Consider the following 121,896-nt stretch of genomic DNA (forward strand, 5'->3'; position numbering starts at 1 on the left):
ATGGAAGGACCCATAAAAAAAATCCACGCGACCACGGGGAGAAAGACACGCAAATTCCAAATACGAAGGCGTCAGGGTCAGGATCGAACCCACGACCTCATGCGTACCAGTCGGGGGAGTTAACATCTCGCCACTGCGGCACTCCGAGCTCCAGGTTCCAGCAACCTACAAATTGATCACTCGGAATACATCCCATCTTATCAGGGCTCAGAAGCTCAGCAGGTGAGTTGAACGTGGATCGTGTTTGGATGTTTAACACGTAGAAGGCTTTCGCGACCAATATAATCCATAATATAGGTTTTTTTTTGGGCTATATCTATATATTAGCAAGGTTTGTCACGTAAACAGAACATGCAAATTCGTTACTAGTACAGCACACCGGTGCACTGGATATTGTAAATGTTGTTGACTTGTTCTCCAACACACCGGTGTGCTGTACTAGTGACGAATTGGCACGTTCTATTTACGTGACTAACTTTACTAATTGGCTGTGTCGGGTGGTGGTGGGTTTAACGACACATTTATATATTTACGCGATCCAACCGAAAAAAAAAACTAGATTACGAGTTGATTTTCGATTTAAAGTTTTCGTGACTGCAGGGATTCATCTTCTTGGTTCTTTCGGTAAAGTCACGTAGAATGGAAATAATAAAATAATAAAAATAAAACATAATAAAATATTATGTTTTATTTGTATTATTTTATTATGATTTAAAACATAATAAAATATTAGGTTTTATTTTTATAATTTTATTATTATTTAAAACATAATAAAATATGATGTTTTATTTTTATTATTTTATTATTTCCATTCTACGTTCTTTCGGTAAAGTCACGTAGAATTATATTTTTTACCGAAAAAACCAAGAAGATAGATTACGAGTGTTTGGATGGGTTACCGCCATGCATAAAGCAGGCATTGTAGGCTGCTCCAATGGCACTCCACCACCACCCCTCTGGTGAAGCTTTGCTTGGCTTGGTTGGGAAGTTGGTTCTGGGATGTGTAGTAGATATCTCATGGACTCGTTTTATTGGTTGTGAAAACTTCTTTGTTGTTTGTGCGTTTTTTTCGGTTTTGGTGCCATTTCTGAATGTTTATTCATTTTTTATTTCCCTTGGTATTAGGGCTTTCACTTGCTTGGTAGTGGCTGTATATGGGATTTGGACCTTATATATAATTAATGTACAGCGTTTCGGGATGCTGTTAGCGTGAATGACGCTATATAAAATAAAAGCAATTATAGTGATACCTCGGTTCACGAACTTAATTCGTGAACTGACTCTGGTCGTGAACCGAATTGGTCGTGAACCGAGGCACATTTTCCCACAGGGTTCAATGTAAATCCGGTTAATCCGTTCTGACCTTTTTTTTGGTTTTTGAAGCACAAAAATATGAAACAAATTACAATACACATTAGTATTGTACAGTATAGTAATGTATAAAGAGAGAACACTAACCTTGCTTGAGATGACTTCAGTAAGCACTCAAACGGGTGAACTGTACAATACAGTAAGTACAGTATTGTACAGTACAGTACAGTAGTACAGTACAGTACTGTATGTGCTAAAAAGCACACCAAAAAGCAAAAAGTCACTGAAAGTGTCTTCACAGTACCCACAGTACTTCTTTCTGTGTCTCTTCTTCTCTCCACGATCTTCCTACAGGAAGTCACGACCACGTGACAGCCTGGAAATAGCATTAAAATGGCCGCGGCTCCTGTTCGTGAACCGAAGCGGGGTTCGTGAACCGGAGCATATTTTTATGAACTTTTCTGTTCGTGAACCGAGTTGTTCGTGAACAGAAGCGTTCTTGAACCGAGGTATCACTGTAGTATTACATTGTCAGTCAATTGCAGCGTAGCAAATTCCATGGTTGTACCGTTCTATTCTACAATGTCTATGGCCCGCGCCTTCACCAACCCACAATATGAAGCTTGGTGAAATGTGGTAAAAAAAACCGTGACGGCCTGCACAGCAATAGGGGGCCTTCATCGAGCAGCTGTTTGACAAAAGTGCACGTTCTCCAATGTCCTCCCACGTGCAAATTACTCCTCGAATCACATTGTCCCAACAAAGCCATGCAGGACCCTTCTGAATAAGCATATTGACAGCCAGTTCGGCAGTCCTGGGTGAGTAAATTACAACGTTTTTACACCATTGCAACCTCATTTGCCAGTAAAAAAAATATGATAATTGGTTTTTTACCCTTCTATCTGGCAACAAAACTGACACCTTTTTACAAGGAGTCATGTTGCATAGACCGCAATACCTGCAGTCATAATGCAAACAAAAAACATAACTCTGATAATGTGCACTGTCCTTGAAGTTGATTGGTCCACACCCGAGACAGCTTTCCTTAGAGCCTAGTCATGTGAGACAGCTTTCCTTAGAGCCTAGTCATGTGAGACTAGGCTCTAAGGAAATTTGTCTCGGGTGTGGACCAATCAACTTCAAGGACAGTGCACATTATCAGAGTTATTTTTTGTTTCATTATGACTGCAGGTATTGTGGTCTATGCAAACATGACTCCTTGTAAAAAAAAGGTGTCAGTTTTGTTGCAAGATAGAAGGGTAAAAAACAAATTACAACGTTTTTGTTAATTAACCCTCTCTGACTTATATTGAAAGCATTGAAACGAACGACGGCATGAGCTGCGTCCATCCGTCCGTCTGGAGTGCTGGGTCACGATGATCTCGGAACGATGCTCCGGTTAGGAACGGAACTTCAGTGTGAAGTTGCGTTGCCGTGAGGGAATTCGTCTTGGAGAAATGGAAAGAGAAGAAGAAATAAAAAAAACGGCGCTACTTTCCGGCTCGATGGCCAAGGTCGACGGCGTTCGTTGCGTGCGATGTCACGTGTCAGACGCTGTGTGACGTCACGTGTCAGACGCTGTGCGACGTCACGTGTCAGACGCTGTGTGACGTCACGTGTTAGACGCCGTGTGACGTCATTCCCACAGACGCACGTTGGAGAGCGTTACAGAAGCGTTGCGCGCACGTGGTTTGTCTCCCTTGTTATGAGCGTAGGAGTGAAAACGCATTACGCTCGAATGTCATTCGCCGCCTTTTGTTGCTTCATAAGCACTCTTTTGAAGCGTTGCTTTTGGCTGCACAAAAACATTTTCGCCCACTTTGCCCTCTCTTAAGGAGAGAAAGAGGTCGAATGAAAACTTCTCCGGCAAGTCGGCGCTCAATGTACCTGTTGAAAGGGGGAACCCCACGCTCTGCCTCGTGTCCCTTTTGTTCCGCTGCGACAGATTCCGAAAACAGATGCCCTTTCAGTCGTGTCAAGGGATCCGTTGCAGCAGGTGATGGGCATGCATCACACGTTTGTTTGGGACTCGAAATAATTTTGCCTAAAACATGCCGCAGCTCCCTCCAGGGCGAACGAGCGTGGGGGACAACCGCGGACAGAGAAGTTCGCGTGCGGAGTTTCGCGAGCGAAAGTGGCCGCGCTGTTGGAAGGCTCGCGTCGGCCGCGTGGAACACAAGACGACAACTCAACACATTCGTCAATAACGCTGTGGCCTTTAAATATATCTAAATACATCACATCGGTGACATTTCAGGCAATGGCCTTTCCGTGTACCATGAGGAGGACCCATTAACCTCATACGTCGACTATTATATCTTTTTCACTTAAGGTCACAGTGTTCTCGACAAATGTGTTGAGGTGTTTATAAATATGTGTGTGCGGTGCTTTTGGATGGGCCCTATGCTTGTTCGGGAGTCAGAGCAAAAGAAAAGTCGCGCCAAAATTATGAAATTCTAGGTTGTTGCAACGACATCTTACCAGGTTAAAATGAACGCGGGAGGAAGCGAGGGATTTGTCAGGGAAGGGAAAAAGAGTTTTAAGTCTCGAATTAAAGAATGGAATGGAAGCAGAGCTATGGAAACCAGGGTCAGCCAAGAAGAAGGAGTGACCCCCCCCCCCCCACCACCACCTCCCCCAGAGTTCCCAATCATAACCAAAAGACGAGCAGTAACAACCCAGCCGGACGTTGAGCGCTGTAGCATCGCAATACTAAGGCGGCTCAGCGTTGGAGCAAGCGCCCCGCAGAACAGAAGGTTACGAGTTCAAGCCCCGTTTGGGCGTTCACTCGGCCCCATCAATCCCTCTGGGGGTCGAACAAAAATTCGTCCCCAATTTGCTAGACTAAGTCAACAGTTGTTTTTTTTCCGGCGGAGAGACTCGCCCTTGCCGTCGGAAGACGGCGCTTCCACCACGGGTTCGGGGCCCTAAGCATGAGTTGAGCAACGCCTCGGTGTTCACGTGGGGGCAGGAAATCTCTTTGACTTTGAAGTTCTCCTCGCAGACATTGAGTATCAAACAGTGGCGGAGGGCGGTTGGTCTGGGCCTTGGGTGCAAGGAAGGAAATGCACCCCCCCCTCTTCCCCCTGCCTCATTTGCCCCCCCCCCCCCCCCGTCTTAGTGTAACCCGGTGCTTTGGACCTTTCCGGCACGCAGGCCCCGGCGTGCAGTAGCCACCGTCTGCACGCTCGATCGCTACGCCGCTTGTATCGAAGAAATGTTTTTGTTGAAAGAAACTTAACTTGTTTTTAATGATAATAAGTTTTTTCCCCTTTTTTTCTGGCAACAAAACGGGTGTTAAGATGTTAAAACACCAAATTGAAACCTTTTTACAAGGAATCGCGTCTGCATTCATCACAATGCTTTGTGGTCAAAATGCAAACTAAAAACGTACTCTGATAACTTTGTGCCCCCCTGACACCCCCGGCACGTTGTACCGGACTTGTGTGCGTACCTCGATAAAACATTACAGATTAAATCACGAACAAAAGTTTTACTTACAACCCAACGTCGCACCTAAAGAGTTCATGTGGAAGCACGGTGATGCAGCGGAGGACGGGCGAATTGTTGGTCTGCTTCGTACATTGGTTAGCGTGCGTGAGATAACGTCCCTCAAGCACGTGGACCCCCCCCCCCCCACCCTCGAATTCCAACCCCTACATGTATAAAATTACACAACGCGGCTCTCTCACGGTCGACCTGACGCGTGACCGAAGCCGCATGCGTCGAGCACATTTCGCAGACGCTCAGTCGGGCGACCGCTGCGTGGCTGCGCGTTTTGCCTGCGTTCGCAGGCAGCGGGGATCAGCGGTTACGCGTGGGGACGCAAGCGCGTTGTCGCGTGTGTTTCGTTGCGTGGCTTTTGAAAGGCCAAAAATTTGGTGTTATTTACCGTGTCCCTGCTTAGCGTGGGATGGGAGTCAAGGTCTCTCCCTCTTCTCATCGTTTTTCAAGATATTTACTGACACAAACACGCCCGTGTTATCCCATTCATCGCGCTCGCCGAGATAAGGAAGGTCATCTGATAATTACTAGGTATCAGTGACTTGAAAAATACCACGTAAATATAAATATTAGGTCAATATGGCAGAGGCACGAGAGGTCCGTGTGAGCTCATGGTCTCATGGTCGGAAATAATCAGAAGAACCGAGATTTCAATCTGTATATTTTGTTCATACCGAGTTGGCGATACTTTTATCGTGGCGATAAAATTTGAAATGCCCCTTATTAAACTAATCGGGCTTGTGGTTACCGTAGACGTAATTTTCATCGTAATAACTACAACTTGCAGCCGTGAAGCAGGAGTTGATGTTTTCATATTTAATATTTCCTCCCAAGTTTTAAGTAAAAAATGTAACGTAATGAAATATTTTTCAAATATATCTAGTGAAGAACTCTTCAATGTTCTATTGATCATAACGACGTATTTTTAAATACGTATGAGCTAAATAATATTATAAAAGTATGGGGCATTGAATCTTGCAATCAAACTAGTTTTTAAATGCGGTTATTTTTAACGAATAAATAGAAATCAGCTTTACCTATTCTTTGGGTCTTTCGGTCAAGTCACGTAGATAGGTTCAAAGAAATAACAAAAAATTACAAAAAACTACGATGTTTCGATCGCAACACAAGTGTTCGAAAGACGATGAACGTTTGTGTTGCGATCGAAGCATCGTAGTTTTTGTTATTTCTTTGAACCTATCTACGTGACTTTACTGAAAACCCCAAACAGATGAATTCCTGCAGTCACGAAAGCTTTAAGTCAAGAATCAGCTTAACAAGTATTAAATGTTGCATTCATTGAAAAGACAGATTCTAAATATGTTTGAGCCAAAATATATAACTCGTGCTCTATATTTCTTAAGCTATTTCTTTCAACTACAAAAGTCATTGAAGAGTCTGTAATACGACTTCTTTTTTTAAATCTGCATTTGCTTGTTTTTTTTATGTCTTTTCAAATATATGCTGCTCTCCCACCGACATGGATCCACGTGTTTTTCGTTGAATTTGTTTTCACTGTCAAAAGTTGAGCGACATCACCACCGACTAACCATTCACCTTCATTTCCCATATCGCTCAAATGTGAAGCGAACTTGGACATCATTGCGCCGCGATGCCTTTCGATTCTACAGGCGCTCCCATAAACATTTTGGTTACAAAGTGGAGCCACGTGATGGATTGTTTCACTTCAGCGTTTGCACAAAGTATATAGAGAATATCGTATTTACTTTAAAACAAAAAACATTCATTTTATTTTGTTTAGAGGTATTTTTTTTTTTCATTTTAAAAGCCAAAGTTTGTAGAAGTGACATTTTCGCGTGCTTTAGGGAGTGATCTTTAGGCTGGCCTGAATATATAAATGTAGCTTTACATTTTTCAAGCATTTGTATACCTTGGAAGAGAGTTGAAGGGCGGCTAGTTAATAACTCGAGAGAGTACCAATGGGGCTCTGTGTTGGGGTTATAAGGGCTTCGACTGAAGTGGCACAGTGGAAAAATTACAGTCGCCACACGCGTGCTCTTTGGTTCTTTCGGTAAAGTCATCAGGTGGAACAGCCACAGCAAAATCACTGCATTCACTATGGTGATTTGTATTCACTACAATGATTTTGCTGTGGCTGTTCCACCTGAAGACGGAAGCTTGTGTTGCCTCCGAAACGTCGTGATTAAATTTAGTTATTTCATTTATTATTTACTTATTTATTTTTGTCTACTTGACTTTACCGAAAGAACCAAAGAGTATGGATCCTTGCAGTCACGAAAACTTCAAATCTAGAATCATTCCCTTTCTCGAATGCCCCTTTCTTCTGAACGCATTAGCTCTGTCCGCCTGTCTGTCACTTTGTCCATTTGTCCGTCTGGAACATGGAGTCATGATTTACTCTCGTACAGATGATCCGATATGAACACAACTTCAGCTAAGTCATGTTGCTGTTGGAGGCCAAATTGATCAAAAGGATTTTCCAGGATTTCCAGATACAAACCAGAGCGAAAAGGGCAAATAAAAAAGACGCTTTTTTCCCCGGCAGATACCCATCAGCTTCTGTACCCATACTTATTAAATACTTCCGTAGATTAAAGCACGTTGCAAAGCATTACCTAATAAATGCATATGCACGGTCCTTCTAAGTTTTAGTTTAGTTTTTATTGTTGTTACTGCCTTATGCAAAGAAACCCATGTGAAGTATGATGCAAATAACTCTTACGTGGAAACGGCGACCGTACATGGCCAACCGCGCTAATCGGAGTCGCAGGGGATGGACAACAACCCAAACACAAAAAGCACTTCTCAAGAAATTAGTTTTCAATCTAGATGATGATTTCAAAAGTGCATTGCTCCGGTGGCTTCCTAATAGCGGACGGAAGAGCGTTCCAGACGGCCGCAGAAGCGCATGTGAACACGCGCGATGCAGTGACCGTCTTTGTTCGACGGTTTGCCAAAAGCTCCTGCGAGGCTGACCGGAGTAAATGAGACAGGAGCGAATAATCGATTACTGTACTGATGAGACCCAATGAGGATGAAACCAGTCTTAAGTTGCGTCTTTGTTTCACTGCTGCCTATCGGGATGATCAACTGTTCTCAACTCATCGAGTCGGTGGTTCTAAACGACTAAATATTCACAACGATCAGTTCTTTTTTGAGCTGGTGGTCTGGATAAGGCTGAGAGCTTCCGTGCATGCAATGCTGCCCATCGTTGGGCGTTGTAAAATCCAGACGACGACAGTGATAGGAGACAAAAAAGGCGTTACTCTCATTATCATTGAGTATACATCATTGAGGCATCGACATTGCATACACAACAATATAATATTGAAAAACTATCGCTATCAATAATAGTTTTGCTGATTTATAACGTATTTTTTAAAAGCTTTTAGTTACCAGTTGAGTGCAGCGGCCGGACAGTGATTCGTGCACTGCTCACCCTCTGCTACTGCGCTGAGCCAGTGGTGTAAATTCCACATTCCTATGGCGGGGGCAACGACCGCCGAGTCGGCTTTCATGTCCAACGATTGGAGATTCACAGCTGTGAATGAAGGACGACCGCCGTCGACTTCACCACCACCACCACCACCACCACGTGGTGCTTATTCTGTCGCGACCCCGGCAGGAGAAGCGGTGGGTTTGAGTCAACTGACCTACGGGGGTTTGAACTTTGCACAACGTTCGGGCTTGCAGGCCAATTGCTCCGCTGCGATCGTGGTGAACAACAACAACAACAACAAACAGCACGTAAGGGATACGACGTGAACACTTCCCGAGCTAAATAAAGATTCCGATGATTCTGAACACCGCCGCTCGCGCGCCGGAATTCCAGCCACTTGCTCGTTTCATTCCAAAGAAGGCCTCTCTCCCCAGGTGTAAGTAAGTAAACTGCACCCGCTCCATTAATCAGGACCCTTCCCGTAAATTTCCAAAAAGCATTTTCCGCCAATGTCAACAAAGCCCTCCAGCTGCAGTGGAGGGAGACGTGTTCAGCCCCTCGGTGAATCCACCACTGGATGAAGGAGGCCTTCCCACGCCGTGCGGGTCACGGCAGTTTTTGATTTTTCTTTCTCATCTGTCGCCGACCAGTGCGGGCTGGTGACGGTGACAAGCACAGAAGTACCGAAAGCGACGACGCTAGCCCATCGTTGTGTGTGTGATGGTGGTGATGGTGGTGGTGGTCACCCATCCCGGCGCTGTCCAGGTTCAGCCCTGCTCGCCTTCTGCCATGGACGGGTTGCGGAGATTGTCACCGATGCAGGGCAGAAGAAGTGGAGGGAGACCGTGGGTGAGATGGCAGCATGCGGTGGAATGAGACACGGGGAGAGGCTGTGGATGTGGCGAGAGGAGAGGCACAGAGCAGGCGGAGTGAGAAAATCCGTGCAGCCAGCCTCATGGCTAAGAAGAATGAATCTCATGGGATCGGGCGCATTCCAAAAGATTTGGTCATGAAATGTAATTATACACGTATGTGTGTTTGTTTGTATGCATGCATGCGTGTTGAACTTCTTCTGCACCGTACGTAGCCAACCGTGCTAATCGGGAGGAGCGGGTGAAGGACAACAAACTAAACACAAAAAGCTGTTCTAAAGAGATGAGTTTTAAATCTAGATTTTAAAGTGCATAGCTTCAGTGGCTTCCAAATATATATATATATCGGAAGAGCGTTCCAGACGGCCGCAGAAGCGCAATCGGAGTGCGCGCGATGGGGTGACCACCGTCTTTGTTTCGTGGCTGGCCAAAATCCGCCGCTGCGTGGATGACCGGAGTTCGCGTGATGGTTTATGCTCCTTGATGAGAAAAATTAACCCGTAAAAACAAAGTTTTTCACTATAAATCCTTTATATGCGTGGCGGCTAGAGTCCTCTCGTCCTCTGGCTTGAGATGGCTGCCACCTATGAGTCAGATGATTGCCTGCCACCATTAAGCAATTGGTAATTAAATATAATTTATTTTTTCATAAAAAGTGTAAAATTTTGGAGAGAAAAAATTTCACGAAAATAAATTGTCACGCACAACGAGTCTGTGTGCAAAATGTCAGCTCGATTGGATCACGGGAAGTGGGTTAAAAAACGACCGAAAGATTTGCACGGTCGTAACCGTGCAAGCAAGCAAGCAAGCGAACTTAATATAAAGGATTTAAAAACAATAAGACGTAAGAGAACGAGGTGCTCTCTGTGGCGCATTTGTGAGCTTCGCCAGTGGGGTTTCTGTGTGAATAGAAGCCTTGCAAACTCCGCACGTGGTCACAGCAATTTGTGAAGGTGGGAGCCAGTCTTTGTGTACTCAGTCGGCACTTAATTCTAGATTTGAAGCTTTCGTGACTGCAAGGATTCATATTCTTAGGTTTTTTTCGGTAAAGTCACGTAGGTAAAAAATAAAAATTAATAAAAGTAAAATAAAATAAAAATCACGACGTTTCGGAGTCAACACAAGCTTCCGTCTTCAGGTGGAACCGTCACAGCCACGACAGCTGCATCAAGTGAATGAGCTCTTGTAATCTCTCATTTACTCTTGTAATCTCTCATTTACTTGATACAGCTGTCGTGGCTGTGACGGTTCCACCTCAAGACGAAAGCTTGTGTTGCCTCCGAAACGTCGTGATTTTTATTTTATTTTACTTTAATTAATTTTAATTTTTTACCAGTCGGCACTTGTTTCCCAGCTCGTCTGGTCAATGCTGCGTCAACACTTCCGATCGGGAAGCAACTTTGTCCTGAGTTTCTCTCTCCGTGTTCATGCTGCTTTAACTCCTCGTGTTCATCGTCAGTAGCGGCAATGATCAATCCGCTGCTGGACGAAGCCTTTTCCTAAGCCATTAATTATTTGTATAGAGTATGAGTAGGAAAGGGTTCTCTACCTTTAAATAAGGCGGATGATGATATTGGCTTACGAAAATATTTTTCAGTTAAAGACCTTCAATAAATAAATACATGAATAAGCTATGAAATACATGATATTTATCATTTAAACACAAATTAAAATTAGTTATAATAAACATAAAGTAAACAAATATTAAAGTATTAAATAATAGTTTGTACATTAACATACCTTAAACTATTATTATTATGCTGCTACGCGTAACCGCTTTATCTCGTCACTTTCTCTCTCTCTCTCGATGCAGTTGTGTTGTGTTCCAGATGCGATTCGCGGATAGCCAAAATCGCGCAAGGCAAGTTCGTGAAGAACGAGGAAACTGCATTCAAAAAAGGGAGATTAAACTGATTTGGAGAGTTTAACACATAGACTTTCGCGACCAATATCATCCATAATAGTCTTTTTTTATTTGAAGAATTACGGAACCACTCGCGCCTTGTCACACGTGTATACATGACTGATGCAAGCCATTCGGAACAGACTAGGAAGGTCTCTCAACCTTCAAGCACATTCTGGAAAAGACAAATTGATATAAATTACAATTACGCCTTGTAGCATTCATTACAAAAGGATAATTTGTGTTCGACCACCCCACTCTCCCCCCAAAATGTGATGGTTGCGTTCGCCTTATCTGCCCCTTCTGTCTGCCCTGCTATCTCGTTGTGCTTCACAATGCAGCGGTCATAATGTTCCGACAAGACCCGTCAAGTGACGACGGATAAGGCCCCCCCTTCTGACGAGCGGCTTCTGCCCGTGCGTGCGCCCTGACATTTGTTGAAATGTTTTTTTAAAAAAAGAAACAACACACCACACAACGTAGTTCACACGCACAAAACGGCAAGAGCTTCGTGTTTGTCACTTAAAGTCATCTTCTTTTGAGTTGGCCTATTGTCCCGGTGACAGCGAGGCTAAGGGCCGAGAGACTCAAACCTCAAATATTTATGACATCTCCCGCAGATCGCTCGCGGCCGATAACGCGAAAGCGTTCGTTGGGCAGGGAAGCAAAGTCACAGGGCTCCCTTTTGTTGTTGGCATGGGATGGAATGAGGTCCACCTCGACCACCGCCTTCCTGTTGTTGTTACACTCCACTTGTTCACTATTGCGCTCCTACGCCACCGATGTCCGGGCAGATACACCACCGCCATTCCTTGCCAAATCGATTAGCGGTATTGCTTCGCGTAAGACAGGGTGGGTTTGCGGGTTAGGTGGCAGGCGGGCGGGCGGGCTGGCTGGCGGGGGGTGAGAAAGCCGTGTTGTTGCGGGAGTTGGGAGGGGGGTGGGGAGGTTTCCGTGATTGCGGCTAATTGTTGGCTTGCATGTCTAGGGGGTGGTGGGTGGGTGGTGGCTGTGGCGGTGGGCGTTCGTTTCGGGGCGCTGTGGGGTCGGTCGCAGGGCAAGAGGCGTGGGGTGTGTGTGTGGTGGGGGGGGGTGGTGCTCAAGCCACCATCGTCAACTCAAGCCCCCGGGGTAGGTTTTGTTTTGTTTTTTTTCCCCGCGAGTTGGTTTGTCTGGAAGGCTCTGGTGGCTCAGACCGCGAGCATTAGGTGGGGGACATCGGTGGATTACAGCTGGGACAAAGTCTCCCCCCACGAGGCTTCGACGAGGAGCCGATAACTCTCGTTCAAAACATTTACATCTGCCCAAAAATGCCGTGAACCGGTGGGAAAATACACAATGGCCACCTGATTCTGGGTGACAGTACTGCGGAGAAGAATAATAAAAAAAAAATGGTATTGCTGTGGTTTTCCCACCTGATGATGATTGCTCGTGTTGTAATCGAAACGTCGTGATTTGTTTTGTTTTATTTCTACCTACGTGACTTTACCGAAAGAACCAAAGAGTCTGGATTCCTGCAGTCACGAAAGCTTCAAATCAAGATTGAATTTAAAAAAACTTTTGAAAAACAGCCCGAGGGATTGTTACGTGAAGTTATATAATGGAGCGCCACGCTGCCACGGCGCAATGGTCAGCCATCCACACGCCGCGGAGGTCAGTTCGATCTCCCGGCGCGGCAGTTGCAACGGATGGCACGAAGGTCATGTACACCGAACCCTCCACCCTCGACCGCCAACCCAACTCTGTCCGCCCAGAAGTGCAAATTGGCGGACCGCAGTCCGTTCCGTCGGTAGGGTCACTCGCACGGCGCGGGATGACGTGCGGGTAGTCGGAGTGGAAGAGTAAGCCAAACGCCCTCTTTCGTGTGGGTCCTTCCGCTAGCAGTGGCACGAGGCGAGCAAATGCAGGCGCTGCGCCTTCGTTTTACCTTTTACGTAACAGCAAGCCTTGGACATTTTTTATCGCGGGTTTTGGTCCGATGTTTATCTGTGCAGTTGTTTTGTAATGCATTTCACACGGTGCCATGTATAACGCCTCGTGCTAGGTTTGATGAAATGTCAACAATGTTCTAGATATTGTATTAGAATTGTAATATATATTAAATTCCAAGACAGTATTTGGATTTAGAATAGAACATTGGTAGATCTAAGTATATTTTCACGAACAAAATGAGAACTTTTTTGTGGAAGTTAACTTAAGCTCCCTTTTAAAATGCATTATTACACTTAATGATGTCTTGCCGGCATGGAAGATTAGGCCAAATATCCTCTAAATAGGGCCTTCTAGAACTCCATCTCGTGGATGTATTTCCATCAGCAGTGGAATGAACAAGCAATCTCAGGACTGCACCTTTTACACTGCATGGCTTTCATGGCTATACACCTGACATCATATTCTGCATTTCTCTTCGGATGTAAAGTATGTATGTTAAACCTCTTCCACACAGCACGTAGCCAACCGTGATGTCTCTTTCACCAACCTGTACTGACCAGTGTAGTGAAGTAAACTCAAACACCACCACGGTGTGGAGAGGCCTTCATCCAGCACGGCATTGAGAAAGGGCTCTATCATTATTATTATTAATTTCATAATACAGAAACTATTGACTTCCCACCAACTGGCGCTAAACAGGCGATACTGAAATAACCTACCCTGTTGCAATAACTACCATGATGATGATGACGACGACGACGACGATGATGATGGTGGTGGTGGTCCCGAGCCAATCTCAGCTTGGATTTGAACTCGTAGAACCATCAACCGAGCGCTCGGCTGATCTCCCCAACCAGACTTACCCTCCCGGCCACACGACCGTAAAAAAAAAAAGTTCGGTAACGATTGCCCGCACACAAAGCCAGAGAAAGTGACGGCGTGAAATTGATTTGTACGGGGGGGTAGGGAGGGAGGGGGGGTTGCGCATTAAGGGAAGTCGTCCTCCCCGCGCCAGATTAATCATAAACGCTGCGCTAAGGGCCAAGAAACCTTCTGGGTTGCTCTGCGGTTCCATCAACCTTGACCCCGGGATGGGCTCTTGGCCAAACGTACGAGCGCTGCGAGCCATTACGTGTACAACACGGCACTGTTTGCCAAAGGAAACCCACCATTTGACCGGCCCCACTGCTGCAGTGATGTATTCAAAGGTTTTTTTTTTGTGGTGGTGGTGGTGGGTTGGGGAAATACGGCGGCGGGCGTAAGAGATTGATGGCTTGTGTAAATGCTCCGCTGCATGGTGGTCCGGGTGGGTTGGTTGTTTTTTTTTTCTCTCTTTCTTTTCACTGGAAAAAAAAAAGAAAATGTGCTCCGATGTCTCTCTCTCTCTCTCTCTATTTCTCTGGATATTTTTGCACTACGTAACTTTTACAAGCAGCCATTCGTGCCCATTTCTGCAATTGAAGTCGAACTGCGTTCCCTCGTTTTTGTCCGTCTGGGAACGCTTTCGCCAAGGCCCCTTCTTCTCTGGGACCTCGTTGCGTTGTGCAGGTTTCTTGAGTTGTAAAAGAGGATCACTGCACATGTCGGACGCTGCGAACGAGTGGTTGAGTAACCGGTACCTGTGTGTCAACGTCAGCACTTGGGGAGACAGAGGCGTGATGCTGGCCAGACCACTCCGTCATGCGTTGCAGGGGCCTTTAAAGGTACTCGCTAACAGCATCGGGCGCACCAGTCTGTTAAGGCTACGAAGCGGGGGATGGATAATTATCTTTGTGTGTACATATATACATACAGAGTGCGGTTCATTTGTACGGCACGCATATTTTCTAACGGACGCCGTAGAAAATCTTTCCCGTGCGAATGCTAGCACGCTAATTTTTTTATTAAATCATACCGGAAAGAAATAATTTTGAGAAAAGGTTTTTTGAGACGCAAATTTGCTGGGATTATGCACTTGCCCCTGCCATTCTAGCTGCTGCGCGGACGCGTAAAAACGCCGCTATATCTGTTGCCGTGGAACAAATATACCTGCGAAAAGTTCAAGTCCTGGTCACAAATCCCGTCCCTGCGTGGCCACGTTGTTTTCACGTCAGACAACCATCGCGTCCTGTCAGCCCGCAAAGAAAAACAGTGCGGAGTGATGGGCACAGCGCTGCAAGTCGCGGATCGCGTTTATTCATCTTTATTTTTCTCTCAACTCTAAGGCCCTGGCAGCCCAGTTGACCCCGAGCTGGTGGAGGGTCGTTTTATTTTTATTTTAGTTTTTTGAGTGGAGGTTTGTGGAAAGTGAACTGTAGCGCTTTTACAAGCAAATGACTGGGATAATGTGATTAGCCACACATTCCTGGGAGCTACGGTTAAAAAACCTGGCTTCAATTGTTGTCAATTTTGGCGAATGCCAAAAAATCCGCGTGGGATTACGTTTACAATTGTTTTTTTGTTTAAAATTCTTTGACAATTTTCACCATTTTATTTCTTCGGCTCCCGCTTAGGATATACATTTTTTTTGAAATTTAATTGCATTTCATTGTAAGCATCCGTTATCCGTGAAAACATCTCACGTCGCATTCCTTCCCCGTATTCGGTAACGTCAATATTTGCCATGACAACAACTTACGAAGCCTCAACTTCGACAGAGGAAGTTTTAAGTTCAAATTATCGGTTTGTTAAAATAACGTTTCAGAAAATAAACCGCGGAGTGCAAGTGTCGAATTGACGCAAGTGTTTGGCCAGCTCCGTTGTGAAAAAAAAAATCTAAAGCACGTGCATCAATACGCCCTGCCCTAAAGAGGAAAAGTATGTAACTGGCTACATTTCGGGCATTGAAATAAAGGGGTCGTTGCTCTAAAAAATTATCACCTACAGAATTGCGTTTCCTCTTTACGGCAGCGGTCTTGGCAAAATAGGTGAATTTGTGTTATTTGTTGTGTTTCGGCAGCACCGCCCAGGCAGCATAAAAACAGTCTATGGTTTCTTGCTAAACAATAATAATATTTGACAGCCTTTTATCAATCCGCTGCTGTATCATAGACTTTCTAGGCCACATCTGTCATTGGGATAGTCTCTTGTCTCTGCTTCACCATGCTTGTTATTTGGTAATGGTAAAGGTGGGGTAAGGGCAGAACTAGTTCACATGCCACTTTATGACTTAATTGTTGTAGAAAGCGTCCAAGGGAACGTCCACCGAAGAGGTGGAGCCGTGAGATGAGTCCACAGGCAGCAGGTGCTGGGTGGATCATCATCAACATCTCGCCACGGTGGCAAGATGTCGACTACCTCGCCTGGTATGCAGGAGGTTGTGGTGTTTGATCCCGACCCTGACTCCTGTTGTATATTAGGAGTTTTGCATGTTCTCTCTCTCCCCGTGGTTGTGTGGATTTTTTTAATCCCCCTCCACATTTTGAAACACGCGTTTAGAGTATTTGGCTGCTACGCATTTCCACATGATAAGCCACTTCCTTGAGCTGCCATTTGTGATCGCCAGATCGCTTGTGAAACAGAGCTAGACAGCTCAGTGGGCCTTACCTGGTCAAATAAAAAAAAATGTTTAGTTTATCATCATTATTATTGTTACATCACGGGATCGCAGCAGCGGCTTGGCAAGGCCTTTGTCCAGCAGTGGATAGATAATGATGGTGTGCGATGGCTTGATGTCTACATGGTCTCCTTTTGAATACTGCTGTATATATCTCTTGAGATATACACGTGTCAACAGTATACTATATATCTCATATAATATTAATATATACTACACAACACGATCCTATATATAACACACATTATATACAATATTACATCAAATACAATAATATATTAAAACGTGGTTACGTTATACATCGCATGAGAACCGCGGTAATACGTGTTAGGCAGAGTCCTTTGAAGCTGCGGCGCATTCTTCCCTGTCTCTTTTGAAGCGCCCGGGGGGCTTAGTAAACCCCTTGCATTACCCCCGATGAATGTGGATGTAAATTCAAGCATAATCTCCGCCCCCTTTGTCCCGTGCGCCTTGCTCAACTTTCAATTTCAAATGGGGCGATGGCACCCGAGCAGCCGGCGTTTCGGCATTGCCCGTGGCTGGGCCCGGTTCTCCTTTTAGCTCGTGGTGGTGGTGGTGGGGGTTCTCTCTTTTGATTTGTGGGTGGCTCACCGAGATAATCTGTTCCACCATCAAAGGGGCCACACATGAAAGGTTATGGTAATGACGCAGGCCCCGGCAAGGTTATTAATTGAGAAAATGGACTCTTCGAAGCCTGCAGGGCATCTCTACAAAGTCCCGCAAGACTTAGCCCTGACAATTGTGATACGGAAAATTGAGGTTGTAGAATATATTCAGAGAAGGGGAAATCCATTCCCGCGTGGCTATTATTATTTTTTATGAGCGCTTTTACTGCATTCACATGGGGATTTCCCCGGCTGGAGGAAAATGCTCTTAGCCGCGTTTTATACGCTCTTTTATACGGCCAAGTTTTTCTGTGTTGGCTGAGCCTTTTGAGTACACATTTCATCCCATGGAATGATCATGGGAATAATGAGGAGTCCCGTGATGCTGTTTTCATTCTGTGAGGCTCTTACAGAAAATTAGTCATCTCAAAGACAAACGCATCTTAATGTGTAGCACTCTAGAGTTTGTTGTTTTGTTGGATCCAGATCACTACTTTTTAGTGCCCAAGAGGACGTACATCACGGAGGTGAAGAGATGAAATCAACTCGTGTGCAGCCTATAGAATAATTTCTGCATCGTAGCATAGCCAACATCACACTCTGACTTCTCCTTAATTTTACATTCATGAAGCTGTTCACCAAAGCCATTGATGCCACCACAGCTAGCCAATGCTTTCTACCCTTTGCACAATCAACATGTAACAATTTTGAACCAGAAAACACAACAGCAAAACACATATCCCACATATCGCCGTACAGTGCTGTTAGCAAGCACCTATTAAGGCTGCTGGTAACTTTTGTCTCCCTGGTGGCGATGTTTATACAGCGCACCAGGTACCCAACCTTAACTAAAACTTAAATATATTTTAATTGACCAGGTAAGGCCCACTGAGCTATACAGCTCTTTGTCAGAAGCGACATGGTCACAAATGATAGCTCAACAGAGTGGCTTATCACGTGGAAATGTATAGCAGCCAAATACTCTGAACCGGAGGATTCAAAGAAAAGTCCTCGCCACCACAGGGAGAGAATAGCAAACTCCAAATTAACTGGCATAAGTTCGGGATCGAACCCGCGACCTCCTGTATACCAGGCGAGGTAGTTAACATCTCGCCGCCATGGCACCCAACGTAGGGGAGACCCACGACTAATTCTGGCATCACTCGCCATTGGCGTTAACCATGGCAAGGAATTGAACTCATGCACCGGGTTCGTAGCGCAGTGCGTTAACCACAACACCACCACAACACGCACAATCACGCGGTCACAGAAGACGAAGAAACACAACTACTGTGATTGGAGAACTATGCAGCACAAGCACGAACTACTGTGTAGGACTTCGTGCTTGTGCTGCATAGTTCTCCAATGTTTTTTTCGGGTTATACCGCGTGTTGTTTGGCACGATGTCCGACGTTTCGCTCCGTCGGGGATCAACTCCCCGATGGGTTCTTGGGCCAGTTCCTGTGCACGTACAGCTACGCAGCGACCACCGAAACAACCAACACTTGAACAATTTGATATGAACAACAACTTGACAACAACCAACACGTGAACAAGTTGCCATGAACAACAAACTTGACATCAAACAACACGTGAACAACTTGACACGAACACAGGCAGCACGTCGAACCAATCGTAACTATATCATCATCAGCAGCAGCAGCATTAGTCGTCATCTATCCACTTCTGCGTGCAGATTTACTCAGCTCCTGGAGAAGCTCCCAGTGCCGTGAAGCGAAACGTCGAAATTTGCACGCCGAACAACGCTCAGTAAACACCAGAAAATCCATCGCAGAGAGAGAGAGAGAGACATAAACAGACCGACACAAATATCGCCACGGGCATGGTTATTATTACTCCTACTACTACTACGCCTAATCCCACAATTATTACTCGGCCGTTCGCGTGTGCTTGTGGCATGCGTGCCTGCGTTTGCCGCGGGTGGCATCGGCGCTAAATCCGCATTCCCCACCTCCCTCCCCACCCACCCACCACACCACCACCAACACCCCACGCCCGCCTCTTGCCACCCGGCCAGCCTCGTGCGGGAGAAGATGGGGAATGCGTTGGCTGCAGCATTCGGCCCATTATTCGTCGGGAGGAGGAGGTTGGGTTTGCAGGGTGGGATGTTGGGGTGGGGGGGTTAGGGATTAGCGAAGAGGAGGACCGGGTAACAAAGAGCCAGTAACAGGATCATCACTTGGTACCTGCAGCACACAATGGCGCCGCACGGCTCCCCCCGGAGAGGGCCGGATCACACGGGGAATATTTCAAAGGGTGAAGGCGCGCAGCCGGTTGGGCTCACGGATGGTGGTCCTGGCTGGGCCGGGCAAGGGAACGCGGCAGAAGGGAGAGTTGAGAGATGAGAGAGAAAGGGAGGGAGGGAGAGAGAACGAGGGGCTACGGAGAGGACAAGAGAGATGTTGCGCTGAGAGAAATTGTCCGCAACCTCTGGATGTTGTGGCCCCCATTCCAACGAGCTTGGCAACGGATGGAAATGCAGCAAATCCCATTGTTGTACTGTACGTCCTATGGCTTCTGCGTCGATGCTGCCCACCTGAAGGAGATGTTTGGCTTCAAGCTGGAGGACACTGGAATGGCCAGAGAATGACCACGCAGATGGGGAGATTCCATTCAAAGCGCCGCACAGATGAATACAAACTGATTTGTAAGGAACGTGATTGTCTAGAAATGACAATTTATGATCGCTGAACATAATTTTAATGCGATAATACAAAAGCGTGAATTAGTGTCGGTCATCTTCTTGGTTCTTTCGGTAAAGTCACGTAGAATAGAAAAAATAAAATAAAAAAATAAAACATAATAAAATAATTCTCACGACGTTTCGGCCACAAAAAAGCAGCCGTCCTCAGGTGAAGAACAGGGTTGTCGAGAAGACAGAGTCTGAATGACAACCCAAGGCTTGGAGCGTCTATTTAAGTTGGATTGGAGGGGGGGGAGAGCGTCTTGACAGAATAATTTGCATATCAAGACTTTACCGAAAGAACCAAGAAGATGAATCCCTGCAGTCACGAAAGCTTTAAATCGAAATTTAGTTGTCGGTCACTTACTTGGATTTCATCCCATCACAGCATTTACAGACATTTTTGGGGGGAAGTGTAAATGTTTTTTTTATTTGCTCTAATTGTGTCTTTATTTATCACGTGTTACACTACGTTTTCTTGTTGCACAATTTGTGTTTTTGTCATTAATCCCTGAGGTAATCACTTGATTAGCTCTGTTTATTCAGGCCTCCTTTGAAGAAAAAACAACGTTTTCAAAGCCTCTTCATCTGGTGACAAATATTGTCGGTGCCTGTCCACCACATGATTCAATGCTAGCTGTTACTTGCTCTGAGGTTTTCTCTGGGAAGACAGCAGTGCCTAACAAACGTTAATATATCGTATTTGCCATTGTAATCCCCGTAATAGTCTACAAAGGCCAGTCACAATGTTCCTTTAAATTCATTATTTTTAAGAATCTTGCTAATAGTGTATAAGTGGACGAGATGATAGCTGGCTGACCATAGAACAGCAAAAATGTTCACAGCGGCACGTGCTTTCTCAGATGCGCTTCTACGGCCGTCTGGAACATTTTCTTCCATCCGATATTCGGAAGCCACTGGAGCTATGTACTTTTAAATCATGTGGATTGGAAACGTATTTCTTTAGTCACTGCTTTTTGTGTTCAGTTTGCTGTCCTTCCCAACGCACCTCCTATTAGCGCAAGTTAGCTATGTCTGATGCGAACAAAGTTGAACATGCATACTTAACATGCTAACATGTATATGCATAGTGGACGAATTGGCATGTTTCTGTTTACGTGACAAACCTTACTAATCGACTGTCGGGTGGTGGCGGGTTTAACGACACATTTATATTTACGTGATCTAACCCAACAAAAACCTATATTTCGTATGTATATGCATAATTTGTAGTTGTATTCATATGGTGACAAAGACAGTGAAGGAATACAGTGGTGAGATTAGAGAACCCATTAACGAATATCGTGAGAGACAGAATAGGAAATAACATAGAGGCAGATAAGGAACTAAATGTACTTGTTTATTTACACCACGTTTGAATGTGTAAATGCTACGGCACAGAGAAAGCTCCAGAAACATTTAAGGCCATTAACAGGCATGCACTGGGTATTCCCGCAGGGCCAATAGCTCATAAGGAAGTTGCTTGACACGTAGATGATGATTGATGATGATGACTCTTTCGTTTTTTCCCCAATGGGCAATTGAAATGGAAATATCCCTCGATATGGGTTTTGATAAATATTCCAATTCACGGCGCAGATTGTGCGTCTGGCAGGTCTAAATCAACACTCCTGACCTGGTTATACATAACAGACAACACAAATTGTGTCGGTTGAACTTCTTTCGCACCGCACAAAGATAACTATGCTTACCGGACGTGCAGAAATATTGATAATTATGTACTTTTTTTAAATATTCAGCTTACTTCCCCCGTTGAACTCATTTTGAGGCCCTTTGTTGTACTTTTAGTAATAAAATGTTTAGTTCATTTAGTAAATGGATTTTTTAAAAATGTATTTATAATATTATCGTTATGCTGAGTGTCTGCTGCTGCTGTGTCCTGTACAGCGCTTTGAGATCCTTGATAAAACGCGCGGTATGAATGGAATTATATTATTATATTTCTTCCAAAAGAACAGTGCATACTACCTGCTGTGACATATCGTTCAAAACCGCGGTCCGTATTTGTTTTTGTTTTGTGTTAAAGTGCCAAAAGAAGCGTGGAGATATGTGTGTTGTTTGGAATTAAGAAAGAGGATCCACGTGAATTTTGGAACGACATCATCCAACAGCGTGAACGAAGGGTCAGTGAGTGGGGCTCGGGCAGGCATGCGTCACTCGCAGGGCCGATGGCCGAAACGCTTGATAACGGAGTGGCAGGCGTCCAAGAGGAGGTACGCCCGAGGAGATGGAGCGATAAAATCGATTCGTATGCGGAGTGGATTGTTGCATCACGTGATGATGAGGTGCCGTGGCGACTTGGGGAGGTCAGCAATGGGTTTGACCTTGTCCGATGATTATGAAGATGATAAGAATGACATTTATCGTGCTGTATGCGGAGTGAAAACCCAATACCGTGCCATAGTTTCAATTCTGCATTTTTAAATTAAATAAACGAGGAGATATAGAGCACATACACGACATCTGAGTCACTGCCGTGACCGTGATTGAGTGACCAATATAAATAGTAATCATGTTCTAGCTTAAAGTCGACTAACAACATAGTCGTCCCTGTCACTACAAAATACGCGCACAGAAAAACACTCAATTGTACCAACTCATGCCCGAACATTTTTTTTACATCACAGATGTTGATTAGAAGGACCAGGAAAGCCTAAAGTTTTAAACCAGGTTCACGTTTCACTCTTGCACATTAGACCCTCCTCTTTGAGTACTCTCGCCTGTTGTATAAAATAAACTCACGAAAAACATTTTAAAACAGACTTAACTCAATCATCAGCGAACCCAATTACTGTATCTTGACTCCTACTGAGTGTGACGTTTAAGCTGTATGGAACGCGGGTTACTAGTACTGTACATATATTATACACCTGGGTTTTAACAATGATGATACTAATGGTGACAAAGGTAAATTTAGTCCCTGTTATATGCACTATAAATAATGTTAATCTGCAGTCCTGTGGAAACCCACTGCTGGATGAAAGTCTCTACATGCCGCGTCAGTAATGGGGGTTGTTTGACGATACCTCACCATGCCGGGTCAGTGCGGGCCAGTGAGTTAAGGTAAGTAACCTAAAGCTGATTGAGTTATCACACATCATTGTTCAGTTGTGTGCCAGCAATCTCACTCAAGCGCAGTGCAGTCCACTAACCACTGCGCCGCCACGATGCACTTATTCAAAATAAAAGTTTTTTTTGAGTCGGTGTAAATGTGTGTCATTAACCCACCACCATCCGACACAGCCAACTAGTAAGGGTTGTCACGTAAACGAAACGTGCCAATTCGTCACTAGTACAGCACTAACCGGTGTGTTGGAGAGTCCATCCACAACGTTTACAATTTGAGTCTGACGTTTCGCTGGTAATCACATCCAGTATCATCGGGCAAACCCCGATCTAACCTAAACAAAAAAAAACTTTATTAATCATAATATTGGTCGCGAAAACCTGCGTGTCAAACTCACTATGTACTTACACGACCTACGTTAGTTGGTTTACTTTTTTTTCGAAGCTTGTGTTCGATGCGGTGTAATGGCATGCATTTTATTTATTTTCCCCGAGTAATTTGTTCATCAGCGAACGGCAAAGTCTGTGTCGGCACGCCACTCGCGTGTGACGTTGCACATTCCACAGGGCGAAGCGTAGCAGAGTTGAGAGGCTGTCGGTGAATACTGGGATGTCCCAACGCCTACAGCGGGGGGCCGGGTAGCGGTGTGGAAGTAAAAAAAAAATCTGATTCTTTGAATTTTATGGCACATTTCCTGTCCCGATGTGCAGTGCGTAAAGATCCCAAGAGCCCTCTCCAATCCTCGTTTCATCACTCCCAAGCCTTCCACAAACATCACTGTTGATTTTTGGCTATGGGCTGATCCGTCTCGTACGCAACCAGGGAGCCGAACGCTGCTATCTGCACGCGCGGACATTGCTGGGCTTGGGTCACCATTTGCCGTCACCGTTCGACTGAGTGAGAAGAGTGAATGCACGCAATGAATGCCTTCTGTGTTTTTTTGGACCATCTGATAGCTTGATGAGATACATGTTGTGCTTTTGATACACAGCGTTCAGTCTCTTCATTGTGTTTTACCTCCACTGTTATCGTGGTGTATACGTATGCAGCGTAATTCACCAAACAACAAGGAGAACACGCTTATCTTTGTATTTTGACAGCTCTAGTTGAGGTTTTGATTATCCTTTGACAGGTTTCGCATTGAAAATATGGTTAGGTATTTGTATCGCCCTTTTGTCAATCCACTGCTGGATGAAGGCGTCCCCTTGCTGCGTCGCTCATGGGTTTTTTTACCATACTTCACCATTTCGATTTAAAGCTTTCGTGACCGCAGGGATTCATCTTCTTGGTTCTTTCGGTAAAGTCACGTAGAAGGGACGCTGTCTCCCCGACAGACCTGGTCTTCACCTGAGGACGGCTGCTTGCGTTGTGGCCGAAACGTCGTGAGAATTAGTTTATTATGTTTTATTTTTATTATTTTATTACTTCCCTTCTACGTGACTTTACCGAAAGAACCAAGAAGATACTTCACCATGCTGATCGATCCAAGATGCGGCCGAGAACCTCTAAAGATGTAACTCACCACTGATGTTAGCCGTGGCGAGTAATCGAGCTCGGGGTGGCAGGTTCCGAGCGCGTTGCGGCATCGCTCCACCCCATCTATGTATTGGTATTTAATATTGTTTATATTAAGATGACGGATAATATGTTTACGCAAGATGGACCCTATCGATGACAGAGTGGATACCGAGGGAAGGCAAAAGAAGCGGAGGGAGAGAGCGGAAGAGATGGAAGGGAGATGAAATAAAATAGTTTGGAGGCCGCTACCGGACAGTAGCAGCTGGGGGAACTAAAATAAGGAATGGAATTGAAGAAAATGGGAGAAGTCTTATCCAGTAGTGGGAAGGTACAGGCTGACAACAGCAACATCAACATCATATTAATATGTTTACCTATCTGTGTGTGTTTGTTAGTATTGTTGTAATAATTATTTAGTGCGGTGTTCCCCAACAAGGGCACGTTTGGAGTGACTATCTCTTCTAGCGATCAGCAGATAGACATTTGAACAAGGGGAGGACTTGTAGATAAGCATCTTCTGTTGGGTTGCAGAGGAGGTCAGTTGTCATTCATTTCCCATATCTGATCAGTCTGCCCCAAGAAACACAGATAGGCATAGGGAATAAAAACTCTGCACAAACAGACTGCAAGTCTGGGAACAAGCTGGAGAGAAAGCCCTCCCCCAGTTTGTTTTAAGACTTCACAATAATTGCCTCTCCTAATTATCCATTTACTGAGGATCTAATCGGACAGTTGACTACGCTGGAGCAGCGATAGGGCGACCCTTCAGTAAGATTACGACGCACACGCACAATTAAACGCATTGTTCAGTGCGCAGCCCTCTAATTTATTAATATATTTCTTCACCAGCTATTCAATAGGGATGGGAGCGGCGGTGCGGTGGTTAGCACACCGCACTGACGAGTCCAGTGGCCTCAGTTGAATTCCTGGCCTTGGATCACATCAAACCTACCCCCAGTGAGCGGCATGCCGTGATAATATATGGGCATTGTCTTTTTAATTGATTGGCCTACACCAGAGGAAGGCTTCTTTAGGGCCTAGTTTCACCAGTGTCAGACCAGTACAAAGGCAATGCACGTTTTTGTTTGCATGTGCAGCACAAGTTCTGTGTGTGGTTAATGCGAACTTGATTCATTGCAAAAGGTTTCTATTTGGTGTTTGAACATCTTGACACCTGTCTCATTGCCAGAACGGGTAAAAGCTCTTCTCATTTTTACATACTTTGATACTGGGAAAAAGGTCCCATGTTGTAATATGCAACTTATCTAGCTTGTTGTTGTTGTTTATTTAAACCAGGTCTCTATTTAAACGCAAATTGTGGGCGGCTCATCCCGCCACTCTGTCGAAACACGATGAAGCACACTTTTCTGCTTTCTTTTATTTTCTACCATGAACAGCTTCACCTTTAAATTACCTTTAATAGATATTAATAGGTTTTTTTCGGTAAAGTCACGTAGGTAAAATTTTTAAATTAATAAAAGTAAAATAAAAATGATTAAAAAGATCACGACGTTTCGGAGGCAACACATAGCTATCGTGCTGTGACAGTTCCTCCTGAAGACGGAAGCTTGTGTTGCCTCCGAAACGTCGTGATTTATTTTTTATTTTTTTTACTTTCATTAATTTAATTTTTTTTCCTACGTGACTTTACCGAAAAAAACCTAAGAATATGAATCATTGCAGTCACGAAAGCTTCAAATCTAGAACCTTTAATAGATGGCAGGAGGGGCGGACGGACGATGGAGAGGGAGGGTAATAAGAATAATAACAAAATTGCATTGATAGTGAATAGGAAATGTTGGGCAATGCAAAACAATCAGAACCGCGTCTATTTCCATAAGTTTTTGCTGCCATTACTCAAAGCATTTTGAGAAACGCTGACGTTATTTTTAGCCCAAGGTAACACATAGAGAGAGAGAGAGAAACAGCCCCATGCTTTGTTGAATTGAACGCGGAGCCTTTGCTGAATTCTAGATTTGAAGGATTCATACTCTTTGGTTTTTTCGGTAAAGTCACGTAGGTAGGAAATAAAATATAATAAATGAAAACAACTAAATAAAATCAAACTCTGCATCAGCAGTAGGCCACGCTTTCCCACCTGATGACGGACGCTTGTGTTGCGCCCGAAACGTCGTGATTTAATCTAGTTGTTTGCATTTATTTTATTTTTTACCTACGTGACTTTACCGAAAAAAACTAAGAGTATGAACCTTTGCTGAATCTTCACCATGTCTCTCAACATCAGCATCCTGCGTTGTGTCTTGGGTGGCCTTGCCGATGTACGCACCCATGGTGCTTTTTTGTTAATCCTCTGCTGGATGATGAGGGCATCCCAGCGCCATGGCGGTGGCGGGCAGGTTATCTGAACCACATTTCACCACCCTGGTCAGTGCGGGTTGAAGGCGGGGAGCAGAGATGCAGGAGCATTTTTTTGTTATCAGGCAAGGCCCACATCATCGTACTAATATATAAAATATAAGACAATTGCGGATCTTTCTGCACCCACCCCCCTCTGCTGCAATTTAGCTAATGGAGTAATAATAATAACAACGATAATAGTATGATATTTATCGAGAAGCCTCGTACAGAGCCTCAAAACTTTGTTCCTGAAAGAGTTAGCTTGGGGAATTTTACCGGTTGGGTTTTTAGAGTTTGTTTTCTTTTATTGCAAAGCGGCCCAGAAATCCACTGCGTCGTGGGATATGGCAAACGCAGAATAGAAAGCCACAATAACTCTACTCACGCAAGGCAGCTTGCTGAATGACATTGGTCTCCTCCCTTCGTGCTTTGCATGTCGCGTGACATCAAAGGGCCCCCGTGTGCGCTGCACACAGCCCTGCTTTTTAGACCGCCGACTCAAAAGGAGTCAAAAGCGTGGCCGTAATTCTTTTCAAAGCGATGGACAAGTCGGTGAGACGACCGCGCATCGATGTCGTCGTTGTTAGGAATCATCGGTACGGTTTAGCCATCGTTGCTGCTCTGTGCCTCGAGAAGCTTCGTGTGGGGAACCCTCCCCCCCGATGACTGGGGGGGGTGCAGCCTGGCACTGTCCAAGGGTAGCAATAAAACCGCACATCTCGTGCATTCTGCGAATGAAAAACTCATCGGAGAGAAACGCGCGTGCTTGCCGGACATGCACCTCGCGACCTCAAACAAAACAATAAAAAGATATTGGCCAAACATCCCGATGCATGAATCTCCCTAATAAAAAAACACATATTTAGACCCATCGAGGCATTCCCTGGTAAATTATTGGCATAAAAATGATCATTATTAATATTTTTTTAAAAAGTTGGCATTTATCGGTCACTGGGTCACGGGCGTGAGCCACCCTGCAGTAACAGGAGGACGAGGCAATGCTAACTCACTGCGCAGGAGAGCGATGCAGACGCCCGTACGATTCGCCGTTTTGCCGGCCATCGTCATGGGACTCCTCAGAGATTCATTGCAGCTATCGTTGTGTCATCCACTGTGCCAACTCGCGCTCCGCTGGAAAAAAAAGGTGGCACGAGAACGCGGTCCAAACATATAAAACGAGGAGACGGTTAGGCAAAAAAACAACTCCATGATGAAAAACAGCCACTGCAGCCATTGGGTCTGTGTCTTCTCTCGTACAGGGACACGTGGACGAGGCAGAATGAAAAGCCGCACTTTTACAGCGCAGCAGGACACATCTGTGTCATGTGCCATAAAGGCAGGAATGCGCAGTTTAACCCCTTATCGGGTGTGTGTGTGTGGAGCACCGGCTGGCTTTTTCCCCTGGCCGCAGTCATTGTCCTCATGGTAATTTGTTTATTTAAACGTCCCCCTCCTCCCGCACACAAAAAAACAACCACAAATCTAGCACGAAATTGTGGCACAATCCCCGTCACGGGACGGAATTTAAATGAACTTCAAGCAATAAAACGTTGACATAAGAAAGCAAATCCACAAGCAACAATTCTAGACTGTGTTGTTGTTATTTTCTTTCCCGTCAGGAAGGGAACTTCTTCGCATGTTTGACGATTGCCTTTCTTGTGTGTCGGGAAGCCACCTTCGAGTGTCTGGAGGAGAAGAAAAAAAAACAACCAACGGGCAAATTTTTTTTTCTTCAACCCTAAGTACATTCTGTAGAATAATAATAATGTTTTTCTTTGACGCGCATTAATGTGTGTTTGTGTTTAGAAATTAGGCTGAACGCAGCATGGATCAGCGAAAGCACGCTGGGTCTGTTAACGATCAAGTGGCCAAAAGTAAATGCCTGTTACGGGTTCGATCTTCATTAAGGGCCTATCGACGACGTTGTGGACTCAATCCAAGTATCTTTTCCCATCGGGTATCCGTGGCTAACATTGCATCAATAACATGTTCCCCGTGACATATTTTCGTAAAGTGGCCTAATTACACGAGAAGAACATAGTTTCAAAAGACGTTGCCCATTTTCTCCAAAATTGTCTGACGTTTAATTTTTATCTGCGGCGAATTAGTGGGCAGGCAGGCGGGCGGTGGGGGGGGAAGTCAACATTTTTCAAAAGAGACAAGAAACTGGAAAATTGCTTTACTCATATTTGCGACTTGATATGTGATATTTATTTAATTTTGTTTACATTTACAAAATGCATTCGACCGTAATTGCAGCAAAAAGCAAAACATTCTGAACAGGGGGAGGGAGGTGGCGGGAGGGAGGGGGGGAAATGCCTCTTAAAGTCTTTTGGCTCTTGCCGGGCTTTAACTTTTACCATTAGATAAGAATGCTTTCAAAGCGAAATGCCCCTTTTATTACGTTCATTTAAATGCCTCTCAAAATGCTTCACTCTCATCGGGTGACTGGCCAAGGCCAAACATGACAGAGATGAGGTCAAGAAGCCACGAAACACGTTCTTTGATAGCACGTCGGCTGCCATGCAGTTTTAAGCAATTAGGTCGATTCATAATTTCAGCATCGGGCCCTTACGTCTTTAATGTTTTCATCGATCAGAGTGGGTTCGTGTCAAATTCCTCAGACAAATGAACTCGCGAAAGCCACACACACACACACGCGCGCGGCGCACATCTTTGCCGGGTTATACGAACGCCAATAAAGAATTGTATAAACACAGTCGCGCTGTGTTATTTGACATTCTGTTTTTGCTGTACTCCGTTACATTTCCCCTCGCTCGATACACTCATTGCTTTTGAAGCCGTTATTCTGAGCGACGCCAGCTATTTTAGCCTCTTCGACAAAAAAAAACACTCCAAGCCGCCCGCGTTTTTACGGCTTTCTCAGAATTCTCATCCACACACACTCACACACGTGTGTGTGTGTGGATGTGTGTGTGTGTCGATCTGCTAATGACATTAAATGCTCCGCTTTAACGAGACACCACGTGGACACGCGGACAGCTGTTGAAATGGACAACGTTGGGGGCCGGTCACTCCCGGTAGCAGATTAATGACAGGGGGGGGCGGAGGAGGGAGGTGAAGAGGGGGGGGCAGTGGGGGGGGGCCGTTTCGCAAACAGAGAACGTGGCGGCCGTAAGCATTTCTGAGCCCGAGCGTTGCATCCCCCTGCGAGCTTGTACCTTTTTTTTTTTAACGGGGCGAAGGGAAGACGAACAAAAAAAACATCATGGGGGCCGTCGCTGAGACGATGATTCATCGACGCGCGCACGCACGCGGTACGCGCATGGTACGCGCACGGTACCGTGTGACGTACCATGCTTGGCGGGGCGAGGAGTTTTGCACGGCTCTCGTAAAGTTCCGGGGAAAAAACAGGAGGAATCGAGAGAGAGCGCACCGCGCACGACACGCGGACAACGCTGTAAATCACGGCTCATTTGGGGCATTTCCCTCAGCTGTTGCTCGGCATGCACGGGCGCCTTTAGCTAAAATTACTGCCACAGCTGAGAGCTGGTGGGGGGCTAGAGGGGAGAGGGGGGGGCAGTGCTGGATTATCCTAGTAGCAAAAGTAGCTACATGTGTAGTAGCTACACATGTAGCTACTACACATGTAGCTACATATGTAGCTACTACACGTGCAGTAGCTACATGTGTAGTAGCTACGGGCCCCGCACTTTCAAGGGCCCCGCGCTAAATGCTTTCAAGCTATCAATTCCCGTTCAGTGATTCTGCACTTGCTCTATTACTATAGTACTATACCGCCTTCAACTTTTACTAACGACTGGGTGTTTAAGGTTAGCGATGTGTCGTATTATCTGGCAGTATAGCAAATTAAAATAATACAATTCATTTACTATGTTTTAATATTAATGTTTTTTTTTTTTAATTTAGGGCCCCTTTATAACATATGCCACAGGCCCCGCACTCGCGCTCATCCGGCACTGATTGGGGGTGTGTGTGTGGGGGGGACACAGCGAGCGTCAAGGCGCCACCACCACCCTCGCGCAACAGTCAGGGTGGCCCAAGGGGTCTTGCGGGGGGTGGAGGGGGTGATGGGGCTTCTGCTCTGCAACTGCCACACCTCTGGCTCGTCGCGGCAAGTTAAATCCAGGCCACGGGAAAACTAAAAAAAAAATGTTTGACTCTCTCGCCAAACTCAAGCCCAGGCCGTGGGGAAGGTCACGGGGTCGTCGAGTGGCGCGGCTCTTACGCATGCGTGCGGCTTCAGAATGCGACACGTCGCGTTATTCGCTTGCTCACGCTGGTGAGGTCTTTATTCTACAGTCAGTTTGGGGATGTTATCCGGCCAGGTGGTTCGGCGTTGAGCAAAGCGGAGGCTCGCAACTGGAAGTTTTGCGAGCCGAAACCCTTCGGGGTTGATAAAAGCATGAGTGCAGCCTCGCAGGGAAGTAAACAGTGATTGTCTTCATCAATTACGCTCGTCCCTGCCGCAGGAATATGGAATTCCCGCAACTAGCTCAGACTTGTAAACAAGACACGAGCTCCATCTCAACACTCACTTTGGCCAGTAAATCGCTTTCAATTTTGTCTCCGAGGGTTGCCCAGTGCTAATATTCAGTGAGCCTCTCCTTGAGTGTGCTATGCAGAAGGACCATTTCCCAAAAAGGTTGCCAATTTTTTATTATTTTCTCTTAAGGCAGTGTTTAACACGTTGGCTTTCGCGGCAAATATTATTCATAATATAGGTTTTTGGGTCAGATCGCGTTATTTATAAATGTGTCGTAACCCTCCACCACCCGACACAGCCAAACAGTACAAAATGTGTCACGTTTTTCAAAGGACAAAATAATTCACTTATTTAGCCCACCGGTGTGTTGAAGAGAGAATCAACAGCATTTTAAAATGCCGGTGGGCTAAAGAAGTGAATTATTTTGTCCTTTGAAAAACGTGACACATTTTTTACTGTTTGGCCGTGTCGGGTGGTGGAGGGTTACGACACATTTATAAATAACGCGATCTGACCCAAAAACCTATATTATGAAAGGCAGTGGTGTTGACGATGGTGCCACGGGGGTGAGATGTTAACTACCTCGCCTGGTATACAAGTGTTTGCATGTTCTCGCCGTTGTCGCATTGATTTTTTTCTGGGTCCTTCGGCTTTTCATTCCACATTTACAATCAACACGCGTTTCGAGTATGTGGCTGCTACACATTTCAACATGATAAGCCACTTCATGGGGGGGGGGGGGTATCATTTGTGGCCAGGTCGCTTCTGAAACAGAGCTATGAAGCTCAGTGGGCCTTACCTTGTAAAATAAAATAGTTTATAGAGTGTGTTGAGTTATTTTTGTTTGTTAATTGTGCTTGTTCTGAGTCCTGTACCTTTGTTCGCGTGTGCACGCCCCATCTGATGTGCACGCAGCAGTGCTTATATTTAACATTCCTTGGCACAATCTTAAACGCCCGCTAATCCACGAAAGTGATGTTTGGCGGAAAAATCGTGACGGACAGAGGAGCTGTATATTTTTTTCTCCCCCAAAATGGAATTTTTATTTTGTTAATATAAAATGTATTATGGGTTTTTTTCACTTCTGTGTTGAATAAACTGTGTTTCATTATGAAGTATAAACAATTGGGAATATTGGCCCATCTGTTTATGAAATCCATCATTGCTTTCTATCACGCAGCATTTGAACTTGGAAGATGTATTTCCATTGTCTGTCACATTAAGCCCCCGGCTCTGGTTGTTGAACCTCTCACCCTCAATAAAAGATGATGGTGATCGGTGTCTAAAGTGCAGCTGCTGAGTGTGTTTCTAATATTTCTGTAACGTTCGCCCCCTTTTATTGCTTGCCATTGAACGTGGCCCTCAAAGTAGGATCTGACGCAAATCGGTAAGTTGCCAAAAATATGTACAGTCATCACCTTTCCTGTATAGCTGCTAAAATCGGCCAAGATGTATTGTGAGCGTAACATGCAATCGTCTCGCCGTCTTAAAAGCAAGGTGTAACACTTGTAATGCATGGCAAGTTTTTGCAACCATTGCTCAATGCAAGACACGTATTCCCTGGCATCGACTGCAACTTCAACAGTGATGTGTGTGTTCCTGCCCGCTCGGCATTGTGGGCCTTTAAAGCCTGCGCTCGGCAAACCGCGATTTAAAAAAAAAATCACATCCACTTCTAGACACCAGCGAAGGTTTCCTGTGTAAATGTTTTACACTCATGGTTTCATCATCATTTGAGTAGAAGATTTAAAGAAACACAATTTTAGCATTCATAGAAAATTATGAATTTCACAAAGTGTGCCTATGAGATCGAGCCGGGCGGGCGCGCGCGCGCGCGTTGTGCTTTCACGGTGTGCAACGCGACGTGCGGGCCAGAGGAGAGAGAAAAAAAATGCGCGAGTGTGTACGTTGGCATTTGTTTGAGAAAAGAAAACAGGTAATTTAAAGTCATCAGTTCAGCTGTTCTGTTTGCTGCCGTGCAATGCACCGCTGTGGCTTTAAACGGCCCATTAACCGTGCATACATGCCTGCGTGAGAGCAAATGCGTGCCTGATACACCACGTTGCTCAAATTTGTTTTGTTTTTTTCTTTCTCTCTCTCGTGGCTTCTTCGCTTAAACGGTGTCTGGTGGGATATGATAATATCCCAATAGAGGCAAGCCTATAACATTCCATTGGCGGGGGGTGGGGTAGGGGGGGGAGATGGGGGATGTGGGAATAAAAATACGAGTTCTTCAACATTTAGTCCAACAGTCTTTTATCAAAGCTGGATAATTGGGATAGATAGGAATCAGTCGGGAAAACTGCTCCAGGAATTAGTTTGTCATTATAATCTATTGAAACAATTTTTTTGTTTGAATAAACCTGTTAAGGAACATATGGTACAAAAACACAAGATTATTATAGATAGCCGTACCTTGTACTCTAGTGGTAGTGCCTTATGCAGATAGTTCGTTCTCCAGGACGACCGAGCAGCGATCTGGAAAATATCGAGTGAGAACGTAAGGCTTGGGAATAGGTTACATCTGTATTCGTAGACTCACCGCGCCTACTGTCTACGTGAAAAACACATGTGCTCACACCCACCATGTAACACACGCTGCGAAGTCTCGAACAGATAGCTCTGGCTAGTGCAGTTCCAGATCGTTTAACAGGCTGTGGCATAGCTGTAAATCGCTCGAGTTTTTTATGCACAAGCCCTTCCAAGTGTTTTTGTAAGGATGGGGGCCTGGCCCTGCCACCAGTGGCAGACTCACTTAGCCGTGCCGTATTTTGTCAGTAGTGCGTGTTGACAATGGGCAATGCTCAGAGATGATATCATGGGAAATATCAGTGGATTAGTCTGGTCTTTGGCACTCCGTAGAGTGCCTCGGGTGAAAACTAAGCTATGAATTGCAGCGTCGATCACAATATTTTTTTTCCCGTTTTGTTTTTGATGGACATGGGGTTTATTTTATTTCTTTTTTTACAATGGAATTAAAAAAAGTATAGACAATGAGGCAGATCAACCTGTCGGATTTTCTTCTGTCAGTGCTGCATCGGCGCCGGCAATTTCATATCCATGAGCTGAAATGTTAGCACCTTAAAACGTGCTCTTTCTTCGTGTTTTTTTAAAGAACTTTTTTTATTTTTTCGGACTTTAATTCTACGTGATAAAACTTAGAACCAACACCTCCCATAACCGTAGAGGCCTGGGCTTGCTCAAACACAACACTCCGTTTTTCTTCCACGTGAACCTGAACATGCAGTGTTTTGTGTTCACTTCCCATGCATTAAACACTACTTTCTCGCAGAACGCGCACATGTATGTTACTGTGGGGTTGCACATCATGCTATATTATTTAAAAAAAAGTTTTCTGGCTCGATCACCTGGGTGGATTCCTGTCTGGCTGGGCGCCGCACACTCCCTTGAGTGCATGTGCGTGGTGCGTCGAGTTTATGCACACTGATGTCACGCCTTGAATCGATCCAGAGAGGCTTCAATGATTACACTGTGTAACAATTATTTTTGTTCCTGGGTAATAAGTGTTATTTCCTAATTGCTTATGCTTCAAAAGTACAGAAAATGGCTATTATTCCCCAAAAGCTTTGCATTTGTGATCAGGACATTGCTATTTAAAAATGTACCTATTTTCCAGAACATTCCTGATATAGATTTGAAGCTATCGTGACTGCAAGGATTCATATTCTTAGGTTTTTTCGGTAAAGTCACGTAGGTAAAAAATCAAAATTAATAAAAGTAAAATAAAAATAAAATAAAAATCACGACGTCTTCACCTGAAGACGGAAGCTTGTGTTGCCTCCGAAACGTCGTGATTTTTATTTTATTTTTATTTTACTTTTATTAATTTTGATTTTTTACCTACGTGACTTTACCGAAAAAACCTAAGAATATTCCTGATATATTCAGTGCTGGGTAAACTTGGAGTGACTTCTAAAACATTCTATAACTTTCCAGTAATATAAATAGTAGTATAAATGCAGGGGCCTTAAGCCCAGCAGATCAGTTTAGTTCCAGCTGCCTAAATGGATACATATCTGCACTTTTTTGAGATGGCGTCATGAGGCTGCAAGCATCAGGCAGACGCATGTTGCTATGTTTGCGGCCAATTTATCAAGACGAGAGCGAAAAAGAACTCTGTGGAAGCATCTGCTAAGATGTGTGAGGCCTACTAGGCATATTTCGGCATGCCTGTCGCGGATCAAGACAAACCCCTGGGCACCTCATTTCACCTGCGAGCAATGCCTCAACGGCGAGCATGCTGAACATAGCCACCTCAGCGCACTCGCCGTGGAGGCCACTCAACAATCTTGCATTGACATGCAAATGTTTAACTGGCAGCCCTTTGATTGGTGAAAAACCCACCACCGTCACTGTCGCTGCCCACCACTTACATTGATACTCTTAGGTTTTTTCGGTAAAGTCAGGTAGGTAAACAAATAAAATAAAAATTAATAAAAGTAATAATAGAAATAAAATAATAAATCACGACGTTTCGGAGGCAACACAAGTCTCCGTCATCAGTTGGGACCGTCACAGCCAGATTTACTGTATCAAGTGAGGAGAAAATAACGTGTAATTGTGTTACACAGTGTTATTATCACTGTTGCCATTTAGTAGGGTCCTGCATTGTGGTACTTGGCACATTCCCATTGAGCAAGAGGCATCCTACAGTGCTGGTTCAGTACTCTGACTGCTGAGCAACCTCACTATCTCGGTTAGTTATTTATAAATATAAATACGCGTTGTTAATTCACCTCTCGAAATTTCATTCGTTTTGTTTGTTCACAGCCATTCAGCCAAGTTCACAAATGGCCAATGCCATAAGCATGCCTTGTTTCTAGGGTACCTATCCTCTTGATAATTGTTTTTTTACCTTTTTATCTGGCAACAAAACTGACACCTTTATTACAAGGAGTCATGTTTGCATTGACCACAATACCTGCGGTCGGAATGCAAAAAAAACACAACTCTGATAATGTATGCACTGTCCTTGAAGTTGATTGGTCCACACCCGAGACAGCTTTCCTTAGAGCCTAATCTCACATGGTGTTGGACCAGATGACGCCAAAAGGCGCACAACTCAAAGACAATGCACCATCAGAGTATGAGAGCTCGGGGTAAGAATTTACACCATTGGAACCTCATTTGCCAGTAAAAAATATGATACTAGTTTTTTTACCCTTTTATCTGGCAACAAAACTAACACTTTTTTTTACAAGGAGTCATGTTTGCATTGACCACAATACCTGCAGTCGGAATGCAAACAAAAAAAACATACCTATCCTCTTTTTACGACATTGTTATGTTCTCTTTCTGCAAGTCGCTGTCCTGGGAAATACTTGAGTCGTCCAGGGACATGACAATTCCAGTTTTTTGTTCGTCATTTGGCGTACTAATACACAAGACAATGCATTTACGTGCATTACACATCATGTTGTGACACTACGTCGGTAGTGGTTGGTGCACGAGCATAAACAACAACAGTACATTTTTTTATTTAAAGCTTTCGTGACTGCAGGGATTCATATTATTGGTTCTTTCGTTAAAGTCACATAGAAGGGAAACAATAAAATAATAAAAATATAAAACAATACAATTCTCACGACGTTTCGACTGCAACGCATGCAATCATCATCAGGTGCGAAAACCCAAGAATATATCAACAATACACTCTATATTTTTGTCAATAACAGTCCCCTTAGAGGAAAAATATCTGTTTACGGTATATATGAAGAGGTCGGGCAAAGACATTTTTTTTCTAACAGAGAGCTAGAGAGTCCAGGGATTATGAATAATAGTTGTAGACTGCACGATGCACCACAGGGGATGATATAACTTTTTTTCTTTTATTAAGAATGAATCCAGATGATCAAATGGCAGTTTAAACGCCATTGTAAGACTGCACAACCATTAACATGAGGTTCTCTAGTCTTGTAGTATTGCTAGATGTTCTTCTTCTCTTGATATGGCCTGGGGTTTGTTGTTGTTTTTGTTATTGTACCACATAAGTGCCAAAACTTCCAGCCTCACCCCGACTCCAGCACACACACACACTCGCTCTAAATGTATAAATATGTGAGAGTTGTAAATTCAATTAGCGGTGCACTCCTGCGTCATCCTTTACAACGATGTTTACAACGATGAGTGACGTTGGTGGATAAAGCGCGCGCGTGTCACTTAACGTTTAAGTGTCGGTTAGGTTGGCTTCGCTTAAATGCGCTCTCTGTAAACTGAATTTTACGCGTTACCCCCGGACCAGCCCGCTGGGAATAATAACGCTTAAGGCGGGAGAGTGATAATTGAATTAACGTGCGTTTGGTTGTTTAAAAAAAAAACTTGTGCGAACGCCGCGGGTAAGGACATTCTGGATGATGAACACAAATGTTCCATTCAGATTGTCCACATCGAGATTGTGATGAAGTCGCCCAGAACGGACCCGATCTCAGGACCCAAGCCAAGCTGGTTAAGGGCCTGGACAGTGCTTGGATGGGGCGTGCGTGGCGATGTGGTGGGCAGAAGGTGACACGTTCAGAGAAATCGATTGTTGTACTGTACTTTTGCGCTTACACTTCTATGCTCCCTCCCTCCCACCTTCACCAAACCTAACCAACCTGGTGAGCCTTTGGTCAAATGACCCTCACGACTCGCCCTTCACTGCCCCTCCCCCATCACCATCCTGCACTGACCAGCGTGGTGAAGTATGGTCGAACGACTGCCAAGACCGACTTGGCATGCGGGAGGCCTTCATCCAGCAGTGGATTGACAAAAGATGTCTGCACAATGTGCATCTTCTGCATTCAATATACGTTGGTCAATTGGCGCTATGAATTACGTTATGCAGCGGTAGCTAAACAAGCAAACTCTGGACTAATTCCACCCTTTTGGGCCCCATCGAGTGTCAGGCGTGCATAAACAAGTCCTTGTTATTCTACAGCCCTTGTTCAATCCACTGCTCGGTGAAGGGACTACCCACGCTTTATCGATCGTGGGGGTTTCTTAACCATACTTAGCCACGCCGGTCAGCGCGAGTTGATGAAGGGAGGTGTGGAGGTGGGGGGTGAGCAGATATGCTTCAGCTATCACGCGCTGTCAATGTTAGCCGTGGCCGGGATTCCAACTCGGTTCGCCCAGTTTGTCAAACAACGCGTTGCTCAAACCACCGCGCCACTACTCCAAATTGGCCAATGGGCGTACATTGACACCAGAAATGCATCTAAGCAACAACAGTAACAGCAACAACAACAACAAAGGATGCGGCAATGGTATTTCCAACGCAGGTACCTGCTTCAGCAAATGGAAGGCCCAGCAGGCATCATTTCTTCTAGATTTGAAGCTTTCGTGACTGCAAGGATTCATTCTCTTAGTTCTTTCGGTAAAGTCAGCGTAGGTAAAAATTGAAATTAAAATTAATAAAAATAAAACGTCGTGATTTTATTATTTTACTTTGTATTAATTTAAATTTCATTTTTTACCTACGTGACTTTTCCGAAAGAACTAAGAGTAAGCATCATTGCCTTCGACAACAACAGCCTACGGAGGTTGTTGGGACAAGTGCTGTTACTCATACTCACAAACGCATGGGTTAAAACTATTTTTTCGCTCGCGCAAGAAACTGCAAGCGGCGTTTGTTTGTTTTTTGTGTTACCGTTAGCAGACTTAGTTTGAAACTGATTGCGCGGTGTGCGTCTGTCTGTGATGCAGAACTACGGCAGAGCAGAGAATGACGGGGGGGGGGTGGAGGAATTTCTATTCAGTTTCTTTCCTAGCTAAGGAAGTTTCGTCATCCCTAATTAACTGGTCGCAAAACTCTTGGGATAATCAACTAGACACTAACATTGCACGCAATTTGGTGCTGCTAACCCATTGGGGAAACCTAAGAATAAATCATATTGGGGGTGTGTGGATGTCCTTTTCAATGTATAACATCCTATAGACAACATATAGAGATGTAAGTTCAGATGTAAAAAAAAATGTTTGGCATGTAATAAGATGAGCGAAAGCGAGATCAGACCTGATCAGAGATGAGAGAGAACAATTCGATGTTGTATTTACGTATGTTGAACTTTTTTCGCACCGTATGTCGCCAACCCTGCTAATCGGAGGTGTAGGAGAGCGGGGGAGGGGGGGTGACAACGAACTAAACACAAAAACATGTCTAAAGAAATGTTAATCACCTTGGTCACGTGTGCGTATGAGGATTTCAAATGGAGTGAACAATATTTAAATTGGTTCAACCAATACTGTAGCCATGGAGTCATGGAGTCAACATTGGGGGGACCAAATCTTCCAGGGGGTCTGGGAGCCCCCCCCCCCCCAGAAAAAAAAATCGAAATTTGAAAACGAATTTCTTGCCTAAAATATTAAAACATTCACTAACACATAGTATGGACTTTTTATTTCTTTTTTACAATAATGTCTAATAGTGTATTGTATTACATTGCTCTGTTTTTCTTTTTTACCTTTTCTTGTTTAATTGTATGTAGTGGCAGAGATTAGGGATTAATAAAGTACAACCATAACCACAATCATATGAACAGAAATCTATTTTATAGCAATATATTGGGGGGGGGCATTTTGAGCATATTTGAATATTGGGGGGGGGAGGGATGTGTTCCCTCGCCAAACCTCCTACGCCAGGGGTCGGCAACCAAAATAACAAGAAGAGCCATTTCTTTCCAATTCGGTACAAAATTCAGTATTTCAAGAGCCGCAATGCATCTATGTACATACATATCGTCAAGAAGCAGCCCGTAAAGAGCCGCATGCGGCTCCGGAGCCGTAGGTTTCCGACCCCTGTACTACGCATTTCACAAGTAGTACTAATCGCATATCTGCATTTGCCATAAATATGCTAAATTCCTCTTGATATGCAAATTATTTTGTCAAGACGCTCTTAGCCCCTCCATCCCAGCATAAATAGTCGCTCCAAGCCTGGGGCGTGCCATTCAGACTCTGCCTTCTCGACAGACCTGGTTTTCACCTGAGGAAAGCTGCTTGCGTTGTGGCCGAAACGTCGTGAGAATTATTTTATTATGTTTTATTTTTATTATTTTATTATTTTCCTTCTACGTGACTTTACCGAAAGAACCAAGAAGATATATATTATAATTACGGCCTTGGGTTCAACCTCCAGTTTTGGTCACGAATTCAGGGCCCTTTGAGTTGTCCGAAGGCCCTAAAGCCTCTTGCTTCGGATGCCTCTTACAGGCAGTCGATTTCACGTTTCACCTATAAAGCTTAGCGGGTAAAGTCGCTCGCTCTCCTCGGGATGTCGTGGTTTGTGCTTCGTTCTTGCGTGGACATTGGATACTCGACATGTTTAACAATCCAACAACTCCTTCCACGTGTTCAAACAAAGGAGGAAAAGAAGAATAAATAATCACACATTAATCATGATTAAAACAAGGTAGAATTCTACAGAAGCATTGTTGTCTGTGAAACCTCATACAGACAGCTCTGAATTATACGCGTGGTTATTTTTCCATATCCAGTTTTGTAAAAACGGGGGCCTTCTTTCTACTATCCGCGATTGTAACGTTTTAACTCGCCAGTAAACGCACGGATAAACAAGATCCACAACTGCGAGTCTCCGTTCCCAACCCACCCATCCTTGCACCCACAGCTCGCCACGGATAAGGAAGCGCCGTTGTCATTGTAATGGACTACATTTACAACAACACTAACTTCTCGCAACAAAGTCGGCGCCTGCGTAGTTGTGAGTCCAGCATCCTTAGGGAGGCAATGCTGCCGTGCGTGGTGGTGGTGGTGGATTGTAGACGCTGCCGTGGTGTAAGACGCTAATAAGGGAGAGGGAAGAGAGGGGGGTTGGATTTTTGTGTTCACCCCTGGAAGCCGGCTCATATATTTATTTATATAAGTGGGTTGGTTTTTTTTTCTCTTCTCCCTCTTCGACTCTCTGTGTGTGTGCGCGTGTCCAGCAGCGAGCCGGGCCGGACACGCGTGGAGCGCGATTTCGAAGCGATTGGAGCGCGGTTTTGGACTTTGGAAGAGGGGCTCAAAAGAAGGAGGAGGAGGAGACGAAGGAGAGAGAACAACAACAACTGCGCTATTGTGGAACATTAATAAACCAGCCTCTTGCCATCGTCTCGCAGCAGCAGCTGCTGCTGCCCAGTCACTGAACTTTGAAAGCGCACCAACTTGGCCAACCGAAGTGGACAGCGGACCAACTTGGCGTTTACAGAACTTCGAAACGGAACAACAGGTCGCCTTGAACCGCGTTCATTATCAGAGCGAGCGAGCGAGTGAACGCACGGCACGCGCGCTGGAATATTCCGAAGGAGCTGCTCGCCGCTGATCCGTGATTTACTGGCGTTGTGTTGCACGAGTAATGCCATTTTCTGACAAGGCGTGCTCCGAGGGTTGACTTTCGTCTCCTGATGCGAGGAGGAGGAGGAGGGGGAGACCGCCGCGGGTCGTGCCTGTGATATAAAGTTAGGAAGTGCCGTGCTTTCATTCGTATCTTTAGGGGACATAAGCTACCCCCTTTTGAAGGTAAGACACGTGAAACACGTTTTTGTTACTACGTGAGATGCAATACACGTGTGCATGCGCAATGCTACGTGTGTGTGTGTGTGTATAACTAGACAGCGTGCGTGTGTTAGATAGGGAGCGGTGGGGCAGCGATTATCCCGCTGCCGCTACGAATCCCCGAACAACACGAGTTCGATTCCCGGCCACGGCTAACATCAGTGGCGAGTGATGTTATCTGCTGAACTCGTTCGACTCAGCCTTAGGTCGATCTATTAATCCCTTGAATGAGTAGTGACAGGCGCCTCTGTGTGAACATCATCGCTGGGGACACAAAGGCGGCCGCGCGTGTCGCTGGCCACGCCTTCCCCCAATCCTCATAATAGGCGCTCGCTAACATCGCTTGCGCCGACAGCCGTGTGATGTATGTAGCCCATATAGGCGGGCCATTCGATGGTACGCCTGCCTGTGATTTATTGAACGTGCATGTTCAACGTCCCGAACGCGAACGCAGGAAGGCGACGGTTGTGTGCGCGACCCGGAGAGTGGTTTGTGTTTCTGGAGTGCTGTTTGTTTGTAACTGTTTAATCCCACTTAAAAGGGATAATCCTAGTGGGCGACAAATTTGTTTAGGGATGGAGGAATTAAACTTTAGCCAAAAAAAACCCTTTTGGACGGTCACAACATCTTCAAGGGGGTCTGTCTGGCTCTGCACTCGTTGCGCCGTTGTGAGCGAGCGTTGCACGTGTTTGTATTGCAGGACCGTGTGCTTTGGTCCCTTCGACGGGACACAGCAAATGCACTGATTGTAGGCGACGTTTCGGGCAAAGACCCTTCGTAATGGCGCTGTTGTTGACGGATTTTAACGCGGTTTTTTTTGTATGTTGTTAAACTCGCTTTGTTTAACAAGCAATGCGTGCTGATTAAAGGCGATGTCTTCAGAAGGCCATAGTTTCGGGAGCGGTGGTGCAATGATTAGCGCGCAGTGCTTTGTTACTCGGGGGGCCTGAGTTCGAGTCCAGGTACGCGTGTAACATGAGTGTCGAGTGATATCTGAACGAGTCATGGGCCCCCTCCCCACTCTTTACCAACCGGTACTGACTGTCGTGGTGAAGTATGGTCAAACAACCCCTATTATGATCAACACGGTGTGGCGAGGCCTTCATCCAGCAGTGGATTAACGAAGGGCCTCTTACATTGTATTAATGGGTGGAATTTGTGGGGAGCAGTAGTGTAGTGGTCAGCGCGCTGCGCTATTAACCCGGCGACCCGAGTTCGATTCCCTGCTCACAGGCCAACGCCAGTGACGATTATTCGATCCGGTCCTGGGACTCCCCTAGGTCGACTCAGCCTCAAATGAGTACCTGGTGTGTAAACATCCCCAATGGGAAGACAAAGGCGGTCAGGCGTGGTGCTGGCCACCGACCTCCTCGTGTACCGTTCTGTCCCTTCATAGGTGCTCGCTAACAGCACTTGCCCCAACACTCTGTTAAGGCTACACGGGGGATCTTTGTATGTAGCTGAATTTGTGCGGTGTGAGCAATGTTAATGTACCCAGGGTATAGATGCTATTTTACATTAAATGAAATGCAAGTTAAATGTAATTGTGCATTTACATGCGAGTGCTCTACATTCATACGACAGCATTCGTTTAACGTAATTATAAGTGAATAATACGCACATATAATAATATTTACATTTATATAGCGCTTTTGATCAATGATCGCAAAGTGCTGTAGAGGACACAGCAGCAGCAGACATTAAAGCTTCCGTCTTCAGGTGGAAGACGGAAGCTTGTGTTGCCTCCGAAACGTCGTGATTTAATTTATTTTTATTTTATTTTTTTACCTACGTGACTTTACCGAAAAAAACAAAGAGTATGGACCCTTGCAGTCACGAAAAACTTCAAACTTTACTAAATCATATTCTCTTTTTAGTACTGTATGCAGACAATTAACCAATACATTCAATTGCATCCAACATATCCCACACGGTAATATGGGATGATTGGGAATGTATACATAGCATACATAATGTGGATATATCGTTGAATTGAGTACATAATATACTGTGATGAAGGGTACATCGTTTGTATGTGAGCGTCCTCCAATGACAAATGAGTGCACATTAGTCATGGGCTACTTCAGACTTATTTAGATGCATTTCATGCATCTGTTATACATATTAATTAATCATTATATAATATGGCAATATAGACCTACATCTCTCTGTCAATCTACTGCTGGATGAATGCCCTCTCCGCACCGTGTAGCTTGTGGGTGGATTCCTGACCATACTTCACCACGCTGGTCAGTGCGGGTCAGTGGTTAGGGTTCGCGCACAGAACCGGTTTGGATTATCACGCGCCACTGAGGTTAGCCGGAGCCAGAAACCGAACCCAGGTCAGCGTACGCGTGCCTCCAATTTAGGGTGAGTTGAGTCACCTCGTGATTCCGTGGCGATGTTGGCTCATACATCTCGCTTTGCTGACTTGGCACCCGGCTGAAGTTAAAGTGTCAGTGAAAGTCACCCTTTTTTACTCACCAATTGACTTATTAATTAACGGCGAACCACAGATGGGGGATGCCGGCTCAATAAAATCATTCCTAGCGCGCGCGTGACCTTGTGACCTTGATTGAGGAATTCGCCGGCCTGTGCCCCGGTTTAATCAATGACAAATTGATCTGCCTCAACTTTTTTTTTCATATCAAATACTCCGAAGGCAAAGCCGGTTGATTGCCACGGCCTTTATCGATGCAAGGTATTTGTTAACACTCCGCTAATTGTATTGTGTTGTGCACAGCTGTCGCAGGCCACAGCGTGGCTATAGTGCGTGATGGGCTGAGAAGTCACCAGGCGAATGTAGTGGTTTAATATGGATTAGTCCTCCAACATCATCATCTTTAGCCATGACAAATCGACTGCTAGATAAAGGCGTCTCTGACAAATATTATTTACTTGATATACAATATATACTCGTAACTGTCGACCCCTTACCAGCGCCTACCTTGTTACAACACCAATGCAGATTTTATTGGTCAACTCGTGCCCTTATAAATCCCAACGTTCATCCTACAAAGTCCCATCACGAGGGAGAAATAAAAGAAAGTAAAAAAATGTTACGCGTATTGAAACGGCCGTACGCTGTAAGGGCCTGGAAACTCAATTTCCCTGTACAAGAATACGGGTAAACCATGTGGGTTGACAGGTATGCATACTGTACATGTTACATGTTATTCACATATATGATGTTTGCACCAATTCATGCTTTTCAATGATATGCGGGTCTCTTATATAGTACGATATGTATGGTTATGCAAGTGTTTGGTAGGTTTCATTTTTATAAACTGAATACATTTAGTACGATTCATAATAACAAAAAACTCCCAACATGTCCGTCAATAATAACAATATGATCTTAAAAGAAACAAAAAAATGCATATAATAAGTGACGTTTCAGGCAACAGCCCTTCTTCATAGCCAATAGAGAGAAGACAGAGAGATGTTACATGCGATGAACACTTACAACCATGGGACATTTTAAGAACAACATTGTAACAAGATTATTTCTCGATTAACATATTTTTACAATAAATCTTGAATGATTATGGTGCATGCACATTTTTTAATGCGAATATTTCAGCATATTATGATTATTTTATTATTGCACTCTTATCGTTACTCTGAAGAACAGGACATTACCCACGTTTTTATTCTAATTTACTTCTAATTTAGGAGAGAGTCCTGCGTGTCGAGCAAGTGGCGAGGTGTGTGCTGGATGCGTGCGTGTGTGCGTGTGTAGATTCTTGGCCTTCCAAAAACATTCTCTAGATTGTAAGGCTCATGTTTCCCCCACCGTTTTTTCGGGTTCGATTCCCGCTCACGGCCAACACCAGTGGCGATTATCTGAACCGGTTCTGGGCCTCACCTAGGTCGACTCAGCCTCAAATGAGTACCTGGTGCGATGTGTAAACATCCCCGCTAGGGAGACAAAGGCGGCCGGGCGTGGTGTTGACCACCCACCACCTCGTGTGCCGTGCCGGCCTTTATAGGTGCTCGCTAACAGCACTTGGCCCTACAGTCTATTAAGGCTATACAGGGGATCTTTGTCTTTGTGTGAGAGAGACCAGCTTTGTAGAACTTTTTTGACATCGGGAATTTATTTACCAGGATAGTCTTATATTCTGGAGACTACGGTAACACCGTTTAAAAATCCCGCTATCAATCCACTACTCGAAAACGGAGGTGCCTCCTTCTCATGCCGCGTTGGTCATAAGGACGTGTTCGACCATACTTCACCACTTCTGGTCGGTGCAGGACCCTACTATCGGCCGTCACTCGTCAACGATGTCAGGCCGCGGCCCTGCTAATCGAACTTTTTTTTTAGGTCGTTGGTTCCAGCCAACTGCGCTCGCAAAAGTGGTGTCAGACGTCGCAAATTCTTCCCCGACACAATGCCCCCCCCACCAACACCAATTTGCTGGCACGAGGTGGCGTGAGAAAGCATTGCACACCGCCGCCTGCTGGTTCGCGTTCGGTCACTGAGCGTTGGCACGCTTCTGTTTACGTGACAACCCCTCCATTGGTTGGCTGTGTCGGGTGGTGTCGGGTTTAACGACACATTTATATATTTACGCGATCTAACCCCCCTCCCCCCCCCCCAAAAAAAAACTCTATTATGGATGAGCGTTCATTGTCTGAGCGGGCCGGCGCCCCGATTTCGATTCCCGTTCACGGCCAAGACCGGTGACGATTGTCTGCGCTGGTCATGGGCCTCCCCTAGGTCGACTCAGCCTGAGTACCTGGTGCGGTGTGTAGTAAACATCGCCACTGGGGAGACAAAGGCGGCCCGGCGTGGTGTTGGCCACCCACCCCCTCGTGTGCTGTGCCGGCCTTCATAGGTGCTCGCAAACAACACTTTCCCCCACAGTCTGTTCAGACTATACGGGGGATATTTGTATTTGTGTACAAATGTCTGATTCATTACGCCAGTGGTTCTTACCCTTCCTTTGCAGCCTTGTACCCCTTTGCAAACTCGATTGTTAAAAAATATATATAATGTTACATTATTTGGGTCTTTCGGTAAAGTCACATAGATAGTTTTTTTGTTATTTACTTTGAACCAATCTACGTGACTTTGCTGAAAGACCCAAATAATTTGAATTCCCGCAGTCACGAAAGCTTTAAGTCAACATATATAATGTTAATAAACACATAGGTTTGATGAAACAAATTAAGTTGTAGCTGAACGTGCTTAATTTGTGTTTTTGATTATTTACCTCCTAAAAACATCTGGCCATGTCTCGCACCCCCTATGGGTGCTGCGTGCACTCCCAGGTTAAGAAGACGAAGAACCACTGCATTAAGCACACCACGATTTAAAGCTTTCGTGACTGCAGGGATTCATCTTCTTGGTTCTTTCGGTAAAGTCACGTAGAAGGGAAATAATTAAATAATAAAAATACAACATAATAAAATAATTATCTTTATTATGTTTTATTTTATTTATTTTATTATTCCCCTTCTACGTGACTTTACCGAAAGAACCAAGAAGATAAGCACACCATGTTTGCATTGGTCAGACAAGCACTCCACGCTCAATGCACACGCACACCGCGAGCCCCCCGTCTCTCCGGAGCCCGACAGCTGTGTCAGGGTTTGAGCCCAAATACTGCTTGGGATGGCCCGCCACCACTTACATGATGGGTCGCCATAGGCCAGCAGAGGAGAGTGAAACAACATTAATTGTTGTATTGTACTCTGTCTCCCGTGTCTATGGTCCTCCCCCACCTATGTCGACCCACGCCGATAAGCGCCGTGAACTTTGGTCAAATGACCCCCACGGGCATTGAGGGCGGTGAGTAGGCCACAATTCAGCAGTGGAGTGGTCAAGGGCTGTGCACGCACGTATAGCACAAGTAGCAGGACGACGACGATCGTAGCAGGTAAAGTTTGCCGTTGTCAATGAAGAGAGTTGAATTTCGATTTAAAGCTTTCGTGACTGCAGGGATTCATCTTCTTGGTTCTTTCGGTAAAGTCACGTAGAAGGGAAATAATAAAATAATAAAAATAAAACATTTAATAATTCTCACGACGTTTCGGCCACAACGCAAGCAGCCGTCCTCAGGTGAAGAACAGGTCTGTCGGGGAGGCAGCGTCAGACGCTGTTCTTCACCTGAGGACGGCTGCTTGCGTTGTGGCCGAAACGTCGTGAGAATTATTTTATTATGTTTTATTTTTATTATTTTATTATTTCCCTTCTACGTGACTTTACCGAAAGAACCAAGAAGAAGAGAGTTGAACTTTAAGAGTCGTGACTGCTTGGTCAATTGACTCAGACCCAGCTTGATGTGGTCTAAATGTAATCGGGAAGCAATTAATATATTGGGTGGACGTAATTGAATGCAACATCTGTAATTAATTCATCATATATTTAGATTTTAAAAACGCAATGCATTTATTTTTATGCACTATTGGTACATTTGAGAATGGATCGAAAGCACTTCTCCCATTCGTCACAAAAGGCCTTTTAATGTTACAAAAAAGTGTTTGATGGGCTGACGTTTCAGGCAATGGTTCTTCTTCAGAGCAGACAGAGGGGCAGAAAGATTGACTCGAGGTTGAAGATCGACCCTGTAGGGCTTTGAGAAAATTATCAGTATAAAAAAGGTAACAATTTGAAACCGTTTGTCCAACATTAAGAGTTTTCCATGAATATAAATTAATCAGCAAACAAATTATTCCAAAGAAAACTGAGTCTGCATTCACTCATTTTAAAGAAATGTTAAATTACCACGTCTTAAAAACCCATCAGGCAGTGCGCTGATGCACGTCGTGAATTGTATTTGTGCTGGTGCACCACTGCCGATGGAATCCTCCCAATGTTGATGCATTTAAGAATGCGCAGGGGGAAGTGGTTGTTACATGGCTACGGAATAAGGCGCATCGAGCCCAGGACCTCTGATGTCCTGGGTTCGAACCCGGTGCCGTTTGCCCGGGAATAAACCATGTTCTCAAGTCGATTTAGTTGCCTATCTCAGCCTAGTTAAACTAAACTGTTGTTTTTTTATTTTACCAGGTAAGGTCCACTTAGCTATATAGTTATTTTTTCAGAAGCGACCTGGCACAACGAAGTGGCTTATCACGTGGACATGTATAGCACCCAAAGCACTCTAAACGCGTGACGTCCATTCTAGATGTGGAGGGAAAAACCAGAGGACTCAGAGAAAAATCCACGCGACCACTAAGAGAACACGCAAACTCCAAATATACAGCAGGCATCAGGGTCGAGATCTAACCCACGACCTCCTGTATACCAGGCGAGGAAGTTAACATTTCGCCACCGTGGTAATGATGATGAGAGAGAGACATGCAAACTCCAAATATACAGCAGGCATCAGGGTCGGGATCTAACCCACGACCTCCTGTATACCAGGCGAGGAAGTTAACATTTCGCCACCGTGGCGCCCCTAGTTATCAGTGACTGCACAATAACATCCTATGAAACTTGGTTTTACACTTTATTTAAATAACGTCCTTTTCTAAGCATTAAAAAATATATGTTCGAACGCCATGCAATGAACTTGTGAGGACAAAAACAAGGTCTGCTGAAGGGATGTCAGAAGTAGTTCTGTGATGTCTGGTTCCATGGGCTATGTCTAACACACAGTTTTTCACTATAAATCCTTTATATGCGTGGCGGCTAGAGTCCTCTCGTCCTCTGGCTTGAGATGGTTGCCACCTATGGGTCAGATGATTGCATGGCAGCATTAAGCAATTGGTAATTAAATATAATATTTTTGTCCTAAAAAGTGTAAAATTTTGGAAAAAAATTTTCACGAACATTGATTGTCACGCACAACGAGTCTGTGTGGAAAATCTCAGCTCGATTGGATCACGGAAAGTGGGTTAAAAAACGACCGAAAGATTTGCACGGTCCTAAGCAAGCAAGCAAGTGAACTTAATATAAAGGATTTAAAAAGTACAGCGCATGACAGGACGCTGCTCGCAAAATAGCAAAAACTTTGCGAGGGAAAAAACACGTAAGTAAAATTGTCTTTAGTTTAAAAGTAAAACCAGGATATGATTTATGGTGCAAAAAATATATTTAGGTATCACATATTTGCCACTGTTTTGTACTATTCTGTACAGAGTTTTATACTGTGCTGTCCCTGTATGTGTGTGTGTGTTTAGATCAACCGCATTTTGTTTGGCATTCAAAACGATGCAATTTAAATATTCGTTTTGGAAAAAAAACAGTCAAATGAATAAATACATCTGCAGTGAAATAATAATAATAACAGAAATACACAAGCGAATACAGATATTCACATCACACCAAAAACTAGAGACTCAATATAGCTCCAATGTAATATTTATTTATTTTTAGACAGAGCTAAGGGGGAAAAAATCAGGCAATAATTCTACTCTGAAACTCTAGACTTAACAGTTGCAGCAGCATAAGTCAAAATAAACTTCAGCTTTTAAAACGTACATTTAAATTGTAACAGCATGTTCCTGGAACCCGGGTGCCTGTAGTGTGGAGCTATTAAAAGTTTGACGATCGCTTTAAATGCATTCCTTACCTCTTTCTCTTGCCGCTTTGAAAGATGCACGAGTCGCTGGGATAAGTTCTGAAGGAAATCAATTTACAGTACTTACATCACCATGCACTTTACGAAACTAAACTGATCTGAATACTTTCTTGTTTTTACGCGAGCAGTATGTCAGTACCACAAAGCACCTTTTAAAGTCAAGGTTGTAAGTCTGCAAGACATCTTGACGACATAAAAAAACCATCTGGCGCACATTTTTAGTTCATTAATTGCGTCTGCTATAACAACTAAATATGTACACATCACTATACAGTGGCGTTGTAATAGTTTGCATTAATGTGCTCTCAGCTGATTTTGTACTCCAAGAGTCTCTGTTGTATTCTTCTGTGGTGTTCTTATACTTTTTTTTATAAGATGTTCATTTTGTTTAGTAATTGGCATGCATGCCGCAATATGTAAAAGCTGAATTAGACGTTATTATATACTGTGTGTGTGTGTGTTTGTCAATCCACTGCTGATCTGGGGCCTTCCCACACCGTGCGAGTTATTTTAACCATACTTCACCACACTGGCCATTGTTGGTTGGTGAAGGCGGGAGTGCAATAGACGAAGCAGCATTTCTGTATGGTGCAATAATAGATTTTCCGCACTGCTTTAAAGTACCGTAAAATAGAATTGAAAGTAAGCCTCTAAATCTTTGGACACCATGACATGAAATATTTATAAAAAATATTTTAAGTAGCTCACACATTCGTTTGACACATTTACACATCGCTACACAATAGCGTTGTAACAATACGTGTGATAATAAATATGGATGTGTTTAATCTCACCATGCATGCAACATATGGCTTGCGTTGGAATCAAATGCTTTGCGATTCACATATGTTGTGTGCAATAGCTTAGCGTGACCCCCTGAAGCCACTGGAATCATGGCCATTAATTTAATCACTAGTGGAGACAAGTTAATAAATGACTGAACTGTCCACAATATTCCGCAGATGGTAGGAGCGGTCCGCAAATCAAGTCCCACCCTAAACTTTTTGTCCAATTTCAATAAAATGATTAACAAAATCCGGTCACGCACGCACGGGCACACAGCTACCGGATCATCATCATGACGCATCCACCAAAACATTAGCTTTAAAGCACCAGGGGTGGGGGAGAGGGAGGTGAAACTTACAATCTGGAGAACACAACGGTCGTGTAAGGATTGCTGTTGAGTTTCCGCGCAATCTCCGATTAGCACGGGTGGCTACGTACGGCGCGAAAGAAGTTCAACATACGTACGTGCGTCCACGAGTTTGGTCTGAATTTGCCTTTTTTGTTTCATATATAATTGACCGCATGTCCCGGTTTTCATTGCCCCCCTTCCATCAACCCATTGGCATTTTGTTGTGGGCACAGCACTCCTGCAGGATGTTTGCTGTTGCCACAAGCGCTGATGGATTTGCCGCTTGATAAATGTGGCTTTTGCCGAAGGTTGTTGCTTTGCCTTTTTTTCTGCGACTGCACGAGCTCTGCCTTTGCTGTCTGCCTGCTTTAACGTGCGATTTTGGTCTTGTTGGTGCTTTAACGTGCGATTTTGGTCTTGTTGGTGATTCGACACACAGCGCTCGTAATTTGTCCGTCGGCTATTTTACGCCGAGCGAAGGAAGCAACAAGATATTTGAAATCTCTTGACTTTTTTTTATTTCGTAAGTGCTCTTCCTTTGCGCGTGGATATACGGGGTGATGTGAAGTGGTGGGTTGCGGTGGTTGGCACAACTGTGCTACCAACCCGGTGACCTGAGTTGATTACTTCGGTGGCAAGGGGTATCTGAACCGGTCCTGGGAGCCACCGTGAAGTCTGGTAAAGCTGGTCCAATGATATACAACGCTGTGGAACGACCTTCATCCAGCGGTGGATGGACCGAGGTCTGAACAATGTTTTTTTTTATTATTATTGAACAAAAAAAATGCAGGAATTACAACTCTTGTCAATCCACTGCTGGATGAAAGCCTCCGGCCGTGCCTTGTCCGCTTTAAAGCTTGTTTGACCATACTTCACCACATTGGTGAGTGTGGGTTGGTGAAATTCCACCCCCCCCCCCCGCCCCGTGAACGACGTTGGTTATTCTGCATTTGATATCTAAAGACTCCGCTTAAGAACAATGATTTGAAAAAAAAAATCTGTGCTCTGCGCTATCTGCGCGTCTATCCCTCTCCTTGTTCGGTGTAACGAATGTTCACAAACGACGCCGAGTTATCAGGGCACCAGTGGTGCAGAAAGAAGGCGGCTTGGAACGAGAGCATTCGCAGTGCCACCTTGTGGCTCGGAGAGTGAAATTAAATATTTCGGCATTGGGTCGCCCCCATCCTCTCTCTCTCTCATTTACCGGCGACAATAACTGAGCTTGCAGCCCCCCACAATGACGTTTTAAAAATAGATTAATTGGTACTAAAATCCGCGTTAGCCAGGCGTGGTGGCGCATGCCGCATGACGGGGGTTGATGGTTGGATCACACGGATAGGTGAATGTGAAACTCTCAGGCCTTATGAGCTGCCCCGTGGTCAAAAGATAAATCCATCTGTGCAGTGCTCTGGGTGTTATCCACCTCGTATGTGCCGGATGTTTCCGGGTTCTTCAGGTTGCTACCACATACCAAATGATGATCATGGGCTTGGGAAAAATTTCTAACACAGGACCCTGTATTAGTGTAGATTTCCTGGGTAAATGAAGGACACTAAATTACGTAACTTTTTTGGAATAGCTTCACAAATATATATGAGTATATTTGTAGATGTTTTAAAATGTCAATAGAATAAAATGTGTAATCCTCAAAGCTCGAATTGCCCAAAATGAAGTTTAACAAAAATTAATGTAGCCTCGTATTTGAGTTTTACGGTGTGGTCATTGGTGACCAGGCTGAAACCATCAACTCGCGAAACCTGAGAACTGGGTTCAATCACAAGCGGTGGCTGCAACCCGGATTCAAACCCAGGCTCCCAGCCAGAGGTGACGGCTCGCCCGCTCTGTCACGGCATTATCTCCCCGAGTCGCCCGCCCATCTCTCTATGCCAGAACTTCATCAAGAGTCGATGGCTTGGACAACTTTTCTCTCGAACCGAAAATTGTTCCAAGCGCACGTTTAGTGAAAGTCCAGCCAATTAATTGGACGAGCCTGAAAGTACGTCCATCTGCCGTGGAGATGGATCAATGAGGTCAGTTCGTACGCACGTGATCCGTGGGTTATTTGGCCACTATATATTTCCACGTGATAAGCCACTTTGTTGAGCTTTCATTTGTGGGCCAGGTCGCTTCTGAAAAATAACTCATAGCTCAGTGGGCCGTACCTGGTAAAATATAAAAAATAGCTTGTGGTTTTGTTTATAGTTGGTCAATTTGGATACCGTGTGTAGAGGCATAGGGGTAAAAGTGTGGGATTTCATGTGGCTGTTTAAAATTAATGCCGTCGAGTGCCTTAATAATCAACACTTCTGGCCGGCGTGAAAGAGTAGGCCAAAATACCCTTGAGAGGGGGTGTCTAAAGTTCCCTGGGGTGGAGGCCCTTCCACCATCAGTGGCGTAAGCAAGATATTGCAGGGCTTGCACCTTTGCCCATCACCTTTGACACACATGTTTAGCGTGAATTTCAGTTTCTTCGAGGATTTTTTTTAAATGATGGCCATTGTCATTGCCATCATTACAATGGCTACAACAGGAAGTCTCAATGGATCGCGTTGCAACAGAGGTCAAATGCAGAGGGTGCATGGTTCAGGGAGCAGCGGTGCCGGAACATTGAATAATGGGAGCGCGGTATGCATGCTGCGGCTCGCAAATTGAGCCGGTAGTTGTAAATCTTGTGGCGTGTTTACGCCCTGCGCAAGTAAGGTTAGCACATACCCCAAAGCATATCCTTTAGAAGTTTGTCACACTCACGGCCAGTCACAGCTATTAGTGGCCAGTCGGTGTGTGTGTGGGTGTTTGCGTGTCTGTTCAGAGGTACAGACAGCAGCATTGTGAGACATTAGACGCGTATTTATCCGTTCCCGCTTTGAAAGAGTTTCATGGCAGCAAGTTGGTTTGCAGCCGACTGTTTGGGTTATTCTCCCAAATGCAAACCGGCGGGGTGTTGCGGTATTTAAACTGGCCGCCCCTTGTTTTGTTTCGCCACTATCCCTGCAAGTTTGTTGGCGGCAGAGCCACGCGCAGCCACTTTGGCGAGCGCTGCAAGTGACCGTCCGTGATTCGTTTCAGTTTTATTTTTCAATTTTTTTTTGGGTTTGTGGCCGATGGTGAAAGCTTAGCTGGTGTCTCAACGTGGTGCGACAAGTCGTAGGTCCTGCAGTGTTCGAGGTACGTGGCACGTGGTATCTGCTTGGCCCAACTGGCTTCTTGCGGAAGGAATTAAATTCGACGGTAAATGTGAACTGCGGAGAATCGCCGTGACGACGTCTTTGTCAGTGCGATAATTGCTCGGACTTATCCCACTGTGTTCATCGTCGTGTTTTTGATGTTCATTTATTGCGAGACATATGCCAATGTACCCAATTGTGTGCGTGTGTGTATGGTATGCGGGAATTTGTTTTGGTTTGTGTGTGTTTTTTTTATTCAATGTCTAAAGGCAATGCCAATGTCAATGATAATAATAATGGCAATAATGCGATCGATTGTTTAATTTTGTTGGCTGCGTATTTACGTGGGAATTTTGTCATTTATATTTAGTTGTTTTCACTCCGAAAAATCAATGCGTTGCCATTGTTTGATGTTGTTTTGGCTGATGATGTGTTGTCCTCGTCTACAGATATGTGTAAACACATACCAAACAATGCACAATAATCTGTTGCATTATTGACGTTATTATTATTATTATTAACAATGGTACATTGTTTCGATTTAAAGCTTTCGTGACTGCAGGGATTCACCTTCTTGGTTCTTTCGGTAAAGTCACGTAGAAGGGATTTAATAAAATAATAAAAATTAAACATAATGAAATAAAACGACGTTTCGGCCACAACGCAAGCAGCCGTCCTCAGGTGAAGACCAGGTCTGTCGGGGAGACAGCGTCTGAAGGAAGGACGCTGTCTCTCCGACAGACCTGGTCTTCACCTGAGGACGGCTGCTTGCGTTGTGGCCGAAATGTCGTGAGAATTATTTTATTATGTTTTTTCTTCTTGGTTCTTTCGGTAAAGTCACGTAGAAGGGAAGTAATAAAATAATAAAAATAAAACATAATAAAACAATTCTCACGACGTTTCGGCCACAACGCAAGCAGCCGTCCTCAGGTGAAAACCAGGTCCGTCGAGGCGACAGAGTCTGAATGAAACAGCACACGGGCTTAGAGCATATATATAAGCTGGGCGCATTGACAAAGGAATTTGCATATCAACAGGAATTTAGCATATTTATGGGAAATGCAGGAATGTAATTAGTACTGCATATGCATGTGCATTATGCAGGATTAACAGCATCAAAGGGAGCTGCAGTTACTGCTGCTGCAGCAAAATTATTATGTTTTATTTTTATTATTGTATTATTTCCCTTCTACGTGACTTTACCGAAAGAACCAAGAAGATGGTACACTGTTATTTACGAAGCTCATGTGGTGATGTCCTTCGCGACTGAAGGGAGGAGCTCTGAACTCCGGACGATCAGCCTTCGAACTTTAAATCTTTGCAGACTATTTATTTCCGTTGTATCGTCAGGGTTCCGTTCTATTAACAGTCGGAGCAAATTCAATGCGAGCGTAAGCATGGCACTGACCCAAAACGCACCGCAAACCTGCGTCAAGAAACACGATCTCAGAGCTTATTGGCGAACGGTGGAATTCAAAATCAACGGAAACAACCGAACGACCGAACGTGCTCGTCAACAAACGTAAACCATTACAGTCGATCATATCGGATTGAACGAGGGTCTAATGGCTATGCAGCGTGCGTCTGCTAGGACGTCCGAGTGCGAGATGGAGCAATGAAATCGGCTCGTCGTGGATTGTTACATCGCAGAGCTGTGAGAAATAAAGACGGATTTTGGAGGCCTTCATCCAGAAGTGGATTGAGAATGGCTGCCTAAGTTTAAAGGGCGATTCCAGCTGCTATCCATGTCCATGCACTCAACCCATGAATTTCAGTATTTTCTTGTGGGTGAACTTAGCATCTTCGTGGCTCGCATACACGAGCGTAAAACGGCGAGTTTTGTAATCACGTGTCCTCTTTTGAACTGGAGGAAAAGGTGCAGCCCTGCAATTGCTTGCTCACGCCACTGCTCATGGAGGGGCCTCCTCTACGATAAGCTCTATGGAGCTCCTCAAGAGGGTATTTGGCCTACTCTTCCATATTGCCGAATTGCCTTAGAAGAGGGAAGGAGTACTAACACGTTTAACTGCAGCACGCGCAACCTGCTACTTGACTGTGGTGTGTACCGGTGTTATACTGCTGAGTGGACAGAGGCACGGGAGGTGATTTAAAATAAACTTACACCCTAGATTGAACCTCTGCATCTGGTGATCAAACCGGAGACCTCTAGACTCTCCACTGTGCTAACTTGATACCACGATGAGCACGGTCGCAACTCCGATTAGCACGGTCGGCTTTGTGCGGTGCAAAAGAAGTTTAACAAAGATATTAATTCTAGAATTGAAGCTTTCGTGACTGCAAGGATTCATATTCTTAGATTTTTTTTCGGTAAAGTCACGTAGGTAAAAAAAAATATTCTTTTTTATTTTTATTTAACTTTTCTTAATTAAAAAAAATTTACCTACGTGACTTTACCAAAAAAAACCCTAAGAATATTCAACATAGATACATACAACCTTGATTGCACTACGTGATTTTTTGTTGTAAGATTTCGCTTGTCTTTTCCAAAACCGTGTTGCGATTGCGCTATCGGTATCGTGGCACGTGATGAAGACATTTCAATCTGGAAGCCCTTGCAAGCCAGCAGTGCCCTCACTGCGTTGTGTTGGGGAACAGCGGCGGAGAGAAAAAAACGCCACAGAAATTCGGCGTTAGTTTGATTGCAATACAATTCTCGAGCCTTAAACAGGCAACAACTTTCTCTTCACGTGTTGATTGCATTGAAAAAGATCGCGTGTTATGTTGCAATCAAACTGAACATTTTATATGCTTTGTGTCTTTGGGTAAAGTCACGTAGATAGGTTCAAATTAATACAAATAAAATGAACAAAAAACGACGTTTCTATCTACGTGACTTTACCGAAAGACCCAAAGAATATGAATTCCTGCAGTCACGAAAGCTTTAAGTCAAGATTGAACATTTTATATATATAGACATCTAGAAGTAGGACAAATGATTTCACACCCCCGATTTAACACGAGGGTTGTTTTTCTTCTCCCAGTGCGGTCATCGGCGACTGTTTCGAAACCGTCGCCTCGCTCGACCCGAATGCCACTTTCATCGCAGATCGCTCAATTTCGAACTCAAACCCAAGATCTCGGTGTCTCTCACCCCCCCCTCCCTAAACCACCCAGCTATCTCCGTCAATTCGTTTTTTTTCTTTCAACTTTCTGATGTCTATTTCAATACGAAGCCCAGAACAGAACGCAAAACGCGACACAGGGAGCGGGAACTGGAAACCCTGCGGACATTCTCGTCGCTCCATCTCTGTGCTCCTGGGTTTAGGAGGAGGAGGAGAAGGGGGGGGGGGTGAGATTGGGCTCACTACCCCACGCAAGTGAGGGCCGCGAGCAGGGTGCGCGTTACACTTCCATGTCGGCACCTGAACGGAAAAGGGAGGAAAAGCTTCAGGTCAAAGGAAAGACAATAGAGGGAGCGGTGGGAAGCAGGAGCGGATGAGGCATGAATGCCTTTCAATGCAAGCTGCCTCGTTGCTGTTGTTGCTTAACGCTTTGTGATTTTCAGGTCGGGACTGCGGCGGGGTTCTACAATAGTGTGAGGAGGGGGACGAGTGGAGGAGCCTCCTCTGTGCCTTGACTCTTCAGCCAGCCCCGGGGGGGGTGGGGCCCAGAGAGAGGTCCCAGGGCCCAACGCGGTGGCCCCAGAGTGCCATGGCCCTACTCCCTGCGTTGCTCCTCTCCGCTGCCCTCTCGTCTCTCGGTTGGCAGAGACACGTCGACGCCAGCGAGTGGTGGTGAGCGATGGCAGCCGGCGCACCTGATAGCGGACAGGATTTATGGAGGGGTACTTCATCAGGGGCGCCACGGAGGCGAGATGTTAACTAGCTCACCTGGTCTACAGGAGGTCGTGGGTTTGATCCCGACCCTGACACCTGCTGTATATTTGGAGTTTGCGGTGTGTCTCTCTCCCCGTGTGGTCGTGTGGATTTTTCTCTCCACATTTAGAATCAACATCACACGTTTATTTGGCTGCTATAGATTTCCACGCGATAAGCCACTTTGTTGAGCTATCATTTGTGATGGCCAAGTCGCTTCTGAAAAAAGAGCTACACAGCTCAGTGGGCCTTACCTGGTAAAATAAAAATTGGTTCCTTTTTAGTTTAGCTTGCACGAAACACTCAGATAATACACTTTGGATTCAAGGTGTGTGCAGTAGATGTGTATGGGATGCTTCAGTGGTCTAAAGGTTCATGTAATTACCTCTTAAGCTCTCTCTAGTGAAAACCCTTCCACTAGCAGTGGCTTTAAGGAAGTGATTGCAGGGCTGCACCTTTATACTTTTATTTTTTAATCGGATGAGCTGAGCACTTGTGTGAGAGAGAGAGAGAGAGACTACTTCCAGCTGACTCCCGTGTACACACAGCGTCCAGTTGGGGAAAATACATCTGCGGATGACGGGAGCATCCACATATCGATTGGGTGCCCATAGAACATAGTGGGTGGATTAAGAGGCTTGCGGAGCGTGAGCCCGTCTGCCGCTGTTGCAGAGGTGTGCGGTCTGAGCCCAGGGGCCGCCCTGATCAATACTGCTTTAATCATCGGGGTGGCATCGTAGTAGACTTTAAAGATCCCCGTGATGTTATTAAATACAAAATAAAGAGGTGCCCTCGTGTGCCGGCGTCACGGTCTATGTATAAATAGCCAATTACTTAAATTGGAACAACCAAAAGCGACATTCTGCCCTTCTGGCGGGCTGTCGCCCACTTGCAGACCGGGGCTGGTGTCAGCTTGTGCCCACATAGGGACAGCTGACACAAGGGGACTCCCAAGGCAAAAAAAACTAAACTACAGCTGTGCATTGCTATTAACCCTTTCCCGTTCCCAGACAAGTTCAAGTTGCGGAATGCGCGAGCGGTAATTTTATTTAGAGAGGAGCAGCGCCGCTGTTTGTAAAGACATTGTTACTCACCGCAGTTAACTGTAGCGACACGACCGCACTCTACGATAGCTGGTGCCAAACTGTGCCACACGCCCTCCCGCATGGCCTTGTGAGAGCCTCGGTACCGATAAAGTTATTACTATTTTTTATTCCGGTTCCATTCCCATGACGTACGCATACATGTACGTCATCGCAACGGGATCGGGAAGAAAAACGGAATGGGGCAATTTAAACATATTCTTAGGTTTTTTTCGGTAAAGTTACGTAGGTAAAAAATAAAAATTAATGAAAGTAAAATAAAATAAAAATCACGACGTTTCGGAGGCAACACAAGCTTCCGTCTTCAGGTGGAACGATTACAGCACGATTGCTGTATCAAGTGAGCTATCGTGCTGTAACCGTTCCACCTGAAGACGGAAGCTTGTGTTGCCTCCGAAACGTCGTGATTTTTATTTTATTTTACTTTTATTAATTTTTAATTTTTTACCTACGTGACTTTTACCGAAAAAACCTAAGAATATGAATCCTTGCAGTCACGAAAGCTTCAAATCTGCAATTTAAACAGCCAACGAATGCCACCAGGATGATGACGACGACGCCGCCTCGTGCGGTGGGGTTTTTCCGCAAACTCCGACAGGTCCCTTGCCCTGAGCCCGCTGCAGCGCCCCGAAGCGTACCTGCTGAGCGCGCAGCCGCTGTGCACCCAGCTAGTGGGGCTGTCTCCTGGCCAGCGGAAGCTGTGCCACCTGTACCAGGACCACGTGCCGCACATCGCCGACGGCGCCCGCCTCGCCGTGCGCGAGTGCCAGCACCAGTTCCGCACCCGCCGCTGGAACTGCAGCGCCGGCGAAGGAGACTCCGTCTTTGGGCGGCTCACCCACATCGGTACGGTGGAGGCGGGCGGGCACGCGGGGGTGCGCGCGCATCGCCGGGTCATCCGCAGCGACCGCAAATGATCGCTTTTTAAATTTGTATTTTTTATTTTTTTTCAATTCCCTCCCACCGGCACGTCCGAGCCGAGCCAAATCAGAATATACAGAATCAGAATATTTATTTATTCGTACCGGAAGAATCCGATGAACCGCGAAGCTCTTCCTCACAAATGTCCAGTAGCCGTCGAGATTTTTTCCCGCTGGCTATTCCGCCCTTCGAGCCCGAAGCCAACATGCGATACGCCGACCTCGCGAGGCAGCTGAATCTGACTTAACACCTAGTAGGGCCCGGGACGGCGGCTGAATTATTCATTCGCTGGGCACGCGAACGTCAGTCGTTACGACTTAAAATGCAGCATCGCGCCTCGTTTTTAACGCGTCTAAACGTCACACCTTGGGTGTGACGTCGGCAGCACGGGTCGACTTCTGCAGTGGAAAAAGACAACCTGCATCTCATGATATCGTACGGCTAATGTCGATGAAGAGCAACGAGTACAATTACAATTCCACGCTCAGGCGGTCAAGCCCAGATAATATAACCGCATCAGGAGTAGCAGATTGTGTATCGCCGTAATGTTTCCCTTCGTAATTGTGGATTGCCTGGTTCGGTACGACCTCAGCATAGCCCCAGCATTGCTCGGATGTGTCAGTGGAAAAGGGGTAACGTAGCGGTTTGTGCGTGTCATTAGTGGGGGGGGGCAGGCACACTATGGAAATCTGGGGTGTCCTAAACTGTGCAGGGTTCCTGGTTAGATTACAGATGGGATGTGCGAAGTTCCCCCGCACTTGATCATTGACAAAGGGAGTTCTACTGAACTGTAATTATGTTAAACATGGATTACTTTTTGATGCAGTTTTGGAGGTGATTCACAAGAACAAATAACAGAAACTCAACGCATCTATCCATAACATTTTACAAAAATGAATAAAACATGTAATAGGCAATGTTTAGAGCAACAGCCCTTGTTACGAGAAGAGAGATGATTACAGTAAATGTGCACAACCGATGATCGTACTGGCTGTGTTTGCCTTTTGTATTTAATGGTTCCATCACCATCATAATCCACATTTACATCACCTCAATTAAAGGGAGAGTAAAGACTTTAACACACCACTATTTTTTTGTGGTTCAAAGTTTTGCTTGCAGCTATTCAGCGTATCTAAACATTGTGGCGGTGTTCAGACGCCCACGACACCTCCACATAGCTGTCAACCCAAGCGTTTTACCCCGGATTTCCCGTACAGAGAAATTGAGTTTTCAGGTCCATACGGCGTATACAGCCGTTTCAATACGGGCAAAAAAAAATCTACGTTGTCTCTTTGTTTGTGTTTCTCCCTTGTTGTTGGGACTTTGTAGGATGAACTTTGAGATTTATAATGGCACGGGGTGACCAATACGGTCTGAATTGGTCTGTAATAAGTAGGGCACTGATAAGGGCTTGACAGGTTTGCCTCCAATGTCTGTGCCCGCTGAGACCCCGGGTTCGAATCCAGACCGCCGCCTCTCACCAACCCGCCTTTCCACGCGTTCGCGATTCGACTGCTCCGATAAAAAAAAAACACAAATAGTTTTTTTGCCGGGCAAGCTCTCCGTGTTCCTTTCACGTTCTCCATTAACCCCGTAACCCTCCGCCGTCGATGCCGCCGCAGGGAGCCGCGAGACGGCGTTCGCCCACGCCATCTCTGCGGCGGGGGTGGCGCACGCGGTGTCGCGCGCCTGCCGCGAGGGCGAGCTGGCCACGTGCGGCTGCAGCCGCGCTCCGAGGCCCCGCGAGCTGCAGCGCGACTGGCTGTGGGGCGGCTGCGGCGACAACCTGGAGTACGGCTACCGCTTCGCCCGCGAGTTCGTGGACGCTCGCGAGCGCGAGCAGGGGGGACAGCAGCAGCAGCAACAGCAGCAGCAGCAGCAACAGCAGCAACAGCAGCAACAGCAGCAGCAGCAACAGCAGCAGCAGCAGCTGGCGGCACGACACACTGTGGAGCACTCGCGCACACTCATGAACCTGCACAACAATGAGGCGGGGAGAAGGGTGCGTACGCGACGAGTGTGAGTGTGCGTGGTTGTGTGTGGGGGTGTGCGTGGTTGTGTGTGGGGGTGTGCGTGGTTGTGTGTGGGGGTGTGCGTGGTTGTGTGTGGGGGTGTGCGTGGTTGTGTGTGGGGGTGTGCGTGGTTGTGTGTGGGGGTGTGCGTGGTTGTGTGTGGGGGTGTGCGTGGTTGTGTGTGGGGGTGTGCGTGGTTGTGTGTGGGGGTGTGCGTGGTTGTGTGTGGGGGTGTGCGTGGTTGTGTGTGGGGGTGTGCGTGGTTGTGTGTGGGGATGTGCGTGGTTGTGTGTGGGGGTGTGCGTGGTTGTGTGTGGGGGTGTGCGTGGTTGTGTGTGGGGGTGTGCGTGGTTGTGTGTGGGGGTGTGCGTGGTTGTGTGTGGGGGTGTGCGTGGTTGTGTGTGGGGGTGTGCGTGGTTGTGTGTGGCGGGTAGCGCGCCGGGCTATGAACCCAGCGACCCGAGTTCGATTCCCGCTCACGGCCAACACCGGTGACGATTATCTGAAGTGGTCATTGGCCTCCCCTAGGTCGAATTAGTCTCAAATTAGTACCTGGTGCGATGTGCAAAGATCGCCACTAGGGAGACAAATGCGGCCGGGCGTGGTGTTGGCCACCCACCCCCTCGTGTGCCGTCCCACCCTTAATAGGTGCTCGCTAACAGCGCTGCCTCCAATAGTGTCTTCAAGGCAAAAAAACGTTGTGGGTGTGTGTGTGTCTCTGAGGTTAGTGGCATGGTTCATGCAGTGCACTAGGATCCTGGCCAATCGGCTCGATTTGCACGTGTCCGATAACGGAATCTCAATTCCCTCTCCGGCTTCCATAAATTATGCCTCTCGTCCCTGTTAGCAAATCATCCCTGAATGCACCCAATCGCGATGGACCTTGGGGGGCCGTCCATAAATGACGTCACGCACCTAGAGGGGGGGGGGGGTCAGACATTTGTGACAATGTGTGACGAGGAGGGGGGGGTTTGAGAAATGTGACGTCGCGTAAAAATGCGCAACTTTAAATGAATACAGACAACACGTTCTACTTAATTAAATAGACTTTTAATAAATGTTTTCTCCTACAACATCAGAGTGCAGCGCCACATTAAATACGCACTACAATGACAATAGTTTAAAGCGATTTGAAGCATGTTTTATATTTTTGGGAGGGTAGGGGGGGCAGAGCTTTGTGACGTCATATTTGAGGGGGGGGGGTCTGACTTTTTGTGACGCCGTGTGACGAGGGGGGGGGGGTCAAAAATCGTCCAAAATCGCGTGATGTCATTTATGGACGGCCACTTGCAAGCTAAGCGGCACAAATTGGCGGGTTGTTGTTGTTACGAGGCGCGGAGCTGTGAAGCGTGGCCAGGAGATGACCGTGGTCAGTGTGGCCTCCTCATTAGCCTGCTGGGTCTTCTCCGGGTTTCTCTGTTTGCCTCCCACGTGAAGCCGAACTTGAAAACTCGTTTCTCTTGAGCTGTGGTTTTTTTTTCGCGTGTTTTGCTCGTTGTCCTTCCGCCCGCACCTCCGATTATCACGGTTGGCTGCGTAGGGTGCAAAATAAATTCAACATAAATATGTACTACGTAGGAACTCCAATCATTTAATGAGGCCAAAAATCACAAAATGCAGGACCCTACTTTCATTTAATACTGAGGCTCTCTGAGGCTTTCCTCGGCATATAAAGGCCATCAATTTGCATTTCCTTGCCCAAGAAATAAATCATCTTTTAATATCCCGTTTCTTCAAACTCTCCAGTTGCGTCCACTGTCCCGGAGATGTGATCGCATTTTTGCACCTTATTAATACATTTAAAGTTTAAATCTTCATCCGTGAGAAGATAAAAAATAAATTAAAGGTCAAGAGCATGACGGTGATGTCAATGCAGCCTCCCGTACTTCTGTGATGCCATCGCAGGCCAGTTCCAACAAGCTAGGCAACCTCGGGTCAACATTATAGATCAACTTAATAATGAAAATGGGCTGTCATTTAAAGGCTCATTCGGTTTGGGTTTCGGCTTATTTGTGAAACAATCCGATGGTTTGACCTTTACATGAATGGAATGTGTGATCGTCATCTTAGCGTGGATGAAAAAGTGAACTTTTCCAAAGGAAGGTGAATTGTATATATGTCAAGTCTTGATTGAAGCTTTCGTGACTGCAGGAATCAATGCTCTTTGGTTCTTTCGGTAAAGTCACGTAGGTAGAAAAATAATAGATCACGACGTTGACATTTTTTCGCACCGTACGTAGCCAACCGTGATAATCGTCAGGTGCGGAATTGACAAAACAGGATCATTGCGATGTTCAATCATTTCATGATATCACTGGCACTCAACCATTTGAGTTTGATGCCCCTCCTCGCCTCAGTCAAGATCACCTGTCCTCCCCCGCCCGCCAATTGTTACTCAGGCCACGATACCGAGAGACACGCGGGCTCTGTGATGGTGTCTCTCTGTATCACAGAGCCCGCCTGTATGTCTGCGTCTCACCAGAGGTGCGGGGAATCGTATGCGCTCATAGGCTGATTTCTCCGAATGGCGCACGTGAGTAGGCACGTCACGGGTGTACCGGCGGGTACCCACCACGCGGTCCACCGTGGCTTCAAATTATCTGAACCGTGCGTCAGGAACCACGGAACTTACCCCGCAGTGCAACGCGCAGTAGCCGCGCCCTTGTTTAAAAGGGGGGTGCATGGCCCGGCACTCGGCTGTTAAACAAACTTTAAACAAACATTAAACGCCAAACAACATTCTTAACCACGCGGTCTGCTTTTGTCAATCCGAGCAATTTGCTCCGTGTAACACACGGAGCCTCAAGCAGGGGATGTTGTTGAGCCTTCAGTTTCATTCAGAAAAATAATTCCCTAGATTTGAAGCTTTCGTGACTGCAAGGATTCATACTCTTAGTTCTTTCGGTAAAGTCACGTAGGTAAAAAATGAAATTAAAATTTATAAAATTTAATTTTTTACCTACGTGACTTTACCGAAAGAACTAAGAGTATGAAAATAAATCCCCCACGCCGCAACATCGCTGCCCTGCCGCACAGGGACAGCTGCCAATGGGCCGGGGTCGACTGCGGCTGCAGAGCGGTGCAGCGGTCGGCACGAGATGTCGATGCAGGGTGCTTTCGAGTTGCTGCAGCATGCAAGCGATGCCGCGTCGTGTGTGCGTGCGTTGAACGCCTTTCGCGCCGTACGCGGCCAAGCGCACAGCCGGCCAGCGCGGTTGGCTACGTACGGCGCGAAAGAAGTTCAACGCGGTGCTGATCGGAGTAAGCGCCCTGCAAACGCACAACCCTGATCCGTCGCTTTTCCCCGTTTTTTGTTGTTGCCGTTCGCCGATCGCCGGCGACCTTGGGCGTCGTCGTCGTCGGCGGCGCCGTGGATTTTGCGCGCGACTGCACCAGGCGGTGTACGGGCTGGCGGACGTGGCGTGCAAGTGCCACGGCGTGTCGGGCTCGTGCTCGCTCAAGACGTGCTGGCTGCAGCTCGCCGACTTCCGCAAGGTCGGCAAGTTCCTCAAGGAGAAGTACGACAGCGCGTCGGCGGCGCGGGCCGGCCGGCGCGCCAAGCTCGAGCCGGCCAACCGCAAGTTCAGCCCCCCGTCGGCCGGCGATCTCGTGTACCTGGACGCGAGCCCGGACTACTGCGTGCGCAACGAGACGACGGGCTCGCTGGGCACGATCGGCCGCTCGTGCAACAAGACGTCGGAGGGCATGGACGGCTGCGAGCTCATGTGCTGCGGCCGCGGCTACGACCACTTCAAGGCGACCGTGGTGGAGCGCTGCAATTGCAAGTTCCACTGGTGCTGCTACGTCAAGTGCAAGAAGTGTACGTCGGTCGTGGACAGGTTCGTGTGCAAGTGAAGGGCCGGAAAGGTGGTGGGAAGTGAGGGCCGGGAGGTCGTGGCGGTGGTTGTTGGGGTGAGCCGAGGGTCGGAGGTGAAAGGTCGGAAGGACACTTGATGGTGAGGGTGGTGACATCCGTCGCGTTATTTAAAAGGGGCGAAGGTGCCCGAGACGCCTCCAACGTGGACAGATTTGTACATCTGCTGTGGAGGAGCTCCGGGGGAGGAAATTTGTTGTGTTTGGGTGTTTGTTTTTATTCGTTTAAACGTATGACAAAGACGAGCATGTGGATGGGCCAGTAACAAGTTTTGACGAAGTGGACTCGAGCGTGAATTCTGCCCAGTCTGTTTATTTGTTTTTTTTTTCTCTCCTACAAATTTGTAAATACTCGGTATGCAAAATAATGTTGCCGCCCACAGCAAAACGACAACATCGGCACGTGTGATGGGACTTGCGGTGTCTGTCACTGCTTGTGTCCTGGTGTTGCATTAATTCACCCTTGTAGACACAAAGACAAAGATCCCCCACGTAGCCTTTGCAGACTGTAGGGGCAAGTGCTGCTATAAAAGCCAGCACGGCACACGAGGGGGTGGGTGGCCAGCACCACGCCCGGCCGCCTTTGTCTCCCTAGTGGCGATGTTTACACACCACACCCGGTACTCATTCGATGTTGGGTCGACCTAGGGGAGGCCCGGGAACGGTTCATATAATCGTCCCTGGCTGTTGGCCGCGAGCGGGAATCGAACTCGGGCCGCCGGGTTGGTAGCGGAGCGCGGCGCTTACCGCTACACTTACCCACCGCTCCCCGCTCGCGGGCACAAACGCAGATCCACAAACCCCTCGTCCCCCGCGATCGCTTTTGCAACGCGGGCCGACGGTGTTGCTTGAGAGGTGACGGACGAGGGGAGAGAACGCAGCCCCCCGAAGGTCTCGCCGGCGAGCGTGCCGTCGAACCTCGAAGTCTCCCCGCCGTCACCTCTTGTTTCGTTTGTATCTCCCTTTTTTATCGTTCACTCAGACCATCCATCCCGAGGAAAAAAGTGCAAGACGGCTTTGCAGGTCTTGCTTTTTGATTGACGTGTCATAAATACGACCCCCATTCGGCGAGGCAGTCCCGTCGCCCTCGGCCAAAAACAGTTGGCTTCCGCTACGTTTCAATCGTTGGCCTGCAAGCAGACAGCCGGTAATTAATACATCTGCAACTTTAAACAGTGCATGTGGCGCGTTGTCAGAAAACGCCACAATTATGCTGTAATTGAAGTTGTCCAGGGAGTGAGATTTTATTATTATTATTATTGTGTACTCCCAATTACAACTGTCATCGATCACATCACCTTCCCAGAAAATAAAATTCTGCAGTTCACGTGAATGGAAGTCGGGCAGATTAATGTCATATAATGAGCTCGGCAATCACAACGTTCGCGTGTTTCACATTAAATAAAAAGCAGGTTATGACTCCAAATAATTGGCTTTCTTTATACGTGACGGACACTAGGCCATTTGTTGCTAAACAGATTCCTTCTGATATAAGATTAAGACAACGATGTTGAAAAATTCCTGATGTAATATCTTATGAATCGTGAAGGTTAATTTTAAATCATAAATGGTAATTGTTGTGACTGTAGACTTCGACAATCCTTTTCCCTGTTAACAGATTACTTATTTGTGAATTATTTGTGAACATTACCACAACTAATAATTTTCGACAAGTAGATTGAACAAAAAATGTGGATTTTCCCCTACAAACCGCCTGTGGCATAACAAAAAAAACAGTCGAGTAACTTTGTTTGTTTCTGTTATGACGGCGTGAACACGTGATCAAGACACGCGGTCTTACCCATGGGTGCTGCCGGTGGCAAGATGTTAACTCCCTCGCCAGGTATGCAGGAGGTCGTGGTTTCGATCCCGACCCTGAAGTCTGTGTATATTTGGCGTCTGCGTGTCTCTCTCTCTCCCTCCCCATGACCGCGTGGATTTTTCTCCGGTTCCTCGGGTTTTTCCCTCCACATTTAGAAACCTGCATTCAGAGAATTTGCCGGCGAAACATTTCCACGCGACAAGCCACTTCGTTGAGCTTTCATTTGTAACCAGGCCGCTTCTGACAAAGAGCTAAATAGCTCAGTGGGCCTTACCTGGTAAAATAAAAACCAGTTTTGTTTAAGTCACATGATCATATACTTCACGGAATCTCAAAACATTCGCCGATAACACTGCCCTGAAAGGAAATAATATGCATGTATAGAAAAAAACAGGCTACTATCATATATGAAAAAGAGACATTTCCAGAAATAGCACCGATTATATTGACGGTTTTCCTTTCGGGGCAGTTTGTATTGACAGACTTGTTGAGGTTCAGATGATATTTTTTTAAAATATATATTCTTAAGGGAACCACTGCTGGAAGTGAGGACACTTGTGCACACCGGCTCATGCCCCATAGCCCACCTTGCCGAACGAAATTAAATTTCATAGCAACGTCCATGCAACATTTCCAGTCACCTTAGCTGCAGTGATGATCAAAGGCGACTTCGTTACGTTTGACCGTTTCTGTTCAGAGTCCAGAGTTCTGGCACATTCTAACACTCACGCCTCGGTTGTGCAACTTAGTTGCATGCAACTGCATCGCATATATATATGCGGACGTCTCTGCAACTGGTTGCTTACAGTCGGGATGAACTTCACTCTAATGCCTCGATCTATTCGGCACTGTGTCGTCACACGCGGTTGAGTTTCCTTGCTGCGCCAACTCATCGCTCGGATGTGGACAACGCAATCGCAGGTGATGATGATGATGACGATGACGAAGTCGCGCGATTTCGAGAGCAATTCCATTGCAAGATTCATCTCCGACGTGTGTGTGTGGGACCCGGGTTTCTGTTTGATTCTCTAAGGCTTTCAGTGATATCTTTTTCAACCGTCATTGCTTCAAGGAAGACAAAAAGGGCAGCTTTACAAGAGGCACTTACCATAACAAGCTGCACAATAACCTGACATACCAGCTGGGTTGTGAATGCTGTTGTCGTGATGTCATTGTGCATGGTACGATACCAGTTTTCGCGATTGTACGATGATTGTCGCGATATATAAACGTCCCGTCAATTAGCAAATCGTCTATCTCACACCATGTTTTTTTATTGCATCGCTTTCGTGGCTTTGCACGCACGCACGGTGAAATTAAAAGATGTTTTCGGAAGTGTTTCAACTCAGCACGAGTCTGCCACGTGTTACGTAATCGCCGCAATCGTTGCAACTCAAGAAAACAACCAATGAACAACTCCATGAGTCTAGGTTTCCTTTCAGTTGTCATGCAGGGAAGCAAGCAGGTTTCATTGGGGAATTATAACGATGTATTTAGAGCTTTGATTATATGTAGAGTATTTCACACGGGGAAAAATATCTGTTTGGAAATAAGATACAATTGTTAAACGACACATATGCTTAAGTTTTACCCTTTCTGGCAAAACAAAACAGATGTTAAGATGTTCAAACACCAAATAGATTTATTTCGCAAGGAGTCAAGTTCGCATTAGCTGCAAGTTCTTGTGGTGAACATGCAAACACAACACAAGCACTCTGTGTGGTTAATGCAGTACATGATTCCTTGCAAAAGGAATCTAAATTTCGATTTAAAGCTTTCGTGACTGCAGGGATTCATCTTCTTGGTTCTTTCGGTAAAGTCACGTAGAAGGGAAATAATAAAATAATAAAAATATAACATAATAAAATATGTTATTATATTATTTTACTATGTTTTATTTTTATTATTTTATTATTTCCCTTCTACGTGACTTTACCGAAAGAACCAAGACGAAAAAGGAATCTATTTGGGGTTTGAACATTTTACTGCCTGATTTATTGCCATAAAGGGGAAACACCTGTATTCTCATTTTTAATACTTTGATACCGGTAACAACAACAACTAAAATGTCCCATTGATATTTTTCAAAGATCTAATTCTATTCACAAAACGCAGGGCAACGTTTTTTAATCATGGAACGTCATCGCCACATGGCGACCAACACCGCCTCCACTCACGAGGCCCTCCCCTATCAGTGACAACGAGACGCCACCGACTGCTCTAATAATAATCGTGTGTTATAGCTTTGATATTAATCTTGATTTGAGGTTTTCGTGACTGCAGGCATTCATACTCTTTGGTTCATTCGGTAAAGTCACGTGGGTAGAAACATGTTTAATATCTACGTGACTTTACCGAAAGAACCAAAGAGTATAGCTTTGATATTGTCTCGTCTGTCTGTGTAATTAATCCGACCCGAAGCTAAGCAAGTGCACGTGTTCTGACCGGTCGCAAAAGCTCGGGCAAGTACATTAATCTTGAAAACCAAAAACAAGAATGCGTGAAAGCGGTACGTGTTTTGTTCTTGTAAATCACTCTTTTCTACTGTTAATTTATATTATACCACCACTAAAAAAAAAATGCGTACGTCTATTAAAATGTAGGGCATCGAGTATGTATCGTAGTAACGTTGGATTTATGCATCGGTTAAAGATGAACGTGGCGTTTGTCATGACCTTATAGGTGTACATTGCATTGCATATCTGTCGCCGTGTGCACGGCTGTTGTACACTGTTTATTTTGCCACATATGCTCTTGGATCAATAAACATATTTTTGTGGAATTATCGCAATTTGGCGGAACTTCAGTTGAGCGTCAAGTCAAAGTAATGTCCTACTCACACGAGCATTGAGGTGGCGCTCATCAGCTATTTACAGCGCCCTGCCAATGGTGGAAATTCCACATTCCTCTCTTCGGAGTCTATCCATAAAAATAGCCACTGTTGACTTCCCCACAAATTGTATTTATTTTCCATAATATAGGTTTGTTTGGGTTAGATCGCGTAAATATAAAACCTATATTTACGATCGCGTAGAACATTTACGCGATATAACCCAACAAACCTATTATGGATGATATTGGTCACGAAAAACTACGTGTTGAACGGTGTTTATTTTATCGACCCCTGATGGATGATCAGCTTAGTCACCCCCAACTAAGATATAGGGCGCCATGGTGGCAAGATGTTAACTACCTCGCGAGGTATACAGGAGGTCGTTGGTTTGATCCCGACCCTGACGCCTGTATATTTCGAGTTTTCCTGTTCTCCCCGTGGTAGCGTGTATTTTACTCCGGGTCCTCTGGTTTTTCCCTCTACATTTAAAATTAACATCACGCGTTTAGAGCATTTGGCTGCTATACATTTCCACGTGATGATAAGCCACTTCGTTGAGCTATCATTTGTGTCCAAGTCGCTTCTGAAAAATTGGGCCTTACCTGGTAAAATAAAAAAAAATGTTTATAGTTCATAGGATTTGAAATCAAAAGCTTCCGTTTGCAAAGAGCTCGCTCTACAGCTGAATTACCGAGGGTGCCTTGGTGGCGAGATGTTAACTACCTCGCCAGGTATACAGGAGGTTGTGGGTTCGAACCCGACCTTGACGCTGCCTGTATATTTAGAGTTTGCATGTCTCTCTCCCCGTGGTCATGTGGATTTATCTCTGCATCCTCCAATGTTTCCCTCCACGTTAAAAATCAAAATGCGCTTAGAGTATTTGTCTGCTATGAATTTCCACATGATAAGCCACTTCGTTGAGCTATCATTTGTGACCAGGTCGCTTCTGAAAAAGAGCTATACTATAGCTCAGTGGGCCTTAGCTGGTAAAATTAAAAAAAAAAGTTTATTCCTAAATAGAATTTGAACTCAGAACCTTCCGATGGCAAGGAGGTCGCTCTCGAGCTGAACTACCGACGCCCTCACTCTGCCACTGAGAGGTTAACTTGCACCAATGCCTCATCCCCAGCTCACAAACCAAATCTGTCTGGCTCACTGCAAGAGCCACCTGGCAAGAGAAGAAAAATATTGACTTCAGTTATCTTAGCTGCCAGTTGAACATTTTAAAGGAAACCATTGTTATTTGACGAGTTCAGACCTGAACAGTCAACACCGAAACCCGGGATTTGAACTCGCTCGCTCTACCAATGAGCCACACGGTCGATGGCAATTGTTGCACACCGTTATTTTCCCACGTGCGCTCCTGCACCACAAAAAAAATAAAAACATCTTTTCAGCGGGATATTTTGTGGGACTTCAATTACACAATGACCTTCGCCATGCAGCAGAAAGAAAGAGAAAAAAAGCTAACCTCTGCCACTCAGAAATAAAAAGTCTACGTCAAGAATGGAATGTTGTAATTGACATGCGAACCTGCCCTTGACCTCTCCTCGGTTGACTCAGCCTGCTACGCGAGTACCTGGGGCAGTGGCGTGGTCAACATCAGCACGGCGGCAACAGAGGAGGCCCAATAGAGGGCTGACTTCACCTATGTCTCGCTCGCAAGCAGTGTCCTTAATAGGTGCTCGCCGACATGAACCTCGTTGACATCGACGCGCGAGGTGACGCACAGTACCGGTGCTCGACGGCCTACCGTTCATTGCCAACGTCCAACACCCCCCCCCCCCCCCACACACACACAGCCAGTGCCGGATCAAGCGAGTGTTGAGCCTGGAGCATATATGTTATAAAGGGGCCCTAAAAAAATAAAAAACACTTAATATTAAAACACAATTTGTTTTTACTTGCATGGTAAAGTAATTGTATTATTTTAATTTGCTATACAGCCAGATAATACGACAAATCGCTAACCTTAAACACCCAGTCGTTCGTAAAAGTTGAAGGCGGTATAGTACTATAGTAATAGAGCAAGTGCAAAATCACTGAACCGGAATTGATAGCTTGAAAGCATTTAGCGCGGTGCCCTTGAAAGTGCGGGGCCCGTAGCTGCTACAGATGTAGCTACTACAGATGTAGCTACTACTACTACACATGTAGCTACTACACATGTAGCTACTACACATGTAGCTACTACACATGTAGCTACTACACATGTAGCTACTACATATGTAGCTACTACATATGTAGTTACTACACATGTAGCTGCTACATATGTAGTAGCTACATATGTAGAGCTACTACATATGTAGCTACTTTTGCTAATCCGGCACTGTCCACAGCCCGTCCGTCCATCCGTCTCCGCGAGCCTCTCGGCGTCCGACCTTGTGAGCCGTGGCGAGCTGCAACGGTCTGAGATGACTGCTGACCAAGGGACCGAGTTCCTCCTTCACTTAGCAGCGGATTTCCTGACAAAGGCCACGAACACAGCTCCTGCCCCCTGCCCCCCCCCCTTCCATCGCTCTCCCGTAGGGCCAGACCATCTCACCGACCAGTGTCAGATGGTCTGGCCAGAAGCAGTTGTCGGCGACTTGCGAGATTCGTCGTCTCGAATTGGTTTGCCTCTGATTGGGGCAGTGGTTCTTAACCTGGGTTCGATCGAACCCCAGGGTTTCGGTGAGTCAGTCTCAGGGGTTCGGCGGAGGTTAAGACACACACCCGACTCATATGATTGTGCACCAGTAAAACATATACCTATGTTTTTAATTTGAAAAAATCATATTTTATTTTTACAATTAAGAAGGGTTCGGTGAATGCGCATATGAACTGGTGGGGTTCGGTACCTCCAAAAAGGTTAAGAACCACTGGATTGGGGTCAGAGTTGGTGGCCGTGGGCACAAGTCCGCACATCGGTAGGTTCAATCCGTCAACCGACAGGGCCTGTTATCTGCCGCTCATCCAGATGTATGGCATTTGTTTGACACGGTCACCTCCCCCTCCCACCTCCCCCCCCAAAAAAAAATAAAGGGAACCTTGTGTCTTTGAATAGAGAAGAACACACACACAGTGGGAGAATGAGCACACGCTGTAACGAACTCTGGTGGCTTTGAAACGATCGGCGGTGCCCAACGAAGATCGATGCACCGCTCGACTCACCGCCCCGGCTGGGCGGCGTGGGTCGGCGTGCGCGGGGCAGCTCGAAAGATCCCGTCATCGGAATTCCGCCGGAGACGTCGTGGACCTGACGCCCACGTGCAGACATCCACGCAGCCGTCACCCTACGGGGAGACGTGTCTGTCGTCACGGTCTGATGAAGACATCCCTTGTCGCAGGGAGCAAAGGTGCAGGGCGGCAGCGGTGATGAGCACGCTGCTTGAGGTCGGGGGAGAGGAAAGTGACATCACGTGTCCTGTTTGCCGTGTGATTGGACTCAAACCTGAACTATTGCACTTTGGTTGAAAGTGTAGTATTGGTCGATGATGTCTGCAAATGTTATTTTTTTACTAAAGTGTAAACTGTTACATAAATGTGCAATGACCGGCGTGGTGAAGTATTGTCACGCAGCACACGCATGACTGTCACAGTCCGAAGAAACTACATTTTTTTATTATTTATTTTAATCATAATTCTGTAACGGCGTTTTTTGTCAATCCCCTGCTGCATGACGCCACCCCATGATGACCGCAGCGGTCATCTGTGTTGTCGTTTGACCATACTTCACCATACCGGTCAGCCGGCGGGTTAGTCACGACAACTCTGCATTGCTGTGAAATCCTTGAAAAAAATGTAACTTTGCAATGGACAACCTTTGCTCAACCGTCTCATCATCCTGCGTTTTTTTTATTTGACTCTCAATCAAAATTCGACGGAAACATTCGTCGCGGAGAGCCCAAAAGAGTCGGCGTCGATCGGTGAGTTATGTGCGGCGCTGCGAGATGCCGGCACTTTGGGGACTGCGTCATATTTATTTGTGGGATGTGATTGCCACGCTCGCCGGAGCGGCTTCTAGCCGTGGGCTGCCACGATCATTCACCCAAACCGTGGCAAAACAGTCGCGCGCACCACCCCCCACCACCCCCCCATCCACACACCGCCCCTGTTTTGGGTGGCATTTTGACAGCCGACAGAACACAATATCCAGACTTCAATTAAACAGGAGGGGGATTGTGCACATGGCAACGATTATAATTTTATCTTGTGGCAAAGAAACCACCGTTGCCCTTCTCTATTTTTTTTATTTTAATGGCCAGTCATCCTCCAGTCCATGTGTGAGTCATTACTCAGACACGTTACAAGGTTTATAAAGCCGGATCGTGCATACCGTACACGGGCAGCCACCGTTTAATGCGCGAACGTCACGACGTCTCCCCAGTGAGTCGGGCTCACATCCTGCAATTAAGTGGTAAATGAAAATATATAAAGATGTTGCTTTGAGCAAAAAAAAAATTGTATCTTAATTCTACGCCGCAACGTAAAGCCAGGGCAGTGTGCGTGCATTGCTACACCCCGGCGGACACGTCCGGCATCACGAAGTTCTTGGGCCAATGGGTCAGGTTGGTGAAGGGACGCACCGAGGACCGGTTCGTATAACACTCGGCACTGGCCAGGAATCGAACTCGGCTCGCTGGGTTCAGGCCACCGCACGCTTCTCAACGCTGTGCCCACCTCTCCAACTCCTCCTTGGCGTATCGGTCGAAATGTAAAGCGATTGCGAGCGCGTGTTATGATGCGGAGACGAGCTTGAGTCTCCAGTATTCATCTTCTTGATTCTTTCGGTAAAGCCACGTAGAAGGAAAGTAATAAAATAATAAAAAATAAAACATGATAAAATAATTCTCACGACACAACGCAAGCAGCCGTCCTCAGGTTATTTTATTACTTCCCTTCTACGTGACTTTACCGAAAGAACCAAGAAGATGAATCCCTGCAGTCACGAAAGCTTTAAATCGAAATTTCTCCGGTATTCGCTTCTCAGATCAGAATGTTGCAGCTTGCTGAACGGCTTTGGAAGTTAGCGACGTAACGAATCTCAACCCCGAGTAGTTCCATTTGATGACGATTCGACTCTGCTTCGTCTCAGTTTTCCCACCTCGTTTCGTGGCGATGCAGAGCCGCAAATTTCTTGCTCATGCCACTGCTGGTGGAAGGGCCGCCACCCGGGGGGGGGGGTGTATTTGGTCTACTCTTCCACGATTGACCAGCTGTGTCGGCAGAAGTGGGCCCACCCACACATTATTATCCAACCACACGCACAGCCAATTTATACTGCTGCACGGACAGTGGTGGAGTGATATGGGAATATTTACCTCCACTGCAAATGCCGTTGCAGGAAGGTGGAATGGAATCTATAAACTCAACTATTAACTATTCTTGGTTCATTCGGTAAAGTCACGTAGAATGGAAATAATAAAATAATATTAATATAAAAAAATGATATTTTTTATTGTTTTATATTCGGTAAAGTCACGTAGAAGGGAAATAATAAAATAATATTAATATAAAACAATAATATTTTTAGTTGTTTTAAATTAATATTATCTTATTATTTCCCTTCTACGTGACTTTACCGAAAGAACCAAGAATATGAATCCCTGCAGTCACGAAAGCTTTAAATCAAGATTTAAACTATTAACTATTTTTAACTTTTCCAGGTAAGGCCCACTGAGCTTCATAGCTCTTTATCAGAAGCGAGTTGGCTATCACACATAATAGCACCTCCGATTTGCACGGTTGGCTACGTATGGTGCGAAAGACGTTCAACGTATAAATTTCGATTTAAAGCTTTCGTGACTGCAGGGATTCATCTTCTTGGTTCTTTCGGTAAGGTCACGTAGAAGGGAAGTAATAAAATAATAAAAATAAAACATAATAAAATAATTATTTGGTTATTTCGGTAAGGTCACGTAGAAGGGAAGTAGTACGTGACTTTACCGAAAGAACCAAGAAGACGTTCAACGTAGTAATGCAATTGTTACTCTGGTTCTCTCGGTAAAGTCACGTGGGTAGAAAAATAAAATAAATCACGACGTGATGATGGACGCTTGTGTTGCGCCCGAAACGTCGTGATTTATTTTATTTAAACCTACGTGACTTTACCGAAGGAACCAAAAAGTATGGATTGCTGCAGTCACGAAAGCTTCAAATCAAGGTAATTGTTGCATGGTGAGTATGACTGTGTGTCTTGTGTGAGCAAGGTCTCTGTTCACAGCCGTGCATCGGTGTGGTTTTTGTTTGTATTAGTAAGACGCTTGTTTTATTTTGTGTATGAGTTTTTCTTGTGTTCGTAAGGTCTTTGTCTCCAGCCGTGCGTGAGTGTTTTGGTGCCACAAGGTGGCACTGACTGTCCCCATGCACATTCAACATTAGTCCGGCACGGTATCCATGCTGCGGCCTATGCCCTGACCCCGTCCCACCCCCATCACAGGTCGAGAACAGCTGGGCAATGCCCTGTGGGTGTCTCAGGGTTAATCACGAAAACCCTGCAATTCGCCAAGGGGCCGCCGTCCATAAATGACGTCACGCGATTTTGGACGATTTTTGACCCCCCCCAAGTCACATGGCGTCACAAAAGTCAGACAACCCCGCAAATATGACGTCACAAAGCTCTGCCCCCCCCCCCCCCCCCCCCCGTAATTTTTTGTTATTTTTGTTATTTTCGTTTGATGACCAGCCCTGGCTAACATCAAGGGCGAGTGGCATCTGAACCGGTCACAGGCCTCTCCCACTTCACGACCAACGCTGACCAGCAAAGTGAAATAGAACCAATATCCTCCGTCAACAATGTCACAGTATAGGAAGGCCTTCATCCAGCTGTCAACTGACAAAGAGCTGCACATTATATGTGTGTGGAAAATGCATTACGTATACAGGCAGGAGTGGAGTGGGCGTGCATTGGTTTGCACACTGCATTTTTAACCTGGCAACCTGGAGTTGACTCCCGCTTACATCCATCCCACGCTGACCGGCATGGTTCAATGCAGTCAAACAATTCCCATCACCAACGCGACGTGGAAGGACCTTCATCCCAGCAGGTCATTGGCAAAGGTGTGTGCATTAATAGATGTATTTTATTTTTTACATTACAATTGATATCAATGTTCTGTGCTCATTTTCAGAAACGGGGGAGCCACCTTCACCGACAAGACATCATCGGTGCGAGGAGGGGCCGCCACACATTTGAAACCATTGGGGGTGTTTGACAGCAGCACGATGCTTTTGTGTATTTAAGGGGGGGGGGGTGGGGCAGCACTTCAGGGGCCGCACTAAAGGCCACCAGGGGGCCGTCAGTGGCCCGCGTGCCTTGCAATGAGGAACACCGGTTAAGATAGACAGTAAGAGCAGAGGCGCAGTGGGGAACGCACTCTGTTTGAACCCAGGGACCTGAGGTTGATTGCCAGCCATGGCGAACATCACTGGCAAGTGATATTTGAACTGGTCGTGGGCCACACACCCTACCTCCCCACTCACCCCCCCAACCCCAACCCCAACCCAAACCCCCAACCCCCCCCCCCCAATTCACCGCAACCCACACTGACCCATGGCGATAAAGCAAGGTCAAACAATCCAGACACATTTTTTTATGGGGCCGCGTAAATAATTCTACGTGAATTTGTTTCAAAGTAATCGCAGGAGACAGCCAGGGTTTTCGGAGGATGCCATTGCACATTTATTAGATGTTAAGGATTCGATAGAAAAACGGTGTCGTATTCACGAACCCGTGCAGACCAGTGTGCTGAATTATGGTCAAACAAAAGACACATAACCACAACAGCATTAGGAGACCTTTATCCAGATATGAATTAACAATGAGCTCTACATTATTCTTATTATTGTAATGAGCCCATATGGATGGTGTTTCCATACGTTTGGCCACATCTGTCAACGTCTGTCGTGGCTTCCTTGCGTTAGCCGGTGTCTCCCGTCGCACCGCAGAGCAAATACAAAGCGCTCCTGCGAGTCGCGACGTGCAATCCACTCACCGGCAGTGGACATCAGAAGAGGCTTTGAAGGCGAGCCCCACGTGACACCCATACATCGTCGCCAAAACCCCTGCAAGATCGTTTGCGTCACGTCCTTTCTCATCGTGTGAGCGACCGCCGATCGTGATGTAAGTGTCGGCGCTTTCCAGGGCGCGTGCGAGCGAGTGCTTTTCGCGCGAACGCTGGCGGGTTGTTTTAACGCTGCGCTGACTTATTGAGAGACACTTCAAATGGGCTCCCGCTCTGTCCCGCCGCTCTCGGGTCTCCGGGCTGAAATGACAAAGTGGACAGATATTAATTCTGGCGGAACGAAGTCTGGGCCGCGCGCGTGGCGGCACTTGTGCGTCTCGGCCGTACACCAGTGCGTATGTGGCTTACGTAAACACACCTACGTTCTCTGTCTGCACGTATAAGTAAAAAAACTAATATACATGTTTTTTTTAAACACATCAGCCTTTTGGATTTTTTTCCAGATAATATCATCCGGCAGCATGAGTTTAAGCGAGCAAATCCTGGACCGGTTTCGACCTTGTGGGTGTCATCAGCAGTCAGGCTTGTTAAATGCTGTTGGGTTGTCAGATGGCTTTTGACGAGACAGACCAATGACTAGCAAACATTACATGTATTTGTGGATACCTCGAACGGACGTCAATCTTCGTGTTATTTCCCATGATGCTCCACAGCAATGAATAGGCGCTGACTGACAGCGCTCGTCCCAACAGTCCCACTGGCGATACGGGGCATATTTGTGTTCGTGGGTAGTAAGTGGTTGCACAGTGGTTCCCGCACTGAACTGTTAACCCGGCGACCTGAATTCGGTTCCCAATCACAGCTAACATTGGCGAGTAGCAGCTGAACAAGATTGTTTATTCTGACAACACCACCCCCTTGTTCTGTGTGCTCATCATTGACAAGCGATACAGCGGTACATCTGAACCGCTGCTGTTCCTCTCTTGGGTCAGCTCAGACTTAAGTCAGTGGCTGGAGCAGTGTGCAAACATCAGCACTGGTGAGACAAAGGTGTCTGTGCATGCTGATAGCCACAGAAGAACCATCTCGTGCACCGTGTCAGCCTTAACAAGCGCCCTCTAACACAATCTGCCCTAACAGTCTGTGTGGGCTATATATTTGTACGTGTGTGTTGTGCGTTAATTACTCACGGGGCAGCGATTTGACTAATGTATGTACGTTGAACTTCTTTCGCACCGTACGTAGCCAACCGCGGCGCTGATCGGAAGGTGCGGTTAAACCGACAAGAGTTTAAACCGGCGTGAAAAAAAAATCGAATGCAGAGAGAGTAAGGCATGTTTACCGCATTAATTTACGTTCCTGCCAAAATAACTCAAACTCGACCCATTAGCTCAGCCGTTCCGCGTCCAGGGCAACTTCTGTTCTGCTTACAAGTTCACATGCGCTGAGGGATTTGCTGCGTTGACCGGGTTCAAATATGCCAAGACTCTATGAAGACACACGATATGCACGCGTGCTTTGGCGAGCAATACGTCTTCTGTGCCTGACCTCCCATTAGGAAAAAAAAATCCACTACTTCCAGCTTGAACGCACGGCTCTACGCTAATGGCATGATCAGCAACACATTTTCAACATCCGTGCTGCTACAATGGAGTGAAACTCGTGGGCGGGTGATTTTAAGGAGACTTTTTCCACCTTCAGGGGTGGCTTAGAATTCCTAAGTTCGCATTCTGGTTATGGTCTTGAACATGCCCTTTGGCAGGGCCCGTGCGTTTATCCAAAAAGGGGTGAGGCTCGGCAAGGGCGAGTTTGAAATGTCTCTCCGAATTACACTGGTCAACACACTTTTTCTGGCATAAGGTATTCCAACGGTTTTATAAGGTAATTTTGGGGTGCTGATTCCAAACATGGCATCAGTTTTTGTCTATCACATCAGGTTTTTGAGATATCAAATATTGAATTTTCAATAAAAACTGCAGAAGAAAAATATAAAATAAATGTGCATATCTACATAAAATGATATTATAAACACACTATCCTAAAAATACAGCACCATATTTCAACACTAAAGCAGCCACTGACTCGCAACAACTTGCAATCATAAGTGACAGAGTTAATTTCGGGTAAAATCAATGAAAATGGGGTATGCCGATAGCATAATAAGTATAACCCGTAAAAACAAAGTTTTTCACTCTAAATCCTTTATATGCGTGGCGGCTAGAGTCCTCTCGTCCTCTGGCTTGAGATGGCTGCCACCTATGGGTCAGATGATTGTCTGCCAGTATTAAACAATTGGTAATTAAATATTTAATTTTTTTTCCCTAAACAGTGTAAAATTTTGGATTTTTTTTCACGAACATTAATTGTCTCGCACAACGAGTCTGTGTGCAAAATGTCAGCTCGATTGGATCACGGGAAGTGGGTTAAAAAACGACCGAAAGATTTGCACTGTCGTAAGCAAGCAAGCAAGCACGCAAGCAAGAAAGCGAACTTAATATAAAGGATTTAAAAATGAGATGTGATAGAGCAAATCTCAGATCAGATTTGGAATCAGCACCCTGAAATTAGTCTCAAACAGCTGCAAATGTCCAGGCCAGAAAAAAAAGGGTTTTTTTTGTTGACCAGTGTTTTTCGGCCATGCTGCTGCTGCTGCGTGTATTCCACCCCTTACGATCTCCTAGCTCTACCGTCAGGCCCACTCCTAAAAACCTCGTCCTGCCATCTCACGTTCTGCCTCTTATTTGTTCTCCCCTCCGCCAGCTTTAATTCCATTGTTAATTATAACCCATCGGTCAATCACATTCCATTTACGTTGTGGTTTTTTCACCTTTGTAAATTACACGTTATCCTGGTTTGAAATCTCAAATCTTCACTCGCTGGCTCATTCATTAGCCGATAACATCTCAATATGTAGAGGACCGCAAAGCTTGGGTAATTGTTGGTGTCGGCTAATCGAGTGGCTGCCTTCCAGCTTGTCTGTGGGTCCTCGTGCCTCTGAGTCGTCCTCTCTCCCTTCGAGAACGAGCAAATAATGTGCGGCGCGATACTACATTAAATAATAATGACCATATTAACAATTATTGTTTTTATTGCTCCGAATGTCGCCCCCTCCCCTTGTTACGTTAAAAATCCTTCTTTCCATCCTTTTTTGGCCCACTTGCAACTTCTCCACCTGATCTTCAGTTCGGGACCAGGTCTGTGACCTGCAGGATCCTTACCGGCAAAAATGCAAGAAACGCCCTCTCCAAAACGTAAACATTTCAACGTCAGCCCCTTTGCACGACATGTGTAAAAGTGCAGCCATTCAACGGGAAGCCCTACTTTGCGCAAGCCAGGATGGCCGGCAACAACAACAAAAAAACGTGAGCAGAGGATGAAAGCTCCCTCCCTGTGCCGTGTTGTTTGTTGAGTGATAACTGATTATTTGCAAAATAACCTCCCGTAGCACAGAGGCATTCCAAGACGTTGAATGGAGCCCTCACCTCTGTCAATGCATCTAGCAACACTCAGCCGTGGCCGCAAAGCAGCACTGAACACCTTTAACCCCAGAACACTTGCGTGCCGAATGACTGATGCTGGCCTATTGAACTGAGCTTCATGCAACTGAATCTCAGAAAACTCTCTCCCGTGTTTTAAAACAAAACCATAAAAAAAAACTCACCAAGGTGGACACCTCAATCGCCACCTCGTGTCAGCCAGGCATTCTCGGATAATAATTTTCGTAGCCGAATCCACGGCACGTGCGGGATCTCTCTCTTTCTCTCTCTCTCTCTCCTCCGGTGAGCCGATCCCGTGAGATCAACGGCGGCACGTGCCGGGAACGGAGCGGGCACACGCGCGTACTTCTTACAATCCGGCGTCCTCTTTCGGTACCTTCTGAGTTTGGCAAAAATCCTATCGCCCAGTTGATTCGGGTGTTTTTTTTTTCGTTTTTTTTCATTCGTGCCTTTTAGTTTTCTGGAGAGCACGCCCAATGCGTAATTTTGTTTTGCATTTGTCGTTAAACCCAGATATCATTTGCAAAATAGACTTCTGGCCTTAATTGCCAATTGATCACAATCAGCAGATGCCATGCTCAATTCACTGCTGGATGAAGGCCTCACCCAAGCCATCATCATCTCACAAGCATACATTTGTCGAGCCAAGTTTATTCGTTGACACGTTGATGAAATATTGCAATCAACTATTTTACTTTTGTGGTCAGTTACCCGGGCCTGTTAAAAATCGGTGGCCGCCCTGACATGTTGCTTCCCGAAGGTGGGAAACCCCCCTACAGGCCACGCCCAGCATCACATGCCTCATGGTGTGCGACCCACCACCTCCCATCCAGCGGTACACGTGGGAACAAAAGTGAGACTTTTGCAAACGCTTTTCGAATCGTCCGCTAATTGAGTAATCAAACAATAAGCGTTACTTAGATAACACTGGTCAACAACAACAAAAAAAAATTTCTGGCCTGGACTTTTGCAGCTGTTTTAGACTAATTTCAGGGTGCTGATTCCAAATCTGATCTCAGATTTGCTCTATCACATCTCATTTTTATGCTATCGGCATACCCCATTTTCATTGATTTTACCTGAAATTAACTCTGTCACTTATGATTGCAAGTTGTTTTAGTGTTAAAATATGGTGCTGTATTTTTAGGATAGTGTGTTTATAATATAATTTTACGTAGATATCCACATTTATTTAATATTTGTCTTCTGCAGTTTTTATTGAAAATGCAATATTTGATATCTCAAAAACGTGATGTGATAGATAAAAAAACTGATGCCAGATTTGGAATCAGCACCCCAACATTACCTTAAACCCGTTGGAATACCTTATGGCAGAAAAAGTGTGTTGACCAGTGTAATTAATTGAACAGCTCATTATCACCATCATCTGCCATCGTCAATCCACTGCTGGATGAAGGCCTCACCAAGCCGCTGTCGCCATGTCTCACAATCCCGCCATGCAACAATCCACCCAGCACACCTGCTCATTAAATTGATTTCATCACTCCATCTCCCACGGTGGGTATCCTCTTCGACGCTGCGACTCCGTTATTATACTTCACCGGTGGCCCCATTGTCCCTTCCCAGCAATGTGCCCTGCCAAATCTCACTTACTTTAGATATCCCAGCTCTATATAATTCCTTAACAAGCTTTAACCTTGGACAACGTCTAACCCACGTGTTCGCAAGTATACACGTACACACATTGTTATTCCTCAACGGGAGAAAACTCATAGCGGTTGCACTCTATGCAACAACAGGGAAAAAATGCTAAAGTTGTCATTAATGTCAAGGGCGGAATGGGTAGCGCAGACAAACATCTGCAAACGCCTTCTTTACGAGCCTCCTTGAGCCCAGAAGTTTGTTCATGGAAGGTCACGACTCGAAAGCCCTTCTTGTTTTAACAGCCTGCAATATGATGAAGAGCAGTGACGGAGCCTCACCAACCAGGGCTCTCTCACATATGGTACGCATCGGGCGGTGGCCATCCGAAAAGAAGCTGGATGGCTTCATCGAAATTTGCGGCGTGGATTGCCATTGTCCACCTTGAGCATGTTTCGCGAATAGCTTCGTTTACAACTACAACAACAAGCAATCCGTGTTTTTGCGTACAAAAATAACACCGCCTACAGCCCCTAATGTCGATCCACTGCTGAATGAGGGCAGCACCATTCAATGTCGGTCACGTGGATTCGCTTGACCCTGCTTCGCCACGCTGGTCAGCGCGGGTGTCGGTGGAGGCTGAGCTCACGACCGGTTCGGACATCACTCGCCACTGATGCTCGCCGTTGCTGAGAATCGAACCCACGTGTTCGTCTAAAATTGTGTCGAGCGATGCATTGAACAACAAAGGCTCACCCTCTTAAGCCTCACCTTACCATATGAATAAAAGTGTGCTGTACTTGGCCCTTCCCTCCCCCCCCCCCTCTCCAACCATTATATAAACGAAGTGGCAGCTCCTGCAATCTCTCATTTACTTGATAGAGCTGTAGTGGCTGTGACGGTTCCACCTGAAGACGGAAGCTTGTGTTGCCTCCGAAACGTCGTGATTTTTATTTTATTTTACTTTTATTAATTTTAATGTTTTACCTACGTGACTTTACCGAAAAAACCTAAGAATATGAATCCTTGCAGTCACGAAAGCTTCAAATCTAGAATTAATATTTTTGTACGTTCGTTTATTCAGCACATTTTTAATTTGTAAATGTTATCTTTTTTTTATATCACCTCCATCACCAGTAGCCGAATTAAATATTTGAATACATATTTTATACAGCTTTCATCATGAGATTTGACATTTGAAAATGCAAAATTTATATTTAATCAGTTTATAAAATATACAAGTATAATGGTAACATGGAGGTTGTCGCAGCCAATAAGGGTCTTAATGGCACAAACTTGGCCAGGTAATTGTGGCCTAACCAAAAACTCAATGCTCAGAATCTGAATCTGTATTTAGACTGGAAGAATCCGATGAGCACTGAAGCTCTTGTCCACAGATGTCAAGTCGGGGCAGGTCAGAAAGTTAAAACAACAAACAATACAAAAACACCATAAGAGTACAACATAAAGCAAAGCTAAGCAAGTGACTAAAACACATTCCTGCGGAGGGAGCTGGTAGGAACGTTGGGTTGCTCGGTCAATGGCCAGGGTCAACGGCGGTGTGGTGTATTCCGCAAATATGCCCGACTGTGAGGGCGGGCACAAGCCGGCGTGAGTAGGTTAAACGTTGAGTTTTATAAGGGCACCACGGGGTGACCAGCCCCACCCCTCCCACCCCCCACCCAGCCCCACCCTCCCCACCCAGCCCCTCCCCACCCTCCCCACCCAGCCCCTCCCCACCCAGCCCCTCCCTCCCCACCCAGCCCCTCCCTGCACGACGGACACAATAATCCCCTGTGAGCTGGTGTAACCAGGAGGTTCCTATACCAGTATAAATAAACGTACTATTATGAATTAAGTATCATAATCATCGTCAGGCACGCTCAATCCACTGCTGGATGAAGGCCTCACCAGGGTACCACCACCTCTCACGACCCTGTACTGTAACGGTTCCACCCAGCACCTGCACACACAAACGTATTCCATCGCTCCATCTCTCCGGTTTGGACATGTCCCCTCTTTGACGCGTTCCATGTGCGAACAAAATCTTGACAATTTATTTTCTTGTTTTTTTCTTCCATCGGTAAAACCATTTTTACACAACGCGTGCACGCAGCCCTTGGACAATCCACTGCTGGGTGAGGGCCTCCTCACACCCTGTGTGTGTGTGTGTGGCTCGTGGAAGTTATTTGAGCGCAGACAATTTAAGTAAGTAATTAATTGGCGTGTAAGCGTCGATTTTTTGTTGGTGGTGCCGCCGGTTACATTACAAAATCAACAGCATTTACATGCCGCAAACAACAGCGCGCTGTGGATCGACGCAAAGTAGCACGTCATTCCTTGCATTCCACGCGATCAAAGACAATTTGAAACAATTCCCTTTTAGGGGGACGCGGGCGGGGGGGGGTCTCTAGATGCCCGTGATGCCAGTGTGAAACTCAGACGTCGCGTGTGCAATTTCGCAAAAACAATTTCCGCGGTGTTGGGTCGACGGGGCGCGCACTGCGAGAGAAAAATCCGACTGTGTGAAGTGGAGACTTGAGAAATGTGACAAGAGAACAAAAGGACGGGCAAGCAAACCCACGTGCTGTATAACAGCGCTGTCGGGACCCGGTTCAGCGCCGCGTTGAAAGTGGGGGTTGTGTTTATACAACAGAAAAAAATGAACGCTTTTAAAGACATTTTACGAGTTGACTTCCACAGACAGAGAGACGGTAAGCGTGTTCCAATGAAGTGGCTCCGCGGTGATGAGATGTTAACTCCCTCGCCTGGTATACAGGAGGTCGTGGGGTCGATTACGACCCCGACCCTGACCCCTGCTGTGTATTTGGCGAGTTTTTTTGCTCTCCCCGTGGTCGCGTGGATTTTTCTCCGGGTCCCCCGGTTTTTCGCACAACATTTAGAATCAACGTTACGCGTTTAGAGTATCTGACTGCTATACATAGCTCAGTGGGCCTTACTTTGTACAATGCAAAAACATGTTTATATTAGACTGCAATTTTCTCACTTATGCGAAGCAACTTTTTTCCCTTGGCGGAGCTTGAACAACAATTCAAGCATTGACAAGACCGTGTACCTGCAGTCGGCCAAACTGTGGCTCGTGAGCTGTATTTGTCTCCTGGGCGACTCAATAGAGAGAGAGAGAGACGCAGATGATTTTCAACTTTCATCGTCTTTAAAAAAGACCGTCTTAGCTCAATGGGCTTCACTCGGAAAATCAACTTGTGATGCTGAAAAGCATGAAAAATGTTGTAAAAGCAGGAGGATCCTGAGGCGGGGAGGGCGAGGGCACTCACCCCCTGGCAATAGAGCGAAGGAGGAGGAACTCCCCAGGGTTCGGTGCTTTAGATCTCTACATTTGAAACCGCCACTGGCCATGTGACCAGTGGCGGCCTCGTGGTGGCTGCTCTGCCGGAAGTGCCGTGAGCAGGCAATGTCAGGGCTGCACTTTTACCTATATATATGATTTGTATCTATGAATGTTGAACTATTTTCTCACCGTGCGTAGCCACCCGTGCGAATCGGAGGTGCGGAGATAGGACAGAAAAATAAACACAAAAAGCCGTTCTAAAAAAATGAGTTTTAATCGAGATTTAACAGTGCATAGCTCCAGTGGCTTCCGAATATCGGAAGGAAGAGCGTTCCAGACGGCAGCAGAAGCGCATCTGAAAGCGCCACGCGATGCGGCGACCGCCTTTGTTCGATGGCTGAGCCAAAAGCCGCTGCTGCAATGATGACCGGAGTTCGCGTGATGATGGTTTATGTTCCTTGACGAGATCAACAATCTTCTTGGTTCTTTCGGTAAAGTCACGTAGAAGGGAAGTCTTTTCATTCAGACGCTGTCGCCTCGACAGACCTGGTTTTCACCTGAGGACGGCTGCTTGCGTTGTGGCCGAAACGTCGTGAGAATTATTTTATTATCTTTTTATTTTTATTATTTTATTACTTCCCTTCTACGTGACTTTACCGAAAGAACCAAGAAGATGAATCCCTGCAGTCACGAAAGCTTTAAATCGAAATTTTATTATATTTTATTTTTATTATTTGATTATTTCCCTTCTACGTGACTTTACCGAAAGAACCAAGAAGATGAATCCCTGCAGTCACGAAAGCTTTAAATCGAAAGAGATCAGCAATGTATAGTCGTGTGGTTAGTTTAGTCGCAAAGCACTTTGATTGATGGTTGACTGTCATAGAGAGAACTGACCTAAAGCAACCGAGCCTGGAAACCATTACCCAAAACCCCAATTCCACACACCACAGAACTCGAGTATGTGCTCCCTCCTACCAATACACAATTGTCCACGTGCTCAGTTGCCTCGAGCTGGTCACGCCGTTTTAGGTTTTCGCGGTTGACCTCCATAGTTCTCAGATGAGCATTCGGCTTAGAGCGCGTATTGTTCCAATTATCTCGGCTGTCTACGTACGGCGCGAAAGACGTTTCCCTACACATACAAAACATGCATGCAACATACGGAATCACATTTTGTATTTAGATTGCAGGAGGAATCCGATTAACTATGAAGCGTTTTCTCTCAGATCTCCAGTATGAACGGGTCAGCGAGTTGCAACAGCAAACAACAACAAAAACACGAATAGAGTGGTAAGCAAGTCACTAAATATAAGTAAATGATGCATGATTAATTATATAAGTCCGATTTATCAAGATTAAGGCAAGGCAGCAGAAACAACAAGAAAACAGCTCCAGACCACACCAAGCAGCAATTCCTCAATAAAGCGACACATTGACATTGAACCATCCATACACAGGTAGCGAACGATGTCCCACCGTTCCCAAAGAAGATCCCACCCAGCACGTGGGCCAAAACGTCGGACACCACGTGGGTGTAGCAGCAACCCGAAAACGCAGATTTGGGGGGGGGGGGGCTCGAGTTGGCAGCCTGAATTCGGGCGGGAGCAAGAGGCCGATTTTGGGCCGATGATTTCCCCTTCCGGTACCGGCCATCGTGTCCAACGTCGAGCAAGAAAGAAAAGCGTGAAAGAAAAAACCGTCGACAAATCTGTCAATTGGAACGTGCGTAGGATATTTGTAATCTTAGATTTGAAGGGCAGGCGGCTGCCCCACTCACAGGACAAACTCGAGTAAGTCAGTAAGATCATGGGGGAGAGGGGGGGGTGAAGCCGCTCCTATGGTTTACCAACTCAAGTTGTCCATCGGCCTAGAGTTGTGTCGGAAATGGGACTGACTCGGGCAGTTTCCTGTCGTCGGAGTGGCCGTCCATCGTGCGGAGGGACGAGAAAGGTTGCCACCTGTCCTGAGTTTTCCAGTAACATCCGATGTTTTTCTTAAGTAACCGATCTGAATATTCAATCTTGATTTGAAGCTTTCGTGACTGCAGGGATTCATATTTTTAGTTTTTTCGGTAAAGTCACGTAGAAGGAAAATACTAAAATAAAATGATAAAAATATGATTTCCCTTCTACGTGACTTTACCGAAAGAACCAAGAAGAATAATTCACCACTCAAGACGAACAATATATATGTGGTTCTCTAATTTTCCAGTTTTTGTAAGCTATCTTCCTCCCCACGATACGTCCCGTTTTTTTTTTGCATCTCAAAGGTGGCAACCATCGGTCGAAGAGCAACGCATTAATCGCCGCTCCATTGTTAATTTATTTTGAAAGTTCTTTCCGTTAATTAATAATAATGATCACCGCGATCACCATCATCATTAAAGTATGTATGTGTTTCTATTTATGCTAACTTACGGTGTACATAGCAGATAGTTTATATATTTGTATGCAGTGTGCAGATTGTGTTTGAATAAATATTACAAAATAAAAAAAAGAAGAGACAATCATCGCATAGGAATTCCAAACCTTGGTCACGTTAATTGCATTCTCTCTCTCGTTTTTTTTTTACTGCTTAAAGGAAATCGCCAACAGAGCCCCCTACGTGTGTCTGAACTACAGCGGAGAGTCCGATGACTCACCGCTCTGTGGGGGCATTACGATGCTGAAAATATGCTGCCCGATCACTCCCCCGTCCGTAATGAGTCACGCAATTCTCGCTCTCCGCTCGCAGACCTCGGCTCGGATAACAACTTCGTAGTCGGACGGAGTCGACTGTGTTTGACTACCACCTATTGGACGCAGCTGCGAAGAGCAACTTAGAAATACGGCCTCGTAGGCAGATCGTTATACTGGTAGGAACCTCCTGGTTTTACCAGCCTACAGGGGATTATTGTGTCCGTCGTGCAGGGAGGGGCTGGATGGGGAGGGGCTGGGTGGGGAGGGGCTGGCTGGGGAGGGGCTGGGTGGGGAGGGTGGGGAGGGGTGGGGAGAGTGGGGCTGGGTGGGGAGAGTGGGGCTGGGTGGGGGGTGGGAGGGGTGGGGCTGGGTGGAGAGGGGCTGGTCACCGCGTGGTGCCCTTATAAAACTCAACGTTTAACCTACTCACACCGGCTTGTGCCCGCCCTCACAGTCGGCCATATTTGCGGAATACACCACGCCGCCGTTGACCCTGGCCATTGACCGAGCAACCCAACGTTCCTACCAGCTCCCTCCGCAGGAATGTGTTCTCTGAGTGTGTTTCACCCACGAGTGTGTTCAGAAAGCTGGGGATTGGTGGATCGTTGCGGGAAGAGTTCCTGTCTGACCCACACGTTACTGATCATCGTTGTCTGATTCACATGTAACTTAGGGGCCGTCCATAAATGACGTCACGCACCTAGGGGGGGGGGGTCAGACATTTGTGACGATGTGTGACGAGGCTTGAGAAATATGACGTCACATCAAAATGCGCAACTTTAAATACACATAGACAACACGTTCTACTTAATTAAATATACTTTTTTTTATAAATGTTATCTCCTACAACGAGTGTAGCGCCACATTAAATACGCACTACAATGACAATAGTTTAAAGCCATTTGAAGCATGTCTTCTTTGGAAGGGGGCAGAGCTTTGTGACGTCTATTTGAGGGGGGGGGCTGACTTTTTGTGACGTCGTGTGACGAAGGCGGGGGGGGGTCAAAAATCGTCCAAAATCGCGTGACGTCATTTATGGACGGCCCCTAACAGAGCAGCATCAAGGCGAGATGTCTGCCAGACCGTCGACTCATCCTCTGCCGCAGTCATTAATAATATAGCGAGGTTTTTTTTTACTGAAAGAATCAATAATAAGTGGACATTATAGACTACCAGTACACTCACCCAGCTTAATAATCAGGCTACAGTCTACATTATAGACTACCAGTACACTCACCAAACTTAATAACCATGCTACAGTCTACATTATAGACTGCCAGTACACTCACCCTGCTTAATAACCAGGCTACAGTCTACATTATAGACTACCAGTACACTCACCCTGCTTAATAACCAGGCTACAGTCTACATTATAGACTACCAGTACGCTCACGTTATGGACGGCCCGTTATCATCGTTCTCTGATTTCACATGTCACTGATCATCGTTCTCTGATTCACATGTCACTGATCATTGCTGTTTGATTCACATGTTACTTATCATCACTCTCTGATTCACATGTTACTGATCATCACTCTCTGATTCACATGTTACTGATCATCACTCTCTGATTCACATGTTACTGATCATCACTCTCTGATTCACATGTCACTGATCATCACTCTCTGATTCACATGTCACTGATCATCACTCTCTGATTCACATGTCACTGATCATCACTCTCTGATTCACATGTCACTGATCATCACTCTCTGATTCACATGTCACTGATCATCACTCTCTGATTCACATGTCACTGATCATCGCTCTCTGATTCACATGTCACTGATCATCACTCTCTGATTCACATGTCACTGATCATCACTCTCTGATTCACATGTCACTGATCATCACTCTCTGATTCACATGTTACTGATCATCACTCTCTGATTCACATGTTACTGATCATCATTCTCTGATTTACATGTCACTGATCATCACTCTCTGATTCACATGTCACTGATCGTCGTTGTCTGATTCACATGTTACTGATCATCACTCTCTGATTCACATGTCACTGATCATCACTCTCTGATTCACATGTTACTGATCATCATTCTCTGATTCACATGTCACTGATCACCGCTGCCTGATTCACATGTAACTGATACCTGTAAACCCCTTATTAGTGCCGACCTTATTACAGGACCAATTCCCACCTTATTGGTCACCGCGTGCCCTTATAAATCTCAACGTTCATCCTTCAAAGTCCCATCACCACGAGGGAGAAACACAAAGAAACAGACAAAAAAATTGGCCTATTGAAACGGCAGGACGCTGTATGGACCTGAAAACTCAATTTCCATGTCCAAAAACACGGGGTAAACCGTATGGGTTGACAGCTATGCGTTACCTAACATCGCAAATTCTATTGGGCGAAGGCACAATGCTCCAACACGCAGCTCAACCTGGAAAACCTCACCTGGCTCTCGATCTGCATTCGTCCATCAACTGTTTGTTAGATAAGCAAAGGACAAAGACACAGATCCACCGCGCCCCCCCCCCCCTCTCTCGTATCGCTTCAACAGGCTGTCTGTCGGGGCGAGGGCTGTTCGTGATCCGCACACGCATTTAGCGCACATTGCTCTCATGCTACAGTGCACTAAGTGCGCACGCTCGACACATCCACATATTTTTTGTCGTCGGCGTCAAATTGGACAAATTTTAGAATGCTTTTAGGCCGCATGTGCACTAATTAAAATAGGCTCCGTGTACAATAAGAGTCTGTTGGTGGAGCATGAATGATTCAAAACATTAAACAGGATACACCTGCAGGTTGCCACCCTTTAATGACTATTTAATGAGAGCATTCGCTATAATTTGGAAAATGTGTCTGCTGTAATCGAGGCGCAATTGTCAAATTACGCTCCATTGAAAAGACCAAAAAGTGTTCATGTATTTTGAAAATAATTTCCCTTTGAAGTAGTAATTACCTTCTTGTTATGCACAGCTACATTATCTGTGTGCATTCAGCGATTTAATTTCAGGATGATGTGCTATTATTTAATATAGAATTTGCCACAATTGTTTGTAACCTGTGCACTGTAGTGATACAATAAATAATCAACTAAACTTTGAAATTTCCACGACGTAGGGCCACAGAGTTCCTCTGGTCAACAAAAAAATAATTCTCTGGCTGGGTGCTCACAAAGCAATTCAAACAGATAATTAGTTTTTTACCCTTTAATCTGGCAACAAAACTGACACCTTTTTTACAATGAGTCATGTTTGCATAGACCACAATACCTGCAGTCATAATGCAAACAAAAAACATAACTCTGATAATGTATGCACTGTCCTTGAAGTTGATTGGTCCACACCCAAGACAGCTTTCCTTAGAGTCTAGTCTCACATGGTGTTGGACTAGATGACGCCAAAAGGCGCGTACATTATCAGAGTTATGTTTTTTGTTTGCATTATGACTGCAGGTATTGTGGTCTATGCAAACATGACTCCCTGTAAAAAAAGCTGTCAGTTTTGTTGCCAGATAAAAGGGTAAAAAACCAATTATAATAGTTTTCACTGGCAAATGAGGTTCCAATGGTGCAGTTCAAACAGATTAGTCAGAACTACTTCCAAATGAGAGAACGACGGTCCCTCTCAGAGGCAAAGGTCGCAGCCCTGAAAATTCCTCGCTCACACCACTGCGGGCAGAAGAGGCCTCAACAAAGACGGCGGCCGGCTGGAACGCTCTTTCCTTCCGATATTGGGAAGCCACTGGTAGCTGTGCACTTTTAAATATTAGATTGAAAACTCGTTTCTTTATAACTGTGTTTTTGTGTTCAGTTTGTTTGTTGAGTGTTCTTGTCCTTCCCCCTGCACCACCGATTAGCACGGTTGACTACGCACGGTGCGAAAGAAGTTCAACATGTGAGAATAGGTTTTCACCTTTTTTTTCTGGCAACAAAACAGCTGTGTTAAGATGTTAAAACACCAAACTGAAACCTTTTACGAGGAATCACGTCTGCATTAACCACAATACTTGTGGTCAGAATGCAAACAAAAAAACATACTCTGATAATATTTGCATTGTCTTTGAAACTGATAGGTCCACACCAGAGACAGCTTTCTTTTGAGCCTCGTCTCAAAAGGTTTTAGACCAGAGGACGCCAAAAGGCGTACAGCACAAAGACATCACACGATCAGAGCAATGAGAGCTCGGGGTGAGCAGCTACATCATGGGACCTCCTTTGTGAGTATCAAAATATGAGAATAGGTTTTCCCCTTTTTTCTGTCAACAAAACAGGTGTTAAGATGTTAAAACACCAAACTGAAACCTTTTACAAGTTCAACATACATACAACTAGAGGTTGAAGAGGTCGGGATACCGACACTTTACCTCGCCACTTTTGATCGGTGGACAGAGGAGGCGGTAGGGAGGGGTGGAATTGAAGATATTTTCACCAATGATTCAACTCCCATCCTGGGAGATAGAATCGAAGCAGTGGCCTCTGTAATGTCAACCATTACATCACAGCCTCGCAGCCTTAAGTCTTTGTCGATGTCTCTTTCTTTTATGGCCGCCTCCTCGTTCATTGCACGCTCTTAAATACATTTTAATCGCGTTCAAAAGAGCTTTAAGTTCGAAGGCAGGGATTAACACAAAATAGACGCCACACGGACAAAACGTCTATTAAACGAGTTTTAGTTTTGTTATCACCACTGCACACACTTATTACTTCGGTATGTACTCATCCCGCGGTCGTCTCTGGCTTTAATAAACTTGGCAACGGTAACGTCGCCACCCTGAAATGTCGTTCTCACAAACAACTCAATTTCGGGGGGCTGGTCACCACGTGGTGCCCTAATAAAACTCAACGTTTAACCTACTCACGCCGGCTTGTGCCCGCCCTCACAGTAGGGCATATTTGCGGAATACACCACGCCGCCGTTGACCCTGGCCATTGACAGAGCAACCCACGTTCCTACCAGCTCCCTCCGCAGGAATGTGTTTTCAATACAATTAAAGGGGGAGAGGCGGTTTCGGTGGTTAGCGGACTGCACTCGATGGTCCTTTGGTCTACTCTTCCCATGCTGGCCAGACGGTTTGGAAGAGGTGCGATTGTCCACACTTTAAACCCACCAGCTCAGGCGAGGTGGGGGTGGGGATTTTTAGAAAACTCAGACTGTCGCACTGCTGACGTCAAACCCAAGTGACCGCTGTTTTGTGTGGCCGACCATTGGAACGGGGGGGGGGGTGGGGGGAATGGGAAATGTCGCTCTAGTAATTCACCAATTGAGTTATTTACACTTAATTTGATGCAAAAAAGAGGATACAATTTTTCCAACAACAGAATATAGACGCGCGATATTTGACATTAAAGAGTAATTCGGATTTATAATTAACGGGGGAAAGGCTACGCCAATGTTTCCCATTGTGCGCTTTGTCTCCGGAAAACGCATTCATCGTGGACACAGTTAAACAAAAATGTAATCCACAACCTTTCTGGACGCAATCAGCGCACGCACGTCATCATAAGCTGCGGTCATTCTCGCAGGCGCAACTACAATTCTAGCCCAGAATACGCAGCAAAGGAGATGCGGCAAAACCTGGGAACGCTTGTATCCACGCGAGTGTAGTGATACCCGACACAGCAGGTCTTCCATAATAGGCGTCTGTATTTCTTCCAGCGCGAGACGGGCGGGTCTTCAATAATTACCTTCACTCCAAGCGTACCCAACTCTCTCGCTTTCCCCTGTATACGTCCCTCAAAGCCCCTTTCCCGAAGGTTCCGTGACTTTCTGCTCTCCCTGGGGCCAAATCACATTCCCACTTTTCCCAACGGATTTCCAACCGTCCCTCCCTCCCTGTCAACCATCCTCCGTTTCTCGCTCTTTCATTGCTGTACTTCTACCTCCGATTCCCACTCAAAGTACCTGCCTCGAACCAATCCCCTTTGAGGTCCCGTTCAGTACCAATCAGAGGGCTTTGTTTTTAATCCGTGTCTATGCGGTGGTGTCCGCCACGTGAGATGAGTCTCGTGGGTAGTGATACAATCTCTAAACTAGGATGCGTCCTATCAAGGGGCACGCAGCACGTTGGCGGATAATCTCAGAATGTATATTATCAGGATCAGAATCTGTATTTAGACTGGAAGAATCCGATGCCCTGTGAAGCTCGTTTTCACAGATGGACATTATGTTCTTCGGTTTTTTTCGATAAAGTCACGTAGGTAAACAATTACAATTAATTATTTTATTTTATTATATTATTTTACTTTTATTAATTTTAAATTTTTACCTACGTGACTTTACCGAAAAAACCTAACAATATGAATCCTTGCAGTCACGAAAGCTTCAAATATATAATTAAGGACAACATGTTATTGTGTTATATTCTCTCTCGGTGTAGTGACGCTAACTGTGTCACTATGGTGTTAGCTCCAGGCACTCTCATCAGAGTGCTACTGTGCGTCTGGAACCTCTCTTTGGGGCCAGAGTGAGTACGGCATGCGAGCGGGCCCTAGAGGGCAAGTCGGGACGTAGTCGTCTGGGTGAACCCGAGAGGGCACGTGACCGGGACAGGGTAGTGAGGGGGGGCCGAGAGGGGCTCGAGGGACACGTGACGCTCGGTCGAGATCCTTCGGGAAAGGTCTCGAAGGGAGCGTGACCGAAGGCGGAGCGAGGCCACGCCCAGGGGCATCAAGGGGCAGTCCAAGAAGCCTTCTTGGCTGTACTCCAGAGGTCGCAACCGGGTACCCGATACCCGTACCCTACCCGATACCCGGCTACCCGTACCCGGCCAGGTACGGGTACGAGTACCCGTTTGCGACCCTGGTGCGGCCGGGTACGGGTACGGGTAGGCCGTGAGTCACTGGTTAGTAACCGTTTGTCACTCATTTCGGGTAGGGTACGGGTACGGGTAGGGAACGGGTACCCGTACCCGGCCGGGCATGGGTACGGGTACCCATTTGCGACCCTGGTGCGGCCGGGTACAGGTACGGGTAAGGATTCAAAACCCGTTTGCGACCTCTGCCGTACTCTGGAATCAACCCTCGGCGCTACGTCTCTCCGATCTACTTTCTCTGCTCGGCATCGTGGGTCAGTAACGAGGTTATTGACTGACCCGGTCATGTAGTTACCTTGTAGCGCAGGGGTCGGGAACCCTTTTGACTGGGAGAGCCATAAAAGACAAATATTTCTAAATATATTGCATTGAGAGCCATATAGTATTTTTTAACGTATAATAAATTAAATATGTATTGCTTTTAATGCGACTTCTGGTGCTGCATGGTTTTGCTGATGGCCTTGTAGTCTGGTTCGTACGTGGTGAGGTTGAGCTTCATGCAGGCGTTGAGGCCCCGTGACCCGTGAAATTTATCATCAAAACTAATTTCTGTTTACTTTAAAATGACACAGTATTATTAAGGTAATATCACAAGTATTTTAAAATCAGTTCCAAACTAATTTTTGTATTTTTTTTTCAACTCAAAATTGTCTGGGAGCCATATGCCGTCACCAGAAGAGCCATATATGGCTCGCGAGCCATAGGTTCCCGACCGCTGTTGTAGCGTGTTGCCTCCAAGTTAAGTGTGTGCCTCCGTGTTACACACTACACAAGTTGTCCTTTCTGGATCTCAGTGAAACAAGTGTCGATCCAATTTGTCGGACCGCATTTGTATTCCAATTTGATACTTGCATTGCAATTTAGGAGTATTTATATGTGGCTGTTTGTGCATTATTTACGAGAGTTTTCATTGCTATTGTTGCATCATCTCCCCAGAAATGTTGCATAATGATCTTGATACAGTCATCCACTCTGAGCAACGATCGCCTTTGTCGACAGTGATACTCTGCGTGACAATGAGATCACCGCGTTCGTCGTTAACGTGTGCACATGTACACGTGTAGCAGACACAGGTTCCTTGTTTATGTCAATCCAGGAGGATCTCCCCGCGCCGTGTGGGTCATGCAGGTTATTTGACCATACTTCACCAAGCTGGTCAATGCTGGTTGGTGAACACGGGGAGAACAGTACTGTGCAAACGATCGATTTTGCTGCACTGCCATCGGCTGACAATATAGCACGTGGTGTATGCTTGGTGGTCACCCGGCAATGCACTATCCAGGCTCAGGACTGCTTCGCTTCCGAGATTTGATGAGAATGGGGCCGTGTACACGAGCTTTTAAACCCACTACTTCCCAATGTGGAGCATTGCGGCCTAACAGGATGTATTAGGAAATATTCGCCCGCTATGTATATCCACATAATTACCAGTATTAAATGTTTTACTTGAAGTGACTGTTTCATTTGTCAACTCAAGTTAAGCAGCGTCAGTTCGGCTTAACATTGCTTATATTTAGTTATAACGCAGCTCAGACGGTGGGCTAACTTTCCCAAGGCTGGCATCAGAGTAGGCATTACCAGCACAAGGCACTGCCAACAGATTACCTATCCTCGATTAACAGTACCCGATATCCCTATAATCCCACGGAAACGTTTACAACAAAACCAAAATTATGAGACGGTTGTGGGTGGCGTGCCAAAATCACTCCAGGCGATGTGGCCACCAGGGGAAGATGAGAGAGGATGTGACCTGGAACTGCATCGCCGTCAACCCCACACGGTTTACCCCGCAATTCTTGTACAGGGGAATTGAGTTTTCAGCTCCATACGGCATAGAACCGTTTCAATACGGGCACTTTTTTGGTGTCTATTTGTTTGTGTTTCTCCCTTGTGATGGGACGTTGAGATTTTTTATAAGGGCCACGGGGTGACCAACAAGGTCTATAAATCAATCTGTAATAAGGTAGGGCACCGATAAGGGGTTGACAGGTATGGGAACGTATCGCATCAACCTGCCCCGCACTGAAAGAGCTGTTGTGGGAGCCACTCGATTTCCCCCCCCCCCGGCATCTCAGAAAGCCATCGAGCGGATCACCGAACTAGACCGCCCCATTGTCGGCATCTTCCACCGTGCGACGAAATAAGATTCCCATAAGAGCACGGCACCACTTGTGTGCGTCCCGGTTTGAAAACAAGCGCCGTGTACAAGAAACGGAATTGTTTCGGAATTGGTTCGCTACGTACCCCGTGTGTGCACGGTTACGCGCATCGCAGCTCGCCGCGCATCGGAGCTCATCGCACGGTGTGTTCCCGCAAATGATATGCCCCCCTTTTTTTTTTTTAAGTGGCCAGGGTTACACTCGAGAAACCCAATCTGGTGCCGTGAAGCCGAGATGGCAGCCCGCTTGCCCGGCGGTGAAGAGCAAGTTCAAACAATGTGTCCGGACATGTATAATTGAACATGACTGGCCGAGTGGAAGGCCATTGATGTGCTAATGTTGAGGACTCAAAGGCATCGCGGGCAAAGCACTTCAATGGTACCGGCCAGTGGGGGTACACCGCCCGGGATAAGTGGTAGTGTACAGATGTCAAGCCGTCGCAGGTGAAAATGCCATGCCTGACTGAATGGCTCACGTGAGTACGGGCAATGTTGGGTCTCCCTTCCACCGTGGCGTTGCGAAGTCAGCGTGCTGAGATGTGAATATGCCTCGCGGCGAGTTGCGGGTCCGTGGAACGTCATCTAAAGGTGGTGGTGTTGTTTGATTTTGCGTTGGGCTGTTTATTTCGTCATTGCAATGCGGTTTTAGCGATTTAAAAAAAACGTAAGGTGGTACAAGAAATATAACTGTCCATAATATTGCTCGCGAAGGCTTACGTGTTAAACCAAATATAACTGTGACAAAACCACACGTTTTCTACTCGCAAGCCCGTTGTTTTATACGTGGTTTGTGTTTGAATTTGCACCGATACGTTCCAAAAACGGGAAGCTAACACAAAAACTAAGCGAGATATATGTTTTCGTTCTATTTACAAACCTACGGTTTAATAAACGTATCATATTTGTCCGTGCAAACGTATTAGTTAACTGCAGCAATTTTTATTCATTTTTCCTCGAACACTATAAAGGGCACGTTTTGAATTGACATGTTGTTGGTTGTGTCACGGATGTTCATATATTCGCGATTCGTTTGGACTGCGGTGAAAAGGCTGGCTAAATTAATATGTCCCTGGTCTCTATTACTTGCGTTTAACTCCTTTCGCACCGTACGTAGCCAACCATGCAAACTGGAGTTGCACAGATATAAAATAAATTGCCTCTCGTGTTTATATAAACTGTGAATTCGATGGGACGTTTCTGCTTTATTAGCGGTGGTGCTGGCACATTGGCGGCCCTAAGTAGAATATTCTTTGTCTGCTATAAATGTCCACATGCTAAGCCAGGGGTCGGGAACCTTTTTGACTGGGAGAGCCATAAAAGCCAAATATTTCTAAATATATTTCGTTGAGAGCCATATAGTATTTTTAACGTATAATAAATTAAATGTCTTACTTTTAATGCGACTTCTGGTGCTGCATGGTTTTGCTGATGGCCTTGTAGTCTGGTTCGTACGTGGTGAGGTTGAGCTTCATGCAGGCGTTGAGGCCCCGTGACCCGTGAAATTTATCTTCAAAACTAATTTCTGTTTACTTTAAAATGACACAGTATTATTAAGCAATATTACAAGTATTTTAAAATCAGTTTCAAACTGATTTTTGTTTTATTTTTTCAACTCAAAATTGTCTGGGAGCCATATGCCATCACTGGAAGAGCCATATATGGCTCACGAGCCATAGGTTCCCGACCGCTGTGCTAAGCCCTTTGGTTGAGCTATCATTTGTGAGCAGGTGGCTTCTGTAAAAGAGCAATGTAGCCCAGTGGGCCTTATCTGGTAAAATATAAAATATATAGTTTCGTTTATAGTTTAAATTAGACGATACAGAGATGTAGTGACACGAGAGAGGTGTCGACAAGACAGCAGCGATGTAGTGAGATGATAAGATAAGAGATCTACAGATGAGACGCGCAGATTATACAAATGAAGGCACTTTATGTTGATTGACATTTTACTGTTGATTAGGATCTGAATTCGAGCTGGTATTTGGTTCACCCCGTACATAATTTCAGGAACGAAAGGGCCCAAGGCGTTTGCATTAGCAAAAAATGCATTTGCTTAGTTTGCTAATACATTGCGCCAACAGTGTACTATTTAACTCACGGCCACGACACGAAAAATGTAAAGTGACGTTCATCATCCTGTGTAAATATGGCACTCCTTTATGATCATCGCATAAAAACTGCATTGAGATTTGAAAAGGAATTCATATATTACGGTTTGGGCAAATAGCATGCATTTTTAAATACCCGCTATAAAATGTACCGCATTTGGGAGAGCGTCAACAAATCCAGGAAGAGCTCCGCGTGAAGTGTTTAATTTATGTGACGGTATCAAGATGAATTTTCTCACAGCGACTCCACCGACCCAGGTGACCGGTGTTTGTCGGATTTTCATCTGCAGCCGTGCAGAGGCGGTGCAAGCCGGTGATCCGGCACTCTGGAGGCGGTCAGGGTTTGTGGATCGCACGCGGATCTTCTGAATCTCCCGTTTGATTGTGTACGTCAAGCAGATTCAAGTAGACGAATCGTAAATCACGGGACCTCCCTTGCCAGTATCGGAATGTAAGAATTGGTTTTACCTTTTCTGGCAATTAAACGGTTGTGTTAAGATGTTGAAGCACCAAACTGAAACCCTTTGCAAGGAATCAGGCTTGCATTAACCACGTGTAATAAAAGGACTCAGACACTTCTCTCTGACTCCGTGTCCTTTATTTGGGGTTCGCGTTCTCCTTCCCACACGGCACTCCTCCTGAGACTCTCTCCCTGGCAGCCCCACATCTGCCTTCGCTCCCGTAGCCTTCCACGCTCCTGCAGCTCCGCTGCAGGCTCTTGGTACAGCCTTCTGGCTGCTCCCCCAGCAGCTCCATCTCTGCTCCCTGTTCCTCCGTGCGTGGCGATCTCGCCACCTCCCAATGTCAGCCCTTCGTGGCCTCTATGGCTATCTCGCCATTTCCTACCTCAGCCCTTCGTGGCCTCTGTGGCTATCTCGCCACTTCCTACCTCAGCCCTTCGTGGCCTCTGTGGCTATCTCGCCACTTCCTACCTCAGCCCTTCGTGGCCTCTGTGGCTATCTCGCCATTTCCTACCTCAGCCCTTCGTGGCCTCTGTGGCTATCTCGCCACTTCCTACCTCAATCCTCCACTCTCTCTTCCACCCCGCTGGCTGGCGCCGTCATGAGCCCCTCAGCCACCAGGCTGAGGCACGGCGACCACCCAACGTGTTCACCACCCTTCACTCCCCCGACTGACCCAGATAGCTTCCTGTCTCCCCGCTATAACTTCTCCCCCACGTCACCCTGACTCCTCCCTCTCGGATCGTCATATCCGCCCCGCCCATTTACGCCCGCATTACACTCGTGTACTCGTGGGGAACATGCAAACACAAAAGCATGCTCTGGTCTAACACTCTTTGAGACTAGGTTCTAAAGAAAGCTGTCTCTGGTGTGGACCAATCATTCAGACGCTGTCTTTCCGACAGCCCTGTTCTTCACCTGAGGACGGCTGCTTGCGTTGTGGCCGAAACGTCGTGAGAATTGTATTTTGTTATTTTTTAATTTTATTTTTTTATTATTTCCCTTCTACGTGACTTTACCGAAAGAACCAAGAAGATGGACCAATCAGTTTAAAAGACAATGGATCATATACTACCAGCAAATGTTGTTTTTATGCATGTTCACCCCAAGTGTATGTGGTTAAGGCAGACAGTTTGGTTTCAGTTTGATGTTATAACATCTTAACACCTGTTTTAATGCCAGAAAGGGTAAAACCTATTCTTAGACGAATCGTAGTTTCTTTCAATCTGTACGGGAATAGAGTCCCTTAGACGCTTGTGGGGTTTCTATGGGTGCACCGATGACCTTCCACGTGCACACGCTCATCTGAAAAATACAATTAAAATAAAACCCAATGCAGGATCCTACCAGACAAAAAAATAAAGTCCGATGACTCAGAGTGGCTCTGCTGGAGAACTAAGTGAAATTAATAATTCTAGATTTGAAGCTTTCGTGACTGCAAAGATTCATATTCTTAGGTTTTTTTCAGTTAAGTCACGTAAGTAAAACATCAAAATAAAAATAAAAATATTTTCATTTTATTTTTATTTTGATGTTTTACTTACGTGACTTAACCGAAAAAACCTAAGAATATGAAATTAATAAAGCGACATTAATTTCATCCCTCAAATTCTGTCCACCCACGGGAATTGCCCTGGTTGTAAATTGCGGGCGTGCAATTGGCACACACCGGCAGTGTGTTCCTGTTTATTTGTTCCGTCCATCTCGCGTCCATCCCCCCCAAAAAAAAAATCAGTCAATGTGAATCGCTGCTGAACAGCGGGCGTGCATTTGCATTGACGGGTTCACTGAGCGAGGCCGACACCGCCCTGCGAGGCGATCTCTAGCCGAGGTAAATGTCAGAGCCATTGTTCTTTTTTGAATATTATTTTGAGATGTAATTATTATTCGTACAAATAACTCATCGTGAGCTTTTGTAAGGAGGGGGGGAGCTGGGGAGGGTCAACTTTGTCGTATCGAATCATTTGATTGCTGGCCCACGTTCGCTTTTTCACATTAATGAAATTAAAATTTGTACGAGTTAGTCTTTGGCAGACAGTTTGGAATAACGCTATATTATATGTACGCCGTCTCTTCACTACAACAACAAAGATGTCAGGCATTTTTTTGTAGTTCGTTCTTCAAAAGGGCTCAGCCGTGGGTCGGTGTTTCAATTTCATTCGACAGAAGATTTGGCCATCGGTTGCCTGGATTGCTCTTAGCATGAGATATGGCTTACATCAATCACATCAATCTTGCTGAGCAGAAAACAAAAATTCGCGAACAGATTCAAATCTTGATCTCATACACAGGCACCTCCACGGTCAAAGACAAATGGAACCAAACGGGAGACCCAGGACAGGTTCAGATGTCACTTGCCAATAATGTTACTCATGATTGGAAATTGAACTGAGGCTACTGGATTGCTAAAATCATTGAGCGAGCGAGCGCATCGTCATTCTGGCTGTCGCCTCATGAGGCTGGTTGTAATAACCGGTGAAACGTCGTACCCGAATTGTTATTGTTGTGGGCTTACTCTGCAACACACACAGGTGTGCTGAACTATTAACTAATTGGCATGTTTTGTTTAGGTGACAAACCTTACTAATTGGCTGTGTCGGGTGGTGGCGGATTTAACGACACGTATATTTAAGTGATCTAAACCAAAAACCTCTTATTATGAAACCTCCAATTAGAACGGTTGGCTTCAGACGGTGCGAAAGTCGTTCAACATACCTACACAGACTGTCGGGGCAAGTGCTGTTAGCGCTCACTGATGAAGGTCAGGATGGCACACGAAGGGGTGGATGGTGGAGCCTTCACCACGCAAACCACCTTCATCTCCTCGGCACTGTTGCTTATACACAGGACCTGACGCTCATTGACGGCTGACTAAACCTAGAGGAGGTCCAGAGCCGGTTGCGATAATCGCCACTGATTCATACCGTGGCCAGGAATCGAACTTAAGTTGCTAGGTTCCTGGTGCAGAACATCTTAACCACTGCTCATGTCACTCATTCCTAACGCACAGGGTAATGTAAGCGTAAAAAAGTGACATCTTATGCATATGGCCTGGAAGAGAGACGGAAAATATCCAGTGGCAAAACGGTTTTGCAATGAATTAATAAATAAACATGCCTTTGTTTTGAAATACTTAGTGAGGTATGCTAACCTTGACGACGACAACGGCTTCGGCAATGTCGGTACTATTTAGCGGGATAGAATGTTCTTGCTATGCAAAATTGCTTTCAAATGAAAAACGTGGAGATCGTCACAAATATGTGTCTATCGGAGCACGTGACATTTTGTTTTGTGGCTGTGCAAATATGATAACGGTGACAATGTATGCAGTGGCATTATGGCACGTCAGCTTTTTAACACCGTATTCACACACTGTGTGAGCAAGGACGACCATTCACACACGTGCATGCATTCTGTGAAGCTTTAAAAAGCCTTTACCCTCAGAAATATAAACGTGTTTAATTAATGTGTCATACCTGCTTTGACATATGTATCAGAAACATGGGTGCTGTCACAAAATAATAATGATAGAGACAAAGCTGATGAATTCTCAAAGAAACATGGAGATTTGCTTTCTCGGAGTTATACTGAAAAATAGGAAGAGTGACAATTTGATTCGAGAACATAGGCCATTTAGAGACGTCGTATTGTATGTATGTTGAACTTCTTTAGCAGAACCGTACTTAGCCGACCGTGCTAATCGGAGTTTACTGAGTGGCCGCGGCAGCTTTCCCTACCCGTAAGGTTTTTCTTTGTTCAAAACTAGTTCATGAAGCCTGTCTCTGCCAGGAAACACTTTTCAACAAGTATAATAATTAACCTGTTATGATTTTTATTACAATTTTTACCTACGATCAGACACTAACAAAAACTCCAAAAATGTTTATTTTTCCGAAAAAAATTGTTGACTTGATTCATCTTCTTATATTTAAAGATGTACCCATCCGAAACCGCTTAATTTAAAGATTTCGTTAATTTTTTATGAGAAAGAACACAAATGAACGAACTTCATATTTTATGAGTGGAAACTCCTATCTTTCACCGTTTTCAAATTATTCAAATTTGAACATCATGAAATGCGTATTGTTTCTTTCAAAAACCCCTTGTATCCAAAAACAATTAAAGATAGCACCAATGGTTATCGCTTAAATTTTATTTTCCATTTAACGTTCTGTCAAACGGAAAAAAACGCAATCTTACTGTATATATTTGAATGGTTTCTGAATGACACGCACAAACAGTTTTATGAGGATTTGGGTGCCTTAAAATGAAAAATCTCATATTTTCTGATTGTTCCTGTTGTTTGTATCCTAAAAGCTACATTTGTACCAAATTGTAGCTTTCTAGCTCTTCGGGAAGTACCCTATAGGTTTTTGAGACATACACATGTAGCGTCAACGATTTAGAGACAGAGTTTCTAGGATGCACTTTCTTTATTAACAACTTCCACAGTCTCGTCCGCACATTCTCCACAGTAGCTTAGCACAGCCTGTACACAACACTAGCCGCCTAACACTGACAGCACTGACTGAGATCGCCAACTACTAACTTGTAGCGCAACATCTAGCGGAGACGTTTAGCGACGATGGCGACGAGACGACAGTGACGACGAGACGAGTCCACTCCCAACATCGGCAGCCCTGAGCCCCCCGCTCTCAGCTCCTTTTATGCTCCCGGCGCGGCCTGGCTCCGCCCTGACCGCACCTCCCTTCTCGAACCCGCCAGCAGGTTCCAGGGGCCTCCAGACGGGGTCCTCCGTGACCATTGCCGCAGTTCCTCCTCTATGTCCACACACCGTGCACACCCTCACCGGCATGTGTGCTGTATGTCCACCACAGTTGCCGTTGCTGTCCACCAGCCGGCGCTATTACACTACACATACAAACAGATTCAGACCTTTATATAGATCATGTAAAGGTTATCCTAAAAACAGCTGAAGAAAAGTTAACGACATGTCACCACGAGAAGGGATGATGGCCAGTGGGTGAGAACGATGCCAGGCTGGCATCCGAGGGAGGAGGGTACACAGCCGAAGAGATGGAGCGATGCGGCCGCTCGTGACATGTTACATTCGCTGAAACGTGAAGTAGACAATGAGGAGGTGATGCATTCAACAAGTTGGATTTTTTGTGAATTGCAACCTTTTATCTCTGAGTTTTGTACTATCCTTGAGTACATTTTTCAGTGTTAGTCTAATATAATAGCAACCCAACTTTATCATCACAATTGATGTATATTGAATCATTTTTACAAAGATTATCCTGACCCAGACAGACAGCGAAGACGAATGCGCTGACAAATCCAATTTTTATTGGAGCACATGAACAAATAGCAAACGTGGCATTATTGCTGAGTTTTGGGTGAGTTCTGAAAGCACGAATTCTGCCTGATGACAAAAGCTGCACGTGACACCAAAAGCAAGGGTAAATAACAAAGGATTACAAACTCCAAAAAAACACGGACCGCTTGCCTTCATACTGCCCCAAATCAAGTTTAAGTTCAAGTTAATTTATTAGGTATAGCCCTGTGAGCCATTCGGCTCTTGAATCGGGTGCAACCGCAACAAAAAAAACATGAACAAAAAACATCTTAAAGTGAATATGTGACTAAGTGCAAACAGAAAATCCAAGAAAAGACAGCAACATATTGCAGAAAAAAACACCGTACACCAACGCTGTGTGCAAAAATCCTAGTGGGATGCAAGTCAAACAACAACAACAACCACAAGACAACTTGGATTAAGGCCATCAGTCTAACTCTGTACTACAACAAACAAACATGGCTAAACCAATACACTTTTCGAAATCACCAAAATAAAGCCATGAAAGCAATGAAAAATCAATCATAAAAACTGTGACGGAATTTTCACAATAAATGGCATAAACGACATGTGAAAGCAGTGGATGGGTGGGTCGGTGCTTGAACTTGCAATTCTCCGGCTCTCCGACAAAGAAATTGATGCTTAAACCACTTACAGCTGATTCCTCTCTGGGTCACTCTACGTAAACTATACGCAAGAGAAGAGACGGACAATGCTGCACGACTAGTTTGCGGCATGCTAAAACCTGACCGGTTTGGATTGCTGATTGTTATCGGGTGTGTTGTGTTGTGTGACCTAAATTTTGCACTGCAAAATGTTGCATTGTCTTGTGCGCGGTCAGAACGACAGTCGCTGCAGGAGACTGATTCCACTGATGATTAACGAATCTTTATTCAAAGCATTTTGAAGTCCGCGAAAAAATGTTCCCTGTGTTTATGAAGGATGATTGTTCCACCCGTAAAATGTCCACTTCAAATACAACAGTAACTAATTTTAAGACTGTTTACAACCGTAGTTTTTTATGTATAAAAATACATATTTTAACAAGTATAGAAAGTCAAAGAAACATGGTGCACAACTTTCAGATGATCAGACAAACGGGTACAAGAATAGCAGCTCCCCCAGCTATCATCCAGGAAAAGAGAGAATACAAAAGAGCAGCAAAGGGAGAGAAATGTTCAGCTGACGAAGAGGTAGGAAAGAGAAAAGAAAAAAATCTGAGCAAGTCGGGGACACGACAGAGTACAGGTCAATCAGGAACAGATCAACAATGGTCGTCCGGATTTTCCAATACATCATGAACAAACAGCTCTTCATATACTTAGCAGTGCTACACATGGCATGCTAAGTTAAACTGTGTATATACACTCAGGTCGTGTAGTCTGTTCACTGTGGACTGAACTCATTGACCCTTATTCGATTTCCAGCCGGAGCTAATATTTGTGGCGAGTGAAGATGCGGATGCCGAATGATTGAGCGGAAGACGAAACAATGTGAATACGTGTGTGACTGCGGCCACGTACACCACGCCACGGCGCGTAACACTTGGCACTTCCCCAATCGAATATAGATGTTGCAGGTGGTGTTGTATCTTCAATTCACCAACCCTCAGACAATGCAATTGAATGGCTAACTCACTTCGAACTGAATCTCTCTTATTCTTGGTTCCTTTCGGTAAAGTCACGTAGAATGGAAATAATAAAATAATAAAAATAAAACATAATAAAATTATTCTCTGGGAGAATTAGTTTATTATTTTTATTATTTTCTTATTTCCATTCTACGTGACTTTACCGAAAGAACCAAGAAGATGAATCCCTGCAGTCACGAAAGCTTTAAATCGAAAATTGAATCTCTCTTTATAGGGCACACAGAAAGCATGAATGGCGCGGGATATCTCACCCAGTCGTGGCCACCCACGGCGTGAGCAGGCCTGCAACCCGCAGTGGCTTGATAAAGGACACTAAATCAAGATGCATTCTTTAATTACGCCGTATATTCGAAGGTTATACAATTAGAAGAAGTGTAAGGCATATGCACGCGACATGTATAAAAACATTCACGTGTTATTATAGTTTTGCGTTAATACTATACGTATATATGGACAAAATGCAAAGGTCTTCCTTGGCTGAAATTCCTGTATATTGCGAATTTGCTATGATATTGTCACTGAAATGTGCGCATGGAAATTTCCGTTTATAATCACAAAAGAGAAACGTGGTATTTATGCCAGAAGACATGAAGTGAATCAAGCATAATTCTCGGGTTTTCCCCTATTCTTTGGGTCTTTCGGTAAAGTCACGTAGATAGAAAAAAACAATAACAATAAAATGATAAAACTGAAAATAAAGTGAATAAAAAATAATGAAAATATCACGACGTTTCGATCGCAACACAAGCAATCGTCATCAGGTGATTTGAAGCATGTTTTATTTTAGGGGGCGGGCAGAGCTTTGTGACGTCATATTTGAGGGGGGGTCTGACTTTTTGTGACGCCGTGTAACGAGGGGGGGGGGTCAAAATCGTACAAAATCGCGTGACGTCATTTATGGACGGCCCCTAAAAGAGCAGCATCAAGGCGAGATGTCTGCCAGACCGTCGACTCATCCTCTGCCGCAGTCATTAATAATATAGCGAGGTTTTTTTTTTACTGAAAGAATCAATAATAAGTGGACATTATAGACTACCAGTACACTCACCCTGATTAATAACCAGGCTACAGTCTATTTTATAGACTGCCAGTACAATCACCAAACTTAATAACCAGGCTACAGTCTACATTATAGATTGCCAGTACACTCACCCTGCTTAATAACCAGGCTACAGTCTACATTATAGACTGCCAGTACGCTCACTCAGGTTTAGAACCAGACTACAGTCTACATTATAGACTGCCAGTACACTCACTCAGCTCAATAACCAGGCTACAGTCTACATTATAGACTGCCAGTACACTAACCCTGCTTAATAATCAGGCTACAATCTACATAATAGATTGCCAGTAAACTCACCAAACTTAATAACCAGGCTACAGTCTACATTATACATTGCCAGTACACTCACCCAGCTTAACAACCAGGCTACAGTCTCCATTATAGACTGCCAGTACACTCACCAAACTTAATAACCAGGCTACAGTCTACATTATAAACTACCAGTACACTCACCAAACTTAATAACCAGGCTACAGTCTACATTATAGACTACCAGTACACTCACTCAGATGAATAAGCAGGCTACAGTCTACATTATAGACTGCCAGCACACTCATCCAGCTTAATAACCAGTCTACAGTCTACATTATAGACTGCCAGTACACTCACTCAGCTTAATAACCAGGCTACAGTCTACATTATAGATTGCCAGTACACTCACTCAGCTTAATAACCGGCTACAGTCTACATTATAGATTGCGGTGGCGGCTCGGGCGGCTTGGAACTTCATCCAGCTGTGGCTCGGTTAACTTTGGGATCGTGTTTTGTTGTTGTTTATATTCTTGTGTGGCGGGTGTGAAGGTGGCCTCCGACGGTATGCGCACTGCCCGATTGACTGCGCGTTCACGCAGTCAGAGAAATTTGCTGCAGCCTGTTAACGAGGCTGCTTCACATTCTGAATGACACGAGCATCGCAAAGAGAACAGCCATGTCCGTCAGCGGTAAGTGTTTGACTCTTGATAAATGCAGTGGTTGTATTTACCGATGTCACGTTTATTTTTCTAAGCACTTTTTTACGGAATTTGTAAAAAAAAATCTTATTCTGATGGTGCTATTGGCATTATGTCAAAAGACAGATTATCCAACCGGTGCAAACCTTCACGTGAGACAATGGACCACGGATGCATACATAATAGAGTTACCTCTGAAATTCCTTTCAGTGACTTCCGGTTGACCCAGCATAGAAAACTAAAAAAAAGTACTTTTCCACCTACTCTGTATATGTCACGCAATCTTGTAATTCTAAGAGCTAAATTCTAGAAAAAAAACATATGCATAACCACATTTTACGCAATGCTTTTCTTTGTGTGTGCTGACATTGAGATTCCGGTTGAATGTAATTTGGCTGAAACCTGGACTAGAACCCAGGATCTCCACAATGCAGACTCAGACTTCTGAGCCACATCATCACCCGTCTCGGTGCATTCCATTCCCAATCTGTCATTAGCTTTGATTCCTTTACTCTGAGGTATCATTTGCAACAACTGAAGCGGGATAAGGGGCACCAATGCTGCTGACGCTTAGCTTAGTCTTTCAAGGACCACCTCGCAGAAAGAAAGGCACAAAGGGTAAGATTTGAGGACAACGTAGAAGTTATTGTTGGACAATGGCAAAGATGAGACCTAACGATACCCATTGCCATGAGGTCCTTCAGCCATATATTCCATCAAGATCATGAATATCCTCAGATTGTGCATTGTTCACTGGTATAGCGGTACACACTTGGGGGTGGTGGCGGTGCCTTTGCAATTGCGGCAACTAAACTCTGGAATTCCTCGCCCCCTTCGAGGTCACGACGTCCGAGACACGACAAATCATCTTTGTTTATTTTCCAACGTCTTTCTCGCTTCTTGTTTTTCCCTCGGTTGATGTTAAACTGTTTTCCGCCTATTCTTAGGTTTTTTTCGGAAAAGTCACGTAGGTAAAAAATTAAAATTAATAAAAGTAAAATAAAAAATAAAATAAAAATCACGACGTTTCAGAGGCAACACAAGCTTCCGTCTTCAGGTGGAACCGTCACAGCACGATAGCTGTATCAAGTGAGAGAAATTCCAAGAAAACAGTCCTTGTATATATACTGGTTGAGGGTGGGAGGAGCCAAGGTAGGCCCTGAATATTTTTTTTGTGAGGTTCGGTGCGGCTGAAGCACGCTGTTAGGAATGAGCCTTTGTTGTTTTCCAACCTGTCCACGCATAGCGGCCCCGTGAACGATCGTATAAGGGCGCTTCATAAAGGGAGACTATTTATTATTCATTATTAATGCAGGCAACAAGAACGTTTAAGGAGAAAGATCACAAGCGGACATAACGGCGAGATGATACGAATAGTCCGAGAAGCACGGCCCATACTCCTTGTTTTTTTTTGGTAATGTCACTTAGGTAAGAAATAAAATCAAATAAATGAAAACAACTAAATTAGCAGTAGGCCATGCTTTCCCACCTGATGACGGACGCTTGTGTTGCGCCCGAAACGTCGTGATTTAATTTAGTTTTTTCATTTATTTTATTTTTTACCTACGTGACTTTACCGAAAAAACCAAAGAGTATGAATCATTGCAGTCCCGAAAGCTTCAAATCTAGAAGCACGGCCCATTTGTGTTTAATCTGAACACGTGTGTGTGTCTTTTTTTTTATTAAAGTCACGTTTAAGTGTACGTACGTTTCCGCTTTAGCGCAATGCAAAGCGCGTTGGTCTTGCAACGAAGAGGTCGCCTCTGTCCACCCAGCAGCTTAAATAGGTTCACCGCCACTTGGTGATCGGCGGGTGATGTCCGGTAGGGTAAAGTCTGGGTACTGCCACCTCATCCAAGACATTTGACTGGTGTGGAAGAGTAGGCAAAGTACCCTCCGGAGGAGCTCTCCCCTGGGTGGTCAGCAGTATCGTGAGCAATAACTTTTAGGGCTGCACCTTTAACGTTTAATTGTGTGTGGGTGTTCATACTCGGAACTCTACCATGTTAGAAAGAATGCAAATGACACAGCAGCAAAAAAACTAACTAAGAACAAGTGATTATTGAAATTAATCGCACCAATAAGTTACGAAAATGTATGGAATCGCTGCAGCGAGAATTGTTACATTTCTACCATTTACATCGGGTCTTTCGAAAATAGACATCTAATCTACTCTACATTATGCCCATTAAAGTAGTAACAGACGTTCAATATGACCACATTAAAATACCTTATTTTAACTTCATATGATGTGTAAACAAAGAACTATTGTTTTCGCATGGTTAAGCTAATTCGGCTACAAGTCGAATAATTGTAACCGAATTGTACATCTTTTCGTATAGGTCAGTAAGTTTATTTAAATGAATGTTGTATTTTTTTCAAAAGAAATTATCACTCCGGGACATCACAGGGAGCCCTGTGGCATTGCAGATAGCTTTGCTCGCACTCCTTCAGATGTGTATTGAATCCGTGAGGCCTAGTGATCGGTCCCGGTCAATACAATTTATCAAGGACATCTGCGCTGTGGGATGTGGCACCACTGAATGTGACAGAAATTTAAATGAGAATAAATATTACAGATGGCATTGCACGTGTAAGCGTTGTACTGTGCCTGCATTGTCAATAAAAGTGGTAAAGGCTCACGATTGGCAGGATGTGAGTTCAAATCATGGTCGGGGGGGTTGACTCAGCCCATCCTACTGCCAGGGGTCGATAAAAACAAACGTGCACCACTTTGTAAATACATAAACAGTTGATTGTCTCATGGGTGTACTTGCCCCCGCCATAGGCACGATGAATTTCCACCGCTGGCTGAGAACTATGCATGCAGAGGAATGCTTATTGAAGCAGAAAATCACGCAATGATTAACGTATTTTCACATGTATAGGGTGCTTCAAAAAAATGCTAACACTTAAGTGAGACTTTCGTTTTCATGGAAAAGGAACGGATAACAAATGTATGTTAATAGCTTGAAAAAGTCTCCACTCATTCACCATCATTGTCAACACGTACCTGGAATTTTCTCCAGGTGGTCCCCAGAGTCCGGAGGCAGCAGATTTCTCGTGGTATTGTTGCAAATTCTCAGAAGTGTAAATGAAATAACCCCATTTGAAGCACCCTATATATACTAAGGATGCCAAAAGAAAGACCCCCCACCCCCACCTCGCCCCCCCGCCGGGAGACGCTCGAAGGATGTCCTCGAGGCAAAATACCCAGCGGCGATGGCGTTGGGTAGACCGGGGTGGTGCGTCTGGCCGAGGAGAGAGACCGGCGATCCGGGAGCCACAGTTGACGCCGCTGGCGGAGTGCAAGGCAGGATGGAAGAGGGCCTTGGTGGAGTCGCTGACCCCGTGACCCAATTCAGTTTGGAAAAACGGACCGATATTGGTATATACGGGGTGTTTTACCAAGATGTACCTGATTTCAAAGCACTACTGCTTTGAAATTGGGTCCATCTTTTTGAAAAGATGGATCCGATTTCGAAGCAATACTGCTTTGAAATTGGGTCCATCTTTTTAAAAGACCCGATTTCAAAGCAATACTGCTTTGAAATTGGGTCCATCTTTTGAAAAGCAGTACTGCTTTGAAATTGGGTCCATCTTTTGAAAAGCAGTACTGCTTTGAAATTGGGTCCATCTTTTGAAAAGCAGTACTGCTTTGAAATTGGGTCCATCTTTTTTAAAGCAGTACTGCTTTGAAATTGGGTCCATCTTTTTAAAAGCAGTACTGCTTTGAAATTGGGTCCATCTTGTTAAAACACCCTTCATACATAATCACGGTAATGCTTTAAATGGCTGAGATTCACATCCCGGTGATGCGATGAATTGTCACAAATGACGTTCGCGATTTGGCATCAGCGGTGGATTTATTGTGGTACATGTTGTGATAAGCGTAGCTGCAGGGATCACACAAACCCAATGCAATACAACTAAAGCAAATATTAGAAAAAAAACACCGATTCTTACGTACCCACCATTCTATGGAAGTATTGGAAACTCAACAATCTATATTAGTCAATGCATCGATTTTCTATCAAACACCTCTCCTGAGTCACCATGCATAGATCGATAAGATTGCCTTACATCTTCACCAACAGCGGAGGAAATACGTACATATTATATTAATTTAAATTGGGGTGGTGTGCTTATTCCATTTACGTGTGCACGTATGTACAAATGTTGAACGTATTTCGCATCGTACGTGGCGAACCGTGCTAACCGGAGGTGAGGAATTTACAAAGCAGAATCGCTTTGCCGTTCAAACGGCATATCATTTAATAAATATATCACTGGCACTCAACCTTTTGTGTTTGACCACCCCCCGCACCACCCCCCCCCCCACCACCCCCACCCCCAACACACCCCCCCACCACCACCCCCAGCACCATACCACCACCACACCACCCCCACTACCCCCACTACCCCCCCACCATCATACCTCAACCACCACCCCCATCACCCCCCCCCCACCAACACCCCCACCACCACCACATGCCCACCAACCCCCCCACCAGCACCCCCACCACCACCGCCACAACCCCGCACCCACCACCATACCACCACCACACCACCCCCACCACCCCCACACCACCACCACACCATTCCCGGTCAACGACTCTTGTCCATGCACCTCCCACCCCCCATTTGTTACTAAGGCCACGATCCAGATAATCAATTTGTCGATGCCTCTAGTCAACACAGTGCCAGTGCGGCATTTACGTGGCGAGATGTTAACTCCCTCGCCTAGTGTGCAGGAAGACGTGGGTTCGATCCCGACCCTCACGCCTGTGTATTTGGAGTTTGCCTTTTCTCTCTATCTCCTTGGTCACGTGGATTTTCTCCTGGCCCTCTGGGGGATTTTTCTCCCCTCCACATTTAGAAACGTGCGTTTAGAGCATTTGGCTGCTATACATTTCCACTTGATGAGCCACTTCGTTGAGCTATAATTTGTGGCCAGGTCGCTTCTGAACAAGATCTATATAGCTCAGTGGGCTCTACCTGTTCAAATAAAAATTAGTTTAAAGTCTAAGATAATAGGTTCCTCCCCTTTTTTCTGGCAACAAAACAGGCGTTAAGATGTTAAAACACCAAACTGAAACCTTTAACAAGGAATCACGTTTGCATTAACCACAATGCCTGTGGTCAGAATTCAAAAAAAAAAACAACAAACGAAGTTTAAAGTCTAGTTTAGTTTTAAGCGTGTGGGTTTTGCCGCTTCGAGGTGGCACTGTCACTCTGCATGCACATTCGTCATTTCTCCTGCACGGTACCAACGTTGCAGCCTGCAGTCCCCTATACACGAACCGCCGTTCTTCTTAGACGACGCGATTTTGTGCTCGCAGACTGGTGCACCCTCCTCTCGTGCTTGCTGGTGGCCACATCGTGCGTCGCCCACGGCTGCCCGGACGACTGCGTCTGCCGACAGGACTCGCACTCCGTCAACTGCAGCTCGCTGGGGCTGTCCGACGTTCCGGGCAACCTCCCGGCGGACACGGTCACGCTGAGCCTCCAGGGAAATGACATCACGGAAATCCGAGCCGGCAGCTTCGCGGGCGTCGAAGCGTTGCGTGCGCTCGACCTTTCCGACAACAGAATCCACTCGATCGACGCGAACGCCTTCGGCAAGCTGAGCAAGCTCTCACAGCTGAACCTGAGCCGCAACAGGATCCGCGAGCTTCACGGCGAGACGCTGCGTCACTCCCCGCGGCTGAGCCGTCTCGACGTGACGCACAACGCGTTGATGTCATTGCCAGTGGGCCTCTTCCACGGTCTGCGCGACCTCAGCCACCTCCACCTTCGCGGGAACGGCCTCGCCAGCCTTGAGGGCGGTGTGGTGCATCCTCTCGTGGGGCTGCGGGACCTCTCCCTGGCCGACAACCCCTGGGAAGTGCGACTGCCACCTGTCCGAGATGAGGAGCTGGCTCGAGCGTTACTCGCACCGAGGTATATCGGCGGCGTCGCGAATTCGTTCTTTGCGGAGGCCGTTGGCAAATGCGTTGCGTCGATGGGAAGCTGTGTTGCGTTTCAACACGCGGTAGCGGTTTCAAAGGCAATGCCATGGTTTCGTAATTGATGTTTGGGTCACGACACGCAATTATCCAGACTCGTGTTATGAAACCCTCCACAAGCCGACACAGCTAATTAAATTATGGCATCACTCGTACGAGCGTTGAACGTGCCAATTATTACTAATAGGGTTTTTCCCCTTTTTTCTGGCAACAAAACTGACACCTTTTGCAAGGAATCATGCTTACATTAACCACAATACTTGCAGTCAAATGCAAACAAAAAACAATACTCTGATAATTTATGCATTGTCTTTGAAACTGATTGGTCCACACCAGAGACAACTTTCTTTGAAGCCTAGTCTCATATGGCGTTCGACCAGATGACGCCAAAAGGCGGAAAAAAGGGGAAAACCCCTATTAGTATATTTTTGTACTGGCAAAGGAGGTCCCATGATGTGCCACTTATTATCAACTTAGCGTTGAGATAAAACAATCATAATTGAGACGTTATATTTTTGACGTGACAATTTAATCTGTACGGCTGTGTTGGGTGGCAGAGGGGTTCATGAACTTAATTTGGACATATCATGACGTGCAGTGCCGGATTTAGCTAGTGCTGGGCCTGTCGCATATGTTACAAATAAATAAATATATACGTGAATATCAAAAGACATTAATTTTTAACTTGCATAGTAAAGTAATTGTATTTTTTCATTTTCTATACAGCCAGATAATATGACAAATCGCTAACCTTAAACACCCGGTCGTTCATAAAAGTTGAAGGCGTTATAGTACTATAGTAATAGAGCAAGTGCAGAATCACTGAACCCGAATTGATAGCTTGAAAGCATTTAGCGCGGGGCGCTTGAAAGTGCGGGGCCCGTAGCTACTACACATGTAGCTACTGCACGTGTAGTAGCTACTACATATGTAGCTACTACATATGTAGCTACTTGTGCTACTGGGATAATCAGGGCACTGATGACGTGGTCAAACTGAAGTATCATTTACGAATCGTATGCTGTGTGTTGATTTAGCACACACACAGTGGTGTGTGGTGTGTGTGTGTGGTGGGTGTGTGGTGTGTGTGTAGTGTGTGTGTGGTGTTTGTGTGTGTGGTGTGTGTGTGGTGTGTGTGGTGTGTGTGTGTGTGTGGTGTGTGTGTGTGGTCTGTGTGGTGTGTGTAGTGTGTGTGTGGTGTGTGTGTGTGGTGTGTGTGGTGTGTGTGTGGTCTGTGTGGTGTGTGTAGTGTGTGTGTGGTGTTTGTGTGTGGTATGTGTAGTGTGTGTGTGTGGTGTGTGTGTGGTGTGTGTGTGGTCTGTGTGTGGTGTGTTGTGTGTGCTCACAAACTGCAGTAGGGCACCGCTCGAATCAACACATTGCACGTGCAATGTTCTCGGCCTTGTCTAAACCACGAGCTCAACATGTGGCCTGTATTGTTATTTCGACCACCAACTCGAACAGCTGCAATATGTGGCCATCCCAAACAGCAGCAGTGAAACCCAAAGGCAACTCTCGACTGGTCTCATCCTCATTAAATAAATTTAACAAAAGCTGCATACACGTTCCTGTTACGTACATATGTTGCCCCTTTCAAAGTCCATAATACAGTGGGTTTTTTTCAGGTTAGTTCGCGTAAATATTTCGATGTGTCGTTAAACCCGCCACCACCCGACACAGCCAATTAGTAAGGGTTGTCACGTAAACAGAACGTGGCCAATTCATCACTAGTACAGCACACCGGTGTGTTGGAGAGCCAAGCCACAACATTTACAAACTGAGTACGACGTTTCGCCAGTAATTACAACTAGCTTCATCAGGCGACAGTCAGATTTGTGGAGAAATCCTCCTGTTTCGTTCCTTAAATAGATGCGTAGATGTGATGACGTCACTTGTGAGCCCTTCTTGGGCGAAGTGGTGGGGGGGGATTAATGAATTCATATTAATGGGAATGGGTATCCATTGCCGGTTGGGTTAATTATACGGTAACGAACGAAGCTCATTGTTCTTGTACCTCCTGTCGATTGTGTGCGCACTAAAATAGCATTAGCCTGTTATTGTCTGTTCAACAGTAATCCACATTGAAGTATGGTGACCTGTATAGACATGCATTTAAACAATTTATTATTTGACGATTCGCTTCCAAGCAGCATTAAGTCTGTAGCTATCCGTACGGTTAAGCATATTTATATTTATCTCAATTTAATAACACATTTATATATTTACGCGATCTAACTCCCCAAAAAAACCTGTATTATGGATGATATTGGTCGCGAAAACCTAATGCGTGTTAAACATTTCAAAATGTGTGTACGCGTGTCATTGCACGTTTGCCGCTTACGTGTCACCCGAAACCCTTTTGCGTCCTTGCCAATGAGATGTGCCATCTCAACTGAGTTGCCACGTAAAATATTAAAGTTTACTAAGAGATCTTTATAATAGACAGGCAAATTGACATGCTCAGTGTCCCGGTCAGTCATTCACATTCGCCTTCTTGTCCTGAATTGTTCTAATCATTGCGGCCGTTTTCATTTTTTTCTTAAAATGTTACAATAATCATCGTGGTCTTCTTTATTAATCTGTTGTAAATTGCTCTTTCATCTTAATTCGTGATTTGTTTTCCCTCCACATTTATTCGATACCAATTACTAATTTTACATGCTTTGTTTTTGTTGGGTTTTCCTTTTTTTAAAAATTTTCTTAAACGATATCCAGAGATTACCGGTTCAATCACCAAGAGTGGTGAATGGTGGTTTAAGGGAGAGGCAAGTTTCTTAAATCACCCCTGCCTCTGTCCAACCAGCAACATAAATGGGTAAAATTATATACTAAACTATTTTTATTTTACCATGTAAGGCTCATTGAGCTGTGTAACTCTTTTTCAGAAGCGACAAATGATAGCTCAACGAAGTGGAAATTTATAGCAGCCAAATACTCTAGCCGCGTGTTCCTAAACGTGGAGGGGAAAACCGGAGGACCCGGAGAAAAATCCACGCAACCATACAGACGTCAGGGTCGGGATCGGGATCGGGATCGAACCTACGACCTCCTGTATACCAGGCGAGGTCGTTAACATCTGGTCTAGTCGGGATATGCCCTCTGGGGCTCTCCAGAACGCCCTAGAGGAGAGTGGTAGTGAGCAAGCAGTTTCAGGGCAGCACCTTCATATTGTGAGCATGTATTAACTCACGATCATCATCCATGTCATTGCATTTGCCAGCATATTTTTAACAACGTTTCATCAAATTTCGATTTAAAGCTTTCGTGACTGCAGGGATTCATCTTCTTGGTTCTTTCGGTAAAGTCACGTAGAAGGGAAATAATAAAATAATAAAAATTTAACATAATAAAATGCAATTCTCACGACGTTTCGGCCACAATGCAAGCAGCCGTCCTCAGGTGAAGAACAGGTCTGTCGGAAAGACAGCGTCTGAATGCTGTCTTTCGTGCGTTGTGGCCGAAACGTCGTGAGAATAATTTTATTATGTTTTATTTTTATTATTTTATTATTTCCCTTCTACGTGACTTTACCGAAAGAACCAAGAAAACTTTCATCACTATCTTCGCGTTGTCAATTCAGCTCATCACGAATACTGCTGATATTTCACAGAACGCCAAGAGCATTCTTTCTCGTGGGTGTATTGCCTCCTGGCCAAGTAATGTTGTTTCATCTTAACCGGCCCAGGGCTGCCAATGTAAAATGCATTCTGCCCCATACTTAATCGGCTCATGTTATTATTAATTATAAATATTTAAATATACTCTATGTAAACAGATGTCATTTATTTATTAAAGTTAGTCAGGTCTCAAATTACTATCCATTAAGGCACTATCACCCAGATCCATGTTTTATTACCCCTGCTCCTAAAATTACTATTATTTATTGATATCGTGCCTCCCCCACGTGTAAAATAAGTCCCAAGGCACCAGACAGAATATATAACCACAAGTGGACAGACTGCACGGAGACATATAAGTGAGCGCACATGAATTTAAATCACAAAAAAGTTCCCAAGACAGCCAATAACATTGTATGCACGTGAAGTGTATCATAAACCAACCGCCATCGTGGCAGGGTGGCGCAGGGGCGGATGGGTGGTCCAATAGATTTCGTGCCAAACGACACGTGGTCCAAACCGATAACCCATCTAAGCGCTCGACAGAACAACCGTGAAAATCCTGCGCAGTGGCAGCAACTACGCCGGGCACCTCTCCGCAACCTTTCACCTCTGCGCCACTTTGCGTTGCCAGGAGGTGCCGTGGACGAGGTCAGGTGCTCCTTCCCCAGGAGCCTGAAGGACCGGAGCCTCACGTCGCTGCCGGCCGACATCTTCTCGGAGTGTGCGCCGCTCCGGGAGAACCCGGCTCTCGCGCCGTCGCCCGGGGTCACGACCTCGCCCGGGGTCGTGGCCTCACCCGGGGTCGCGCCCTCACCTGGGGTCGCGCCCTCGCCCGGGGTCGCGCCCTCGCCCGGGGTCGCGCCCTCGCCCGGGGTCGCGCCCTCGCCCGGGGTCGTGGCTTCTCCTGGGGTCGCGCCCTCGCCTGGGGTCGCGCCCTCTCCCGGGGTCGCGCCCTCGCCCGGGGTCATGGCCTCGCCAGGCGACCCAGAGCAGGGGGATGAAGTGGGGGCCCTTGTCGCCACCGCCGCCGCCGACGACGACGCCGCCGCCCCCCCCCTTCTGCACCGTGCGGCCCAAGCAGCCCCCCGTGAACGTGCGCCGTGCGGTGGGCACGCTGGCCGTGGCGGGGGTCGTGTGCGGAATCACGTCGCTCATGATGGTCGTGGCCGCCGTCTACGGCTGCCTGTACGCGGCGATGATGTCCAGGGTGCGGGGCGGCGGCGGCGGCAGCGACGAAGCCAGGGAGCGGCAGTCGCTCGCGATGGAGGCGTCCGAGGAGTTCGCCAAGGAGCCGCTGAACCCGTCCCCGGCGTGACTCAGCGGCGCCGCGAGCGTCGCTGCCGCTGTTTGCTGTCGTTGGGCAAGGTGCTCGTCGTGGGTGCCGGGAGATGCAGCTGTCAGTTGGGATGCTCGGCTACAGCCAGGGCTTGATTTGTATCCGAATATTTTGCGTGTTGCTGGAAGAATGATTGGGGTAGGTGTCGCGTGACGAGTAACCGTGGCGATGGTGATGGGTGTACTGAATGCGGTGTGCAGAATGCGGAAATATTTTTGTGGACCTGGCTGATATTAAGACCTGACCAGAGGCATTTAACGTTTGGACCTCGTCCCATCCTATGAATTGTCACATAGGACCGCAATAACATTGAAGATTCACGGCTGGGAATGTAGCGGTCTGCAGTGGCTGTGGTAGCCACGTGACCCAATTAG

At 45.7% G+C, this 121,896-nt stretch overlaps 2 protein-coding genes across 6 annotated transcripts; both read left to right on the top strand.

Moving 5' to 3' along the window:
• The first annotated feature begins 14,628 nt into the window (after positions 1-14,628).
• WNT5A (Wnt family member 5A) lies at positions 14,629-70,970 on the top strand. 5 transcript variants are annotated; one of them, XM_061573871.1, is made up of 6 exons: positions 37,463-37,762; positions 41,182-41,755; positions 58,151-58,379; positions 60,162-60,409; positions 62,107-62,486; positions 65,893-70,970. In XM_061573871.1, the coding sequence occupies exons 3-6, from the start codon at positions 58,297-58,299 to the stop codon at positions 66,349-66,351; spliced, it is 1,170 nt and encodes a 389-aa protein (XP_061429855.1). In that variant the 5' UTR covers positions 37,463-37,762; positions 41,182-41,755; positions 58,151-58,296; the 3' UTR covers positions 66,352-70,970. The 5 variants fall into 5 exon arrangements, with proteins under 5 accessions (XP_061429858.1, XP_061429855.1, XP_061429856.1 ...); XM_061573872.1 differs by having other exon boundaries at positions 41,185-41,755; XM_061573874.1 differs by lacking the exons at positions 37,463-37,762; positions 41,182-41,755 and adding an exon at positions 14,629-14,646.
• Positions 70,971-78,855: 7,885 nt separating this feature from the next.
• On the top strand, positions 78,856-121,501 carry LRTM1 (leucine rich repeats and transmembrane domains 1). The gene is given in 7 exon segments (XM_061573944.1): positions 78,856-79,057; positions 79,060-79,128; positions 115,901-116,445; positions 116,447-116,501; positions 120,818-121,046; positions 121,155-121,233; positions 121,235-121,501. Coding segments are annotated over 7 exon segments (1,446 nt in total).
• The last annotated feature ends 395 nt before the right edge of the window (positions 121,502-121,896 follow it).

This window comes from Lethenteron reissneri, chromosome 54 (genome assembly GCF_015708825.2).
Source record: "Lethenteron reissneri isolate LAM-NWPU_2019-01 chromosome 54, ASM1570882v1, whole genome shotgun sequence".
NCBI classification, from domain to species: Eukaryota; Metazoa; Chordata; class Hyperoartia; order Petromyzontiformes; family Petromyzontidae; genus Lethenteron; species Lethenteron reissneri.

Excerpts from the sequence above, each read along its gene's own strand:
- WNT5A (XM_061573874.1), top strand. The coding sequence starts at position 58,297 with ATGGCCCTACTCCCTGCGTTGCTCCTCTCCGCTGCCCTCTCGTCTCTC. Across the intron at positions 58,380-60,161 it reads GTCGACGCCAGCGAGTGGTG|GTCCCTTGCCCTGAGCCCGC; the intron begins GTGAGCGATGGC and ends AAACTCCGACAG. Across the intron at positions 62,487-65,892 it reads ACAATGAGGCGGGGAGAAGG|GCGGTGTACGGGCTGGCGGA; the intron begins GTGCGTACGCGA and ends CGACTGCACCAG.